Source organism: Gymnoscopelus microlampas (assembly GCF_963454915.1).
Source record: "Gymnoscopelus microlampas genome assembly, chromosome: 18".
In the NCBI taxonomy this organism is placed as follows: domain Eukaryota; kingdom Metazoa; phylum Chordata; class Actinopteri; order Myctophiformes; family Myctophidae; genus Gymnoscopelus; species Gymnoscopelus microlampas.
In genome coordinates, this window is record NC_139955.1 from 9461869 (window position 1) to 9573794 (window position 111926).

The 111926-nt window shown below is 40.8% G+C and overlaps 6 protein-coding genes across 8 annotated transcripts; 2 read left to right on the plus strand and 4 right to left on the minus strand.

Annotated features, from left to right (window-relative positions):
* Positions 1–40240: 40240 nt before the first annotated feature.
* On the plus strand, positions 40241–42655 carry LOC311033881 (chemerin-like receptor 1). Its single transcript, XM_084041580.1, has 2 exons — positions 40241–40408; positions 41232–42655. Exon 2 carries the CDS (start codon positions 41243–41245, stop codon positions 42308–42310), a length of 1068 nt encoding a protein of 355 aa, XP_083897706.1. The 5' UTR covers positions 40241–40408; positions 41232–41242; the 3' UTR covers positions 42311–42655.
* Positions 42656–44512: 1857 nt separating this feature from the next.
* Positions 44513–62492, minus strand: LOC311033615 (uncharacterized protein). The gene is made up of 14 exons (XM_084041203.1): positions 62390–62492; positions 57625–57804; positions 56349–57080; positions 55727–56057; positions 54942–55126; positions 54255–54539; positions 53603–53695; positions 53395–53499; positions 51829–51938; positions 50731–50922; positions 50460–50622; positions 50199–50364; positions 45098–45192; positions 44513–44646 (listed from the first exon to the last, which is right to left on the minus strand). Exons 2-14 carry the CDS (start codon positions 57779–57781, stop codon positions 44561–44563), a joined length of 2700 nt encoding a protein of 899 aa, XP_083897329.1. The 5' UTR covers positions 57782–57804; positions 62390–62492; the 3' UTR covers positions 44513–44560.
* Positions 62493–62598: 106 nt separating this feature from the next.
* irg1l (immunoresponsive gene 1, like) lies at positions 62599–72794 on the plus strand. Of its 2 annotated transcripts, XM_084086008.1 has the most exons (8): positions 62599–62817; positions 64470–64524; positions 65287–65561; positions 66784–66876; positions 67019–67227; positions 69402–69914; positions 70744–71947; positions 72438–72794. In XM_084086008.1, exons 1-7 carry the CDS (start codon positions 62800–62802, stop codon positions 71159–71161), a joined length of 1581 nt encoding a protein of 526 aa, XP_083942134.1. In that variant the 5' UTR covers positions 62599–62799; the 3' UTR covers positions 71162–71947; positions 72438–72794. The 2 variants fall into 2 exon arrangements, with proteins under 2 accessions (XP_083942134.1, XP_083942135.1); XM_084086009.1 differs by lacking the exon at positions 62599–62817 and having other exon boundaries at positions 64472–64510.
* Positions 72795–76839: 4045 nt separating this feature from the next.
* On the minus strand, positions 76840–79843 carry glod5 (glyoxalase domain containing 5). The gene is made up of 4 exons (XM_084085932.1): positions 79740–79843; positions 78306–78458; positions 77136–77291; positions 76840–77011 (listed from the first exon to the last, which is right to left on the minus strand). The coding sequence occupies exons 1-4, from the start codon at positions 79794–79796 to the stop codon at positions 76880–76882; spliced, it is 498 nt and encodes a 165-aa protein (XP_083942058.1). The 5' UTR covers positions 79797–79843; the 3' UTR covers positions 76840–76879.
* Positions 79844–81897: 2054 nt separating this feature from the next.
* On the minus strand, positions 81898–92136 carry rlim (ring finger protein, LIM domain interacting). 2 transcript variants are annotated; one of them, XM_084085854.1, is made up of 5 exons: positions 92001–92136; positions 89071–89290; positions 87509–87619; positions 86021–86320; positions 81898–85693 (listed from the first exon to the last, which is right to left on the minus strand). In XM_084085854.1, the coding sequence occupies exons 2-5, from the start codon at positions 89237–89239 to the stop codon at positions 84294–84296; spliced, it is 1980 nt and encodes a 659-aa protein (XP_083941980.1). In that variant the 5' UTR covers positions 89240–89290; positions 92001–92136; the 3' UTR covers positions 81898–84293. The 2 variants fall into 2 exon arrangements, with proteins under 2 accessions (XP_083941980.1, XP_083941981.1); XM_084085855.1 differs by having other exon boundaries at positions 89071–89287; positions 92001–92124.
* An 11421-nt stretch (positions 92137–103557) lies between these two features.
* nexmifb (neurite extension and migration factor b) lies at positions 103558–107451 on the minus strand (the record flags this gene model as incomplete). The annotated part of the gene is made up of 1 exon (XM_084041284.1): positions 103558–107451. Exon 1 carries the CDS (start codon positions 107407–107409, stop codon positions 103558–103560), a length of 3852 nt encoding a protein of 1283 aa, XP_083897410.1. The 5' UTR covers positions 107410–107451.
* Positions 107452–111926: the final 4475 nt, after the last annotated feature.

Sequence of the window (111926 nt, forward strand, 5' to 3'; positions counted from 1 at the left end):
AAAAAAAATGTTCCCCCAAAAACCTGTTAGGAGTACGTTTCAGGCAATTTAAAGTTGATTGGTAGTGACTTTTTTTTTGGTCCCTAACATTCATCGAGCTCTGGACTTAGTAATTTCTTTTCCGTTTCGGTCACTACCGAAACGGACAATTTTTTTTTCGTTTCGGTAGTGTCACTACCGAAACGGAAAAAAAAATACTAAGTCCAGAGCTCGATGAATGTTAGGGACCAAAAAAAAAGTCACTACCAATCAACTTTAAATTGCCTGAAACGTACTCCTAACAGGTTTTTGGGGGAACATTTTTTTTCTTCGTTTCGGTAGTGACACCATTGTGTCACTACCGAAACGGAAAAAAAATTACTAAGTCCAGAGCTCGATGAATGTTAGGGACCAAAAAAAAAGTCACTACCAATCAACTTTAAATTGCCTGAAACGTACTCCTAACAGGTTTTTGGGGGAACTATTTTTTTTTCGTTTCGGTAGTGTCACTACCGAAACGGAAAAACAATTACTAAGTCCAGAGCTCGATGAATGTTAGGGACCAAAAAAAAAGTCACTACCAATCAACTTTAAATTGCCTGAAACGTACTCCTAACAGGTTTTTGGGGGAACATTTTTTTTTTTTTCGTTTCGGTAGTGTCACTACCGAAACGGAAAAAAAATTACTACGTCCAGAGCTCGATGAATGTTAGGGACCAAAAAAAAAGTCACTACCAATGTTTGTACTTTTTTCCCTAATATCTAAAAATGCTGTGATATTAGTCTGGAATCTCTTTGGTCCCTCACAACTTCAGAGGGAGCGAAGTCCAGTCTGGAACCAGGCTATAGTCAATGAAAATGGACATTTAAAGGGAAAAAAATCACACCCTGTGTGAAGGTAGCGGCGCCTTTGATACATTATGTCATCGATATTTGTTTATAATGTGTTTATAGCCATGTGTCACGTGAAGCTTGACCAATCACTTTGTTGACAGGTCTGACCAATCAGAACGTTGACGGGTCTGACCAATCAGAACGTTGACGGTGAACACGGACAAAGTCAGGTATAGAGCAGGATCCGCTCTATACCTCAAGGTATAGAGCGGCTAGCGCCGCAAAAAAGTAAACTTTGGCAGGCTACTAGTCCTACAGTGAACAACACACACGTGAAAAGCCCATGTAAGAACCACTGTAGTGTAGTGGTTTGGATAAAGGGCTTGCAGCCAGAAGGTTCCCAGTTCAAATCCAGCCAGAGTGTTTTTCCAACTTTTTCTTGGCGCTTTTACGTTTATCTAATCTTTCAGTGAAGACCACAATAGATGTAAAAACAAAACGAAAATGTCTCAATTAAAAAAATCCATCTATTTATTTTAATTTAATGAATGTTAGGGACCAAAACAAAAGTCACTACCAATCAACTTTAAATTGCCTGAAACGTACTCCTAACAGGTTTTTGGGGGAACAATTTTTTTTTCGTTTTGGTAGTGTCACTACCGAAACGGAAAAAGAATGACTAAGTCCAGAGCTCGATGAATGTTAGGGACCAAAAAAAAAGTCACTACCAATCAACTTTAAATTGCCTGAAACGTACTCCTAACAGGTTTTTGGGGGAACAATTTTTTTTTCGTTTCGGTAGTGACACCATTGTGTCACTACCGAAACGGAAAAAAAATTACTAAGTCTAGAGCTCGATGAATGTTAGGGACCAAAACAAAAGTCACTACCAATCAACTTTAAATTGCCTGAAACGTACTCCTAACAGGTTTTTGGGGGAACAATTTTTTTTTCGTTTCGGTAGTGTCACTACCGAAACGGAAAAAGAATGACTAAGTCCAGAGCTCGATGAATGTTAGGGACCAAAAAAAAAGTCACTACCAATCAACTTTAAATTGCCTGAAACGTACTCCTAACAGGTTTTTGGAGGAACAATTTTTTTTTCGTTTCGGTAGTGACACCATTGTGTCACTACCGAAACGGAAAAAAAATTACTAAGTCCAGAGCTCGATGAATGTTAGGGACCAAAAAAAAAGTCACTACCAATCAACTTTAAATTGCCTGAAACGTACTCCTAACAGGTTTTTGGGGGAACAATTTTTTTTTCTTGTTTCGGTAGTGTCACTACCGAAACGGAAAAAAAATTACTAAGTCCAGAGCTCGATGAATGTTAGGGACCAAAAAAAAAGTCACTACCAATCAACTTTAAATTGCCTGAAACGTACTCCTAACAGGTTTTTGGGGGAACAATTTTTTTTCCGTTTCGGTAGTGACACCATTGTGTCATTACCGAAACGGAAAAAAAATTACTAAGACCAGAGCTCGATGAATGTTAGGGACCAAAAAAAAAGTCACTACCAATCAACTTTAAATTGCCTGAAACGTACTCCTAACAGGTTTTTGGGGGAACAATTTTGTTTTCGTTTCGGTAGTGTCACTACCGAAACGGAAAAAAAATTACTAAGTCCAGAGCTCGATGAATGTTAGGGACCAAAAAAAAAGTCACTACCAATCAACTTTAAATTGCCTGAAACGTACTCCTAACAGGTTTTTGGGGGAACAATTTTTTTTCCGTTTCGGTAGTGACACCATTGTGTCATTACCGAAACGGAAAAAAAATTACTAAGACCAGAGCTCGATGAATGTTAGGGACCAAAAAAAAAGTCACTACCAATCAACTTTAAATTGCCTGAAACGTACTCCTAACAGGTTTTTGGGGGAACAATTTTTTTTTCGTTTCGGTAGTGACACCATTGTGTCAATACCGAAACGGAAAAAAAATTACTAAGTCCAGAGCTCGATGAATGTTAGGGACCCAAAAAAAAGTCACTACCAATCAACTTTAAATTGCCTGAAACGTACTCCTAATAGGTTTTTGGGGGAACAATTTTTTTTTCGTTTCGGTAGTGTCACTACCGAAACGGAAAAAAAATTACTAAGTCCAGAGCTCGATGAATGTTAGGAACCAAAAAAAAACACCAGCAAAAATCACCAGCATTTTTTGTCATTTTTCGTCACCAGCATTTTTCGTCATTTTTCGTCACCGGCATTTTTTCGTCAAAAGCATTTTTTGTCATTTTTCGTCACCAGCATTTTTCGTCATTTTTTGTCACCAGCATTTTTTCGTCACCAGCATTTTTTCGTTACCAGCATTTTTCGTCACCAGCATTTTTCGTCATTTTTCGTCACCAGCATTTTTTCGTCATTTTCCGTCACCAGCATTTTTCGTCATTTTTCGTCACCAGCATTTTTTCGTCACCAGCATTTTTTCGTCACCAGCATTTTTCGTCATTTTTCGTCACCAGCATTTTTTCGTCACCAGCATTTTTCGTCATTTTTCGTCACCAGCATTCTTTCGTCATCAGCATTTTTCGTCATTTTTCGTCACCAGCATTTTTTCGTCACCAGCATTTTTCGTCATTTTTCGTCACCAGCATTTTTCGTCACCAGCATTTTTTCGTCACCAGCATTTTTTGTCATTTTTCGTCACCAGCATTTTTTCGTCATTTTTTGTCACCAGCATTTTTTCGTCACCAGCATTTTTCGTCATTTTTCGTCACCAGCATTTTTTCGTCACCAGCATTTTTCGTCATTTTTCGTCACCAGCATTTTTCGTCACCAGCATTCTTTCGTCACCAGCATTTTTCGTCATTTTTAGTCACCAGCATTTTTTCGTCACCAGCATTTTTCGTCATTTTTCGTCACCAGCATTTTTCGTCACCAGCATTTTTTCGTCACCAGCTTTTTTTCGTCACCAGCATTTTTTTCGTCACCAGCAATTTTCGTGATTTTTCGTCACCAGCACTTTTTCGTCACCAGCATTTTTCGTCATTTTTCGTCACCAGCATTTTTTGTCATTTTTCGTCACCAGCATTTTTCGTCATTTTTCATCACCAGCATTTTTCGTCACCAGCATTTTTTCGTCACCAGCATTTTTTGTCATTTTTCGTCACCAGCATTTTCGTCATTTTTCGTCACCAGCATTTTTTCGTCACCAGCATTTTTCGGCATTTTTCGTCACCAGCATTTTTTCGTCACCAGCATTTTTCGTCATTTTTCGTCACCAGCATTTTTCGTCATTTTTCGTCACCAGCATTTTTCGTCACCAGCATTTTTTCGTCACCAGCATTTTTTTGTCACCAGCATTTTTTGTCATTTTTCGTCACCAGCATTTTTCGTCATTTTTCGTCACCAGCATTTTTTCGTCACCAGCATTTTTCGTCACCAGCATTTTTCGGCATTTTTCGTCACCAGCATTTTTTCGTCACCAGCATTTTTTCGTCACCAGCATTTTTCGTCATTTTTCGTCACCAGCATTTTTCGTCATTTTTCGTCACCAGCATTTTTTCGTCATTTTTCGTCACCAGCATTTTTTCGTCACCAGCATTTTTCGTCACCAGCATTTTTCGTCATTTTTCGTCACCAGCATTTTTTCGTCATTTTTTGTCACCAGCATTTTTCGTAATTTTTCGTCACCAGCATTTTTTCGTCACCAACATTTTTTCGTCACCAGCATTTTTCGTCATTTTTCGTCACCAGCACTTTTTTCGTCACCAGCATTTTTCGTCATTTTTCGTCATCAGCATTTTTCGTCACCAGCATTTTTTCGTCACCAGCATTTTTCGTCCTTTTTCGTCACCAGCATTTTTCGTCACCAGCAGTTTTTTCGTCACCAGCATTTTTTCGTCACCAGCATTTTTCGTCATTTTTCGTCACCATCATTTTTTCGTCACCATCATTTTTCGTCATTTTTCGTCACCAGCATTTTTCGTCATTTTTCGTCACCAGCATTTTTTTGTCATTTTTCGTCACCAGCATTTTTCGTCACCAGCATTCTTTCGTCACCAGCATTTTTCGTCATTTTTCGTCACCAGCATTTTTCGTAATTTTTCGTCACCAGCATTTTTTCGTCACCAGCATTTTTTCGTCACCAGCATTTTTCGTCACCAGTGTTTTTTTTTGGTCCCTAACATTCATCGAGCTCTGGACTTAGTAATTTTTTTTCCGTTTCGGTAGTGACACTACCGAAACGGAAAAAAAATTGTTCCCCAAAAACCTGTTAGGAGTACGTTTCAGGCAATTTAAAGTTGATTGGTAGTGACTTTTTTTTTGGTCCCTAACATTCATCGAGCTCTGGACTTAGTCATTTTTTTCCCGTTTCGGTAGTGACACTACCGTCACCAGAAAAAATGCTGGTGAAAAAAAATGACGAAAAATGCTGGTGACGAAAAATGACGAAAAATGCTGGTGACGAAAAATGCTGGTGACGAAAAAATGCTGGTGACGAAAAATGACGAAAAATGCTGGTGACGAAAAATGACGAAAAATGCTGGTGACGAAAAAATGCTGGTGACGAAAAATGACAAAAAATGCTGGTGACGAAAAATGACGAAAAATGCTGGTGACGAAAAATGACGAAAAAATGCTGGTGACGAAAAAATGCTGGTGACGAAAAATGCTGGTGACGAAAAATGACGAAAAATGCTGATGACAAAAAAATGCTGGTGACGAAAAATGCTGGTGACGAAAAATCACGAAAAATGCTGGTGACGAAAAAATGCTGGTGACGAAAAATGACGAAAAATGCTGGTGACGAAAAAATGCTGGTGACGAAAAAATGCTGGTGACGAAAAATGACGAAAGATGCTGGTGACAAAAAAATGCTGGTGACGAAAAATGACAAAAAATGCTGGTGACGAAAAAATGCTGGTGACGAAAGATGCTGGTGACAAAAAAATGCTGGTGACGAAAAATGACGAAAAATGCTGGTGACGAAAAAATGCTGGTGACCAGCATTTTTTCGTCACCAGCATTTTTCGTCATTTTCCGTCACCAGAATTTTTCGTCATCAGCATTTTTTCGTCACCAGCATTTTTCGTCATTTTTCGTCACCAGCATTTTTCGTCATTTTTCGTCACCAGCATTTTTCGTCACCAGCATTTTTTCGTCACCAGCATTTTTTCGTCACCAGCATTTTTCGTCATTTTTCGTCACCATCATTTTTTCGTCACCAGCATTTTTTCGTCATTTTTCGTCACCAGCATTTTTTCGTCACCAGCATTTTTCGTAATTTTTCGTCACCAGCATTTTTTTGTCACCAGCATCTTTCGTCATTTTTCGTCACCAGCATTTTTTCGTCACCAGCATTTTTTGTCATTTTTCGTCACCAGCATTTTCGTCATTTTTCGTCACCAGCATTTTTTCGTCACCAGCATTTTTCGTCATTTTTCGTCACCAGCATTTTTCGTCATTTTTCGTCACCAGCATTTTTCGTCACCAGCATTTTTTCGTCACCAGCATTTTTTTGTCACCAGCATTTTTTGTCATTTTTCGTCACCAGCATTTTTCGTCATTTTTCGTCACCAGCATTTTTTCGTCATTTTTCGTCACCAGCATTTTTCGGCATTTTTCGTCACCAGCATTTTTTCGTCACCAGCATTTTTTCGTCACCAGCATTTTTCGTCATTTTTCGTCACCAGCATTTTTCGTCATTTTTCGTCACCAGCATTTTTTCGTCATTTTTCGTCACCAGCATTTTTTCGTCACCAGCATTTTTTGTCACCAGCATTTTTCGTCATTTTTCGTCACCAGCATTTTTTCGTCATTTTTTGTCACCAGCATTTTTCGTAATTTTTCGTCACCAGCATTTTTTCGTCACCAGCATTTTTTCGTCACCAGCATTTTTCGTCATTTTTCGTCACCAGCACTTTTTTCGTCACCAGCATTTTTCGTCATTTTTCGTCATCAGCATTTTTCGTCACCAGCATTTTTTCGTCACCAGCATTTTTCGTCATTTTTCGTCACCAGCATTTTTCGTCACCAGCAGTTTTTTCGTCACCAGCATTTTTTCGTCACCAGCATTTTTCGTCATTTTTCGTCACCATCATTTTTTCGTCACCAGCATTTTTCGTCATTTTTCGTCACCAGCATTTTTCGTCATTTTTCGTCACCATTATTTTTTTGTCATTTTTCGTCACCAGCATTTTTTCGTCACCAGCATTTTTTCGTCACCAGCATTTTTCGTAATTTTTCGTCACCAGCATTTTTTCGTCACCAGCATTTTTTGTCATTTTTCGTCACCAGCATTTTTCGTCATTTTTCGTGACGAAAAATTCTGGTGACGAAAAATGACGAAAAATGCTGGTGACGAAAAATGACAAAAAATGCTGGTGACGAAAAATTACGAAAAATGCTGGTGACGAAAAAATGCTGGTGACGAAAAATAACGAAAAATGCTGGTGACGAAAAAATGCTGGTGACGAAAAAATGCTGGTGACGAAGAATTACGAAAAATGCTGGTGACGAAAAAATGCTGGTGACGAAAAATGACGAAAAAATGCTGGTGACGAAAAATGACGAAAAATGCTGGTGACGAAAAATGACGAAAAATGCTGGTGACGAAAAATGACGAAAAATGCTGGTGACGAAAAAATGCTGGTGACGAAAAATGCTGGTGACGAAAAATGACGAAAATGCTGGTGACGAAAAATGACAAAAAATGCTGGTGACGAAAAAATGCTGGTGACGAAAAATTACGAAAAATGCTGGTGACGAAAAAATGCTGGTGACGAAAAAATGCTGGTGACGAAAAATGACAAAAAAATAATGGTGACGAAAAATGACGAAAAATGCTGGTGACGAAAAAATGCTGGTGACGAAAAAATGCTGGTGACGAAAAAATGACTACCGAAACGAAAAAAAAAATGTTCCCCCAAAAACCTGTTAGGAGTACGTTTCAGGCAATTTAAAGTTGATTGGTAGTGACTTTTTTTTTGGTCCCTAACATTCATCGAGCTCTGGACTTAGTAATTTCTTTTCCGTTTCGGTCACTACCGAAACGGACAATTTTTTTTTCGTTTCGGTAGTGTCACTACCGAAACGGAAAAAAAAATACTAAGTCCAGAGCTCGATGAATGTTAGGGACCAAAAAAAAAGTCACTACCAATCAACTTTAAATTGCCTGAAACGTACTCCTAACAGGTTTTTGGGGGAACATTTTTTTTCTTCGTTTCGGTAGTGACACCATTGTGTCACTACCGAAACGGAAAAAAAATTACTAAGTCCAGAGCTCGATGAATGTTAGGGACCAAAAAAAAAGTCACTACCAATCAACTTTAAATTGCCTGAAACGTACTCCTAACAGGTTTTTGGGGGAACTATTTTTTTTTCGTTTCGGTAGTGTCACTACCGAAACGGAAAAACAATTACTAAGTCCAGAGCTCGATGAATGTTAGGGACCAAAAAAAAAGTCACTACCAATCAACTTTAAATTGCCTGAAACGTACTCCTAACAGGTTTTTGGGGGAACATTTTTTTTTTTTTCGTTTCGGTAGTGTCACTACCGAAACGGAAAAAAAATTACTACGTCCAGAGCTCGATGAATGTTAGGGACCAAAAAAAAAGTCACTACCAATGTTTGTACTTTTTTCCCTAATATCTAAAAATGCTGTGATATTAGTCTGGAATCTCTTTGGTCCCTCACAACTTCAGAGGGAGCGAAGTCCAGTCTGGAACCAGGCTATAGTCAATGAAAATGGACATTTAAAGGGAAAAAAATCACACCCTGTGTGAAGGTAGCGGCGCCTTTGATACATTATGTCATCGATATTTGTTTATAATGTGTTTATAGCCATGTGTCACGTGAAGCTTGACCAATCACTTTGTTGACAGGTCTGACCAATCAGAACGTTGACGGGTCTGACCAATCAGAACGTTGACGGTGAACACGGACAAAGTCAGGTATAGAGCAGGATCCGCTCTATACCTCAAGGTATAGAGCGGCTAGCGCCGCAAAAAAGTAAACTTTGGCAGGCTACTAGTCCTACAGTGAACAACACACACGTGAAAAGCCCATGTAAGAACCACTGTAGTGTAGTGGTTTGGATAAAGGGCTTGCAGCCAGAAGGTTCCCAGTTCAAATCCAGCCAGAGTGTTTTTCCAACTTTTTCTTGGCGCTTTTACGTTTATCTAATCTTTCAGTGAAGACCACAATAGATGTAAAAACAAAACGAAAATGTCTCAATTAAAAAAATCCATCTATTTATTTTAATTTAATGAATGTTAGGGACCAAAACAAAAGTCACTACCAATCAACTTTAAATTGCCTGAAACGTACTCCTAACAGGTTTTTGGGGGAACAATTTTTTTTTCGTTTTGGTAGTGTCACTACCGAAACGGAAAAAGAATGACTAAGTCCAGAGCTCGATGAATGTTAGGGACCAAAAAAAAAGTCACTACCAATCAACTTTAAATTGCCTGAAACGTACTCCTAACAGGTTTTTGGGGGAACAATTTTTTTTTCGTTTCGGTAGTGACACCATTGTGTCACTACCGAAACGGAAAAAAAATTACTAAGTCTAGAGCTCGATGAATGTTAGGGACCAAAACAAAAGTCACTACCAATCAACTTTAAATTGCCTGAAACGTACTCCTAACAGGTTTTTGGGGGAACAATTTTTTTTTCGTTTCGGTAGTGTCACTACCGAAACGGAAAAAGAATGACTAAGTCCAGAGCTCGATGAATGTTAGGGACCAAAAAAAAAGTCACTACCAATCAACTTTAAATTGCCTGAAACGTACTCCTAACAGGTTTTTGGAGGAACAATTTTTTTTTCGTTTCGGTAGTGACACCATTGTGTCACTACCGAAACGGAAAAAAAATTACTAAGTCCAGAGCTCGATGAATGTTAGGGACCAAAAAAAAAGTCACTACCAATCAACTTTAAATTGCCTGAAACGTACTCCTAACAGGTTTTTGGGGGAACAATTTTTTTTTCTTGTTTCGGTAGTGTCACTACCGAAACGGAAAAAAAATTACTAAGTCCAGAGCTCGATGAATGTTAGGGACCAAAAAAAAAGTCACTACCAATCAACTTTAAATTGCCTGAAACGTACTCCTAACAGGTTTTTGGGGGAACAATTTTTTTTCCGTTTCGGTAGTGACACCATTGTGTCATTACCGAAACGGAAAAAAAATTACTAAGACCAGAGCTCGATGAATGTTAGGGACCAAAAAAAAAGTCACTACCAATCAACTTTAAATTGCCTGAAACGTACTCCTAACAGGTTTTTGGGGGAACAATTTTGTTTTCGTTTCGGTAGTGTCACTACCGAAACGGAAAAAAAATTACTAAGTCCAGAGCTCGATGAATGTTAGGGACCAAAAAAAAAGTCACTACCAATCAACTTTAAATTGCCTGAAACGTACTCCTAACAGGTTTTTGGGGGAACAATTTTTTTTCCGTTTCGGTAGTGACACCATTGTGTCATTACCGAAACGGAAAAAAAATTACTAAGACCAGAGCTCGATGAATGTTAGGGACCAAAAAAAAAGTCACTACCAATCAACTTTAAATTGCCTGAAACGTACTCCTAACAGGTTTTTGGGGGAACAATTTTTTTTTCGTTTCGGTAGTGACACCATTGTGTCAATACCGAAACGGAAAAAAAATTACTAAGTCCAGAGCTCGATGAATGTTAGGGACCCAAAAAAAAGTCACTACCAATCAACTTTAAATTGCCTGAAACGTACTCCTAATAGGTTTTTGGGGGAACAATTTTTTTTTCGTTTCGGTAGTGTCACTACCGAAACGGAAAAAAAATTACTAAGTCCAGAGCTCGATGAATGTTAGGAACCAAAAAAAAACACCAGCAAAAATCACCAGCATTTTTTGTCATTTTTCGTCACCAGCATTTTTCGTCATTTTTCGTCACCGGCATTTTTTCGTCAAAAGCATTTTTTGTCATTTTTCGTCACCAGCATTTTTCGTCATTTTTTGTCACCAGCATTTTTTCGTCACCAGCATTTTTTCGTTACCAGCATTTTTCGTCACCAGCATTTTTCGTCATTTTTCGTCACCAGCATTTTTTCGTCATTTTCCGTCACCAGCATTTTTCGTCATTTTTCGTCACCAGCATTTTTTCGTCACCAGCATTTTTTCGTCACCAGCATTTTTCGTCATTTTTCGTCACCAGCATTTTTTCGTCACCAGCATTTTTCGTCATTTTTCGTCACCAGCATTCTTTCGTCATCAGCATTTTTCGTCATTTTTCGTCACCAGCATTTTTTCGTCACCAGCATTTTTCGTCATTTTTCGTCACCAGCATTTTTCGTCACCAGCATTTTTTCGTCACCAGCATTTTTTGTCATTTTTCGTCACCAGCATTTTTTCGTCATTTTTTGTCACCAGCATTTTTTCGTCACCAGCATTTTTCGTCATTTTTCGTCACCAGCATTTTTTCGTCACCAGCATTTTTCGTCATTTTTCGTCACCAGCATTTTTCGTCACCAGCATTCTTTCGTCACCAGCATTTTTCGTCATTTTTAGTCACCAGCATTTTTTCGTCACCAGCATTTTTCGTCATTTTTCGTCACCAGCATTTTTCGTCACCAGCATTTTTTCGTCACCAGCTTTTTTTCGTCACCAGCATTTTTTTCGTCACCAGCAATTTTCGTGATTTTTCGTCACCAGCACTTTTTCGTCACCAGCATTTTTCGTCATTTTTCGTCACCAGCATTTTTTGTCATTTTTCGTCACCAGCATTTTTCGTCATTTTTCATCACCAGCATTTTTCGTCACCAGCATTTTTTCGTCACCAGCATTTTTTGTCATTTTTCGTCACCAGCATTTTCGTCATTTTTCGTCACCAGCATTTTTTCGTCACCAGCATTTTTCGGCATTTTTCGTCACCAGCATTTTTTCGTCACCAGCATTTTTCGTCATTTTTCGTCACCAGCATTTTTCGTCATTTTTCGTCACCAGCATTTTTCGTCACCAGCATTTTTTCGTCACCAGCATTTTTTTGTCACCAGCATTTTTTGTCATTTTTCGTCACCAGCATTTTTCGTCATTTTTCGTCACCAGCATTTTTTCGTCACCAGCATTTTTCGTCACCAGCATTTTTCGGCATTTTTCGTCACCAGCATTTTTTCGTCACCAGCATTTTTTCGTCACCAGCATTTTTCGTCATTTTTCGTCACCAGCATTTTTCGTCATTTTTCGTCACCAGCATTTTTTCGTCATTTTTCGTCACCAGCATTTTTTCGTCACCAGCATTTTTCGTCACCAGCATTTTTCGTCATTTTTCGTCACCAGCATTTTTTCGTCATTTTTTGTCACCAGCATTTTTCGTAATTTTTCGTCACCAGCATTTTTTCGTCACCAACATTTTTTCGTCACCAGCATTTTTCGTCATTTTTCGTCACCAGCACTTTTTTCGTCACCAGCATTTTTCGTCATTTTTCGTCATCAGCATTTTTCGTCACCAGCATTTTTTCGTCACCAGCATTTTTCGTCCTTTTTCGTCACCAGCATTTTTCGTCACCAGCAGTTTTTTCGTCACCAGCATTTTTTCGTCACCAGCATTTTTCGTCATTTTTCGTCACCATCATTTTTTCGTCACCATCATTTTTCGTCATTTTTCGTCACCAGCATTTTTCGTCATTTTTCGTCACCAGCATTTTTTTGTCATTTTTCGTCACCAGCATTTTTCGTCACCAGCATTCTTTCGTCACCAGCATTTTTCGTCATTTTTCGTCACCAGCATTTTTCGTAATTTTTCGTCACCAGCATTTTTTCGTCACCAGCATTTTTTCGTCACCAGCATTTTTCGTCACCAGTGTTTTTTTTTGGTCCCTAACATTCATCGAGCTCTGGACTTAGTAATTTTTTTTCCGTTTCGGTAGTGACACTACCGAAACGGAAAAAAAATTGTTCCCCAAAAACCTGTTAGGAGTACGTTTCAGGCAATTTAAAGTTGATTGGTAGTGACTTTTTTTTTGGTCCCTAACATTCATCGAGCTCTGGACTTAGTCATTTTTTTCCCGTTTCGGTAGTGACACTACCGTCACCAGAAAAAATGCTGGTGAAAAAAAATGACGAAAAATGCTGGTGACGAAAAATGACGAAAAATGCTGGTGACGAAAAATGCTGGTGACGAAAAAATGCTGGTGACGAAAAATGACGAAAAATGCTGGTGACGAAAAATGACGAAAAATGCTGGTGACGAAAAAATGCTGGTGACGAAAAATGACAAAAAATGCTGGTGACGAAAAATGACGAAAAATGCTGGTGACGAAAAATGACGAAAAAATGCTGGTGACGAAAAAATGCTGGTGACGAAAAATGCTGGTGACGAAAAATGACGAAAAATGCTGATGACAAAAAAATGCTGGTGACGAAAAATGCTGGTGACGAAAAATCACGAAAAATGCTGGTGACGAAAAAATGCTGGTGACGAAAAATGACGAAAAATGCTGGTGACGAAAAAATGCTGGTGACGAAAAAATGCTGGTGACGAAAAATGACGAAAGATGCTGGTGACAAAAAAATGCTGGTGACGAAAAATGACAAAAATGCTGGTGACGAAAAAATGCTGGTGACGAAAGATGCTGGTGACAAAAAAATGCTGGTGACGAAAAATGACGAAAAATGCTGGTGACGAAAAAATGCTGGTGACCAGCATTTTTTCGTCACCAGCATTTTTCGTCATTTTCCGTCACCAGAATTTTTCGTCATCAGCATTTTTTCGTCACCAGCATTTTCGTCATTTTTCGTCACCAGCATTTTTCGTCATTTTCGTCACCAGATTTTTCGTCACCTAGCATTTTTCGTCACCAGCATTTTTTCGTCACCAGCATTTTTCGTCATTTTTCGTCACATCATTTTTTCGTCACCAGCATTGCATTTTTTCGTCATTTTTCGTCACCAGCATTTTTTCGTCACCAGCATTTTTCGTAATTTTTCGTCACCAGCATTTTTTTGTCACCAGCATCTTTCGTCATTTTTCGTCACCAGCATTTTTTCGTCACCAGCATTTTTTGTCATTTTTCGTCACCAGCATTTTCGTCATTTTTCGTCACCAGCATTTTTTCGTCACCAGCATTTTTCGTCATTTTTCGTCACCAGCATTTTTCGTCATTTTTCGTCACCAGCATTTTTCGTCACCAGCATTTTTTCGTCACCAGCATTTTTTTGTCACCAGCATTTTTTGTCATTTTTCGTCACCAGCATTTTTCGTCATTTTTCGTCACCAGCATTTTTTCGTCATTTTTCGTCACCAGCATTTTTCGGCATTTTTCGTCACCAGCATTTTTTCGTCACCAGCATTTTTTCGTCACCAGCATTTTTCGTCATTTTTCGTCACCAGCATTTTTCGTCATTTTTCGTCACCAGCATTTTTTCGTCATTTTTCGTCACCAGCATTTTTTCGTCACCAGCATTTTTTGTCACCAGCATTTTTCGTCATTTTTCGTCACCAGCATTTTTTCGTCATTTTTTGTCACCAGCATTTTTCGTAATTTTTCGTCACCAGCATTTTTTCGTCACCAGCATTTTTTCGTCACCAGCATTTTTCGTCATTTTTCGTCACCAGCACTTTTTTCGTTACCAGCATTTTTCGTCATTTTTCGTCATCAGCATTTTTCGTCACCAGCATTTTTTCGTCACCAGCATTTTTCGTCATTTTTCGTCACCAGCATTTTTCGTCACCAGCAGTTTTTTCGTCACCAGCATTTTTTCGTCACCAGCATTTTTCGTCATTTTTCGTCACCATCATTTTTTCGTCACCAGCATTTTTCGTCATTTTTCGTCACCAGCATTTTTCGTCATTTTTCGTCACCATTATTTTTTTGTCATTTTTCGTCACCAGCATTTTTTCGTCACCAGCATTTTTTCGTCACCAGCATTTTTCGTAATTTTTCGTCACCAGCATTTTTTCGTCACCAGCATTTTTTGTCATTTTTCGTCACCAGCATTTTTCGTCATTTTTCGTGACGAAAAATTCTGGTGACGAAAAATGACGAAAAATGCTGGTGACGAAAAATGACAAAAAATGCTGGTGACGAAAAATTACGAAAAATGCTGGTGACGAAAAAATGCTGGTGACGAAAAATAACGAAAAATGCTGGTGACGAAAAAATGCTGGTGACGAAAAAATGCTGGTGACGAAGAATTACGAAAAATGCTGGTGACGAAAAAATGCTGGTGACGAAAAATGACGAAAAAATGCTGGTGACGAAAAATGACGAAAAATGCTGGTGACGAAAAATGACGAAAAATGCTGGTGACGAAAAATGACGAAAAATGCTGGTGACGAAAAAATGCTGGTGACGAAAAATGCTGGTGACGAAAAATGACGAAAATGCTGGTGACGAAAAATGACAAAAAATGCTGGTGACGAAAAAATGCTGGTGACGAAAAATGACGAAAAATGCTGGTGACGAAAAATGACGAAAAATGCTGGTGACGAAAAAATGCTGGTGACGAAAAATGACGAAAATGCTGGTGACGAAAGATGACAAAAAATGCTGGTGACGAAAAAATGCTGGTGACGAAAAAATGCTGGTGACGAAAAAATGACTACCGAAACGAAAAAAAAAATGTTCCCCCAAAAACCTGTTAGGAGTACGTTTCAGGCAATTTAAAGTTGATTGGTAGTGACTTTTTTTTTGGTCCCTAACATTCATCGAGCTCTGGACTTAGTAATTTCTTTTCCGTTTCGGTCACTACCGAAACGGACAATTTTTTTTTCGTTTCGGTAGTGTCACTACCGAAACGGAAAAAAAAATACTAAGTCCAGAGCTCGATGAATGTTAGGGACCAAAAAAAAAGTCACTACCAATCAACTTTAAATTGCCTGAAACGTACTCCTAACAGGTTTTTGGGGGAACATTTTTTTTCTTCGTTTCGGTAGTGACACCATTGTGTCACTACCGAAACGGAAAAAAAATTACTAAGTCCAGAGCTCGATGAATGTTAGGGACCAAAAAAAAAGTCACTACCAATCAACTTTAAATTGCCTGAAACGTACTCCTAACAGGTTTTTGGGGGAACTATTTTTTTTTCGTTTCGGTAGTGTCACTACCGAAACGGAAAAACAATTACTAAGTCCAGAGCTCGATGAATGTTAGGGACCAAAAAAAAAGTCACTACCAATCAACTTTAAATTGCCTGAAACGTACTCCTAACAGGTTTTTGGGGGAACATTTTTTTTTTTTTCGTTTCGGTAGTGTCACTACCGAAACGGAAAAAAAATTACTACGTCCAGAGCTCGATGAATGTTAGGGACCAAAAAAAAAGTCACTACCAATGTTTGTACTTTTTTCCCTAATATCTAAAAATGCTGTGATATTAGTCTGGAATCTCTTTGGTCCCTCACAACTTCAGAGGGAGCGAAGTCCAGTCTGGAACCAGGCTATAGTCAATGAAAATGGACATTTAAAGGGAAAAAAATCACACCCTGTGTGAAGGTAGCGGCGCCTTTGATACATTATGTCATCGATATTTGTTTATAATGTGTTTATAGCCATGTGTCACGTGAAGCTTGACCAATCACTTTGTTGACAGGTCTGACCAATCAGAACGTTGACGGGTCTGACCAATCAGAACGTTGACGGTGAACACGGACAAAGTCAGGTATAGAGCAGGATCCGCTCTATACCTCAAGGTATAGAGCGGCTAGCGCCGCAAAAAAGTAAACTTTGGCAGGCTACTAGTCCTACAGTGAACAACACACACGTGAAAAGCCCATGTAAGAACCACTGTAGTGTAGTGGTTTGGATAAAGGGCTTGCAGCCAGAAGGTTCCCAGTTCAAATCCAGCCAGAGTGTTTTTCCAACTTTTTCTTGGCGCTTTTACGTTTATCTAATCTTTCAGTGAAGACCACAATAGATGTAAAAACAAAACGAAAATGTCTCAATTAAAAAAATCCATCTATTTATTTTAATTTAATGAATGTTAGGGACCAAAACAAAAGTCACTACCAATCAACTTTAAATTGCCTGAAACGTACTCCTAACAGGTTTTTGGGGGAACAATTTTTTTTTCGTTTTGGTAGTGTCACTACCGAAACGGAAAAAGAATGACTAAGTCCAGAGCTCGATGAATGTTAGGGACCAAAAAAAAAGTCACTACCAATCAACTTTAAATTGCCTGAAACGTACTCCTAACAGGTTTTTGGGGGAACAATTTTTTTTTCGTTTCGGTAGTGACACCATTGTGTCACTACCGAAACGGAAAAAAAATTACTAAGTCTAGAGCTCGATGAATGTTAGGGACCAAAACAAAAGTCACTACCAATCAACTTTAAATTGCCTGAAACGTACTCCTAACAGGTTTTTGGGGGAACAATTTTTTTTTCGTTTCGGTAGTGTCACTACCGAAACGGAAAAAGAATGACTAAGTCCAGAGCTCGATGAATGTTAGGGACCAAAAAAAAAGTCACTACCAATCAACTTTAAATTGCCTGAAACGTACTCCTAACAGGTTTTTGGAGGAACAATTTTTTTTTCGTTTCGGTAGTGACACCATTGTGTCACTACCGAAACGGAAAAAAAATTACTAAGTCCAGAGCTCGATGAATGTTAGGGACCAAAAAAAAAGTCACTACCAATCAACTTTAAATTGCCTGAAACGTACTCCTAACAGGTTTTTGGGGGAACAATTTTTTTTTCTTGTTTCGGTAGTGTCACTACCGAAACGGAAAAAAAATTACTAAGTCCAGAGCTCGATGAATGTTAGGGACCAAAAAAAAAGTCACTACCAATCAACTTTAAATTGCCTGAAACGTACTCCTAACAGGTTTTTGGGGGAACAATTTTTTTTCCGTTTCGGTAGTGACACCATTGTGTCATTACCGAAACGGAAAAAAAATTACTAAGACCAGAGCTCGATGAATGTTAGGGACCAAAAAAAAAGTCACTACCAATCAACTTTAAATTGCCTGAAACGTACTCCTAACAGGTTTTTGGGGGAACAATTTTGTTTTCGTTTCGGTAGTGTCACTACCGAAACGGAAAAAAAATTACTAAGTCCAGAGCTCGATGAATGTTAGGGACCAAAAAAAAAGTCACTACCAATCAACTTTAAATTGCCTGAAACGTACTCCTAACAGGTTTTTGGGGGAACAATTTTTTTTCCGTTTCGGTAGTGACACCATTGTGTCATTACCGAAACGGAAAAAAAATTACTAAGACCAGAGCTCGATGAATGTTAGGGACCAAAAAAAAAGTCACTACCAATCAACTTTAAATTGCCTGAAACGTACTCCTAACAGGTTTTTGGGGGAACAATTTTGTTTTCGTTTCGGTAGTGTCACTACCGAAACGGAAAAAAAATTACTAAGTCCAGAGCTCGATGAATGTTAGGGACCAAAAAAAAAGTCACTACCAATCAACTTTAAATTGCCTGAAACGTACTCCTAACAGGTTTTTGGGGGAACAATTTTTTTTCCGTTTCGGTAGTGACACCATTGTGTCATTACCGAAACGGAAAAAAAATTACTAAGACCAGAGCTCGATGAATGTTAGGGACCAAAAAAAAAGTCACTACCAATCAACTTTAAATTGCCTGAAACGTACTCCTAACAGGTTTTTGGGGGAACAATTTTTTTTTCGTTTCGGTAGTGACACCATTGTGTCAATACCGAAACGGAAAAAAAATTACTAAGTCCAGAGCTCGATGAATGTTAGGGACCCAAAAAAAAGTCACTACCAATCAACTTTAAATTGCCTGAAACGTACTCCTAATAGGTTTTTGGGGGAACAATTTTTTTTTCGTTTCGGTAGTGTCACTACCGAAACGGAAAAAAAATTACTAAGTCCAGAGCTCGATGAATGTTAGGAACCAAAAAAAAACACCAGCAAAAATCACCAGCATTTTTTGTCATTTTTCGTCACCAGCATTTTTCGTCATTTTTCGTCACCGGCATTTTTTCGTCAAAAGCATTTTTTGTCATTTTTCGTCACCAGCATTTTTCGTCATTTTTCGTCACCAGCATTTTTTCGTCACCAGCATTTTTTCGTTACCAGCATTTTTCGTCACCAGCATTTTTCGTCATTTTTCGTCACCAGCATTTTTTCGTCATTTTCCGTCACCAGCATTTTTCGTCATTTTTCGTCACCAGCATTTTTTCGTCACCAGCATTTTTTCGTCACCAGCATTTTTCGTCATTTTTCGTCACCAGCATTTTTTCGTCACCAGCATTTTTCGTCATTTTTCGTCACCAGCATTCTTTCGTCATCAGCATTTTTCGTCATTTTTCGTCACCAGCATTTTTTCGTCACCAGCATTTTTCGTCATTTTTCGTCACCAGCATTTTTCGTCACCAGCATTTTTTCGTCACCAGCATTTTTTGTCATTTTTCGTCACCAGCATTTTTTCGTCATTTTTTGTCACCAGCATTTTTTCGTCACCAGCATTTTTCGTCATTTTTCGTCACCAGCATTTTTTCGTCACCAGCATTTTTCGTCATTTTTCGTCACCAGCATTTTTCGTCACCAGCATTCTTTCGTCACCAGCATTTTTCGTCATTTTTAGTCACCAGCATTTTTTCGTCACCAGCATTTTTCGTCATTTTTCGTCACCAGCATTTTTCGTCACCAGCATTTTTTCGTCACCAGCATTTTTTCGTCACCAGCATTTTTTTCGTCACCAGCAATTTTCGTGATTTTTCGTCACCAGCACTTTTTCGTCACCAGCATTTTTCGTCATTTTTCGTCACCAGCATTTTTTGTCATTTTTCGTCACCAGCATTTTTCGTCATTTTTCATCACCAGCATTTTTCGTCACCAGCATTTTTTCGTCACCAGCATTTTTTGTCATTTTTCGTCACCAGCATTTTCGTCATTTTTCGTCACCAGCATTTTTTCGTCACCAGCATTTTTCGGCATTTTTCGTCACCAGCATTTTTTCGTCACCAGCATTTTTTTGTCACCAGCATTTTTTGTCATTTTTCGTCACCAGCATTTTTCGTCATTTTTCGTCACCAGCATTTTTTCGTCACCAGCATTTTTCGTCACCAGCATTTTTCGGCATTTTTCGTCACCAGCATTTTTTCGTCACCAGCATTTTTTCGTCACCAGCATTTTTCGTCATTTTTCGTCACCAGCATTTTTTCGTCATTTTTCGTCACCAGCATTTTTTCGTCACCAGCATTTTTCGTCACCAGCATTTTTCGTCATTTTTCGTCACCAGCATTTTTTCGTCATTTTTCGTCACCAGCATTTTTCGTCATTTTTCGTCACCAGCATTTTTTCGTCATTTTTCGTCACCAGCATTTTTCGTCACCAGCATTTTTTCGTCACCAGCATTTTTCGTCATTTTTCGTCACCAGCATTTTTTCGTCACCAGCATTTTTTTCGTCACCAGCAATTTTCGTGATTTTTCGTCACCAGCACTTTTTCGTCACCAGCATTTTTTGTCATTTTTCGTCACCAGCATTTTTCGTCATTTTTCGTCACCAGCATTTTTCGTCACCAGCACTTTTTCGTCACCAGCATTTTTTGTCATTTTTCGTCACCAGCATTTTCGTCATTTTTCGTCACCAGCATTTTTTCGTCACCAGCATTTTTCGTCATTTTTCGTCATCAGCATTTTTCGTCACCAGCATTTTTTCGTCACCAGCATTTTTCGTCCTTTTTCGTCACCAGCATTTTTCGTCACCAGCAGTTTTTTCGTCACCAGCATTTTTTCGTCACCAGCCTTTTTCGTCATTTTTCGTCACCATCATTTTTTCGTCACCATCATTTTTCGTCATTTTTCGTCACCAGCATTTTTCGTCATTTTTCGTCACCAGCATTTTTTTGTCATTTTTCGTCACCAGCATTTTTCGTCACCAGCATTCTTTCGTCACCAGCATTTTTCGTCATTTTTCGTCACCAGCATTTTTCGTAATTTTTCGTCACCAGCATTTTTTCGTCACCAGCATTTTTTCGTCACCAGCATTTTTCGTCACCAGTGTTTTTTTTTGGTCCCTAACATTCATCGAGCTCTGGACTTAGTAATTTTTTTTCCGTTTCGGTAGTGACACTACCGAAACGGAAAAAAAATTGTTCCCCAAAAACCTGTTAGGAGTACGTTTCAGGCAATTTAAAGTTGATTGGTAGTGACTTTTTTTTTGGTCCCTAACATTCATCGAGCTCTGGACTTAGTCATTTTTTTCCCGTTTCGGTAGTGACACTACCGTCACCAGAAAAAATGCTGGTGAAAAAAAATGACGAAAAATGCTGGTGACGAAAAATGACGAAAAATGCTGGTGACGAAAAATGCTGGTGACGAAAAAATGCTGGTGACGAAAAATGACGAAAAATGCTGGTGACGAAAAATGACGAAAAATGCTGGTGACGAAAAAATGCTGGTGACGAAAAATGACAAAAAATGCTGGTGACGAAAAATGACGAAAAATGCTGGTGACGAAAAATGACGAAAAAATGCTGGTGACGAAAAAATGCTGGTGACGAAAAATGCTGGTGACGAAAAATGACGAAAAATGCTGATGACAAAAAAATGCTGGTGACGAAAAATGCTGGTGACGAAAAATCACGAAAAATGCTGGTGACGAAAAAATGCTGGTGACGAAAAAATGCTGGTGACGAAAGATGCTGGTGACAAAAAAATGCTGGTGACGAAAAATGACGAAAAATGCTGGTGACGAAAAAATGCTGGTGACCAGCATTTTTTCGTCACCAGCATTTTTCGTCATTTTCCGTCACCAGAATTTTTCGTCATCAGCATTTTTTCGTCACCAGCATTTTTCGTCATTTTTCGTCACCAGCATTTTTCGTCATTTTTCGTCACCAGCATTTTTCGTCACCAGCATTTTTTCGTCACCAGCATTTTTTCGTCACCAGCATTTTTCGTCATTTTTCGTCACCATCATTTTTTCGTCACCAGCATTTTTTCGTCATTTTTCGTCACCAGCATTTTTTCGTCACCAGCATTTTTCGTAATTTTTCGTCACCAGCATTTTTTTGTCACCAGCATCTTTCGTCATTTTTCGTCACCAGCATTTTTTCGTCACCAGCATTTTTTGTCATTTTTCGTCACCAGCATTTTCGTCATTTTTCGTCACCAGCATTTTTTCGTCACCAGCATTTTTCGTCATTTTTCGTCACCAGCATTTTTCGTCATTTTTCGTCACCAGCATTTTTCGTCACCAGCATTTTTTCGTCACCAGCATTTTTTTGTCACCAGCATTTTTTGTCATTTTTCGTCACCAGCATTTTTCGTCATTTTTCGTCACCAGCATTTTTTCGTCACCAGCATTTTTCGTCACCAGCATTTTTCGGCATTTTTCGTCACCAGCATTTTTTCGTCACCAGCATTTTTTCGTCACCAGCATTTTTCGTCATTTTTCGTCACCAGCATTTTTCGTCATTTTTCGTCACCAGCATTTTTTCGTCATTTTTCGTCACCAGCATTTTTTCGTCACCAGCATTTTTTGTCACCAGCATTTTTCGTCATTTTTCGTCACCAGCATTTTTTCGTCATTTTTTGTCACCAGCATTTTTCGTAATTTTTCGTCACCAGCATTTTTTCGTCACCAGCATTTTTTCGTCACCAGCATTTTTCGTCATTTTTCGTCACCAGCACTTTTTTCGTCACCAGCATTTTTCGTCATTTTTCGTCATCAGCATTTTTCGTCACCAGCATTTTTTCGTCACCAGCATTTTTCGTCATTTTTCGTCACCAGCATTTTTCGTCACCAGCAGTTTTTTCGTCACCAGCATTTTTTCGTCACCAGCATTTTTCGTCACCATCATTTTTTCGTCACCAGCATTTTTCGTCATTTTTCGTCACCAGCATTTTTCGTCATTTTTCGTCACCATTATTTTTTTGTCATTTTTCGTCACCAGCATTTTTTCGTCACCAGCATTTTTTCGTCACCAGCATTTTTCGTAATTTTTCGTCACCAGCATTTTTTCGTCACCAGCATTTTTTGTCATTTTTCGTCACCAGCATTTTTCGTCATTTTTCGTGACGAAAAATTCTGGTGACGAAAAATGACGAAAAATGCTGGTGACGAAAAATGACAAAAAATGCTGGTGACGAAAAATTACGAAAAATGCTGGTGACGAAAAAATGCTGGTGACGAAAAATAACGAAAAATGCTGGTGACGAAAAAATGCTGGTGACGAAAAAATGCTGGTGACGAAGAATTACGAAAAATGCTGGTGACGAAAAAATGCTGGTGACGAAAAATGACGAAAAAATGCTGGTGACGAAAAATGACGAAAAATGCTGGTGACGAAAAATGACGAAAAATGCTGGTGACGAAAAATGACGAAAAATGCTGGTGACGAAAAAATGCTGGTGACGAAAAATGCTGGTGACGAAAAATGACGAAAATGCTGGTGACGAAAAATGACAAAAAATGCTGGTGACGAAAAAATGCTGGTGACGAAAAATGACGAAAAATGCTGGTGACGAAAAATGACGAAAAATGCTGGTGACGAAAAAATGCTGGTGACGAAAAATGACGAAAATGCTGGTGACGAAAAATGACAAAAAATGCTGGTGACGAAAAAATGCTGGTGACGAAAAAATGCTGGTGACGAAAAAATGACTACCGAAACGAAAAAAAAAATGTTCCCCCAAAAACCTGTTAGGAGTACGTTTCAGGCAATTTAAAGTTGATTGGTAGTGACTTTTTTTTTGGTCCCTAACATTCATCGAGCTCTGGACTTAGTAATTTCTTTTCCGTTTCGGTCACTACCGAAACGGACAATTTTTTTTTCGTTTCGGTAGTGTCACTACCGAAACGGAAAAAAAAAATACTAAGTCCAGAGCTCGATGAATGTTAGGGACCAAAAAAAAAGTCACTACCAATCAACTTTAAATTGCCTGAAACGTACTCCTAACAGGTTTTTGGGGGAACTATTTTTTTTTCGTTTCGGTAGTGTCACTACCGAAACGGAAAAACAATTACTAAGTCCAGAGCTCGATGAATGTTAGGGACCAAAAAAAAAGTCACTACCAATCAACTTTAAATTGCCTGAAACGTACTCCTAACAGGTTTTTGGGGGAACATTTTTTTTTTTTTCGTTTCGGTAGTGTCACTACCGAAACGGAAAAAAAATTACTACGTCCAGAGCTCGATGAATGTTAGGGACCAAAAAAAAAGTCACTACCAATGTTTGTACTTTTTTCCCTAATATCTAAAAATGCTGTGATATTAGTCTGGAATCTCTTTGGTCCCTCACAACTTCAGAGGGAGCGAAGTCCAGTCTGGAACCAGGCTATAGTCAATGAAAATGGACATTTAAAGGGAAAAAAATCACACCCTGTGTGAAGGTAGCGGCGCCTTTGATACATTATGTCATCGATATTTGTTTATAATGTGTTTATAGCCATGTGTCACGTGAAGCTTGACCAATCACTTTGTTGACAGGTCTGACCAATCAGAACGTTGACGGGTCTGACCAATCAGAACGTTGACGGTGAACACGGACAAAGTCAGGTATAGAGCAGGATCCGCTCTATACCTCAAGGTATAGAGCGGCTAGCGCCGCAAAAAAGTAAACTTTGGCAGGCTACTAGTCCTACAGTGAACAACACACACGTGAAAAGCCCATGTAAGAACCACTGTAGTGTAGTGGTTTGGATAAAGGGCTTGCAGCCAGAAGGTTCCCAGTTCAAATCCAGCCAGAGTGTTTTTCCAACTTTTTCTTGGCGCTTTTACGTTTATCTAATCTTTCAGTGAAGACCACAATAGATGTAAAAACAAAACGAAAATGTCTCAATTAAAAAAATCCATCTATTTATTTTAATTTAATGAATGTTAGGGACCAAAACAAAAGTCACTACCAATCAACTTTAAATTGCCTGAAACGTACTCCTAACAGGTTTTTGGGGGAACAATTTTTTTTTCGTTTTGGTAGTGTCACTACCGAAACGGAAAAAGAATGACTAAGTCCAGAGCTCGATGAATGTTAGGGACCAAAAAAAAAGTCACTACCAATCAACTTTAAATTGCCTGAAACGTACTCCTAACAGGTTTTTGGGGGAACAATTTTTTTTTCGTTTCGGTAGTGACACCATTGTGTCACTACCGAAACGGAAAAAAAATTACTAAGTCTAGAGCTCGATGAATGTTAGGGACCAAAACAAAAGTCACTACCAATCAACTTTAAATTGCCTGAAACGTACTCCTAACAGGTTTTTGGGGGAACAATTTTTTTTTCGTTTCGGTAGTGTCACTACCGAAACGGAAAAAGAATGACTAAGTCCAGAGCTCGATGAATGTTAGGGACCAAAAAAAAAGTCACTACCAATCAACTTTAAATTGCCTGAAACGTACTCCTAACAGGTTTTTGGAGGAACAATTTTTTTTTCGTTTCGGTAGTGACACCATTGTGTCACTACCGAAACGGAAAAAAAATTACTAAGTCCAGAGCTCGATGAATGTTAGGGACCAAAAAAAAAGTCACTACCAATCAACTTTAAATTGCCTGAAACGTACTCCTAACAGGTTTTTGGAGGAACAATTTTTTTTTCGTTTCGGTAGTGACACCATTGTGTCACTACCGAAACGGAAAAAAAATTACTAAGTCCAGAGCTCGATGAATGTTAGGGACCAAAAAAAAAGTCACTACCAATCAACTTTAAATTGCCTGAAACGTACTCCTAACAGGTTTTTGGGGGAACAATTTTTTTTTCTTGTTTCGGTAGTGTCACTACCGAAACGGAAAAAAAATTACTAAGTCCAGAGCTCGATGAATGTTAGGGACCAAAAAAAAAGTCACTACCAATCAACTTTAAATTGCCTGAAACGTACTCCTAACAGGTTTTTGGGGGAACAATTTTTTTTCCGTTTCGGTAGTGACACCATTGTGTCATTACCGAAACGGAAAAAAAATTACTAAGACCAGAGCTCGATGAATGTTAGGGACCAAAAAAAAAGTCACTACCAATCAACTTTAAATTGCCTGAAACGTACTCCTAACAGGTTTTTGGGGGAACAATTTTGTTTTCGTTTCGGTAGTGTCACTACCGAAACGGAAAAAAAATTACTAAGTCCAGAGCTCGATGAATGTTAGGGACCAAAAAAAAAGTCACTACCAATCAACTTTAAATTGCCTGAAACGTACTCCTAACAGGTTTTTGGGGGAACAATTTTTTTTCCGTTTCGGTAGTGACACCATTGTGTCATTACCGAAACGGAAAAAAAATTACTAAGACCAGAGCTCGATGAATGTTAGGGACCAAAAAAAAAGTCACTACCAATCAACTTTAAATTGCCTGAAACGTACTCCTAACAGGTTTTTGGGGGAACAATTTTTTTTCCGTTTCGGTAGTGACACCATTGTGTCATTACCGAAACGGAAAAAAAATTACTAAGACCAGAGCTCGATGAATGTTAGGGACCAAAAAAAAAGTCACTACCAATCAACTTTAAATTGCCTGAAACGTACTCCTAACAGGTTTTTGGGGGAACAATTTTGTTTTCGTTTCGGTAGTGTCACTACCGAAACGGAAAAAAAATTACTAAGTCCAGAGCTCGATGAATGTTAGGGACCAAAAAAAAAGTCACTACCAATCAACTTTAAATTGCCTGAAACGTACTCCTAACAGGTTTTTGGGGGAACAATTTTTTTTCCGTTTCGGTAGTGACACCATTGTGTCATTACCGAAACGGAAAAAAAATTACTAAGACCAGAGCTCGATGAATGTTAGGGACCAAAAAAAAAGTCACTACCAATCAACTTTAAATTGCCTGAAACGTACTCCTAACAGGTTTTTGGGGGAACAATTTTTTTTTCGTTTCGGTAGTGACACCATTGTGTCAATACCGAAACGGAAAAAAAATTACTAAGTCCAGAGCTCGATGAATGTTAGGGACCCAAAAAAAAGTCACTACCAATCAACTTTAAATTGCCTGAAACGTACTCCTAATAGGTTTTTGGGGGAACAATTTTTTTTTCGTTTCGGTAGTGTCACTACCGAAACGGAAAAAAAATTACTAAGTCCAGAGCTCGATGAATGTTAGGAACCAAAAAAAAACACCAGCAAAAATCACCAGCATTTTTTGTCATTTTTCGTCACCAGCATTTTTCGTCATTTTTCGTCACCGGCATTTTTTCGTCAAAAGCATTTTTTGTCATTTTTCGTCACCAGCATTTTTCGTCATTTTTCGTCACCAGCATTTTTTCGTCACCAGCATTTTTTCGTTACCAGCATTTTTCGTCACCAGCATTTTTTCGTCACCAGCATTTTTCGTCATTTTTCGTCACCAGCATTTTTCGTCATTTTTCGTCACCAGCATTTTTTCGTCACCAGCATTTTTCGTCATTTTTCGTCACCAGCATTTTTTGTCATTTTTCGTCACCAGCATTTTTCGTCATTTTTCGTCACCAGCATTTTTTCGTCACCAGCATTTTTCGTCATTTTTCGTCACCAGCACTTTTTTCGTCACCAGCATTTTTCGTCATTTTTCGTCACCAGCATTTTTTCGTCACCAGCATTTTTCGTCATTTTTCGTCACCAGCATTTTTCGTCACCAGCAGTTTTTTCGTCACCAGCATTTTTTCGTCACCAGCATTTTTCGTCATTTTTCGTCACCATCATTTTTTCGTCACCAGCATTTTTCGTCATTTTTCGTCACCAGCATTTTTCGTCATTTTTCGTCACCAGCATTTTTTTGTCATTTTTCGTCACCAGCATTTTTTCGTCACCAGCATTTTTTCGTCACCAGCATTTTTCGTAATTTTTCGTCACCAGCATTTTTTCGTCACCAGCATTTTTTGTCATTTTTCGTCACCAGCATTTTTCGTCATTTTTCGTGACGAAAAATTCTGGTGACGAAAAATGACGAAAAATGCTGGTGACGAAAAATGACAAAAAATGCTGGTGACGAAAAATTACGAAAAATGCTGGTGACGAAAAAATGCTGGTGACGAAAAATAACGAAAAATGCTGGTGACGAAAAAATGCTGGTGACGAAAAAATGCTGGTGACGAAGAATTACGAAAAATGCTGGTGACGAAAAAATGCTGGTGACGAAAAATGACGAAAAAATGCTGGTGACGAAAAATGACGAAAAATGCTGGTGACGAAAAATGACGAAAAATGCTGGTGACGAAAAAATGCTGGTCACCAGCATTTTTTCGTCACCAGCATTTTTCGTCATTTTTCGTCACCAGCATTTTTTTGTCACCAGCATCTTTCGTCACCAGCATTTTTTCGTCACCAGCATTTTTTGTCATTTTTCGTCACCAGCATTTTTTTGTCACCAGCATCTTTCGTCATTTTTCGTCACCAGCATTTTTTCGTCACCAGCATTTTTTGTCATTTTTCGTCACCAGCATTTTTTCGTCACCAGCATTTTTCGTCATTTTTCGTCACCAGCATTTTTCGTCACCAGCATTTTTTCGTCACCAGCATTTTTTCGTCACCAGCATTTTTCGTCATTTTTCGTCACCATCATTTTTTCGTCACCAGCATTTTTTCGTCATTTTTCGTCACCAGCATTTTTTCGTCACCAGCATTTTTCGTAATTTTTCGTCACCAGCATTTTTTTGTCACCAGCATCTTTCGTCATTTTTCGTCACCAGCATTTTTTCGTCACCAGCATTTTTTGTCATTTTTCGTCACCAGCATTTTCGTCATTTTTCGTCACCAGCATTTTTTCGTCACCAGCATTTTTCGTCATTTTTCGTCACCAGCATTTTTCGTCATTTTTCGTCACCAGCATTTTTCGTCACCAGCATTTTTTCGTCACCAGCATTTTTTTTGTCACCAGCATTTTTTGTCATTTTTCGTCACCAGCATTTTTCGTCATTTTTCGTCACCAGCATTTTTTCGTCACCAGCATTTTTCGTCACCAGCATTTTTCGGCATTTTTCGTCACCAGCATTTTTTCGTCACCATCATTTTTTCGTCACCAGCATTTTTCGTCATTTTTCGTCACCAGCATTTTTCGTCATTTTTCGTCACCAGCATTTTTTCGTCATTTTTCGTCACCAGCATTTTTTCGTCACCAGCATTTTTCGTAATTTTTCGTCACCAGCATTTTTTCGTCACCAGCATTTTTTCGTCACCAGCATTTTTCGTCATTTTTCGTCACCAGCACTTTTTTCGTCACCAGCATTTTTCGTCATTTTTCGTCATCAGCATTTTTCGTCACCAGCATTTTTTCGTCACCAGCATTTTTCGTCATTTTTCGTCACCAGCATTTTTCGTCACCAGCAGTTTTTTCGTCACCAGCATTTTTTCGTCACCAGCATTTTTCGTCATTTTTCGTCACCATCATTTTTTCGTCACCAGCATTTTTCGTCATTTTTCGTCACCAGCATTTTTCGTCATTTTTCGTCACCAGCATTTTTTTGTCATTTTTCGTCACCAGCATTTTTTCGTCACCAGCATTTTTTGTCATTTTTCGTCACCAGCATTTTTCGTCATTTTTCGTGACGAAAAATTCTGGTGACGAAAAATGACGAAAAATGCTGGTGACGAAAAATGACAAAAAATGCTGGTGACGAAAAATTACGAAAAATGCTGGTGACGAAAAAATGCTGGTGACGAAAAATGACGAAAAATGCTGGTGACGAAAAAATGCTGGTGACGAAAAAATGTTGGTGACGAAGAAATACGAAAAATGCTGGTGACGAAAAAATGCTGGTGACGAAAAATGACGAAAAATGACGAAAAATGCTGGTGACGAAAAATGACGAAAAATGCTGGTGACGAAAAAATGCTGGTCACCAGCATTTTTTCGTCACCAGCATTTTTCGTCATTTTTCGTCACCAGCATTTTTTTGTCACCAGCATCTTTCGTCACCAGCATTTTTTCGTCACCAGCATTTTTTGTCATTTTTCGTCACCAGCATTTTTTTGTCACCAGCATCTTTCGTCATTTTTCGTCACCAGCATTTTTTCGTCACCAGCATTTTTTGTCATTTTTCGTCACCAGCATTTTTTCGTCACCAGCATTTTTCGTCATTTTTCGTCACCAGCATTTTTCGTCACCAGCATTTTTTCGTCACCAGCATTTTTCGTCATTTTCCGTCACCAGAATTTTTCGTCATCAGCATTTTTTCGTCACCAGCATTTCTCGTCACCAGCATTTTTCGTCATTTTTCGTCACCAGCATTTTTTGTCATTTTTCGTCACCAGCATTTTTCGTCATTTTTCGTCACCAGCATTTTTCGTCATTTTTCGTGACGAAAAATTCTGGTGACGAAAAATGACGAAAAATGCTGGTGACGAAAAATGACAAAAAATGCTGGTGACGAAAAATGACAAAAAATGCTGGTGACGAAAAAATGCTGGTGAGGAAAAATGACGAAAAATGCTGGTGACGAAATAATGCTGGTGACGAAAAAATGCTGGTGACGAAGAATTACGAAAAATGCTGGTGACGAAAAAATGCTGGTGACAAAAAATGACGAAAAAATGCTGGTGACGAAAAATGACGAAAAATGCTGGTGACGAAAAAATGCTGGTGACGAAAAATGACGAAAAATGCTGGTGACGAAAAAATGCTGGTGACGAAAAAATGCTGGTGACGAAAAAATGCTGGTGACGAAGAATTACGAAAAATGCTGGTGACGAAAAAATGCTGGTGACGAAAAATGACGAAAAAATGCTGGTGACGAAAAATGACGAAAAATGCTGGTGACGAAAAATGACGAAAAATGCTGGTGACGAAAAAATGCTGGTCACCAGCATTTTTTCGTCACCAGCATTTTTCGTCACCAGCATTTTTTTGTCACCAGCATCTTTCGTCAACAGCATTTTTTCGTCACCAGCATTTTTTGTCATTTTTCGTCACCAGCATTTTCGTCATTTTTCGTCACCAGCATTTTTTCGTCACCAGCATTTTTCGTCATTTTTCGTCACCAGCATTTTTCGTCATTTTTCGTCACCAGCATTTTTCATCACCAGCATTTTTTCGTCACCAGCATTTTTTCGTCACCAGCATTTTTTGTCATTTTTCGTCACCAGCATTTTCGTCATTTTTCGTCACCAGCATTTTTTCGTCACCAGCATTTTTTGTCATTTTTCGTCACCAGCATTTTTTCGTCACCAGCATTTTTTGTCATTTTTCGTCACCAGCATTTTCGTCATTTTTCGTCACCAGCATTTTTTCGTCACCAGCATTTTTCGTCATTTTTCGTCACCAGCATTTTTCGTCATTTTTCGTCACCAGCATTTTTTCGTCACCAGCATTTTTCGTCATTTTTCGTCACCAGCATTTTTTCGTCACCAGCATTTTTTCGTCACCAGCATTTTTCGTCATTTTTCGTCACCAGCATTTTTCGTCATTTTTCGTCACCAGCATTTTTTCGTCATTTTTCGTCACCAGCATTTTTTCGTCACCAGCATTTTTCGTAATTCTTCGTCACCAGCATTTTTTCGTCACCAGAATTTTTTCGTCACCAGCAATTTTCGTCACCAGCATTTTTCGTCATTTTTCGTCACCAGCATTTTTTCGTCATTTTTCGTCACCAGCATTTTTTCGTCACCAGCATTTTTCGTCATTTTTCGTCACCAGCATTTTTTCGTCATCAGCATTTTTTCGTCACCAGCATTTTTCGTCATTTTTCGTCACCAGCATTTTTTCGTCACCAGCATTTTTTTGTCACCAGCATCTTTCGTCAACAGCATTTTTTCGTCACCAGCATTTTTTGTCATTTTTCGTCACCAGCATTTTCGTCATTTTTCGTCACCAGCATTTTTTCGTCACCAGCATTTTTCGTCATTTTTCGTCACCAGCATTTTTCGTCATTTTTCGTCACCAGCATTTTTCGTCACCAGCATTTTTTCGTCACCAGCATTTTTTCGTCACCAGCATTTTTTGTCATTTTTCGTCACCAGCATTTTTCGTCACCAGCATTTTTTCGTCACCAGCATTTTTTGTCATTTTTCGTCACCAGCATTTTTTCGTCACCAGCATTTTTTGTCATTTTTCGTCACCAGCATTTTCGTCATTTTTCGTCACCAGCATTTTTTCGTCACCAGCATTTTTCGTCATTTTTCGTCACCAGCATTTTTCGTCATTTTTCGTCACCAGCATTTTTTCGTCACCAGCATTTTTCGTCACCAGCATTTTTCGTCATTTTTCGTCACCAGCATTTTTTCGTCACCAGCATTTTTTCGTCACCAGCATTTTTCGTCATTTTTCGTCACCAGCATTTTTCGTCACCAGCATTTTTTCGTCATTTTTCGTCACCAGCATTTTTTCGTCACCAGCATTTTTCGTAATTCTTCGTCACCAGCATTTTTTCGTCACCAGCATTTTTTCGTCACCAGCAATTTTCGTCACCAGCATTTTTCGTCATTTTTCGTCACCAGCATTTTTTCGTCATTTTTCGTCACCAGCATTTTTTCGTCACCAGCATTTTTCGTCATTTTTCGTCACCAGCATTTTTTCGTCATCAGCATTTTTTCGTCACCAGCATTTTTCGTCATTTTTCGTCACCAGCATTTTTTCGTCACCAGCATTTTTCGTCATTTTTCGTCACCAGCATTTTTCGTCACCAGCATTTTTTTGTCATCAGCATTTTTCGTCATTTTTCGTCACCAGCATTTTTCGTCACCAGCATTTTTTCGTCACCAGCATTTTTTCGTCATTTTTCGTCACCAGCATTTTTCGTCATTTTTCGTCACCAGCATTTTTTGTCATTTTTCGTCACCAGCATTTTTTCGTCACCAGCATTTTTTGTCATTTTTCGTCACCAGCATTTTTTCGTCACCAGCATTTTTCGTCATTTTTCGTCACCAGCATTTTTCGTCATTTTTCGTCACCAGCATTTTTTCGTCACCAGCATTTTTCGTCATTTTTCGTCACCAGCATTTTTTCGTCACCAGCATTTTTTCGTCACCAGCATTTTTCGTCACCAGCATTTTTTCGTCACCAGCATTTTTCGTGATTTTTCGTCACCAGCATTTTTCGTCACCAGCATTTTTTTGTCATCAGCATTTTTCGTCATTTTTCGTCACCAGCATTTTTCGTCACCAGCATTTTTTCGTCACCAGCATTTTTTCGTCACCAGCATTTTTCGTCATTTTTCGTCACCAGCATTTTTTGTCATTTTTCGTCACCAGCATTTTTTCGTCACCAGCATTTTTCGTCATTTTTCGTCACCAGCATTTTTCGTCATTTTTCGTCACCAGCATTTTTTCGTCACCAGCATTTTTCGTCATTTTTCGTCACCAGCATTTTTCGTCATTTTTCGTCACCAGCATTTTTCGTCATTTTTTGTCACCAGCATTTTTTCTGGTGACGGTAGTGTCACTACCGAAACGGAAAAAAAATGACTAAGTCCAGAGCTCGATGAATGTTAGGGACCAAAAAAAAAGTCACTACCAATCAACTTTAAATTGCCTGAAACGTACTCCTAACAGGTTTTTGGGGGAACATTTTTTTTTCCGTTTCGAGTGTCACTACCGAAACGGAAAAAAAATTACTAAGTCCAGAGCTCGATGAATGTTAGGGACCAAAAAAAAACACTGGTCACGAAAAATGCTGGTGACGAAAAAATGCTGGTGACGAAAAAATGCTGGTGACGAAAAAATGCTGGTGACGAAAAAATGCTGGTGACGAAAAATGACGAAAAATGCTGGTGACGAAAAATGACGAAAAATGCTGGTGAAGAAAAAATGCTGGTGACGAAAAATGACGAAAATGCTGGTGACGAAAAATGACAAAAAATGCTGGTGACGAAAAAATGCTGGTGACGAAAAAATGACTACCGAAAAAAAAAAAAAAAATGTTCCCCCAAAAACCTGTTAGGAGTACGTTTCAGGCAATTTAAAGTTGATTGGTAGTGACTTTTTTTTTGGTCCCTAACATTCATCGAGCTCTGGACTTAGTCATTTTTTTCCCGTTTCGGGAGTGACACTACCGTCACCAGAAAAAATGCTGGTGACAAAGAATGACGAAAAATGCTGGTGACGAAAAATTACGAAAAATGCTGGTGACGAAAAATGACGAAAAATGCTGGTGACGAAAAAAAATGCTGGTGACGAAAAAAAATGCTGGTGACGACAAAAATGCTGGTGACGAAAAAATGCTGGTGACGAAAAATGCTGGTGACGAAAAATGACGAAAAATGCTGGTGACGAAAAAATGCTGGTGACGAAAAATGACGAAAAAATGCTGGTGACGAAAAATGACAAAAAATGCTGGTGATGAAAAAATGCTGGTGACGAAAAAATGCTGGTGACGAAAAATGCTGGTGACGAAAAATGACGAAAAATGCTGGTGACGAAAAAATGCTGGTGACGAAAAATGACGAAAAATGCTGGTGACGAAAGAATGCTGGTGACGAAAAATGCTGGTGACGAAAAAATGCTGATGACGAAAAATGACGAAAAATGCTGGTGACGGAAAATGACGAAAAAATGCTGGTGAAGAAAAATGACGAAAAATGCTGGTGACGAAAAATGACGAAAAATGCTTTTGACGAAAAAATGCTGGTGATGAAAAATGACGAAAAATGCTGGTGACGAAAAATGACGAAAATGCTGGTGACGAAAAATGACAAAAAATGCTGGTGACGAAAAAATGCTGGTGACGAAAAAATGCTGGTGACGAAAAAATGCTGGTGACGAAAAATGCTGGTGACGAAAAAATGCTGGTGACGAAAAATGACGAAAAATGCTGGTGACACGTGACACATGGCTATAAACACATTATAAACACATATCGATGACATAATGTATCAAAGGCGCCGCTACCTTCACACAGGGTGTGATTTTTTTCCCTTTAAATGTCCATTTTCATTGACTATAGCCTGGTTCCAGACTAGACTTCGCTCCCTCTGAAGTTGTGAGGGACCAAAGAGATTCCAGACTAATATCACAGCATTTTTAGATATTAGGGAAAAAAGTACAAACATTGGTAGTGACTTTTTTTTTGGTCCCTAACATTCATCGAGCTCTGGACGTAGTAATTTTTTTTCCGTTTCGGTAGTGACACTACCGAAACGAAAAAAAAAATGTTCCCCCAAAAACCTGTTAGGAGTACGTTTCAGGCAATTTAAAGTTGATTGGTAGTGACTTTTGTTTTGGTCCCTAACATTCATCGAGCTCTGGACTTAGTAATTTTTTTTCCGTTTCGGTAGTGACACTACCGAAACGAAAAAAAAAATGTTCCCCCAAAAACCTGTTAGGAGTACGTTTCAGGCAATTTAAAGTTGATTGGTAGTGACTTTTTTTTTGGTCCCTAACATTCATCGAGCTCTGGACTTAATAATTTCTTTTCCGTTTCGGTAGTGACACTACCGAAACGAAAAAAAAAATGTTCCCCCAAAAACCTGTTAGGAGTACGTTTCAGTTAATTTAAAGTTGATTGGTAGTGACTTTTGTTTTGGTCCCTAACATTCATCGAGCTCTGGACTTAGCAATTTTTTTTCAGTTTCGGTAGTGACACTACCGAAACGAAAAAAAAAATGTTCCCCCAAAAACCTGTTAGAAGTACGTTTCAGGCAATTTAAAGATGATTGGTAGTGACTTTTGTTTTGGTCCCTAACATTCATCGAGCTCTGGACTTTGTAATTTTTTTTCCGTTTCGGTAGTGACACTACCGAAACGGAAAAAAAAATGTTCCCCCAAAAACCTGTTAGGAGTACGTTTCAGGCAATTTAAAGTTGATTGGTAGTGACTTTTCTTTTGGTCCCTAACATTCATCGAGCTCTGGACTTAGTAATTTGTTTTCCGTTTCGGTAGTGACACTACCGAAACGAAAAAAAAATTGTTCCCCCAAAAACCTGTTAGGAGTACGTTTCAGGCAATTTAAAGTTGATTGGTAGTGACTTTTTTTTTGGTCCCTAACATTCATCGAGCTCTGGAATTAGTAATTCTTTTTACCGAAACGAAAAAAAAATGTTCCCCCAAAAACCTGTTAGGAGTACGTTTCAGGCAATTTAAAGTTGATTGGTAGTGACTTTTTTTTTGGTCCCTAACATTCATCGAGCTCTGGAATTAGTAATTGTATTTCCGTTTCGGTAGTGACACTACCGAAACGAAAAAAAAATTGTTCCCCCAAAAACCTGTTAGGAGTACGTTTCAGGCAATATAAAGTTGATTGGTAGTAACTTTTTTTTTTGGTCCCTAACATTCATCGAGCTCTGGACTTAGTAATTTTTTTTCCGTTTCGGTAGTGACACTACCGAAACGAAAAAAAAAATGTTCCCCGAAAATTCCCCCAAATTGACATGTATTTGGGCAGTGGACCCCAATGTGAAAAGATGTAGTGTCAGGGCCTCCCATGAAAAAGATTTATATTCATGCTGTAACACATTTTTTAAAAGTTATTTGTCTTGTTTGTTGTTCAAGTCAAAGCACCAGGAAGGCTGTACTTGTCAGTCGTCTGTTAGCTCAATGGGTTGAGACGCAGTATTCATGATCCAGAGGCCATGAGTTCAAATCCCATTGATGTCTTTCCTATGATTCTTTCCTTTGCAGACTGGCTTCCAGAAGATCAACTGAAAACTACCAGGAAGGCTGTACTTGTCAGCCATATGTTAGCTCAATGGGTTGAGACGCAGTATCCATGATCCAGAGGCCATGAGTTCAAATCCCATTGATGTCTTCCCTATGATTCTTTCCTTTGCAGACTGGCTTCCAGAAGATCAAGTAAAAACTATCAGGAAGGCTATATTTGTCATCCAACTGTTAGCTCAATGGGTTGAGACGCAGTATACATGATCCAGAGGCCATGAGTTCAAATCCCATTGATGTCTTTCCTATGATTCTTTCCTTTGCAGACTAGCTTCCAGAAGATCAACTGAAAACTACCAGGAAGGCTGTACTTGTCAGCCATCTGTTAGCTCAATGGGTTGAGATGCAGTATTCATGATCCAGAGGCCATGAGTTCAAATCCCATTGATGTCTTTCCTATTATTCTTTCCTTTGCAGACTGGCTTCCAGAAGATCAAGTAAAAACTATCAGGAAGGCTATATTTGTCATCCAACTGTTAGCTCAATGGGTTGAGACGCAGTATACATGATCCAGAGGCCATGAGTTCAAATCCCATTGATGTCTTTCCTATGATTCTTTCCTTTGCAGACTAGCTTCCAGAAGATCAACTGAAAACTACCAGGAAGGCTGTACTTGTCAGCCATCTGTTAGCTCAATGGGTTGAGACGCAGTATTCATGATCCAGAGGCCATGAGTTCAAATCCCATTGATGTCTTTCCTATGATTCTTTCCTTTGCAGACTAGCTTCCAGAAGATCAACTGAAAACTACCAGGAAGGCTGTACTTGTCAGCCATCTGTTAGCTCAATGGGTTGAGACGCAGTATTCATGATCCAGAGGCCATGAGTTCAAATCCCATTGATGTCTTTCCTATGATTCTTTCCTTTGCAGACTGGCTTCCAGAAGATCAACTGAAAACTACCAGGAAGGCTGTACTTGTCAGCCATCTGTTAGCTCAATGGGTTGAGACGCAGTATCCATGATCCAGAGGCCATGAGTTCAAATCCCATTGATGTCTTCCCTATGATTCTTTCCTTTGCAGACTGGCTTCCAGAAGATCAACTCGAAACTACCAGGAAGGCTATACTTGTCAGCCATCTGTTAGCTCAATGGGTTGAGACGCAGTATACATGATCCAGAGGCCATGAGTTCAAATCCCACTGATGTCTTTACTGTGATGCTTTCCTTTGCAGACTAACTTCTAGAAAAACAAGTTAAAACCACCAGGAAACCTGTAACTCTCAGCCAACAGCTTAGCTCAACTGGTAGAGCGTCTGTCCAATAACATGACTGACTTGACTTGAGTGGGTTCGATTCCCACTCGAGTCAAGTTATTCTACGGATATCAGTCAATTTATCCGTTGCCCCAAGTTACCTGGAACACTTGACTCGAGTGGGAATCGAACCCACTCAAGTCAAGTCAAGTTATTGGACAGACGCTCTACCAGTTGAGCTATGCTGTCGGCTGAGAGTTACAGGTTTCCTGGTGGTTTTAACTTGTTTTCTAGAAGTTAGTTTGCAAAGGGAAGCATCACTAAGGATATCAGTCAATTTATCCGTTGCCCCAAGATACCGGGGACACTTGACTCGAGTGGGAATCGAACCCACTCAAGTCAAGTCAGTCATGTTATTGGACAGACGCTCTACCAGTTGAGCTAAGCTGTTGGGAGTTACAGGTTTCCTGGTGGTTTTAACTTGTTTTTCTAGAAGTTAGTCTGCAAAGGAAAGCATCACAGTAAAGACACCAGTGGGATTTGAACTCATGGCCTCTGGATCATGTATACTGCGTCTCAACCCATTGAGCTAACAGATGGCTGACAAGTATAGCCTTCCTGGTAGTTTTGAGTTGATCTTCTGGAAGCCAGTCTGCAAAGGAAAGAATCATAGGGAAGACATCAATGGGATTTGAACTCATGGCCTCTGGATCATGGATACTGCGTCTCAACCCATTGAGCTAACAGATGGCTGACAAGTACAGCCTTCCTGGTAGTTTTCAGTTGATCTTCTGGAAGCCAGTCTGCAAAGGAAAGAATCATAGGAAAGACATCAATGTGACTTGAACTCATGGCCTCTGGATTATGAATACTGCGTCTTAACCCATTGAGCTAACAGATGGCTGACAAGTATAGCCTTCCTGGTAGTTTTCAGTTGATCTTCTGGAAGCCAGTCTGCAAAGGAAAGAATCATAGGAAAGACATCAATGGGATTTGAACTCATGGCCTCTGGATCATGAATACTGCGTCTCAACCCATTGAGCTAACAGATGGCTGACAAGTACAGCCTTCCTGGTGCTTTGACTTGAACAACAAACAAGACAAATAACTTTAAAAAAAATGTGCTACAGCATAAATATAAATCTTTTTCATGGGGGGCCCTGACACTACATCTTTTCACATTGGGGTCCACTGCCCAAATACATGTCAATTTGGGGGGTTGACAACAAATCGTTTCAGAACCACAGATTCCAAGAAAACAGCTGTAGGTGAATGGATAGAGTCACTGACTAGTGAGCCGCAGGTAACAGGTTCAAGCCTCAGCTACAGCAGCAAGTCAGGATGTCAAATCAAATAGGTATTATTAGGAGTGAAATGGTTGTGTTTCTTCACCCCAACTGCACATGACAGCAGTTTAATATCAGTTTACATGTACGTTATTTTCAGTGATGAAGACAAACCGCACAGACGTTCACTGTACTTTAGTACATTTTGTAAACTTATGACTCTGAGTAGAGTATAGCCTGACTTAAACAAACAAATAACAACTTAGTATAGTCAGATTATTTTTTACACAACTTACATTTTGTAATCAAACTACCGAAACGAAAGTTGGTCACCACCGAAACGAAAGTTAAATCCGAAAAAATCACTAAGTGTGGAGGCCAAAATCGTCCCCCCAAAAACCTGTTAGGAGTACGTTTCAGGCAATTTAGAGTTGATTGGTAGTACTTTGTATTGACTTTTTTTGGTCCCTAACATTCATCGAGCTCTGGACTTAGTAAATTTTTTTTTTCACCATTGTGTCACTACCGAAACGAAAGTTTGTCACTACCGAAACAAAAGTTAAATCCGAAAAAATCACTAAGTGTGGAGGCCAAAATACTGGCCCCAAAAATCTGTTAGGAGTATGTTTCAGGCAATTTAGAGTTGATTGGTTATTTTCGTATATTCGCTGACCATCTCTCTCTCTCTCTCTCTCTATATATATATATTTTATTTTTATTTTTTTCATTTGCAATAAAATAAAGAGGCTTGTTTTAAAATACTTTAAAAAGCATTATGAGTACATGAAACAACATTATGAGTGTCAACAGACTATTAAACAGAGAAGTGTAGGCTGCTGCTAGGGTGTTTATGTGCACTAAGGACACAGGATGTGTGTCAAACCACATCCTCCATCACAATGCAGCTTGACTGGATGATGTCATCTTATACTAAATTAGTTTGAATTTTCATGTGTGGGGTCCGTGACCAAATACATATTAATTTAGGGGTCCTTTTTGATTGATTGCTTGATTTTATTTGGTGACAAAAATAGCACAAAAGCACAAAACCAACATACTGTACAGTCATTGTATCACAGAGGATGAAAACACAATTAAGCCAGAAGGCTTATTTCCATTGAGGTCCTCTTAAACAAAAAACACTAAACATTGGGGCGGCAGTGGCTCAGGAGGTAGAGTGGCCTCTTGGTATCCTAGTTCGATCCCGGGCTCCCCCAGAGTTAGTGTCGAAGTGTCCTTGAGCAAGACACTGAACCCCTAATTGCTCCTGATGACTGTCAAGTTTATTCTCAATTGTGGCAGTTTTTCAGTATGTTATTTAATTTTGTGATACAATGTATTGTACAGTCGGTGGGGTGGAGGGGGGTGCAAACTTGAGCTTTTCTTGGAACTCCAGAATTGCTAAATCCGCCAGTGCTTCTAGTACTTACACATACACTCAGCGGTTTTCCTGTGGTATATTCATTTTCAAGTGAAGTGATGCATTTTCTGACTAAACTATCTTTTAACCACTTAAACCCCAGCATCCGTATTGTGGGGATATTCGCTGAAAAAACAAATGCATTTTATCTTATTTTTACCTTTCTGCGAACATCCACGATGGTTGGCTTGGCTGTCATGCATATGACACCCATGACGGTGCTATAAGTTGCTCTGAGCTCCTCAGTGTTCACCGACCACAGTTTGAACAAGACACTTCTCTGACTGACGTCTCTTCAACACTTTGAAACAGGTATCTTTGCTTTTACCTTCTTTATTATTATAGACATGATTGCTATCTAGAATATAGAGCTTTTTAAAACTAATTTTAACATACATAAATATATCATATTTCATCAGCTATATTTAGTAACGGTAGGCCTATAGGTATTATATTTTGTTTATTTATTTGTTTGATCCAGTAACAGAGGGAGCTATGAGCGTCTTGGCGGTGATCATGTGTGCAGGGTGTTCATTGATCTTTAGAACATCTCTCCTGTAAGAAACCTTGGCAGATGATTTTGTCCCAAACTGACAAAAACCAATACACTTTATTCTCTAGAGTCAGCTGACCAAGATGTATCAGTCAGACTTTTCATATACCATTCCGATTGGCTATGACTGACAATTTGTGGGCCCGGAATTTTGAAAATAGGCGATATGCAAGCTCACAACGTTGTGTGCTTGTAGGTTGGCTATTTAAAAAGAAGAAATATATATATAACTAGAAAATGTGCTCCTCGGAGCACAGATCTCCGCCAGGAGGTGGTAAAAGGTGATCGAGGTGGTAAAAGAAAGTACTGTTCCTGATTAATTCTGTCTTACCTACATATTGTGATGTCACGTGAAGCTTGACCAATGTTAGGTGTTCACAGACGGACGGACACACACACACACACACACACACACGGACGGACAAAGTGAAAACATACTCTCCACCATGCCTTCGGCCTGGCGGAGACAATAACATTTTAACAATACAAATCTTGTATGTGGGTCCCTGGTACCAAATCATTTTAGTATAGTAACACATGGCCTGTTAAAACAAAGTATTAACCTTTGTTTTGTTATTTTAGGTTTTAGGACGATGGAGATTATGACCACATCTGCTGTTTATCACAATAAAGAGTTGGAACTGTCTGGTGGAAACCTCAAGATTGTGTACCTCGTCATTTACAGCCTGGTCTTTGTGCTCGGCGTGTTGGGAAACAGTGTTGTCATCTGGCTGACGGGCTTCAAAATGAAGAAAACCGTCAACACCGTTTGGTACCTCAACCTCGCTGTGGCCGACTTCCTGGTTACAGCGTTCCTGCCCCTGCCCATCACACGAATAGCTCTGGACGGCCACTGGCCTTTTGGCAAATTCATGTGCAAAATGGACGGTACCGTTTTCTTCATGAGCAGGTATGCCAGCATTTACATCATGATGGTCATCAGTGTTGACAGATGTGTATGTGTGGTGTGTCCAGTGTGGGCCCAGAACTACCGCAGTGTCAGAAAGGCGTCTTGTGTGAGTCTGGCTGTGTGGGTGCTGGCCTTGGCTCTCAGCTCCCCTTACTTAGTCTTTAAGGACACAAAGCCCCCCTACCGTGATAAGGACATCATCTGGTGCTACAACAACTTTGCACTCACCGATGACTACATTAAACCCAGAGTAAATCATTTGTCGGACTTTCGATTTGGGGTCATGATCATCACTCGCTTTCTCATCGCATTCGTGGTCCCTTTCACTGTCATCGTCTCCTGCTATTCTGTCATCATCTACCGGCTCAGGAATAATCGCTCACTGGCCAGCCAATCAGGTCGCCCCTTCAAAATCATAGCAACTGTTATCACCGCATTTTTCCTGTGCTGGGTCCCCTATCACATCATAGATCTGATTGACTTTGTGCATGTGCTGGTGACAGAGTACAGTGAAACACTGGATCATGTGGTCACCATGGGGATCCCCATAACAGACAGCCTGGCATTTCTCAATAGCTGCCTGAACCCGCTGCTGTACGTGTTCATGGGTCAGGATTTCAAGGATGTATTTCGCAGCTCTATCCTAAAGGTGCTGGAGAAAGCCTTCACCGAAGAGCTGCCTCAGACGATCACTTCCACAAACCCAGGGAAAACCAGTCAAGAGACTGCCTTGTCTGAGACACAGGTTTAGGGTTGTCTTTGGATGTACTTTAATATGTAAATGGATTTTCTTCTCAGTACGTTCTCCAAGATTGCAACAATGATGAAAAATATCCAAAAATAATATGTTGGAGGAACAGTTTTTAAAAAAACTGTATTGTTTGGAGGTTCTCTTTGACATGCATCTTTAATGTTTGAGTTTTTGTTATTCTCCCTACTCTCCCTCTCTCCCTGTCCTCCCTCCTTTTATTTCTTCTTTTTATGAATAACAAAATGATGGAGCCATTTAGCAGGACTATGCCCCTGTGGGCAGAAGTTAAAGAGGTTTTGGAGGTGCACTGTATAGACCAATTATTTGACTGCACGCACAGGTGCCGGGTTCATGTAATCAATTTATATCATATTAAGGATCTCCATATATGGGCATAAAATAGATAAGGGCATATGGGCATATGAGTCAGATTGGCGGTGTGACGTAGATGTGATTTGAGGACCGCGTCCCTCACACCTACCCTAAGAACCTCTAGTACTACAAATACACTCAGCGGTTGTCCTGTGGTTTATTCATTTTGTGAACACTTTTAATAAGAAACAAATGCAACTTCCCCATTTCACGCGGTTGTTATTTTTACCTTTCTGCAAAGGTTGACTGTCATGTATTATAACAATAAAATAAATACAAGGTTCAAATGAAACCATTCCAATAGTAATTATACAATAAATACAAGGTTCAAATGAAGCCATTCTAATAGTAACTATACAATACATACAAGGTTCATGAAAGTGCTCTGAGTTCTATAATTTCATTTTGCAATAAAAGAAAGAGGCTTGTTTTAAAATACTTTTAAAAGCATTATGAGTGTTATAAATACATTGAAAAGACATTCTGAGTGTCAACAGACTAATAAACATGAAGTCTATAGGCTGATGTTAGCGGGGGGGGGGTGCTGTCATTTGGTTAAAGTTGTTTGGCTATTCAAATAATATTTTTAATTTGAATATTTGAATGAGCTTGTAGATCTGCTATTTCTTTTTAATCATGATTTTTTTTAAGTAACTCAAATGTTTGCTTCTGGGGGTCCCTGGAGCAGCATATGTTGAGATGGGAGTCGGTGGCCAAATACATATACTTTTGATAAGAAAAGGTTTGAGCACCACTGATATAGCAACATACAGTACGTTTTTCAGAAAACTGTTAGAATCGTAGAATCTGCCTCAGGTCTTAATGGGTTAAAGTGGTTTCGGTGCTCAAAGGAAACAGGCTTTGATGGAGGATGTACACATACAGTACGTACATCCTCCATGGATGATGTCATCTTATTCTATTCTAAATGAGTGTGTGTGCGTGTGTGTGTGTGTGTGTGTGTGTGTGTGTGTGTGTGTGTGTGTGTGTGTGTGTGTGTGTGTGTGTGTGTGTGTGTGTGTGTGTGTGTGTGTGTATGTGTGTGTGTGTGTACGTGTGTGTGTGTGCGTGTGTGTACGTGTGCGTGCACGCGCGCAGATATGGTCAATGGCATTTTATAACACAGTAATACATATCAACAAATACTTATGTACAGTACATGTACAAAGAAGAAAAAGGGAAATGTCAGCAGAGAATGACACCACCTTTCTATGGGACATTTTTTGAAAGAAGAAAACATTGTAATCACACAAAAAGTTACATACTGCTGCTTTAATCATCAATACATTTTATCATAAAATTATATTAATACAATTCTAAATTCTTGAGAAATACTATGGATAGTAAAGAGGGAAAAAAGTGTATCTTGAATGAAAATACATAAGGGGACAATACAATAAGACTTCTAACAAGTGAATGCTCGTGTGATTCATGTGATCACTACTTCAGTGACACTGATTATTTGTCCAGGACTCAAATATTGAAACCAATATGAGTTTGTACAAATATTGGTCATTTGCCAGTAAATTTAAAAAGGTTTATATATATATATATATATATATATATATATATATATATATATATATATATATATATATATAGTACTATTTTCTTTATTGTTTGAAATGTCTTTTGTACTTTGTAGTTTTGAATACTTGAGTATTTTTTTAAAAGCACATCATTTTGGATGTGAAAAAACAACAGACAATCCGGGCATTCAGGAGTAAAAAGGAGGCCTTTAGACAACCTTTATTTATTAAAAGGCAACTGCCAACATGTTTCCACCTCGGAAGGTCTTCATCAGGGCGAAAATGTAATTGTAAATACACTGCGGTCTTCAGATTGTGTGGTGTTAGTGACATGTTTGTGGACACAGCATCACAGCATCCTGATCTTCACCCTGTCAAAGATCTGACAGACTTTGGCGGCAGGGACACAGCCTTCCCTCAAAATGGTTATGGTCCCTGTGGAGACAGAAGAACGTTTTTAAAAGACGAGACAGTCCAAACAAAAACATTGTTTTGCTGAGCTATTTCTTCCATTCATTGGCTTCCGGTTGCCGCCCACACCCAGTACAAAACACTGGTGATGACCTACAAGGCAACCAAAGGCATGATATCCCCATACCTTCAAGACATGAGTTCATTCCACAGTTTGGGAGCCAGGAGATTTCTTGACGTGTTGCGATACTGTGCATGCTCCCAAACTGTGGAATGAACTCCTCACTGCCATCAGAACTGCAGATTCACCCCCAATATCTACAATATTGAGAATATTATTTACCTTAGATAGCATGTTATTTAGACAGATGCTAGGCCTTGATGTTTACCTGGAATTCATAGCATTCATAGATAAGGGCGTCTGCTATATGCCTAAATTGTTCTAAAACAGCTGGTAAATCATTATGCATCATACCCTCATCGATCTTCAGGCAGTTGACCACGGTGGAGGCCACCACTTCATTGGAGTCTCCATCACAGAGAACCCCTTGGATCTTGTGTCCCAAACGGCTGCAGCAAACACAGACATGTTACCGGAGGATACGAGAAAGTAATGTGTGTTAAATAGCTCTATATTCTGAGTAATCATTGCTACAGATTGCTACGTTTGTTCAGTAAGGTCTCCCCATCTTTCCGGCTCTTTAGTAGACGGAAAATGCATTTTCAGGTCGGGATATGAATAATCCACTCAGGGGAGAGAAATGATACAGGATGAACAAGTAAAAGTGCATTGATGAAACAAATACATTACATTACAGTCATTTAGCAGACGCTTTTATCCAAAGCGACGTACAATAAGTGCATTCAACATAGGTAGGGAACAAAACTACGAATCACCAGAAGTCTTAAGTGCATTCTCTTCTAAAACAAGCAACTAAGAGTACCTAGCGCTAAGGAAAAAGTGCAATATATCAGCTACCTACTTTCATAAACAGATGAGACAAATAGGAAAATAAAATGAGCAAGAGCTAAAACAAATCGAATAAACAAGATCCAATAAAACAAGAAAACAATAAAACAAGAGCTTGTACAACTAGTTAACAACAAGTAGGCAAGGCAAAGAGGCATGGTAGTGTTTCCTGAAGAGGTGGGTTTTCAGCCTGCGGCGAAAGATGGGCAGTGACTCTGCTGTCATGACATCAGTGGAGAGTTCATTCCACCACTGTGGGGCCAGGCCAGAACAAATAAAATCAGCACACAAAATTGGAATTGGAACTCTATAAAACTGCACGCTGGGCAAGACCTAGCCGGTTGAGTGTCTGAACGGAAGTACTGGAATTTGGCAGAAGTACGGCCCAAGGAAATTAGGGATGTTCCTAGCGTTTTTTTTACTGACGTGTACACGTCATTTTTGAAACCGTTTATTCGAATACACGAAAATTAATTAATTAATTAAATTATTACAATTAACACCCAGAAAATGGCCCAAACTGAGCACATTTCGATCTATAAGGTTAATTATCATTTGAAAAAAATATTAAGAGTATATGAAAGCCAATTAAAATGCTTATAAATAAATATTAAAATACACGTTGAGAGGGAAAGTAGGTCAAACCAATTGTCCACCACTGCGTGCAAGCGTGCATTAGACCTCCGCAACATTGCGCAAATTACAGCATTCCATTTATTATAGTCTATATGTTCATTAGCTATCACATTAAATTAACTGAGTTCAGAGTCAAACAACATCACGTTAAACAACGTTTATTTTCCAAAGGTTTTAGAAACACCTTACTTGTTCAAGTTTTTCAAAGACTTTTTCTTTTCTTTTATACATTTGTTTAATGCTTGAAGCACAGTGCAGACAGTCACACAGCATGTGTGGCTTTAAAAAAAAAAAAAAACTATGAAATAAAATGAAGAAACAAACAACAACAAGCCTGTCTAACAAACCGCCCTATTAACTTGGCCTTATGAAAGCCGGGAGTCGGGACCAATATGGCTTAATGAACAACAAACAAACAACATTTAGGCCTACGCGACTCAGTCAGTAAGCTCCACAATAAAATAAAACAGTGATCAAACAGTCAGTGGAAGATTTGTTCTTTTTTTACTCACTCAGACCATGCGTTTTTGTTGAGCGAAATCAACATATCAACATGCTGGGGTGTTAGACGGGATCGGAGGCGAGACACAATAAGGCCCGCAGCTGAAAAGACTCGCTCAGATGGCACAGATGATGCAGGTATACAGAGAAAACGCATTGCAAGTCGGTAAAGTTTGGGGAAACTTCGCTCTTTGCCGCCCCACCACAGAAGTGGGTCTTCACTAAGTGGGATGGGTGGTTCAGCCCAGTATCGCTCCAGCTCATCATCTGGACTTGGCTCCCATCCAGCATAATCCTCCCCAAAGAAAGCACTCAGGGACGTTTTTTTCTTTTTTGGCTGCGAGGGCCCCGGTTCATGCCCTGCAGCGTTGTGGTCGGGATCGTCGTCTTCGTCAGACTCATGACGCACTGTCACTGGTTCTGGTAGGCTGTTATACTGCACAGCGAGTTGTTCTCGGACCTTAACTTGCACATCCAACGGGAGAAAGCGCAGGTGTTTATGGCGGGGATCTAGAGCCGAGGCGAGCAAAGCAGCTCTCCCAGCTTTGTTTGTATCTGCGGGTTCCATTCGTTTCTGCAGTGATTTCGCTACTGTCCCCTTAAACTCGGCCACTACTTTGGGATCCTCTTCAGAGCGGAGTAGATGTCTGAGAGACAATGGGAAAGTAATTAAATACAAAAAGTGCTGATCATCGGTGCACATGCAGATTATCACATGAATCAATTAATAATGTTAATAATAGCTAAATATTAGTATACTTGGGCTTTCGCTTACTAGCCTACTATCTATTTAGACAAATAATGTAATATATTAAATTATTAATAAATGAATTTACAGGCTATGCTACGCTATATTTTATTTACCTGTTCAACAAATGCGTTGTGATTGGGAAGACCACTGACAACGACACGTAGTCCTCGCTGCAAAGAGTCGTAGTGGCAGTTTTGAGAGCCTGGAGGACAGGCAGCATTGCCTCTAATGTCTGCCAATTGTCATCTGTCAACTCCAAGGTCCTCGCCTCGGAAAGTTTGGTGAAGGTTCTGTCCGAGAGGACGGCCGTGATGGGCCATCTTTGTTCGTGGAGACGAGTGAGCATGTCACAAACAGAGTTCCAGCTGGTCTGGCACGACTGTATGAGTTTGTGGTCGCCCTTCACCTCCTGCTGTTTTTGCTTCGCCTTAAGTGCATTGGTGGCGACAGTACTGTGATGGAAATGGCCAACGAGTCTTGAACCCGCACCTATCAGTCGGGCCATGGCGTTAGCTTTTAGACCATCATTAATGGCCAACTGCAGCGTGTGGGCAAAACATGGCACTGACTCCCACTCCAGCAGAGTTACGTTTGCTGACACCATGTTGGCTGCATTATCATGAACGCAGGCAGTGACTTTTCCTTCCAGGCCCCATTTATTGGTAGATGTTTTCAGATGCTCAGCCAGGTTAGCTGCTGTGTGTCGCTCCTCCAGCGCGCATGTCTGGAGCACTCGACTGACCAGTTTCCCTTCAACAATAAAATGAGACGTAATTGTCATATATGACTCGGTGGTTGTGGATGTCCAGCCATCACTTGTGATTGCAACATATTCCGCCCTCTCCATATTCCCTTTTATGGCTGCATTCATTTTCTTATGTGCCAGCTCCAACCTCGACGTTATCATTTTCCTCCCTGGCACTGTGTACTCCGGCTCTAAAAAGTTAATCAGTTTGTTGAAGCCATCGCCTTCAACAAAGCAGAGGGGCAGCATGTCTGTTGCGGTCATCTGCGCGATGAGCTGATTTATTTTTTCAGACCGACCAGGGTCACATCGGCGGTGGCTAGTAGTAGAAGTGGTGAACGATGTAATGCGGGCCTGTGTTTGGCTCTGGCTAGCTCCAGTGTCAAGGTTTACGTCGAGGTGTTTTTTTTGTAAGTGATTTCTCAGCGACCCAGTCGAATTCTTATAAGCAAGCTTAACTGGACACAGCCTACACACCGCTTGTGTGCCATCTTCTGACAAGTCAAAATATTCCCAAGCTTTGCTCTTCTTTTTTACCGACATCGTTGCACAGACGCACACGTGTGTTTGTTTACGCTCAATCAATGCACGGGGAAGGAATGTGTCAACCCACAATGCCAAGCTGCAGTGAGTCCTGACCAGCGCTGCAGAAATGAGTGACATGCACGCAAATGATCCATGTTAATACTTAATTGACACGTATTTTAGCTTTCTTAAATGCAAACTTTTATTAAGACATGACAGTAATTTGGTTACAAAAATGAAATGTGTAAAATAAAACTTTGAAAAAATATATTATTATTATTTTTAATATCTTTTAGAATAACCGGATTTTATTTACAAAACGGTTAGTAGGGTCCATCCCGTTTAATCGAATAGTCGAATATCCGTGCACATCCCTAAAGGAAATGATGTTGGCACTTTACAAATCTGTTAACATTCTCCGTGAATGAAACGAGTGTTGTGATTGGTCAAAAATGATCATTTCCTGGGGAAATACGTACGACGAAAGTCCTTCCCCATTGGCACCCTCTGCTTTAGGTCATGACCAGGCTTTTCTCTTCGCAGATGAGTAGGGAACGAGGCTAATAAAACTGAAGCTGATAAATTGGTTCTCTCTCCTTATTGGATGGAATATACAGTAGAACCACGTGGTTCCAAAACCTTTTAGCTTAAGACCCAAAAGAGAAATTAGACGTTTGTCCGGAAAGAGAAAGACGTGCCGTGTTGTGAGCTTGTAGATCTGCCATTTCACTACTTCTTAAACCTTTTTTTATTCATTTATGGAAATTATTTGATTTTTTGATTTTATTCATGAAATAAAATTACTTTAGTTTTTAATTTATTAAATGTTGGGATTTGTTTGTTTAATTTTTTGTGTATCTTTTGAAATAATACATTCATACATATATATATACTTTTTTTAATGTTGGAAACGAAGAAGAGGGGATATTTACTCACAACCCATAAAACAAATTGGGAAACATGCTAAGGACAACTTTAGTTTTTTACAACCAAGGTTTAAGTTTTAGATTGTAATTAAAGTAAATAAAATATGAGTGTTAAAATTTTAAAATGTACTGCTTTCTATTAGTTTTAGCAATTTTCGCGATCTTTTTTACAGTGGGCGGGGGCATTCTGTCCGGTGGCTAAATATGTCTTTTTTTACACAATAACCCGGTGTTTTCTTTATTATTATTTACAGTAGCTCTTCTAGCCCCCACTAACTCACATCTGGCCATCAAAGACCACAGGACCTTTTTTATTGTGTAAAAAAGGCATATTTAGCCACCGGACAGAATGCCCCCGCCCACTGTAAAAAATATCGCAAAAATTGCAAAAACTGTAGAAAGCAGTACATGAAAAAAAAATGACACTCATCTTTTATTTACTTTAATTACAAGCTAAAATATAAACCTTGGTTGTAAAAAACTAAAGTTGTCCTTTTACTGAATGACAGCAGACACGCCCACCTGATCACCATACTGTGGTGAGTGCTGTCCGGCTCTCCGCTGGGATTGGCCGAGGTGATGGCGAGGGGTCCGGTGAGGTCACACAGGTGACAGGTGACCGTGTGATCGGGAACACGGATCATGATGCTGTCCCTGGTGCCCACGTAGTCATACGCTGCTGCCACACCTAAAAACACATAAAAAAATAAAATAAAAAGTTATCAATAGAATAATCTGTAATAAGATGATAATGGATAGTTGCAGCCCTGGTCCCGTGTTTACCCAGTTTGAGGAGCCAGTCTCCCTTGCTGACGATGCAGCTGATTCCTCCAGGGTAGACGGTCCTCATGAACTCCCACAGCAGAGGGCTGAACGGGGGCTTGGCGCTCACCAGCTGCTCAATGCTGGAGATGCAGATACAGATGGGCTTCTCCGCTGGTCGCTCCTGATTGGTGCAGATCATACATACATAGACAACATTAACACAAAGTCAACCGGATTGCAGCTTTAATGATGGATAAAGAATATTGTGTAGATCTCTCTGCCATCTTGCCTTGATGTTGTAGATGTGTTGAATGGCCTGGGGCTGCTTGCAGGATGCAGCCAGGGCGTACACAGTGTCCGTGGGGATCCCACACACCCCGCCGTCCTCCAGGAGGCTGGAGATGTGCAGCAGGCCGCTGGTCAGCTGGGAGTCAGCCACGGGACACGCCCCCTCTGCTGCCGTCTGCTGCTGCTTCTCATTCTGACACAAAACCATAGACCGTAAAAAAGAAATGGAGGTTACGACCATAGACTCTATAGACCGTAAATGAAGCCGATTTTTCAACTATTTCGAATCCACCATCTTTCTATATCCGAATATACAAAAAAGAAACCGGAAATTAATGAATGCTATTGGTTGACACCAGAGCGGGGGTGGGGAATTAATACTATTGGTTGTGTAGCTTTGTCAATCAAATCATCACAAGGTAGCCACGCCCCTCCTACAGCATACCCTACTTTATCATCAATTTTTAAATAAATGTGACCATAATTTACCAAAACGCATATCATAGTGATTGAAAGAAGACTTTAAACTAGCGACTGGAAGCATTATAGTATTTATGACAATGTTTATTAGGGTAATGAAATCAAATGTAAAGTTCTGCAAAAACCCATCCGCTTGAATAGAGCCTGATTATTTCTGACACCAGCAGGGGTGAAATGGCGAGATTACCGGCCATTCATATGAACCGTCACTTCCTACACAGCCTCAATTTACAACTCAGAAGCTGGCCCCTTGCACAAAACACACATGGAGGGAGACCAAATGAAGTAGGATTTTTTTTTTTGTGTCCAAAACCTTTTTTGTCTTTCTGTGTAAATTCTTTAGAGGCAGGGCAACAGATAAGTTGTAATGCTAGAAATGCAAATAATGGGAAAACCAGTACTTGTGTTATGATTTGGTGTTCTCAAAAACAATAAATATGTTTCAGAAATGTTGGAGAGGAAAAAAGTTTGAACACCTTAAATCTGCCCCAACGTTCAGTTGATCAGAAACTGGTACTGGTGTTCAGATATGGACTAAATATCAGTAGTTTATCTGTTGCCCTACCATTAATATGACTGCGCTGATGAGTTGGCAATAGAATAGAATAGAAGTGTTCACCTTCAGTAAGGGCGGGCCCTGTGGTAACAGTCTCTGGGAGAACATGCAGTTTGTCAGTGATGCCAACATTCCATAGAAACACGTTATGGAGAACACTGCCAGCATAGCAACTGTAAAGAAAATATCACAAAGTCTTCCAGATTCAGGCCATTTTCACATATGTCTCCACTTAAAGGGGCATGAAACCATAGGCTGATTTTGTCGTTTGTTTTCCAGTTCAGGTGAAAAACTACAGAAGGGTAAAAACATGGCAGGCCAAGGCCAAGGCCCTCATTGGAAACAAGTCCGCAAGGACTTTTATGAACGGACCTGTTAGACAAAGTATTTTAAATGTAAATGTGTTGTTTTACATTTTTTTGCCTAATAAAATATTCAATCAATCAATCAATCAGGCTAGTACACAACTCAGCATTAGCTAATCATAATTGATAATGTGTTTGTTAGATTTAGGTGTTTCCAAAGCCATTTGGTGTGTCAGTGTGAAAGCACAGGCGGTAATCAGACCAGTAATGACCATTGCACATTGACATACCTATGTTGTAAATCTAACACACTCAATGTTAAAGGGATAGTTCACCCCAAAAATGACCTGCAGCGGTTCCGGTAGGAGACACAAATAGTCTCCTTTGTGTCTCCTACCGGAACCGCTGCCTACCGGTCCGCTAGTCATCAAATTATTGGCTTAGGAATGCGACAAAAACAAACGAAAAAATCCATGAATTCAAGTCTCAATGGGGTGACTAATCGGTAGCATTTTTTGTTGTTGTTTGGGGTGAACTATCCCTTTAATTTGATTAGCTGCAGCCGTGTTGATTTATTCACTGTAATACATACAGATACTGTATATTACCATGATAGATAATCCCTAGCCTCATCACTAGTATGAAATGGTACACATTTCCAATCTCCTGAGTGGGTGGGGCTTGACATCAGATGAGGTTTCATCCAGTGGTGTGTTCTAGATTTTTTTGGAGGGTATACTATGATTATTCCCTGCCTCCCTAAAAAAAATTGTGTGGCCCACACGCAATATGCTTTTATTGACGCGCATACGCGAATACTAATGAAGTACTCTAATCACTGCCTGATCAGATACGCTGTTTTGAACAGTTTTTGGATGTAGACGGTGGCGACGAACAAAAATCTACAGGGCATACTACGTATACAGCGTACCACGGTAGAACACATCACTGGTTTCATCATCAAGTGACGAGAAGTCAGGAATTGTGCTTAAATCATGTTAGTGAAACCAATTCTATTTATCTATTCAATGTTCAGGCACTAGGGTTGACCAGTGTGAACCTGTGAATTTTCAAATTGCTAAAGTTTAAATAGGGCTGAAGTGGTTTTGTAATAATAATCAACATCTACAAAGTAACTAGTAACTAAAGTTTTCAAATAATAGTAGTGGAGTAAAAGTACAATATTTGCCTATGAGATGTAGTGGAGTAGAAGTAAAAGTACTGAAAATTGGAAAAACTCCAGTAAAGTAAAAATACCTAAAAATATTACTCAAGTACAGTTCTTGAGTAAAAGTACTTTACACCACGGCTAACCAGTACCTACTTTCTAGTTGGTATGGTAGTTTCTGCAGTGTGGAAAGCAGGAAGCAGACCAATATCACTTCCATGACTGTCGTTAGAAACAGTAAAACCAGGTTCCTAAATGCAGCTGAAAGACAAAGTAACAAACAAAGGACAATTACTTAAAAAACAGTTGTGTCAATTACAGTAGCCCTTCTATTGAACAGTTATCTGGAGGCCAGTTAACTCACCAATTAGCATAAGAAAAGCATTAATGACCAGGAAAGCCACGGCTCCAGCTGTAAAGGCGTAGGCTGTCTCTGGTGAAAGCTGGAGTAGGTTACCTGGCAAAGCAAAAATATGACATATATATTAATTGTTTTACCTTTATTTATACAGGTAAAATCCCACTGAGATACAATATCTATTTTACAAGGTAGCCCTGTCTAGGATAGCAGCCAACATACAACAAACAACATATACAGTCACATTTACATAAAGAAAATGAACATTAAAAAGAATTCAACAGTGTAACAAATGTCCTGAAGCAACAATAACAGCAGTAGCACTTATAGAGACCATTCAATAAGACTGAAAACCATTAAGCAGGTGGAATGTCCGATGGAGTCTGCCATCAAATCACACAATAAACGTATAAAAGCCCTGAGGTTGATCAGTTCCTATTATGTCCAAGAGGTTCAGTTCAAGCTTTAGGGACAGTGAAGGTGTCCTCAGGTGTCGTCTAAATGGAAAAAACGTTTGGGAAAATGGAAAAAACGTGGGAGAGAAGCAAACCAAGGATGAAAAAAATCATTGGTTTGGAAAAAATGAATTACTAACAGTATGAGAGTCACTCAACAAATCCTTGTCCAACCTAAACGTGAATTATTTTGACTGACATACCTGCAAAACGAAACCAGGTCCAGACAGCCCACACGGCCCCGTAGAAGGACGGGACGACCGAGCCAAAGCGGACGCCTCCCCTGACCTGTAGACGGCTGACGTAGGCCTGGATGATGCTTCCAGAGATGAGCACCCAGGGGACAGTCAGATGCAGGAAGAAGGGGTTTGTGCTGGAGACACCAGCATGAAGTGCGGACAGAGCTGCCACCCCGTTGCACAAGTAGAACAGGGCATCTGGGATTTGGTCTGTCTGGGAGTCAGTCAACCCTTGGTCTCCAACTAGGGCTGCACAATGTTAGGAAAACATGTGATATGCGATAACAGTGTTGGATATTGCGATGACGGTATGACTCGCGGTAAGTGAAGAAATATTGAAGAATACCGTTAATGTCTTTCTATTTTAGGTTTGCTGCTAACATAGCTCAGACGATGAATATAGGATATACACACACTGAAAAAATAAGTAATAATACATTAATTTCGGGTATATGTACTCTCCTGATTGGATGAAATTGGTATCCCAAACTGAAAATTTATTTTCTGTTTACAAAAGAGCTGAAGAGACGAGGAGACCTGTGTTACTGAACAAACACTCAGTAAACAATAATTACTATCAGAATATAGAGTGATTTAAACTTATTTCAACAAAAGAAAATACCAAAATAAACAGTTCAAAACTATAATAACCTTGCTGGTCTCCAGCTCTCAGCCTGTAGCAGCCCAGAGCCATCTTGAGTCGGTCTGTGGAGACCAGCTGTGTACCGACGGGGATGAGGGTCTTCTCTGCGATGGAGTTGATGAGACGGCAGAACGTACCGTAGAGGGAGACCGCCGTGAACAGGGAACACGCCACTCCAAAGCATGTGTAGTAGCTAGAGTTGTCACCATCATGGCGTTTTAGTTCACGGTTAATTGTCATACAAATAATTGTGATTAATGATTTAATTGTTTTTGGAATTGAATTAAAGCATATAAATACAAATTACTTTTCTGTTTGCCTTTTAGGCTTTGTCAACAAAATTGTGTAGGGCAGATATGACAAATAACTTCACAGATTTTATAACCATTATGTTCATATAATTGGTCCTCACTAAAGCTCCTTTCTGTCTACTCACTCTGTGTCTCAGAGGAGGACTGAGGACAGTTCAGAAACCTGCCTACCAGTGACATCATCGGTAGGCAGGTTTGGTCATTTCAAACAACATTTCACACTTGTTATTATCTTTAATGGCTTCTATTTCAGCATGCTAAGGCTGCAGTTTCCATGAGCTTAGAATCCCCATCGATGATAACATAGGTAGGCAGGTTTCTGAACTGTCCACAGCTCACCAATGAGAAACAGAGTGAATAGATGGAAATTGTGCCGTCTTATAATGACCAGTGAGGACCAATTATATGAACATATGGTTGAAATTGGGTGAAGTGTTGCAAATAACTGATCAGGTGATTAATTGTGACAGGCCTAGCAGTACCTCTGGAGTGGGATGGAGGCGATGGTGGTGATGGTGAGAAGGAGGAACAATGCATTGTGGGTCAGCTCCAGCGTGTCTGTGTTGAGGCATAAAACGCAGAGAACCAACGCAGCCGCCACAAAAAAACAGTCCCCCACCATCGGCTCTCTGCCAGAGGCCACTTTACTGGGCTCCGTTATCAAAGCAGACGCCACAAACTCCTCCCAAGCCTTGATCAACCAGTACGTGGCGTGGAGCCCAAACTTTGTTGTATGGTAGCAATCTTGGCGCAGGTGGCCGTAGTAGCTAGAGAACAGCTGGGCCACCGAGATAATCGAGACCCAGGCAACACCTAAGAAAGAAAGAAAGAAAGAAAAAAAAGACAGATAGACATTTATTGATGCTGTGAAATTCCTTTGCCAGAGGCAGTACGACAGCTTAGAACTCAGGGCAGATACAGGTACAGATAACTGTAGCAACAAGATACCTATAAATAATGGTAGAATATGCTCAATGATGCAAGGATAAAGAAACTATGTCAACACAGTATCAGCAATATACAACTGGATAAAGTATACGCACTATAATACAGTATCAGTGGGGAGGAAAAATACTAGCTAATAAAACCAGTACCAATACAGACCTAAGGCAAAGGTCTGGATGTATCCGAAGCTGTAGAAAGCAAAGATGAAGGGAGAAACGGTGTCACTAAAGAATCCCAGGGCCACAGGCTCGGCGTACTTCGTGTTCTTCTTCTTCTCCTGCCCGATGCTCTGAGCGTTTGTGGAGTTGGCGGTCCCTAGCAGGAGAACGTTGAACAGCGGGGTCCCGAAGCCCTTGAGGGCCAAACGCTGAGTCAGGCCTTTCACCAGGAGAGCGGCCGAGCCGTAAATGGCGACGACGAGGATGAGAAGTTCAAAAACGCCAGAGACCACCAGAGCCCACGTGCCGGTCACCATGCCCACCGCTTCGAACACCAGTGTGACCGTGATGGCACCGAACACGAAGGGCATGATGTAGTTGACCGTGGCCGAGCAGAAGGCCAGCAGGAAGGACAGCAGGATGTACGGCACCAGACCAGAGATGGCAGATTCTTTTAGGGATAGAACTGATGATGCTGGGGTGGTGTTTGTCACGGACAGATTGCTGGGCAGGAGACTCAACGGGGACGTGTTGTTCGTAGAGTTGTGGGGCGAGAATATTTCTAAAGCGGAAGCTTGATTAACGGCTCCGAAGTAGATTCTGGTGGCACCGTAGCTGCCCCAGAGAGCGGCGTACCCGATGAAGGCAGTGCCACTCAGGTGGTCGTATTTTCGGAAGGATAGGAGGCCGGCCACCAGTTGGCATATACCACCGATCAGGATGAGGTGAACACCTGCAGAAAACATTAAAGAGTACATATTTAAATCTATATTAATTCACAAAACCTGTGTGCATGTGTGTGTGTGTGTGTGTGTGTGTGTGTGTGTGTGTGTGTGTGTGTGTGTGTGTGTGTGTGTGTGTGTCGGGCAGGGATGAAAATTTCATGTCACGATTATTGCGACCAAAATTATTCCGATTTACGATATCGCAATAATCAAAATTATTAAAACTCTTAAAATGCCACTTTTGTTGACCACTTGAACCCAAGCCATCCATAGTCTGGGGTGTTAAAAAAATAGCAGCTCTACAAGCTCCTCTACGAGCTTATAGATCGGCTATTTTTGGCAAAGAGATTTAGAGAGTGAAAAAAAAAGAAGGTACCGGATATGCAGCTCGGCAAATGTGAATTGATCCCTGTGTATGACGGAGCACAATTTCACGATAAATACAAATCTCTGCGATACGATTATTGTCAGCGTCTTTATCACGATAAAACGATACTAACGATTATCGTCCCATCCCTAGTCCCGGGCGCCGTCATTTTACTTAAGTTTTACCTGCTAGAATATTCTCCACGCCTTGTGGTGGGACGCCCGTGCGAGCAGTGTTGAAGTTCTGTAGGAGGACCAGAAGTGCACAGATGCCGTTGGACAGCATGCCCAGGACTCCTGGCTCCCCATAGAAGCTGGCTGGGAAACCATCTGATGTTGACATGCTTTCTCAGAGTTTTGGCTAAGCTGAAACAACGGACAAACAAAACAATTGAAAAGAAAACGTAAATCTGAAAGAGAATTATGTTCTTAAGATATTTTTATTTTTATTTTATAAAAATATTTACCATTTTTTAAATGTATAGTCTAATCCAGCTGTTCTCAAAGTGAGGTCCCACATGGGTCCTTGAGTTTAACCACTTTAACCCTATATATATCGATATTTGAAAATAGACGATCTACAAGCTCACAATGCAGCGTGTTGCGAGCTTTTATTATAAACAAATCTTGACAAAAGTTTGAGATAGTGGTCTAATCAACTAAAATGTTAAGAAATACTGTGATGGCATCCATGGTCTACTTATTGTATAGTGGAAGTTGAAGATGATTAGGTTTCATTTTGCATTATTGTACGATACAGGTAAAATTTTGTATATACTTATTGTTGATGATTGATAGTATATCGATTGATATTTTTGAATAGATGAAGTGTAAAATGGGGCTTAATCTGTTAATGAAGTTTTGTAATAATAATCAAAATCTACACATTTTTGTAACAGTTTTCAAATAATTGCTGTTGAGTAACAAGTACAATATTTGCCTCTGAGATGTAGTGGAGAAGAAGTAAAAGTACTTCAAAATTGTACTTGTATAGTACTTAAAAAGTAAATATACTTTCCAAATTCCAACACTGGTGAGTTGTTTGCCTTGTTGCGGCCAGCAGAGCTATTGAAGCACACTGAAAATACCTACAGAAAACGCACACACAAACACACATGCACTAACACCAGGGACGTGCTGGCCACTGGGAAATTTGGGACAATTCCAGAAAGGCCTCTCCATTCCAGGCCGACCAGAAATTAAGAACCGCCCGGCCGGATGTTTAAAAAAAATCCGGGCCTCTCTATCTGAGATTCCCAGGCTGAATTAGTGGACACAGGTACACAGGTTACAGGTTAAACTGCATGCTACACAGGTTACATGTTAAACTGCATGCTACACAGGTTACATATTAAACTGCATGCTACACAGGTTACATGTTAAACTGCATGCTACACAGGTTACATGTTAAACTGCATGCTACACAGGTTACATATTAAACTGCATGCTAAACAGGTTACATATTAAACTGCATGCTACACAGGTTACATGTTAAACTGCATGCTACACAGGTTACATGTTAAACTGCATGCTAAACAGGTTACATATTAAACTGCATGCTACACAGGTTACATGTTAAACTGCATGCTACACAGGTTACATGTTAAACTGCATGCTACACAGGTTACATGTTAAACTGCACTATTTTTGGGCCACTATTTTTCCACACTCACTCCAGACGGCCACATTGCATATACTGTCGGCCCTTCTATGTCACACAAAATTAGCAGAAATAGCAGATCTACAAGCTCAAAACATTTTTTTGGTGCTATTTTTGAATTGGAATCCTGAAAAGTAACATTTTTATTTAATTTCAAATGCATGTAGTTATACTTATGTTAACTTTATGAACTTAAATACAAATACATTGGACATAAAAAAGATAATTAGAATTGTAATACTAGTCATTAAGCTACTAATAGACTAAAGTAATTAAAGCGGGTCATGAATTGTAATAGCTGAAATCAGTAGTATATCAGTATTCCGATATGAACCTGCGGGCCACATTAAGTGAAGGTGAGGGCCGCATGTGGCCCCCGGGCCGCCAGTTGCCCATGTATGGAGTCACTCGTGACGTTGCCAAAGACATTAGTGCTGAATTGTCAGATGTCATGAAAGCTGTGAAGAACACCCTGCTCTACTTCACCATTTTGAGGTTCACACGGAACAGTGTTCTCACGCATTTTGAAGTACTATGTATCTAGTCAGGAGTTTTTACTTCTCCAAAACTGCACAGAGCTGGCTGACCATTTCAACGACGATGTCTGGGTTGTGAGTTGTGATTCTAAAAAATAAAAATACACAGTATGGGGTCCTTCTTCATCTCTCTATCACCTAGGGGGTCCTTGACCTGAAAAACGTTGAAGACCCATCTACATAAAAGCGGAAATACATCATCCAGGCGCACAAACCTACCCAACTATACCCCCAACCCTGTGAGACCGTGTTGGTGTGAAGGACAGTAGCAATTTAGGCAACATAAGTTAAACCAGTCTAGCAAAAGTATACATACTTCATATAATTAATTACAAATATGAACGATAATGATTCATAGATAAGCCCTAATAAAAAGCCTGTCAACAGAACCTACTGTAGCAAGTTCACACTTTTGAGTGTTACTTGCATAGTCTAAATGTAAACCACACTTAACACCCACATATGTCTGAGAAACGTTTACATTTCCTTCTTCTGCTGCGTGTTTTTAAAAGTGTTGCATAGTGCTGGCGACTGTATTTGCTATTTTCGTGCCTTTTATACTTGGAGACTGCCATGCTCAACTAAAACGTTTTCAGCGTTTTCAAAAAGCGACCTAACCTACATTGTATTGAATGAGAGCAGGGTGGAGAGCAACTGTGGTTCAGCAAGACCGATATTTAAATAAGAGAAGGACAATTGCTCCTGTGAAAGCAAACAGGCAGGTGCTCAAGCTCTGGTTGGATTCTATGTATGCAGAGGTTACAGGTTAAACTGCATGCTAAAGAGGTTACAGGTTAAACTGTATGCTACACAGGTTACATGATAAACTGCATGCTACACAGGTCACGTTAAACTGTATGCTACACAGGTTATAGGTTAAACTGCATGCTACACAGGTTACATGTTAAACTGCATGCTACACAGGTTACAGGTTAAACGGCATGCTACACAGGTTACATGTTAAACTGCATGCTACACAGGTCACGTTAAACAACAGGTTACATGTTAAACTGCATGCTACACAGGTCACGTTAAACAACAGGTTACAGGTTAAACTGCATGCTACACAGGTTACAGGTTAAACTGCATGCTACACAGGTTACAGGTTAAACTGTATGCTACACAGGTTACAGGTTAAACTGTATGCTACACAGGTTACAGGTTAAACTGTATGCTACACAGGTTACAGGTTAAACTGCATGCTACACAGGTTACATGTTAAACTGCAAAAAATCCGGGCCTCTCTATCTGAGATTCCCAGGCTGAATTAGGGGCCAAGCACGTCCCTGACTAACATGCACTCCAACACACATGCACTGAGTTACAGACTCCGTGAAGATCTCTAAATGTTTAGGCTGAGGTGTCAATTCTGATTATTTATTCCCTGGGTGGCACCAGTTTGTATTTGCATTTCAATGAAGAGAATCTTTCTTGTGTTGTTTTCATTTTTTCCTACAAACTACACATCACTTTTTTTTGGTAAGACTAAATTCTTCCTCAAAGTGAACAGTGCCCTCTAACATGTAAACTAATGTAAAACACCCGGTTCAAACAAAAATAATGTTTATAATTATGAATGAAGAAGAAGAAGAATTTAGAAACATTATTTATAACTCATGAATGAAAGGCAGAAATGTGCGTTATGCTAATGCATGCTTATGCAGCTCTTCCAAAAGATACTAATGTAACAATTAAACAAACATACAAAATTAGGCATTATCAAGTATTAAGGTTAAGGAAAACGAGGAACAGTTTAAACACTTAAGCTGTATTTTATGTATTAAATTAAAATGTATTTATACTATTATCCAATGTCCTTCTCCCCTTTATTCACAGCTATTTCCAGGAACTTCATGCAGTGAGGAGGCAGGGACAAAGTCACTGTCTGTCACCTGTGTCACCGAGCAGGGCACACACATCTTCAGCTACACACTGGGATTAACTGGACTCATCGACTCAGGAGAGCAGCATTACGCTAAGGTACTGTTTATAATGGTGGAAAATAACTAAGTACATTTACTCAAGTACTGTAGACCTACTTAAGTAAAATATTTGAGGTACATTTACTTTACTTTTTGATAATTTATGCATACTTCTACTATGCTAGTAGAAGTTTTACTTTTGGTACTGTAAGTACATTTTGATGCCAATACTTTTGCATTTTACTCAAATAATGTCTTTAATACAGGCCTTTTACTTCGAACAGAGTATTTCTATATTGTGGTGTTGCTACTTTTACTTAAGTTAAAAAAACAACTTCTGAGTACTTCAGCACCACTGTATGGGTCAGCTAATTTCAAAGTCTCCACTTGTGCTTTAGAATACACTTTAAAATGTTGTGAAAAGCTATAGGAAATTAACTGCATTCATACTGTAAGAAAATTCAAAAAAACAAACTCAGGGCAGGTACTGTAACTCAAATAAATTGTGTGTGCTTTCCCCATTTTGTCACAACAACCAGGCTCATAGAGACACACAGACTCTAAGATGTCTATAATCCCACTGTGTGTAGTTTAGTGACTTTATGGTCATTACAGAACAAGAAGTCTGTCTCTGATTTAATTTGTTGTTTAACATTTTTGTGTGACGCAATAAATAGTTTGCAGTAGTATTGGCATAAAAAAAGTGGTTTTCCCCATTTCCTGGAAAGTAACAGTTTCGACCGTACAAGGCTGAATTCCGCCTGACAGCGACGATGTGGTAATAACAATAAGACCATAAATGGTACAGAAGGAATGCAGTCTGATATATTTACCTGCAGTGGAGGCTGGAAGAGATGGCGTGTATAGAGCTGCCTGGTCTGGAGACGAGTTGTGAATTCATAATATCTCATAATATACCTTTACTGGCTGAAGGAATCAGCCAGTAAATCGCCCCCCACACCTAAAGAAGTCACTTCCTCCATCGCCATGCACACTTCTCAGCAGACGGCGATGATGATGATGATGACCTCTGTGGAAATCCCTCCCTTTTATTTGGGAGAAAGCTTCCTCATGACTTCTTGGCTCGGTTATCAGTTGTGTTTATCAACGCCGTCCTATATAATGAGACAGCCTGGACTCACAGTATCAACGGTCATCACCTGGGACAGCAACACGACGGCTTGAAGAGACAAAACTAAGCAGGAGCTGAAAACACGTTGAAGTTAAACACCTCGGTGACACCATGCTCACCAAAGTACAGGTCAGTGGTGTAAAGTAACTAAGTACATGTACTCAAGTACTGTACTTAAGTACAATTTTGATTTGTACTTTACTTGAGTATTTCCAATTTCCGATACTTTTACTTCTACTCCACTACATCTCAAACAAATATTGTACTTTTACTCCACTACAATTATTTATTTGAAAACTTTAGTTACTAGATATGCAGATATAAATTATTACATTATAAAACATACATTAACCACTTTAGCCCTATTTTATATATAGGCTATTTAAAAATAGCCAATCTACAAGCTCACTACGTATCACGACGCATTGTGAGCTTGTAGATCTGCTATTTTCAAACATTTCAGTACTTTTACTTTTGGTACTTAAAGTTCATTTTGATACCAATACTTTTGTACTTTTACTCAAGTAAATTTTGAACACCAGACTTTTACTTATAACGGAGTACTTCTACATTGCAGTATTGATACTTTTACTAAAGTAAAACATTTAATTCAGTAATTTTTCCACCACTGGTACAGGTAAACATTTATGCTGTTTTTCCAGGGGGTTTCCGTTAGATGCCATTCAGCTGCATCTTCTGCTTCTCGTCTGTGTCTCTAAAAAGAAGGATATTTCCACCTTTTACAGTGCAGTAAAAAAAAGTCTCAGAACGAAAGCCTCAAATTCTGATCACGTTTGATGTTTTGGGATGTTTGAATCATTCTGGATCTGTCATTTGATCTTTATTTAATGTTGATGAAGTTGGACGGTCCAGCTGACTCACACACACAATGGCTCTTTCATGAGAGACATGCTGGCCGAGCAACACTCATCATGACGACACCCAGAGCTAAGGGTTGAATTCATAAGGTCTGTCTGACAAAGAGAGCCAGAAGGTCACTGCTCTCATCCACTGCTTCTAATTGATGTCTGCCTCCGTCACACGTTACTGTGTCCTTGCCGTCCACTTGGAAATCTTGTTATGTCCCACACTGTTACTTTTCAGTACATGTAAAATACCCTGCGTTCCAAGGGATCCAATGTATTTATTACTTAGTCACAAACTCTTGTTAATGATCTTGACTGGTTCAATATGTATTAAAAACCCACAGACGGTTTTAACCACTTTCCCTTTGAAAAAGTTTTGAAAAGTAGCGAAAATATTTTCACTACCTTTGTTCGAAGAAAGTAGGACAATTTTTCAAGAGCAAAAACATAAAAAGTTGAAACGTGGAGTTGCAAGGTTTCCCAAGCCCACACATCTCAGTGAAAACACTTGACATCCTCTATGTCATTGGTTCTCAAAGTGGACCAGGGGTCCTTGGCGGGGTACCAGGGGGTCCCCAGCTAAAGAAGTTAATATAGCGTCATCATTTTAACCACTTTAAGTATGATTGTATACTTTGGCTATTTAAAATAACCATTATTGTATACTTTGGTTATTTTATCACCGAGTGCCGCACTATGAGCTTGTAGATCTGCTTTTTTTTATCCAGATTTTTTTTGCAAGTCTTTGAATATATATATATTTATTATTTTAAACCAACATTTTCGACTCAAATCTTTGCTTCTGGCGGTCACTGGAACAAAATATTTTGAGATGGGGGTCAGTGGCCAAATACATATCATTGTGGGGGTCCTTCACATGAAAAAGTGAGAGAACCACTGCTCTCTGTCTTACAGAAACCCATCAGGACGCTGTGTGGAATCAGAAGAATGCACAGGTACATCATGGAATGTAAGAACTAAGTCCACTCCATCTCAACTCTCATAACACCACTGACATTCAAACTGTGAAGGAAGAAAGGTAGACATATTGGTAACACTTTCTATAATGCATTAAAAACACTACTTATAGTCTGCTTACAACACTGTATAATTATTGCAGTCATAAATATTCCTAATGCTTTATAATGATAATCTTAATGCATTATAAAGCATTTTGTAATGAATTATAATGTCATGTATAACTGCAGCTATCTGCTTATAACACTGTATAACTACATGTATAAGCACTCATCATTACTAAACGCTTTATAACAATAATCATAACACATTATAAAGCATTATATAATACTTATAACAGTGGTTGTCAAAGGTCCAGGGACCCTCAGGTCAGCAATATTGTCCTTTTTTATCCAAATTATTTGAAAACTTCATTTACATGTGACTTTGTAGATTTGGACGCGATGTGAAGCGAGGTTCTGCACCATCCCGTCCTGTCCTATTCTGTCCTGTTCGGTCCTATCCTATCCTGTCCTATTCGAAAACAAGCTTGAGCTATTCGTTGCACGACAAAGTAATTAAGGACTTAAGTGGTTAACTGTCATTGATTGATTGATTGATTGATTGATGTCACTCCTGTCCTCCCTCATCATCATCTCTTTGGAGGGCGGCCATATCTGAATGGGTAGATTAGGCTGTCTGGTAATCAGAAGCTGAAACAGAATTTCCCCTGTGGGCTTAACAAAGGTTTCCCTTTCTTTTCCCTTTACTCCAGCGGCGGTGCGGCCGGCCCTGGAGGACACAGTGGCCCCACCGGCCCCTGAGGGGACGGTGACCCCACGATGGGCCCCTGAGGGGATGGTGACCCCACGACGGGCCCCTGAGGAGACGGTGACAGGCAGCTTTGGGAGGTTCATCAGCGAGGTGAAGCCTCAGCACCTGTCCCCCACCGTCCTGCATCGCAGTAAGAGGATGGTGCTGGACAGCATCGGGGTGGGCCTGATCGGCAGCACCACAGAGGTGTTTGAACTGGCCCTGCAACACTGCAAGGTAATGAGCCACTTAACCAATTAAAACCTTTTATTTTAACCACTTTAACCGTTATTTTACACTTTGGATATTCAAAAATAGCAGATATAGAAGCTCGCAGTGCGTCACTTTGTGCCGTGCTATGAGCTTGTATATCTGCTATTTTGTTTTAATCGTGAAACTTTAGATATTGATATATAGATATATAGATATATAGATATATAGATATATAGATATATAGATATATAAAATTTAGCAAACATTAATTTATACAATACATATTATTTTGGGGGTCCATGACATGAAAAAGTTTGAGAATCACTGACAGAAACATTTTGTAGAACCGGCCTTATCAGAATCAGGTCTTCATGGTCCGTCAGGGCTCTATACTAGACCCTCTAGTGTTTCCCTCAACACCAAATGTCTTTGCTGAAAATAGGCAATCTACAAGCTCAGAGCAAGCAGATCGGTAGTTTTCGCCGGTTATTTTAGCTCAGGGGTGGGCAACTTTGATAATGGAGAGGGCCACTATATTTCCACACTCACTCCAGAGGGCCTCATTGCATACTGTCGGGTCATTCTATGTCACACAAAAGTAGCAAAAATAGCCAATCTACAAGCTCAAAACGCGACGCGTTGTTTTTGCTATTTTTGAATTGGAATCCTGAAAAGTACTCAAATACAATTACTGTACATTGGACATAAAAAAGACAATAGAATTTTAATACTAGTCATTACGCTATAAACTGAAGTAATTAAAGCGGGTCATGTTTGCAATTGTAATAGCTGAAATCAATACTTTATCAGTATTCCGATATTAACCTGCGGGCCGCATGTAGCCCCCGGGCCGCCAGTTGCCCATGTATTTTTTAGCTGGTTCAAGGCGTTAAAATACAAATAAAGTGTAATGTAGGAATGGGAGGAGATGTCGGTGGTTTGAGTCTCTTTTCTTCCCGTATTTCCGAGCTTGTCCAGACTTATACTGTATGTGGAACTGAAACCAAGGTTATTCAAATCAACTCTAAACAACCTAAAACTAGGTGTGGAATAAACTAAAACTAGACTTCAGAAAAAGAGAAATACTGTATGTAAATGTGAAGGGGAAAAAATCCTTCATGTGGGGCAATTTGTCAACAACAAGCAGGAGAATGCTTATTCAGACTGGAATGTTTACATTAGGAAAGTCTTTTTTTTGTATTGTTAAACATATCCGTGCGTGCGTGCACCTGTCTCCACCCCTCAGCACGCATACGCTGCCAATGACATCAGTCGTGTGTACGGCCGCACAGGCACCAGGCTGTCGCCAACACTGGCAGCCTTCGTCAACGGGGTGGCAGTGAGTACAACCACAATATACTGTATAACTGTCACCAGCCAACTCAAACACTGTCAGCTATGGTACTGACAAAACAACAGACCTCAAACATTTACAGCATATACACATAACATTACGTATATAAGCTGCTAGTTGTCTGCAGACTCACTCTATGGACTTTGATGACACGTGGCATCCTGCCACTCACCCCTCCGGCGCCGTGCTTCCTGCTCTCCTGGCCATCTGTGACCTGCTGCCTGCGTACCGCATCAGGCCCCGCGGCATGGACCTGCTGATGGCCTTCAACGTAGGCATCGAGATCCAGGGCCGACTGCTGAGGTTCTCCGACGATGCCTACAACATACCAAAGAGGTGAGAGGTGTTTAGGCCTGATCTCGATTATTCTAATAGTCGACTAATCGATTGAGGGAGACTGATTCGACTGCCAGTCTCTTAGTCGAATCATAACATTAAAAAAAAAAAGTTTTTTCAAAAAGAAATACAAATGTTTTCTTCTTTTTTTTGTTTGCATTATTCGACTGAGAGATTGGCCTAATTTGTTATATTAATTAACTAATAGTTTGCCAAAAATAGGATATATGTCATGATTTATTGGGAGAAACCAAGCAAGTATCTTTTTTGCATGGTTCGACCGAGAGATTGGCAGTCGAATCAGACTGATTCGACTGCCAATCTTAGTCGAATCATGCAAAACAAATAACAAAACAAAGTAAAAAATAAAAATCTTATATTTTTGCTATATCATTCGACTATTAGTCGACTATAGGCAACATTTGACCAATCAGATTCGACTATAGAAATCCTTAGTTGGGGACAGGCCTAGAGGTGTTGCGCAGTGACTCTCAACCTTCTGTCATGGACCCCCAGTTTGATATTAGTCCACAGATCCCCATTTGATACCGGTTAAAATTTTCATCTCTGGGAGCCCAATCTACATTATAAAATCCCCAGGCCCGAAGTTGAGAAACAGTGGTCTTGTCTTGCAGACAGCTCGGTTACAGAGGTAAATGGGGTTAAAGGGGTATTTCACTTTAAAACACTTTTGGGGTCATTTTAACATCTCTGTTTTTTGTGTGCACCCCAGGTTTTAAGTTGCTTGATTCAGTATTTAGATATTTCCTATTTATTTGATCCCCTGCTTGACCCATTGAACTTCAAACTGTTATTTACCATGTTAGAATCCACTTTTTTTTTAATGAAATAAAATAATTTAACGTTTCAGTTTATTTTTAATGAAAAACCTAATTGAAAAATACAAAATGGTGCCATCTCATAATGATCATTAAGGACCAATTATATGAAGATAGGTTGAAAATGGTTGAAGTGCTCCTTTAAGGGTAGTTCAAGAGCCATATTTTACTCTGCTGACTGCTGAAGTGGGGAAACATTTGACTGAGTGCCCCATTAGGCAGCTGTTTACACGCCCGTGTGACCCAACACTTCATTTGCTTTATGAAAGAGTACTGCAATGAGTCAAATGTACTGTGCTGAAACACAGCGTCTCTGGACATGGTGTTCCACCACACAAGACATGCTTACAGTAACTGTCTTTATTCCTAGCACCTCTGCTGTCACAACAAAATTAAGGAGTGTTCAGCAGATGCACCCAATGGGGAGGGGGAAAAACCCACAGCTCCTCAGGCATTAGAGAAAAATATCTGAACTGAGGTACAAGGCATTCCCATGCACACAGGTGGCTAAAATAGATGTTTATAACCTAGGAGTAGGAACCTTGTGCAAAGCACCTTTGAATGCAACGCCCAGGATTTGAACTCGGGTCTCCTGTGCGAGAAGGGACACTAAAGTCAAACATCTTAACCACCAGCCTAAAGGGAAACCCTTATATTTATCCCTTGCATGATGACCGGCTGAATGTTGATTATCCCTTGCTTAATGACTACTGTAGAAATATGAAGCCAATTTACCACCTGCTGTCACACTTGCAAACATTAGCCTACTTGGCCTCCGGTATTGCTGCTTGCAGCTATATTTATCATTGATGCTGCTACAATATGCTCTTCCTCATGGACCTACTTGCGGATTATACCAGTGTCAGTCTACATGTGGATCATGCGGTCGACACACACTGACATTTTGCACCTTAATCCCATGTACTACGCACTGACTTTTGTATTGTGTGTTTTCTAGCACCTTAACTAATGTCCATAAGTATATCATGCACAGTATACATCTGCTGCTATGCTCACGCACCTTTATATCTTATCTCAGGTACAATGTGCAAATATGTGGATAACCTGTTTGTTTTTTTTGGTTCTCTTGTTTGATCTCCTTTCCCCCTTGCCCCCCTCCTCCCCTTCTTCCATTTCTTTTTTCTATGGAAATAATGATATGATGGGAACTATGCACGAAACATAATTTCACCCACTTTCTTACTTCAGTAAACCTGTGATGTGACAGTAAAGCTGAACCCAAACAAAATCATTTGTACTCTTATATGTACACAAGAGGTAACAATAAATGAAATCACCTTGAGGACTCTCTGTCCCTCTCTTCTCCATCCTCAGGTTCCACCCTCCCAGTGTGGTCGGCACCATGGGAAGCGCCGCGGCGTGCGCACGTCTCCTGTCGCTGGACAGCTCCCAGTGCCGCCATGCCTTGGCCATAGCCGCCTCTCTAGCTGGAGCGCCCATGTGCAACGCCGCCACCCAGTCCAAACCCTTCCACATCGGCAACGCTTCCCGCCTGGGGATGGAGGCGGCTCTGCTGGCCTCACGAGGCCTGGAGGCCAGCCTCCTGGTCCTGGACGCTGTGCCAGGGGTGGACGGCTTCAACGTCTTTTATGACGACTACGTGCCACGCCATATGACCTCCCCCGACGACGAGGAACACGTCTTCCTTCTGGAGGAGCAGGACATGGCCTTCAAGCGTTTCCCTGCTCATCTGGGGATGCACTGGGTGGCGGAGGCCGCCACCGCCGTCCACGCGCTGCTCGCGGGCGGCGAGTCCCTCCGGCCCGTCCTTCCCGCTCAGGTGCAGGACATCCTGCTTCGAATCCCACACTCTAAGTACATCAACAGGTAGGGTTGTCATGATCATGACATTGTAGTTATAAATAAAGGAAAAAGAAAGAAAGAAAAGAAGTTGATTCATTTGTCATACAAATAATTGCGATTAATTGTGTTTTTGGCATTGAACACTGGAACATTGCTTGCCTTTTAGGCATTGTAAACAAACATTGCAAAGGTCAGATATGACTAATAACAAATATACAAAGAAATGACTGACAATGACTGGTACCAATAATCAAAATAGATAATGTACTTTGGCCAAAACAAGCCCTATTTAATCGTGAGATACTTTCAAAGTGGAATTAGCCAATCTACAACCCCACAATGCATCGCAGTGTAACGCAATGTGAGCTTGTAGATGGGCTATTTCCGTTATCTTTTAATAACAGATTAATTTAGACAGATGAATGGAAATGATTCTGATGATTATTACTAATTACAAAATAATTATAAATACACACACACACACACACACACACACACACACACACACACACACATATATATATATATATATATGTATATATATATATATATATATATATATATATAGGCATGCCCCCTTTTGTGACCATACGTATGTGGAGCTGACTGATTTGTTTGCGCCTGATGCCATGACGACACATTGAGGTTAGACAATACACTCCATATTTGGGCGTAGCTGCATTGGGAACCCGTTTTATGGTTATGGCTGAGTCATAGCGACATGAGTGTGATGACATTGTCCGTCGTCCCACCCGCGGCCGGTCCTCCCTAAAGCCAATTTTAACATAAGATTTTAATATAAGATAACTACCATCAGGTGATTCTGTTATAACTGTGACCGGCCTGTTAACAGGCCCTTCCCCGACTCTGAGCACGAGGCACGCCACTCCTTCCAGTTGACCGCCTGCAGTGCTCTCCTGGACGGCGAGGTGACGATGTGGTCCTTCTCCTCGGCCGCCTTGCAGCGCCCTGAGCTGCTGGCCCTGTTGAGTCGCGTCCGCGTGGAGCACCCGGACGACAACCCGGCCAACTTCGACCGCATGTACGGCGAGGTCCAGGTGACGCTGGCCGGAGGAGACATCCTGAAGGGCCGCTGTGACACCTTCTACGGTCATTGGCGCAACCCACTGAGCACTGAGAGCCTGAAAAAGAAGTTCTGTGACAACGCAGGGGCGGTACTTCCTCCTGAGAAGGTTGAAGGGCTGCTTGAGGCAGTGGAAGAGCTTGAAACACTTGAGGATTGCACAGTCCTTCTCTCACAGCTGCAGTGAATCTGCCTGCACTCCAGAATTATGCAAATATTTTGTTATCTCTTCACATAATTGGAACATTTGGCAGAATTGTTCCTCCTTTTAATTAGGGGTGCAACAGTTATTCAAACTAATCTATTTAATCGATTATAGATAATTTAAAAAAAAAACGATTTTGAGATAGATTTTAAGTTTAGCTTCCCCACAATTTTTTTCAAAGTAGAAAAAATGCCTGATCACCATGCTCAGCTCGTAGATCGGCTATTTTAGCCATTTCTGTTTGATACTGTTGTACCAAGAAGTATGAAATAGGTCTTAAGTGGTTAATCATACATGGTAAAAAAATATTCGATAGTTGCAGCCAGGCCCGGCGTCACGGGTGGGCGTGAGGGGGCGACGCCCCCTCAACCGGACCATCTCGCCCCCTCAAGCCAATTAAAAAAAAAACCTTCTGGTACTTTTTAATTAATAGCGTTTTGACGCCAAGCCTTCCTCAGCGTGTTAAGAAAGTGGTCAGTGGTGTTGTGTGTACCAGGAGGGACTGATAGACAGAGACATGAATAGGACTTCAGCTGCTGTCGGTAAAAATAAATATATTTTAAATCTTGCATGCGTGAGGCCCCCTGTACTTACTCTTAACTTAAAAATTAACTTCCCATTATGAAGCGACTAACATAGCAACAGCTAATTATAAAGTGGTGATTGGGGCGATTTATGTCAACTTTACATCTGAAATTGGGATGGCAAAGGACTATTATGTTAAAGTATGTATGTGTGTGTGCATACTCCTCTGTCTCCTGACTGGATGTGAAAATGTTTATTTCGAGGATAGATTAATACTGTACTTGTAAAAACTCAATGAATGTTTTCTTTCTTGTTTATGTATCATTTTCAACTTGTATTATATTGAATAAAAACATGTAAACTATTATCTGTGTATCATTTTTTTCAATGCGGATTGCAGCTACAATTACACATTATTTTGGGGCTAATCAAGGCTTTTTTAATCTAAGTTTTATTTTAGTTTTATTGTAAAATAAACATTTGTCCTCCTGAAATAAGTCAGGATGACTATAATCTAAGAATCTATGGAAACATACTGTACAGTTCAATATCTGTACATTTAACACGTACATTTTGGAGCAAAACCCAAAGCAGCAGAAGAAAATGGAGGTTTTAACTGTTGATAAATATTGAGCTGCTCAATTAAATTAAATTTCAATTCAACCTTTATTTGTAACAGGCTGCAGCTATTAAAACACTTAAAATAAATGGTAGTGGAATGTATTTTGGTCAGCTACATGGATAATGGGCAAATAAAAAGATAAAAGTACATAAAGATAAAGCAAATATGCATTTAACTTTTTACAAATAAAAACATGTTGCATAAATAAGCACATAATGTATGTCCATAATGTGCAAGGGATATTGTCCGTGGTTGAGAAGGAGGGGAGCTTGTGTGTGCACGCGCGCGTGCGTGCGTGCGTGTGTCTCTCTATGCGCATGGAGGGTGTCCTGAACCAGTGATTCTCAGCTCGAATTTCAAGGACCCCCAATTTGATATGCATTACGCCACGGACCCCCATTTAAAACCATTTATTGGTTATCTTTGGGACCCTAATCTACACTGTAAAATCCTCAGTGTATATTTAACTATGAGTGTTAAATATGATATACATCAGGATCCTCTTGCCAGATGTTTTGATTAGTGTGAATAGTACTAGTGCACCGTGCGCGGGGACGGATCAACATCCACACGCGGGTCCACTTGGTTACGGTACGCATCAGGTGTGAAACCCAAGTGTACCACAACACAGAAGCTCACAGCTATTTGGGTGGGGTCCTGTGGAAGAGGCTCCGTTCCCTGCGTCTGGCCCTGTATGTCTTGGGGGAAGACAACATGTGGACAGGGTCCAGGCCTGGTCGGGCAGGGGCCGCACTTTACAGCATCTGTATGCTCACAAAATGTTGCTATACTGGTAACCGGAACAGTGGACACCTGCATGGTATTTCTGGTCACCTTTTTAAAAGAATATGCATTTATTTTGAATTTTATATTTGATTTTATATTTATTTTACAAATGATGGGCCAAATACATATATTTTTAAATTACATTTGAGGCCCAATATTTCTACAAATGCTACAAATTGCAACAAAACCCATGTGATATCCAGTCATTTCGGGGATAACAAGAAATTGAAGGGTAAATTTAGGTCTGATAATGGTGTACCGTGCATGTTCAAATCATATATATTTTACATTATTTCTAAATATCTTCCAAAGCATACATTTATTCTCCACTGGACCTGTATTGGCTATACTCACCGGCCTCTATGCCAGGGGGTCATCGTGGTGAACCCAGATGTCACACATCAGAAGTGAGTAAATGACAGTGACAAGGGAAGGAGCGAGAGCAGCGTCTTATCTTTAGATCTCCCACAGGAACAACAAGCTGCAAGGAGAACATAGACACACGGCGGCCAGAATCCTCAGTGCTTGGAAAACTTTGGTTAACAAAAATATATGTCTGCTTCTCAAATGGGTTTGACTGTTTGTTTGCACAAAAACTCACACTGTGTTCTTGCCTGGTTAATGGCCAGTACAATTCCTCCAGACATGTCTGGAGGTTATAACACATTCCACTCAATAACAAAAAAACAACAATATACGCTATAAGAGTGATTCACAACCTTTTTCATTTCAAGGACCCTAAGTTGGCTATGCAATAGGCCATATACCCCATTTCATACAAATATTCCCTGGGGCCCCAATCTACACTGTAAAATGTATATGTGTATGTATATGTATGTGTTTATTTAACTCTGAGTGTGTAGAAATGGATCCAAATGGACCAGTTCTACACACTCAGACTTACAGACCCATAAGGGTCCATTTGGAACCTTGGTGGAGCGAGGTTGAGAAACAGTGTCCTCGTCATTCAATGTCAGAATGGCCTTAGGGTAGAAAGTTGGGTTTAGTGTCTGTAAATGATTTAGCAGCTGGGAAAGTCCTGCAGTGGTCTTCCTTCCGCAAGCAAGGACACGACAGAACCCAGGGGGTATCTACCGTGTTTCCAGTGGTGGAACAAGTGCTCACATTCTTTACTTAAGTTAAAGTATCAATACAGCGATATGGAAATAATCTGTTACAAGTAAAAGTCCAGAATTCAAAATGTACTTGAGTAAAAGTACAAAAGTATTGGCATCAAAATGTACTTAAAGTACCGAAAGTACTCATTATGCAGAATGTCCCATAACAGTTTTCAAATGTATAAAAATCTTTTGAAAATAGACGATCTACAAGCTCACAATGCGTCACATCGCGACACATTGTGAGCTTGTAGATCGGCTATTTTCAAATGGCCGAAATGTATATAGGGCTGAAGTGGTTAATGTATGTTTTGTAATAATAATCAAAATCTACAAAGTAACTAGTAATTAAAAGTTTTCAAATAATTGTAGTGAAGTAAAAGTACAATATTTGCCTCTGAGGTGGTGGAGTAGAAGCAAAAGTATTGGAAATTGGAAATACTCAAGTATGTAGAAATACCCCAAAATTGTACTAAGTACGGTACTTGAGTAAATATACGTAGTTACTTTACACCACTGCGTGTTTCCCCTGAATTGATCATGTCTAAAGTAACTGGCTTCAGTATGTACAAAAAGCTCAAGCAGGAAAAGAGTTGAATTCACACATGCTTGAATACAGGCCTTTTACTTAGTTGTAACAGAATATTTTCATATTATGTTATTGCTGCTTCTTCCACCACTGCTGCTGACAACCATCAGATTGCTGAACAAGCGCCGAGTCCAGTCAGTTGTCTTCCCTGACGACACAGGCGGCCACATGGGATTCTTAATCGTGTACATAACTGTCTATATTTGTTTACTGTCGCTCACATGTTTGATATCTGCTGCTAAATGATGTCTTGATTGAGGTTTTGGACCAAAATGCATATAGATTAACACATATATGTACATATCTGTCAAAAGGATAAAACATAAACAAGAGAGCTTATGTCCTTTGCGGTTCTTGCCACACAAAATGTTGTATGTACAAAAGACTACATGCTCAAGGGACTGTTTCTATATTTGCTTTAATATTGTTTTTATCCATGCAGTGTACCTTGTCGTAACAATATCTTGTGCAGTCTTATGTGGCATTGCTCGCAATAGGATATCTGACATATATATGGTCTGTTTTCCTTGTTTCTTTCATTCTCTGTTCTTTAGGAATAGAGAGCTTGTTGTAAGCTTGTCTGACAGAATGTCACCCACTTTTTACACCTGTAAAACTGTGATGTGGCAATAAAGTTGAATATGGAATATTTATACAGACTGAATCCATTTGTCATGCCGTGTCTGCGCCGTTTCCAATTTTCTGCATGTTTAACAACTCCTTTCTTTGAATACACATGCTATATTTTTGATGAGTGTTGATGATCAACGTTAGTCCAATCAATGGAGTGTCTAATAATGACAAATAATCAAGTCTAAGTATTTTATTTGTTCAAGATGAGGAAACATTTCATCTAAAAACAGGAAAAGCAATACAAGAATAATCACTAATCGGAATTGCATGACCATTTCTTCAGATAAGATATTATCTTGAATATGCCATAAACATTTCAGCACATGGCAACAGGTGAATCTGCTATTTATTCATTCTATAGTAGGCGTACAGTACAGGAAAGTACTTTTTATAATATCAGCTTATAAGACACAATCGTTCTCATTTCTCACATTCTGAAATATGCTTTCTAAGCGCTAATTTTACTTACCTAATTCGCCCCATTCACGTCTAAACTTGAGTGGAGTGTTTTGCACTGGCCAGCCAGAAGCTATTTCCATAAAACACACCGTTTCCTGTTCACAGGCATATTTAAAGTACAGCCAGCTGCTGGTCCAGAGAATTACGCAGTAATAATAGACTCGCTCTGCCTGGTCAGCTGATGTTATCCAGCTAAATGTTGAAAACTACAACTAATGGTGGGCTTTCAAACTGTCAAACAAATGTGCAGAGTGGTCCTACTGGACTGAGGCAACAAGGGCAACTTGGATATAATTCTGGTTCTTTGAATAAACCTTTGCCCAAGAAGAGAAACTTTTCCACTTTACAGACAGACCTTCATAGATAGACCGTTATCTATCCTGTCTGCACGGAGACCCAAACTTAAAAAGACATTATGAATTAATCACTTAAGCCCTATTTCAAAAACTGTGAAAACAGTACAAACTCACATCGTGACGAGTTGTGAGCTTGTAGATCTGATATTTTCCCTATTTCATCGAATCATCGAACTCACAAACAAGGCTCATTTACGAACTAGAAAATGTGCTCCTCGGAGCACAAGTCTCCGCCAGCAGAACCGTGCTATCATCTGTCATGTGATATCAGTTTGTACTGGAATGTACTGTTCTTGATTAATCCTGTCTAAGCTATTTATATTACGTATTGTGATGACACCAGTGTGTCTACATAATGTATTGCTCCGCCATTTCTCAGCCATTTCGTGATTATTCCTGTCTTACCTCACTTTGAAAGAGACTGAGACTCTTTCAAAGTGACACATCTATTTATAGGCCGCTATACGTCATGCGTCTCACTAGCCAATCAGAGCACACTCTTTCAACGTATTGTCACGTGTCACGTGAGGCTTGACCAATGTTAGCTTGGCCGAGGGGGGGGGGGCGGAAAGTGAAAACATAGTCTCCTGGCGGAGACAATAACAGGAGCTCCTAAGTGGCTGTGTGGTTGTAGTTTGACACTTCAATCAGGTTGTGGTCAGGGTCACGGAAGTACAGCGAGGTGATGGCTCCCACGGCTCCACTCCTTTCAACTGGACCTTCCTCTATCTGCACCCCGCACGCCTAAAGACAAGGATGGGGTGCAGCGCCAGTTAATCAAACTAATTGATAATAAAAAAAAGAATCGATAATAATTTAATAAATCAATACTTTATCCCTGTTTTGGGCATGGTGGGGGTGGGGGTACCTGCAGGTGTGTAGAGACCGCAGCCAGCGGGGTCGTGGTGATCAGACACAGATCTGCAGAACCTGACGTTGGACGTCCAGCTTTGGGCTCAAACTCCTGACCCACCTGGTGAAGGTTCAATTTCTGCTGCCCAAAACTCAAGGCCTTACGGTTCCCCTGAAGTGAAGGCATACATTAATTTAAAGGGGGTGTGATATTGTGATATTTCTTTGTTAAAAGTGTTAAAAAATAGCTTTATATTCCCATAGTAATCATTTCTACATTGTGTTTGTTTGTAACAGAGGTCTCCCTCTCTCTCCAGCACTTTAAAAACCTAATGAAATGAAAGGGCTTTGGTTCTGAAACACAGGGTCGTCACATACCCATTTTTATGGGTCACATAAATACCTGTTTTCTTTCTTTTTTGTTTTCCTTTGTCAACAATTTGTTTATTTCAAACATCTCATACACTGTGGTGAGGACAGCTACATGAGCCGACAGTGATCAAACCCTGCCATCTAGTGGACACGTTGGAGGAGTGAGTGCACTTATTGTAAGTCGCTTTGGATAAAAGCGTCTGCTAAATGACTGTAATGTAATGTAATGTAATGCATTAAGTGAGGAAAGCTTTACTTTCAACCTGGCGTGGTGGAAAGTAACTAAGTGCATTGTACTTGGTATTTCTACTTTACTTGAGTATTTCCAATTTCCAATACTTTCACTTCTACGCCACTACATCTCGGATCCAAATATTGTGCTTTTACTCCACTACATTTCGTTAGTAATTACTACTTTCGTTACTAGTTACTTTGTAGATTTGGATTATTATTACAAAACATACATTAACCACTTTAGCCCTATACACATGTTGGCCATTTGAAAATAGCAGATCTACAAGCTCACAACGCATCGCAATGCGACGCATTGTGAGCTTGTAGATCTGCTCTTTTCAAAAGATATTTATACATTTGAAAACTTGAAATGGAACATTCTGCATAATGAGTACTTTTACTTTTGGTACATATTGATGCATTTTGACTTTTACTTTTAACAGAGTAGTGTATATTGCAGTATTAATACTTTCTTGTAAACAAATGTGAGTACTTTTTCCACCACTGCAACCTGATTCAGTAACGTTTAGAACCAAATAAAATACTGGTGTGCGGAGGAGCTGATGTTGTGTGGTCCTACCTTGAAGGTAATGACCTCCATGCCCAGCACTGAGGAGTAGAAGTTGATGGTGGTGTTAATATTCTTCACCGTCAGAACTAGGTGGTCCAGGTGGCTTACTGACACCGGACAGCTGCTTTTACATCTGACAACTAATGCTGGACTGGAGAAAGTCTAAAGCGAGAGAGAGAGATCAATCGATTAATTTAGGCAAGAAGGTATAGCTTACAATATAAAAAATACGAGGATACACACAGTATAATAAAATAATCTTAATTTCCTATGTGAATACAGAAATCCAAGGTGGAAAGGCAACAGTATAAAAAAAAAATCCAACATATTAAATGATACAAGTTGAAACTAGAATGAGAATGAGATAATCATCAAATAGGGCATATAAATATAAAAAAAGCACCCATCCTCAACTGACTACATTACAACATTTAACTTCAGATAAGACAAGTAATGAATATCATTGCAATATGAGAGCAAATCATTGACAAGAGTGGTTCTCAAAAACCTTTTTTACGTTTTTCAAATCAATCTAAAAAATATTGTGCAGGGACACTGATAATTTCTTCCAAATCAAATTGTTTAAAAACAAATTGCAGATCTACAAGTGACACATTGTGAGCTTGTAGATGGAAGTCTATAGGTCCAAAAATAAGAAAATAAAATCCACAATGAAATAAATAAAAAACAATGAAATAAAAAACATGCAATAAAAAAGTACATGCATTAATTTGACAATTGTTTTATTTATTTCATTGTATTTTGTATTTATATCATTGTGTTTTTTTATTTATTTCATTGTGGATTTTATTTATTTCATTGTGGTATTTATGTTTTAATTTTTGGACCTATGGACTTCCATGCCACCATGTGGTCAAATTGGGTTTTGCATGTCTAACCTGTATCTTCTTCTCAAGTAATAGGCTCTATGCACAGCAGCCATATTGTGAAGAAATTCACAGGTGTTGCCAATGATACTAAGGCTCTGTTCCATTCTGGTCAAACAGAGTCAGGGTGTTGATATTGTGCATGTTGGCTCACTGGAAACACTTAGCTACACCAGTGGGTCTAAAATTGGGGTCCAGGGACCCTCATGGTTCCTTGAGGGGGTTCCAAATGGCCCCTTACGGATGTGTAACTTTGAGTGTACACATGGAACCAAATGGATCCATAAGGGTCCATTTGGTTCCATGTGTACACTCAGAGTTATGGGGGTCGTGGAAATTAAAAAGTCTGTGCTACAAATGGAACAGAGCCTTCATTAGTATAATTGGTAACACCTGTGAAGGATGCTGCTGTGCATAGAGCCTATTGGTATTCAAATTTAACCAAAGGTAGAGCTTTTACAGGAAAATGATTCGGCAATCTTTCAAGTGATAAAAGCAACGGTTCAGTTCAGTCTACTTCAAGTTCAGAGCAAGACTTAAGTGTTCTGTTGCTCACCTTGAAATATGTCCGTTGAAGTTGTGATAAACGGCTCCCAAAAGTCCTGAGGGTCATTCTGACAAAGCGAAAAATGAACTAATGTGAGGACTCAGCGTTGCCAGATTCTGAGAGAGAAATAAGGAACCAGGTCTAAAAAAACAAGCCCAAAAGCAGCAACTATAAATATTTGAGAACCACTGGATTAAATTAGCCTCGTTCCGAGCCTTACTCATCTGCGAAGAGAGGTTAAATAATAATAAAGAAAATAGAGTGAAAATAATCAACTACACTTTAGAAACAAGCCCAAATAAACAACTACACTTTAGAAACAAGCCCAAATAAACTACACTTTAGAAAGAAGCACAAATAAACAACTACACTTTAGAAACAAGCACAAATAATCAACAACAAAAAAACGCAATCTGCAACTGTCAATATTTACAAGCAACTTTACAGAAAAACAAGCCCAAAGTTGCTTATAGTAAGCGGACATGGCTTCAATCTTACCGTAATAAGCCTACACAGCGTGTGTGCAACAGTTTATACGCATGCACGTTGCCGAGTAGTCAAATATTTGCACTTTAAATAAGAAAAATAAATACAATTAATCTGGGCCAAATATATACTGTATATACTATATAGTCCAACTTGAAATACAAAAATAGACCCTAGGAACAGGCAGAGACCTTATTAGGCCTACAGTGCAATTATTATTGATAAACTTTATTCATGGAGTTCTATTCTATGCCATTTATCTTTTAGCGTTTGTGTGCTTAAAGAAATAGGCCTAAATCCAGTGGGTAACTAAGTACATTTACTCAAGTACCCCAACGGAAACGAGCCATAGGCTTTCCTACAACAAATCGTTAGAACTTAATTCTGGGAAATACTGCCCTCTGCTGGTTGCAGGCTGTAGTGTAGAGGCCTGCATAACGGATCATAGAAACAATTATAGCCTACTGTATCATATATACAGTGTCATACAGAGAATAAAATGTGGTACAGCCCCAAAACGTAAAAATGTTACCACTTTTTAGCTGCTGAAGTCAACCACTCAACATTATTAACATCTGCAGGTATTTCAACCTGTTCTTGTTCACCTGGGGAAGAACATTCATCAAATACACTTTACCTGAATCCAACCTAAAAACATTGCAAAGATGTTCAAATTAGCTTGGTATTTTACAATGAATGGGATGAATAACCACAGCACAAGTACAAACCATCAGCATGCACAGCAAAATGAGTGCTTTCTCAGTGGTTTAAGTTTAGTACAGCCATGTGTTTAGCTACCAGGCCATGATATAAGTCCAAATACCATCACCATCTTCATCAGTTGCTCCTGCTACCCGTCCTCTCACCGAGCCTCATTGTGATCATGCTAAATGACAGGTATTGTCAGTGCCTGCATATTTACACACTTAAATCTAATACACCCATTATTCATTTGATTGGCTTGATTGGCTGCAGGTGTTGCTTAAATCACAATGTTCAGCCAAGCCCTTAACGATTGTATTGCATTTTTAGATGGTAACACACAAAAGTTTAGTTTCTATTCGGTTCTTAAGACTATGAAAAGTAGAACGGTACCCCAGGTGTACCACATGATCAATGGATCAAGGTTAGTTCTCTAAAACCAACAACAAAAATCATGTATGAGTATTTTGGGTGGATATTAAATCAATTTTCCAAATTTTAGCGGTGCCAGTTTAAACTAAATACCTTTTACAATACGTTTGTTTTTATTACAAACTTTTTTTTTTATCTCATGCCTGACAAGGGGGAGATAAAAAAGAAAAGAAAAACTAAACGAAGCTTTTTCAATAAAAACATGAGAAAAATGCAAACTACAATGACTTTAGGCTGCATGCTTGTTTGCGTTGATATGCATGGTCTGTAAATACAATAAAAGGCATGCATCTACAGTGAGTTAAAACCACAGTGAAAAGACCAGACTTCAAGACACACCCAATTTACGCTCCGTCGTACTATGGTATGGCATGCCGGAAATAGGCGATCTACAAGCTCACGACGCATCGTATCCGCGCCGATTTGTGAGCTTGTGGATCGGCTACTTCCGGCACGTGACACCGTCGTACAACAAAGTATAAATCGGGCTTTAATCAGGAAACACACCAAGAGTAAAAAAAAATGCATGCCTACAATACACTGTGTAGCATAATAACCTGTTTAATTCAGAAAAGCGGTTAGATGGAGTGGGTTTTAATACCCAGTCAACATACTGCATTGGGGTATGGATCAAGGCCAGGACTAGGGAAGCACCGCCAAAAAAAGAAATAAAATACAGTTCATTTACATCTGTATGGTATATCCAATCAGAACAGCTTCATGAAAGCTTCACACATGAAACCGTCAAACCGTCACGGTAACAAGCATGAAGTGTTCCTTTCCCAGACGTGATGCTATGAAAAGGACACATCAATAAAAGAAAAAAAGAGCTTCCAACATTTTTTTTTAAGTAACAAGTCTTCATTTCTTAAGAGATTTTAACAGTCTACAATATTTCAATAATAATATACACATTTATAATCATGGTTTGTTATTTCTCTACTTTCAGGTTTTGTATCTTCTTTTTTTAAATGTATTGCACACCAACATTCCAAAGATGAAGCATTCACTCATGAGAAGAGTGGAGGACACAGTGGAGGTGAGCGCCATCTTGTGGTGGGAGTCTCCGTGACAGATATACAAAGAAAAAGGCATCGTTTCTTTTCAGACGAGGTATGTTTCAATCTGGATAATGAAACCTGATCAAAATGACAGAAACGGTCGATGGTATGCCGAAGGCAGCCTAAAGCCCAAGTTATACTTGTCGGATGACGGTCTCGCACGCCGAAAATAGCTTTTAACTACAAGCTGTGGATGGATAAAAGTGAATGAACGCATGAAAGGTGTTTGCAAGATGAATGAGGGGAGTCTGAAGACGGTGATTCCAAACAGTGCTTCCATCAATTGTTTGACGTCATTGACAACCTGGCAGACCCGAGCTGCCTTGTCAAACATACCAGCCATACAACAAAAACGGGATCAAACAGAAAATGTTAAGTGCCGTTGCGGCGTCAGGTGGGGAAGGAAAAGACGAGGTACAGGTTGTCCCTACGCACTGCTATTTTCGGCACGTGACACTGTTGTACAACAGTAATTTAGGCTTAAATCATAGCGTGGTGTCAGTTAAGAAAGAGGCCCCATCTGTGCTTCATTCCATATAGGGATACACCAATACCACATTAAGGTCAATACTGACTACTGGCCCAATACATACACAATTTTTTACATTGTAAATAAACAATTAAACAAGTCATTTGGGGATAATAGCACAAAGATGTTTTGACAAATTTTCTTCCATTACAGAGAGTTAACATCTTCCTATGTGTGAGAAAGTAAGACAATGTCACTTTGTTCTAATAAGTGGTGCAGTAGACGTAGCTCTTGGTAGATAGTATATGGGGAAACTGGGATACCAACACATTAATAATCTATTGGGCCAATACCTGATATACTAGCATCGGTATATCCCTAATTTCAGGTCTGAACACAACTCAATCATTTGTATTGATCAGTGAAAAGTAAAGATGCTTAACAATTCCAAAACAGAGCAAAGCATTCCAAAGGTTATCTTAGTTGCACTTATGTCTTTCCCTACAGTTTGTACAACATTCTACATTTATACATTTTTTTAACAATTCAGCAAGCGTTGATGTGTTTGGCGGTCCGTGCCACTGACAAATAAGGACAGTTTTGTTTCTTTTGGGCGAGAAACAACACACGGTGGTACATGGTGTGAATGCGCTCAAGTGTGACATCCTTCTGAAAAACCCTCCAGAGTACTTAAATATACCACCGACCCAAGGGATGCTCCCATCTGAATGATCTGCTGTGAGATGATGTGATCTTACTTTCTTGTATTAATTTAACCACTTAAACCCCATATACGTGGTTGACCAGAGTCCCCAGGCTTCGGCAAAAACAGCCAATCTACAAGCTTACGACGCCATCGCTGCACGGTACGTTGTGAGCTTGTCGATCGACCATACTGGCAGAATGTTCGGCCCCAGAAAAGGGGCTAGGGTTCAAGTGGTAAAAAAAAACATTAGACATGTTTTCTGAGTAGGTTGTAGTGACTTTGGAAAAGTAAAAAATAAAAAAAAACAAAAAAAACTTGCAAAAACCTGCATTCATGTGGAAAAAACAAAACTTGAATTCATGAGAATAAATAAGAGATCTTGAACCGATACCCATCCTATATTTAGATGCACATTAGCAGTAGATTGCTACCTGACACAGTGCCTCAGAGGCTGTGCTGCAATACAACAAGCTTTTCCATCAATAACGGTTGATGATGTCAATGCAAGGGCCTGATCATTCGGAGCATCCCACATCAAACCTATATCCATGGATCAAATTTAGGAATATGACGAGGAGGGGGGGGGGAAACATAGTCCTAACCACCTCTGACCGGCTTGAGGCATCAGATACCACGGTTAAATTAATGGAAAAGGCATGCTGTCTCCTCCTGTTGAGTGCTGTGTAAAGCCCTTCTATCAACCGGTGTTAGACCACGCTCTCTCGGTTGGCAGATACCAGGACAGCCCTGCGGCAGATGGGGCAGGTGGAGTTTTCCGACAGCCAGCGGTCGATGCAGTGAACGTGGTACTCGTGGGAGCAGGGCAGCTTCCTTAACTTGTTGCCCTCTGCGTACTCCGTTATGCAGACACTGCAAGTCTTCAAGGCGTCACTCTCCCCGAAGTTACGCATGGAGAGGTTGTCGATCTGCTCTTTGGTCAACCCCTGGGGTTGGTCTTCGTCATCGTCGTTGAGGAGGAAGAAGTGCGCGAGCCGGAGGAAGGGCAGCGAGCTGGGCTCCTCCAGGCTGATGGGGGGCCTGGGTCGAGCCCTGCCGGCACCGGCGCCACCTTCCCTGGCGGGTGGGGGGCCGGACACCAGACCCTCTTCTAAATGTGTGTCAACTGTCCTTGGTTCGGCTCTGCCTACGGGCGGCTCATCCACTGCCGCGGCGTCGGCATCCGCGTTGTTGAGGGCCTCGGTCAGGTCGGCCGCGGGTGTGCCGGCTCCTCGGTTCGAGTCCGAGGAGTCAGAGTCAGAGTCCATGAGGTAGCTGAGCTCACCGAAGCCCGTCATGATCTGTCGAATCATAGACTGCAGTGCCACGGACGTCGCCTCCCCCAGGCCCGCGTCAGAGATCCGCCGAATAGGAATGCGGATGGTGCTCACGTAGGTCCTCACGCCGGCACGCTCCGAGCGCGAGAAGGTGCGACGGAAGCCGCCTCGCTCACTCTCGTAAAGAAAGGTGTTTGAGTTCTGGGAGCGTGAACGGGTGCGGTTGGCAATGCTGTCCCTCTGGCGGTACTCGCCTGGACGCACACGCCGCACCTGAAGATCGAGCATGATGGTGGGGGGACGCCGGTCGGCTCCACCTCCTTCCGTGGCCGCAGCCTCCCCTTCCTGAGATGCTACGCTAGGGGCCTCCGGTGGGGCCACTCCTGCTCTGGATGACGGACTATCAAAAAAATCTGTATTGCTCGGTATATGCTGTCGAGTCCTGGAACTGCCCTCTGGTGGGGGCACTGGGGCGGCGTTGGCCCCGTTAGAGCGGGGACCGGCGGCGAGATGAGCAGCCAGGTCAGCCACGCGGATGGGGGGTAGAGGGGAGCGGCTCCTGGCTGTACGCGCCCGGGTCCTGCGGGCTTCTGGGCTGCGGCTGCGAGCTCTCCGCTGGCCCCGACGTGGCGTCGGGGGAACCGGGGGCTGAGCGGGCCGACTGGCGGGCGCCGGGCTGGCAGGTTCCGACGCCACTTCCTGGGGAACAGCCTCTTCTAGCTCAGGCTCTGGCTCCACTATGACGGCCAGTTCCTCCACCACAGGCTCTTCCACCACTTCTTCAGACTCCATTGGCACTGGCGTGGGTGTGACTTCTGCTGCCGGGGCACCTGCTGTAAGGGTGCAACAGTTCATTTAAGTAATTGATTTAAATCGATCATATTTTATATAAATTAGTTGTGAAATTTATTTTTGAAATAAAATACCAGATTTAGAAACTCACTGAGCTTTTTACACAAGTAGGATTAAGTATAAAATAGGGCTTAAATGGTTAATCAGAGTCATCAAATTATAACAATATGAAAAAAATAACCGATTTGAATTTTTCCACATCGATAGATATATAGATTTCCTTCTTTTTTTTTAAACAAAACGATGAATACTAAATACTTGATACTCAATTAAACGAAAAAGTAATAATCGATAGATGCAGCCCTAACCTGGTACTGGTTCTTCTGGCTCTGGCTCCACTGGAGTCTCGGCTGGAGTCTCCTGCTCGCCCCCTGCGGCGGCGGCGGCGGCAGCTGCCGCTGCCTGCTGCTGCGCGGCCAGACTGCGGTTCACGTTGATCTCCAGACTGAAGCGGAAGTCTCCGCTGTTCGGGTTGGTTTGGCTGACTGCCCGCCAGGACTGGTTACCACGGTGACCCGATCTGGTTGTGTTGCCCGTGCGCCTCACAGTGTTCAGCCAATCCAACAGGGTGTCTCCGTTGGACGGGTCCTCTGAGCCTTCTGCGGCTTCTGAAAGCACATATTTAACACATATATATAAGTCAATGCCAAATGACAATCTGTTGGAAACCAATGATGACTTCTTATTAAAAAAAAAACTAGCACAACTATCAATTATCTTCTTTCTTAGCAATTATAGAATTCAATAATTCTTTCTAATTTCATGACTAGGTGATTGTACAGCCCCAAATCCAGCTACTCGTTCGGCAGATTTATCATCCGAATGTTTCCTCTTTTTTTTGTACAGCACTGAGAAGTCATGTATGCACACAGAGGAGCTGTTTATGGGCTCCAGGTTAATCTGCCCGGGATGGACGGTCGATTGTGAGTGTTTGGGTTAGTGTTGTGTGGGAGGGACTGCAGTTGTCACCTTTGGCCAAACAGAAATGGTTATCTTTGAGTACAAAAGTGCGTGGAACATAGCTAAGATTAGTTGAATTTACAAGTTTCACTTGCTACTTTGCTTTGAGCAGTTCACTTTCACTTTAATTTCCTCATTGTAGAGACACCAACATAGTGAATGGTTGTTTATGATTACAACAACTGACACTGACATAGTTTATAAAGATCACAATTTCCATTTGTTTAAGTCAGTGGCCAGTTTATGGATAGGCTCATCTCCAATAATGGACAGTCTTTATACTTTACTTATTACGTTTTTAAAAAACTCACAAAATGGAGCTTCTTTTTTTTTTACACAACATTTACGTTGGCATTTCCTGGTTTTACACAGACAACATGCCAGGGCTACAGCCTTTACTCTGGACAATGCAACTGGCTCAAGACTCAGCCTACCGCATTTACTATAAGTGCTGCTGGCTTATAACAACTTAATTAATTCAGAATATTCTGAACAAAATCGCCAAAGCTTGGAGAAAAAAGGAAGGGCGTAAAAAGGGTATTGGGGATCACCCCTAAAGGCCAGTCCACACCAATGCAACATGCAACTACTTGCAACCATTATCCCCAATGGCAGTTGCAAGGAGTTGCATTGTTGTGGACTGGCCTTTTGCCACAGTTCCTCAACATTGTGTCCGGGGACCACCACGGTACAAATGTAGTGTACTATTACATTTGTACACTCGAGTTAAGATGTAGATGGGGGTCCTTAGCCTAACACATCAAACTGTGGTTCCATGGTTGATAGATGATAGTTCCAGGTTGAGAATCACTGCCCTAGGTGACTGACAAACTGACCTCCTGTGGCGGCTTCTCCACTCTCAGTACTGGGAGCGTTCGTCCGCTGTTCTGGAGGACCATCTTTAATTTGCTGCAGTCGACTTAGCAGCTCATCCTCTGTTATCTCACCTACAGGACATATATAAAAAAAGAACTTATTAAATAAAAACAATAAGAAAATCCAAGGTTAAAAGTTAAGTGATGCATCCCTCTTACCCAGCCTGAACACCAGCATCAAAGCCAGCAGAGAAACATAGTGGGTAGCTAGAACCACCCTCCCTACACACGGAATAAATCGTTCCCTCATTTAATACACTGAGGGGGGGGCTTTCGCTGGTTGAGATCTAGCATCAAAAAATGTAATAAAAAATCTGCCACTGCAGCATATTGGGAACTTGATAATTTGTATTTATTTAATATGTACATGTAAATAGATTGTGTGCTGTATTGGCCCACAGCTCCTCTGAATACAGCAACGGTACTGAAGACCACCAGACTTACCAGGACCACATCCAGTCAATGCATTCTCCTGGCACGGTGCTCTGCTCAAAGCAGCTCCAAACTTACATTTCCCCTCGAACTGTCCTGGGACAGAAACGGATTGGACGTCCTCAGTTGACCGCAGGCTTTTGCTTTTCGAGCACAGACACAAAATACTCAAGCTTGAGGCAGCTTATCTGGACTCAAATCCCAGTAAATGTCATGACATAGCTGCATAGAGATGTACAGAGATGCACAAGGCCTTAGGGTGCCACCACCTTAGCAAGAAGTGTCAGTGACCTTGGCTGAAAAGCTCTTAGAAACTAGCATTTCATTTTAATTATGGTGACTAACCGTGACATCTCACGCCAAAAAGCGTCACTACAGAAATAGAGGAGCGTTAACAACGGGAGGAGCGGGATGCCCATATAACAAACCTCGTTTCCATTGTCCTTTAAATGACATCAGTACACCAAGTTATGTTGGTATACCACAATGACTAAAACTACTGTTGACATTTGGACGTAATCTCATTACTACTTAACATTGTCTGCATCTAGCTTGGGTTAGTCAGGAGGAGCACCTGAATAGTATCTTGTGAGAACGCCACTTAGTGATGTCACCTGCAGAGCTCATATTCTTATATATATATATATATATATATATATATATATATATATATATATATATATATATATATATATATATATATATATATATAAAACACAACCCTCAAGAGTTCTGCAATTGCCTCTGCATTTTTTTTGCTGAAAGCCAAAGGCCACAGGATTGAAGAATAATGCAGAAACGTACAGCACATCATAGCTCTGCACTTCCTCGGTACTGCACACGGGTGCTGAAAAGACCATATTATCCATATCGGAATGGAAATTGTCACGGCAGACAAAAGAGAAAACTCATCTACGGTTAGTTGGCTCCCATTGTTTCACATTACCGTACATAAAATCATCAGCTGTAGGCTTTTGCCATTAAGAATCATTTAAAAAGGCAACTTGACACAACTTTGAAGAGTGTTGCTGAAACTTATCAGTAGCACAATTGCAGAATTGTAAAAACAATAAAAATCCACAGAAGATTACCTGGGGTGCCCAACAGATTGTTGTCTCTCATCAGGCGGTAGTCTTCATCGCTGAGATTGTTGACAAACTGATAGAAGGCCTCCTCTCGGTCCAGACGGTCAAGCTGCCTCCTGCGTTGTGACTCTGACTGGTCACCGCTACTCTGCTCTGAGCTGTCAGACCCCTCCATTGATGTAGAAGGGAGAGAGGATGAACAATACGCTCCACCTGGATACAGCTGCTGTCACAACAAAACAAACAGAAACGCTCAGCTGCATTTTAAATAAATAGATGCATAGTTTGCTGACCATACAGTGTTATCAATGAGTGTAGCAAAATGGCTGCGTGTATAGTTCATTTATCATTTCTACAACATCTGCTCTTAAAAACATTCTACAACCAACAATTGTATAACGCTCACTTGGGCACACAATACACAACAATGACAACTATGAAACATATTGAGACAAGTGTGTGGAGTCAAACAACTGCTATAGCTGATAGCTTCAGAGAAAAAAAGACAGTGTCTTCTAAATGTGCATGTGAGGACCGCACTGATGTCAGACGGTGAACTAGATCAGTGGTTCTGAATGCGAGGTCCAGTCGAGATCAGCAGGGGTTCTTGGGGGCCATTCAGGGGGTCTCCAGCTAAATGATTGATGGTTAATCTTCCCTAATATCATATGTATATGTGCAAGTTCATAAAACTAGAGAACATACAAGAATGTCTATTTTGATCAGTTTCATTGTCATCTCTATGCCCTACAGTAAGTAGACAGTAAGGGATTTCTGGACAAAATAACAAATTATGTCAAACATTAAGATTAAGTTCTATTGGGTCCCACATATTAAAACAAATATATATATGAATTTGAGGGCCCTTGAAATGAAAAACGGTTGAGAATCACTGAACTACATCAATGAATAATATTACATACACAGACCCCTCCCCCCAAAAAAATGTTAATACGACAGATGAGAACAGCAGGACTTTAAGCCAGACTAGACAGACAGCAGTAGGTCAGATGATAACAGCAGGACTTTAGGCCAGACTAGACAGCAGTAGGTCAGTTCAACAGCAGGACTTTAGGCCAGACTAGACTAGACAACAGTAGGTCAGTTCAACAGCAGGACTTTAGGCCAGACTAGACTAGACAACAGTAGGTCAGTTCAACAGCAGGACTTTAGGCCAGACTAGACTAGACAACAGTAGGTCAGTTAAACAGCAGGACTTTAGGCCAGACTAGACAGCAGTAGGTCAGTTCAACAGCAGGACTTTAGGCCAGACCAGACAGCAGTAGGTCAGTTCAACAGCAGGACTTGAGGCCAGACCAGACAGCAGTAAGTCAGTTCAACAGCAGGACTTTAGGCCAGACTAGACAGCAGTATGTCAGTTCAACAGCAGGACTTGAGGCCAGACCAGACAGCAGTAGGTCAGTTCAACAGCAGGACTTTAGGCCAGACTGGACAGCAGTAAGTCAGTTCACGTCCATGGACTCCAAAGTGGCTTTGAGAAATTCGTTACTTCAGACTCGTCTATTCCAACCTCTTTTGTTTTCACCTTGACATTGTGGTGCTAAAACGAGCCATCATCTGGTGTTTAAATCTACCGACTAGGCGTTCAGAATTCATTAATAGTCCTTTGTAAAAAATGTATTAAAAAACGCGACTTAAGGCCAAAGTCGAGGAAAAAACAAAATGGCATCAGCAGCAGCTCTATTAGCATGCTAACAAGCTAGCTAAAGGTTAACTAACAGCCGTAGCTAGCTTAAAGCGTTAGCTGGCTGTATAGCTCAACGTAATGAAAGGGAAAAAGCCCTAAAAGTCTAAACAAGTCATCGTCTGGTAGAAATCAAACCAAATCACACATGGAAACGTAAACGTTGGCTTCGGGTTTGGTTAGCTTTCAGCTAACGATGTTACCTGGATGTGTCGGACTGAAAGCTCAGGAAGCTGTTGGATTATTAGCCGATATTAACGTTAGCATGTCGACCAAGAAAGGCCGTCCGTCCGTTCATCTAATTCAGTGGTTTTCCCCAAACCTTTTAGCTCGAGGACCCCAAAGGACCAGGAGTCAGGACCCAGTGAAAATAGCAGATCGACAAGCACACAAGCTTGGAAGATCTGCTATTTCACTACTTCTTAAACATTTGTTTTCTAATTTATGGAATTTCTTTGATTTTATTTTTTATTTATTCATGAAATTCTTTTGAAAAATCATTGAATTTGTTCCTAATTCATGAAAACAAAATTACTTTTTTTTTGTTTTTATGTTTTGAAATAATAATTAAAAGCAAAATGTGGCAAACAAAAAATTAAAGGGATATTTACTTGTGACCCACAAATGGGTCCCGGACCCAGTGTTTGGGGAAACGGTGATCTAGTTCATTAAAACCAAACGATAACTTCTCCAACTGACAGCTTATAGCTTCACTATCATCTGGGCGGTTATGTTTCATTAACACCCACACAATCACAATAACGACTTTTACTCACTTAAAAAAAACACATTTAATTTATACTGATACTCCCATCTCGCGAGAGTATCGCTTCATGCAACAACAAAAAAAAAAGAAGAAAACACACGTCTTTCATCAAGCTAACGAAACGGGTTGGAATGTTTAGCCGTTTTCTCCTTGACCTCGAAACATTTTCACCAAATATTAGACTCTTTCATTCCGTTAAAACACACCGTGAATCAAAAAGCCACCCACAATCTGTCATAAACAAGATATAGCAGCATCAAGCTAACCGTTAGCATCAAGCTACGCTAACCGTTAGCATCAAGCTAAGCTAACCGTTAGCCTAGCATCAAGCGACGTCAACTAATGACGTTGTTATCGCTAGCAATGCTAAGCTAACCGAAACTAGCTAAGCTTTAAGACCGAAGACAAGCCAAACGGAAAGAACGGACGATACATAACAGCAACATTACCGGTATATAATGTTACCTGTGGTGTTTGCAAGGTGTTTTGTCCAGGTATTCGTGTTGAAATCCGTGATAAAAGACGTTTATACAGACGGTTGAAGCTCTACGTGCGATGGTCCATCTCACGAATCCATTTTCTCTTCTCTTTACCACAGAAAGCTCCGGAAACTGGGGAGGACGCGCACGCGCAGAGGGGGGAGGGAGACTAGCAGTGTTGCCATATTTTGTGAGAGAATACAGGGCTGAGTGCCAACCCTCCTGGATTCTGCAGGAGTCTCCTTGATTTCGAACACATCTCCTTGAGGACTCGTTGATTGTCATTTCTCCTTGATTTGATATCAAATTCACCAAATTCACCAGAAAACTGGAAGTTAAAAAGTTGGCTATTTTCAAAAACTCTTTCAAAAAATGTGGAATATTTTGAATATTTCTTTTTGAAACATTCTAACAACACAAATGCTCCCGGGCACAAAACATATTAATGAAAACATTTGAGAACCACTGGTTTTAAAATGTGTGTTTTTTTTTGGGGGGGGGGGGTCCAAATAAGCAACTACACTTTAGAAACAAGCCTAAATAAGCATGCAACTACACTTAGTTCAGAAACAAGCCCAAATAAGCAACTACACTTTACAAACAAACCCAAATAAGCAACTACTCTTTAGAAACAGGCCTAAATAAGCAACTACACTTTAGAGTTTAGAAGCAAGCCCAAATAAGCAACTACACTTTAGAAACAAGACCAAATAAACAACTACACTTTAGAAACAAGCCCCAATAAAACCTGGAACCACCAATGTTTACATGCAACCTCACAGAAAAAGAACCCCAAAGTCGCTTATAATAAGCGGACATGGCAACCCTGGGGGGGTTGTTTTGTAGGGTTCAAAGGAGGGAGGTTCCCATCGTCCGCAGGGACGGTCGCTGGGGCTCGGGCTGTGATTGGATGGCAGGGTTGTCACTAGGCACCGGCTGACGCATGATGTCTCTAGCAACCTGGCCTCCCTATTTTGGGGCATTTCATTGCATATTTTTAAAACATTTTCAAAAATGTAAAAAGGAAAACATGAAGAAAAAAATAGCAGCAATCGCAAACTCACAACATGTCACTATTTCCATTCTACAACGTCATATGAAGTCGATTAACCACTTAAACCCATAGAGTTGCTTAAACCCTATGGGTAACCGGAGTCCGGCAGGGCTCAATACTAGTGTATTTTCTGTTTTCTGTTATTGTGAGGAAAGCTTTCGCTGAAAATAGCCGATCGACACGCTCACAATGCGACACAGCGCGTGGCATTGTGAGCTTGTCGATCTGCTATTTTCGCGAAAGCTTTCCCCACAATACAGATGCTTTCACCTTAATTCATTTTTTAAAATTCAATTCAAACCCTAACCCTTTATTTCAGACCCAGGAAGATTCATATCACAATTAAACACAGCACAATCAAACAACAGAAAGGGAAATAAAAGAAAATACAAATAGCCCACATTGTTCAGTTTCAGACTTAAATGTGTGCCAATGGTTCCACAGTCTAGAGGAGAACCTGACAGTTCTAACTGGTATTAACCTTAAGTGGTTAATAGTCAGTGGTTCTCAACATGGGGTCCAGGGACCCCCAGGGAGTCCTTGGATTCACTGTTCTCTCGAAAGTAAAGGAGTTCTGGACCAAATGACAGAACATAATATCTGTCAAAATCATGTCTAGCAATACAAATGTTCTTAGATTGGGGTCACAGAGATACAATTTGTAAGGGATCCGTGGCCTCTAATACATAACAAATTGGGGGTCCTTGAAATTAAAGATGGTAGAGAATCACTATAGTGAATGACATTAAAATAAGGAGAGACAAGATGCTCTTTCTGTGATATGCATGTTGAAACGGCCCTACATGATGTGTTTGGAATTATTATTATTATTATTATTAGTAGTAGTAGTAGTAGTAGTAGTAGTAGTAGTATTATTATTATTATTATTATTATTAGTAGTAGTAGTAGTAGTAGTAGTAGTAGTAGTAGTAGTAGTAGTAGTAGTAGTAGTAGTAGTAGAATTGTTGTTGTTTTTGTTGTTACATTATTATTATTATTATTATTATTATTATTATTATTATTATTATTATTATTATTATTACCCTTATTATTATTATTACCCTTATAAAGAAGACTACACATTATGTAACTCATATGTAATCCCTTCAAGATATTCACCTTTGTTATTAACAGGCTATATAAATGTATGTAAGTATGTATCTTGTATTTATTTATTTTCTGAATTACACTGTTTGGTGAAACTTTAACACTAGCCAAATAGGTGGAAAAAGTACTCAAATGTTTTACTTAAGCAAAAGTATCAATGTCAGTCACCCATGCCCATTTTGCTAGGATTGGATGGCTTAGGGTTGAGGACAGAGTACAGCAACTTGCTATGGGCCTGGTCTTCAAGATACACCACAACATTGGGATCCCCCTGTATTTGTCAAAATACTTCCAAAATGTTAATCAAGTCCATGATCATAACACCAGAGGCAGCTCCACAAACCATGTTCAACCCAGATTTGGCACAACAAAGGGAATGAACTCGTTCTCATGCTATTCATCTAAAATGTGGAATGCCCTACCAAAAGGAGTAAAGGAGTGTAAAACCCTACTCACTTTCAAAAATGCCCTAAAGATACACCTTCAGGAGGCTGCAATTCAAAAATGGCCCCTGTCCAAGTCCTAACCTACCCCATGTCCTAACCTAACCCACCCCCTCCCCCCCCTCTCTCTTTCTTCTTTTGTACATATTTTTCACCCTTCATACCAGTAACCTGTAAACTGATTGTATGACATTCTGTATAGTAGTGTGTATATCTGTCTGTCTCTTATATGTCATCATGATTTGTGTGCATGGGGATCTCATCTTAAACAAGCTAAGTGCTTAATGAGCTATCCAGTTTAGTAGACCTTGTATTGCGAATTTGTACTTCCATGTACTGTTATGTACTGTCATGTACTGTTCTCATGTCTTACTAAATAAAGTACATCAATCAATCAATCAATCAATCAATCAATCAATCAATCAATCAATCAATCAGTCATCAATGTAGAAATACTCTGTTACAAGCAAAGGTACAATATTGGCATCAAAATGTTCTTAAAGTACCCAAAGTAAAAGTACTCATTGTGCAGAATGTCATATTTCACAAGTTCAAAATGTATAAAAAAATCTTTAGAAAATAGTGAGCTTGTAGATCTGCTATTTTCAAATGGCCGAAATATTTTTCATTATTGTATTTACTCCACTGCGCCCTCTACAGATCTGGTCGATGGTTATTTATATTGACCAGATCTGTAGAGGGCGCAGTGGAGTAAAACTAATAATTTTATTTTCTGCCCAAAAAGTGTATTATACAGAGATGGTGGGGTGCTGAGAGGCTTTCCCACCCTGGAGAATAGACTTTCAACAACTCAAAAATACCGTTGTTTTGGTGAGTAGCGAAATAGGTTTGTTTATTTTTTACTGAAGACGGAGACTTAGCACTGTAGTATGATTATTGGTCTATGAGCAGAGCAGCGTGGCTGGCAGAGCGTTAAAGAGAACTCACTATAACGCTCTGAACCAGGGCTATTCTGCACCAAGCGTGAGGTGATTAATAGTTAATTAAGTTAATGACACTAATCATCTTACGCTTGGTAATTACTGATTCAAACAAAAGTCAACGTTTGTTTGTTGCCTTTTGGATAATTTTGTCACAAAAACTTTTATTATGTAGCCCATTTGCCTGGCCTAGCCTTGAATCAAGACTATCATAGATTGTTTTTTATCGAGTCTGACTTTTACTTTCGTATCTATGATAGTCTTGGGCTGTACCCCCCGTCCTGCACTTTCAGTAAAGCCCGTACTTCTCCGTACATGTACACAAAATATATATATCTGCTTACCCGGTTGCCCGAAATGTTACCTAGCGCTGTGGATTCTTAATGCATTGTATTAGTCCATATTTCTCAACAAAAAAGTGTTTTAATTCCGTCTGTATCTGATTCTGTCAGAAGTTCCCTGTATTCCACTATGGGAGGTAGTGACGGGACGCAACCGGTGAAAGCCAACATTACACTAAATGTAAACAGGAAGTAACAGAGGGGGGGGAAATGCGTTCGGCCACAGACGGGATTAAAACACTTCTTCATTGAAAAATATGGATTAATACAGCAATCAAAGATTCCGCGGCGCTAGTTAACATTTGGGACAGCCTGGAAAGAACCTTATATATTTTTTGTACGGAGAAATACTGGCTTTACTGGTGAAAGTAAAGGACACACTGGGGGGTGCAGCTCAAGACTATCACAGGTATACAAATGTCAAAACGATAAAATAAAAAAACTATGATAGTCTTGATCCAAGGCTATGGGTTAAAATTGTTAAACATCAATCAGAGACAGTTATGCCTGTGTATAGGCATACTATTGACTCATAATAACAATAATAATAATAATAATAATAATAATAATACATTTTTTATTCGATTTGTTTTTACTGCATGCCATGGTCATGACCACAGTATTTAGCATACTAATGAATTTATATCAATTATATCATGTCATAATACCATGATACTGTCGACTATTGTCACAATACTAAAGCTCTGTCGTTTTTTTGGTTTGTTTTTTAAGTGATTACACACAACTACAATAGTCCTAAATGGCTAACATAATAGTTCTCATTGAATAAACAAAAGATGGACCCACCCCACCCAGTACATTGACATTGTATGCGATACTCTAGCTTTGTTTGCACGTCTATATCTGCTATATGGGTGACTAAAGAACAAAAACAATGCCAGTACACCGCCTGACAATGTTGGAGAGTAGATACATCATGTCTGTTTAATCCAAGACAATAGTCCTAACTCCAATTAAACTATGGCAGAATGTGCTGCAGTGCAGACCGCAGTAGCCTGCTCAGTTATGGATGAGCAATCACTCTAGCGAGGCCTGACCCTGCTTGCTAATTAGATATAACATTAAAATAAACAAACCAGAAATTGTGCGGAAATTAAATTTTTCATCTCAGAATCCTACAACAAATTGGGGCAGACTTAGAGGCTATGGGAATTCTTTACATCAGTGGTTCTCAAAGTGGGGTCCAGGGACCCTCATGGTACCGTGAGGGGGATCCAAATGGACCCTTATGGCTTGTCTCTAACTCTGAGTGTGCTGATGGAACCAAATGGACCCGGGGAGGGAAAGAGGGAGAGCTTTGTTAGTCCCACGACACAGGGGCAATTTCAGCTTCACCAAGCTGATGGCTGCTTCAGATGGTTATGATGAAAGCCCGGGGGTAAAGCAGTTTAATAAGGGATAAGTGTCTTGCTCAACTTATGAAAATCCCTTGCCGAATTCAATCTGTAACTTCACCAAGAGTACTTAAAGGGCAAGACCACTTTGGTAGAGGTTTGGTTTAAATTTGTGTAGTTACCTTGCCATGATGTAACTCCCAAGGTGGACAAGAAATCTAAAATAATTGCTCCATTGATAAGAAATTGATCATTCAAAATATGCTCCTCGTTGAATTACATTGTACGGTAAAACAGCTCTCAAAGTCACTCTTTTAGCACATAAACAAACACAAACAAAGCTGATTCAGACAATATAGAACACCACAAAACCCTGGACTTTGATTTTTTTTTATAAAAATGTCAACTTCCTGCTGATTTTACTATTTGAAGATCCAGATCCGGATCCGTTGACGCAGTCCGGGGTTTCTTCTCAATAAAAATAGCAAAATCAACAGGAAGTTGGAGCAATTATTTTAGATTTCTTGTCCACCTTTGGAGTTGCATCATGGCAAGGTAACTGCACAACCCAAACCTCTACCAAGGTGGTCCTGCCCTTTAAGCACATAAACCCTAGCGCCCCCTATTCTGGGACAAACATCGACATGTTGTGAGCTTGTAGATCAGCTATTTTCAGCAAAGAGATTTGGTGCAGAGGTGGGAAGTGCTGACATGTTTTACCACTGAGCTAATAGCGCCTGCCTGCTTGCTCTGGGGAGAAATTGAATTTTGACCACCCAAACAACCACCCAGATTAGTTATAATAGTTATAAACATACTCTACCATTAAGATTGGACAAAATAAATGGGGAAAATACACATAATAGAGCTTTAAGTTTCAATCTGACCAACTGTCACACCTCATGAATGTGCACATTTGCATGTCTATGTTGTATGTTGTACAATATAGGAAAGGAAATGCACATGCATGCTGTGGTGAGCTGCTGACTACTCAAAAACAAACTTTGATTAATTGACGTTTCGGCCTGCTGGCCTTCCTCAGAATTAACAAAATGTGCACATGTGTACATCCTATAATGAACTGAATGTGTACTGTTGTACAAGAGTAAACTGTGTAATGTTGTACTATAATAAACTAAATGTGTACTGTTGTACAATAATGGAATGTGTGCTGTTGTAATATAATAAACTGAACGTGTACTGCAATACTATAATAAACTGAATGTGTACTGTTGTGCTATAACATACTGAACGTGTACTGTTGTACAATAATAAGTGGGTGGAAGAAACACAACCCAACTCTCTTCAGAAAGCAGCATTCAAAATCTTATTTTAATTTGTATATTTACTCCATAAACATTATTACAAAACTCAGCAAGGTACCAATATTACATTATCACCATACAGGCTTGATCACAAATATTTAAAACTTTTGCAACAGTTACAACAAAAACAAAATAATACTCAAATAATTTACATGAAAATCTATAAAACAGCAAATTGTTCACAAATTAGATTTTTTTGTCGAAGTTTTCTTTAGTTTTTTTCTTTGCTTATTTGTGTTTTGCACAGTAACACAGCACTCTCACAACAAGATCATGGTCTTATTACAAAACTCCCAACAAAATGTAAATATTTCTAGTTTTCTGTCGATACTTTCATATTTTGGTTTTTAAAACCAGAAGCTTGTCATTGTAATATCCTTTCCACTGCCTGTAGAGGCGCATAAAAGGTTACTCACACACACAAATACTTCACAGCACTTTCTAAGAAAAATATACACTTAGAAAATATGTTACAAATTGGCACACAAAAAATATACAAGATTTTGTCGCGTCAAGAGTTCATTAAGATTCCTTCTGGTAACAACTCTAGACAGTATATATAAAGCTCGGTATTCTTTTAATGAAAAGAGCGAAAGTAATTCCAATCAATGTCAAAGAATCATGGAGTGAATACATCAAACATAACATAACAATATAATATACATTCATAAAGAGGGTTAAGGTACCTAATCTATTTTGCATTTCTTTTCTGTTCATGTATGGGAAACCAAAAAGAAACCGAAAGAAAAAGAAAAGCAAATGAAACAATTGTCAGCTTTCTTAGGCCCGATTCATACTTTGTCGTGCGACACTGTCACGCGGCGGAAATAGCAGATCTATAAGCTCGTAATGCATCACATCTGCGGCGCGTTGTGAGCTTGTAGATTGGCTATTGCCGGCGTGCGACGCAGAAGCGCGACAGAGCACAGCTTAGGCATTAGCACCATTAACATGAGGCAGCTCGACAGTGGCACGTTTTTTAATAAAGAAAGCAAAAACCAACGTCTAAGAAACTCAAAGAGAAGTACATTCAATTTGACAATAGGCAGAACAGAGAGAAGGCAGACTAAATGGCCCGGTTTGGCCCATGTGGAGCTTCCATCAGCAGCTTGTCTTGGTCCTAAACCCTGATACAGTCTGGAGGAAACAAACGCAGGAATCATGGCAAGGAGAGGAGAAGAAAAGAAAAGAGACACAGATTGATTACGGTTCCTGCCATATTGCAAGCAATCAATTCCTATCACCTGTGCGTATCCGATGTTGACGTGGCTCGCTTCCAAATCAACCTTCGATACATTGGCAAATCTCCATGTAGACCTGCAGTTAATTGCTGTTCTGTTTGGGAAGGTATTTGGAAGAGAGAGTGCAGCTCTACAGTAGGCCTACGCTCACAGCAAAATCCTCAGTGCTAATTTGACAGGGGGGTGATATCCTTTGTTAAAATAAGAGTTAAATAGCTCCATATTCCTATAGGACTCATTGCCATAGAGTGTTTGGTCAGTAACAGGGGCCTCCCCGACATTTTCGGATAACAATTTTGTTCAATCAGGAGAGAGAGCCCACACAGGATGCAGGATGTATCCTGTGGAAGTGATTAAAAAAAGAGAAAAAAAGAACAAATACTTTCAACTATCTTAATATAGAGCTTTAACTTTCTTAACAAAAAAAGAAAAAACATCTTGTTTTAACCAAATAATATCTCTTACAAGACCTTTAACTCTGAGAGTGTGCAAAATGGTTACATTTGTACACTCTCAAAGTTACAAATCAATACATTAACATTGAGGATGTCACTGTTATAAATTTGCTTAGGAAATGTTCATGCCAATAACAGAACAGGCTTGTGTAGTTGTCATCCTACAAATGTCTGAAAGTCTTTTTGATTGTGAATTTATTTAGAGTTTTGCATATGTGTCATCATGGTAGTTGTGATGCGATGAAATTGATTAAAAAAAGAAAATCTTCTGTTTGTACATGGAATCAGGACAGTCTTCAGCTTTGACATGAATGCATAGTATATTTTAAGATAGATTTCCTTCCAAATGTTCATTTCACTGCAACCAGTCAGTAAGATTAATCTAAAGACTGTAATTAATATAAATTGCCTGGGGAGATAAACAACAAGAAACCATGGTTCGTATACCCTCTATTCATGTCCATATCGGCTTGCTTTTCTAGTTTGGACTCTTCCATGTCAACATGTCAACATAAAATAAAAAAACATGGTACTATAATGGAAGATAATATCTAAATCCATTGGGAGAAACACACATTCAAAGAGAGAAAAAACTAAACTTTGATGAACATGATATGAACATAGTATTTAACCATATTAAACCTGCCATCCCCATTCTTTTCATTGGGCCTACTTTATATAGGCGAACATTTTTAAAGCGATGCGTCACGTTGTGAGCTTGCAGATCTGCTATTTTTGAGATTTCTGAAATTGGGGTTAAGTGTTAAAAAAAACGTAATGAAACTGCATGGGAATGGGTGGTATAATTCTTGTCTCATTTGTTACATTTCAGTAGTCTCTCCAGCCAGACTGTCTCTTCCACAATCTTTTAATGCTACAGAGTCTGTAATTCCACCCCGTAAAAGTTTCTCCGAATCTTAAGCGCTGTTCACGAAAATACTGTAGCCTATATTTAAAAATACTTTTTAAAAGGGCGCTTGGGTGGTGCAGGGGTACCTGTTCACCACCGCAAAATAGGGGTTCGAATCCACGGCGGTGCTGAACCTCTATTCGGCCACGATTGGCCACGTTCGGAGGCAGGGAAGCCAGGCGGCGAGGGCGAAATTTGTGTCGCTGTATTTCCTACGGGCTGGGGCAGCGCCTGTCAGCAGGGGGTGTTGAGCGCGGGGAGTAGCACGGAAGGTGCTACGTCCTCCCGATGGGGGCTCCTCACTGGCAGGTGAGCCAGTAGGGTACAATGCAGTGGCAATGCAGAAATGTGCGGGGAGGGTTCATTGGCATAACGACTAAATTGGGAAATAATTGCAGTCTGTGAATTATTATTATTTTCATTTTTGGAAAGCAGCTAGCTAGTTAGTCTTCAAAACATTTTATTCCCACTCATTTCTAGCGTTATCTAAGTGGCTGCACAGGTGCAATGGAAGTGGGGGGGAGGTGGGACATCTGCTTTATTTTCTACTCATTTTCAGAGCTTCCGAATTACAGACTATTAGGCGCAGAAGCAGACACTGTGGGAGCAACACATCTGTCTCAAGAGACCATGATTTCAGTTGAAACGGGAGTAGGAGTCCCACGTGGAGTCGATGCAGACGCATGCTTTTCCTTTCCATTTTTATAATAGCACTAATTCCGTTCTAAGCGAGAAGTGACATTCATATTAAATCTAACTGCGGACACTTCAATGTCAGGAGTGTATTCCTTCGCCAGTGACGTGTGTAATCAACATCTCTAAGAGTAATACATTGCCTTGAATTTCTAATACAAAACATCTTTTCAGTGAAAGCACAGCCCAGACGAACGGGACAGATAATTGCCTTGCTTACCCTCAAAACATTGGCACTACACTCTCCTTGGTTCAATGAAAGCTCGTTTGAACTTCTCCTTTCTTTCATCTCGTTCCTCTTCAAGGAGCCTTCAGAGCGGATCTCTCCTTCGACTCCCTTTTAGTTTTTGCTTCTCAGAGCCAGGCGATGTTGAGGTAAATTGAATTTGGCAAACAAAGTGTGTGTGTGGGGGGGGGGAGGACAATTCAGAGAGGAGTCTTTGTGTTTTGGTTTAGTGAGTGGTGGTCGTACCACTGTCAGCTGTTGGTGCCTTTCGTCAGAGAGAGGAGAGAGGAGAGAGAGAGAGAGAAACGTTCCAAATAAAGAATTCCTGGACTGTTACAATAAAGTCTTTGTCAGGAGTCTGCAATCCGAGCAGCCAATATTCCAATGGATAAAAAAAGAGGAACAGCCAATATTCACACATATATAAGAGGTCATTTACACAGCATTGTTACTTTTGGCACATTGATTTTTAAAGATTATAATGATCTTTTTTTCTTTTTTTTTTGTTGCAAATATTGCATGTCCCTGTACAACAACATTGACAAAAATACTCTGAGGGTGGAGCTTTTGTGAATTTGCAAGGCGTAAAAATGTGAATTTAGATAACCAGTTCCTCTTAAACTCCAGAAAAAAAGAAAAAGAAAAAACTAAACAGAAACATTTGATAAAGGAAAATGGCAAGTCATTCCAACATTGAGGAGAGAGAAAAGAAAAAGAAAAGATTAAGACAACGTTTGATATGTCATCAATACAAAATGGTCCCATCTTGTCTTAAAGAAGTCTTGGGCTGAAATAGAGCTCATTACTTGAAGGTTTCCCTCTTGAAATGAGCCAGGCAGTGTATGAAAGACAGCAACAACAGGACATCCATATTCTGCATACAAAAACAGATGAGGAGGAGGGGTGCGTAGATGTCACTCAATGCATTTTTGTGTATATAGCTACATCTTTAGGGAAAAGGGAGAATAAATACAGAATTCGGGGCGGCTAGTTTCACTAAGAAAAAATACAAAAGCAAAGTTTCTCAAAAAGGCGACAGAACTGTTTTCAAGGCTTTTTTTTCTCTTTTCTTTTCAGACAAAAAATTCAACTGAAAACGACTATAAGAAGAAAGAACAAAGCAGAAACAACAAAAGCAAGAAAAAAATGCAGCCATGGTCGTTTCGAATCTCAATCAAGCTTTGACACAATCACTCAATAGGTAGTTTGCAAAGTACAAGAAGTTTTTTTTTTCATGCAGATATTAATTTCCTCTTCGGGGGTTAAAAGGAAGTGGGAGGGACGGAGCGGGCGGGGCAGGGCAGGGCGGGTGGGCGTGGAGTGGGGGGGTATTCGGGGGGAACATAGTAGTCATGCAGCTCTGGCATAGCGTCAGTGTAGGTATGCTCGGGGAGGGGGGGGGGGGGGGGGTGAGGTGAGGAGCAGGGTGCATCAGCAGCCGATAACAAAATATTACCTCAGTTTCTCAAAAGAGGCCATCAGTGCTATGTCCTTATTAGGGTCTCTCTCAGCTCGCTTCCCCTTCAGTGTCTCAATCCGGGGGAACTTTGCACTGGTCTTGTGGCGGTACAGCTTTTTGTGTGCGGGTCCGGGGTTAATGAAGCTGGGTTTATCAAACATGTTACAGCCCAAAGCTAGCTGAGGGAACAAGGGATGAGAGGCATTGAATTTGGCCTGGTTCTTGCCTCCCTTCACCCCGGCCTTCCTGTCCCTCCCAGCCCCCGCTAGCGCGCCTCCTTTTTTCTTCAGATCGGCCTCGGTGCCCGCCAAGATTTTGAGGGTCTTTAGGTTGAGGCTGTTGGCCTCGGGGGGCATGCAGGCCTCGGACATAGGGTCCCACAGAGGCTCTATGGAGGCCATCATGAACCTTTGGACCTCTGCCATGCCGGAGACGATGTTGGACAGAATGTTGGAGGGTTCTTCAAACTCTCTCTGGTCGTCTCCGACCAGACTGTTACTCTCTGACCAGGCCGTGCCAGACCAGTCCCCAGTGCAGCTGCTGTCAGTCAGACCTACCCCGCAACCACCCACCTGGTTCTTCGCCGCCTTTCCCTCCAACATGGCCTTTATCTTTTTGGTGGAACGAGAGTTCTGTTTGGGAGCCTTGACCTTGTCTGTCTTGCCTGCCCTGGGGGCTCTGGGTTTCTTTGGGCCCTGCCCTGCAGCCGTCTGCTTGTAACTCCCTTTCCTCTTTGATTTTGTGCTTTTCGCTCCATTGATCGCTTCATCAAAGTCCGCGTCGCCCAGCTCTTTTTTATCCGGGTCTAAGCCGGCCTCGCTGTTGAAGTTGTGCAGCGGAAACTGCCCTTCCTCTACTGCGTACACACTCACGGCGTGCTCATGTTGTTGCATGACATCACAGTTCCACTTCACCTCCCTGCCGGCGTCCAGGGGGATGTCGCTCACCTCCTGGTAGTCGCCGACTTTCCCCGCCATCTTCATCTCGCGGCCGACCACCTGAGGGGACAGGTTGGGGGTCTCGGGGGGCGAAAGCTCGGACAGGGACGAGTGCCTGAACTTATCCGGGGTGAAGTTGGAGATATCCAGCAGGTCTGAGGACTCTCGAAGAGGGGTGAGGGCGTCCACACTCTGCTGAATCAACACTTTGGGACTGCAGTGAGCTAAGAAGCTGTCTCGGCCTTCCTCCTCGACCTCGTGCTCGCACGATTTGAGGCTGAGGGAGCTGTAATTGCTGGATGCGGCTGACAGAGAGCCCACTGAGTCGTAGCTGATGAGCCTGCCATTGTCTGTGCACAGCGAACCTCTCTGGTACTGCACCTGGCCATCCACACAGGCAGACTGACATGCCTGCAGCTCTGCCCCGGGCTGCAGGCCAGCGTCAGCCAGGTAGTTCTTCTCGTAAAGCAGCCTGTCGGCTTCGGAGCTCAGCTGGGTGTAGCCGGACACCGGCAGGCTGTCGTTCATGGACAAATCGGCGGGGAAGTTGCTGGGTAAGATGGGGGTCTCGGGGGTCTCGGGCCCAAAGCTCTGGCCGTGGCCGGGGCAGAGCTGCGGGTGCCACATGGGCGGGAAGCTGGGGCAGTTCTGAGGAGACTGCTGCAGCTCAGACTCCGAGGGAGGGGAGAGAACGCAGCTCTGTGCGAGCTGCAGCGAGGAGAACTGCTTCTCCTCCAGAGACAGGCCCAGGGGATACTGCTGCCTGGAGGACTGCTGGGGGAAAAAGGGGAGCGCTGCTCCACCGGAGGAGTCTGTGGCATCCAACAGGGTCTGCAGGTAGCCCCCGGGGATGACAGGGACCCCCGCCTCCACCTCCCCGGAGGAGGGAGCTTTGTCGGGGGAGCAGGTAGAGGGAGCAAAGGGGAACTTCTCCTCAGACGCATGTGCTGCAGGGGGGCCGTCAGAGAACAGAGGGCTGACGTCTGCCTCTCCTAAGCCGACGGCGGGGCCGTCGATATGCGCTGCAGAGGCACAGACATCCGTTTCATTTGTCACACTCCTCCCCTCCTCTCCCTCTGTCTCTTTAATTGTCTTGCTCTTCAGTCGTGCTTCGCTTTTGAATTTCCTTATCCTGATCATTTTGTTTCCTCCCATTCTCCTCCCTTCTCTCTCCATCCTCTCCTGGGAGCGGCTCTTGGCTCTAGCTCTGTGCGTGATGGAGTTTGAGTCTAATGACACTGGGAGGCCGGTGGCCGCTATTATTTCTGCTCCTGCGATGGAGGGGATGGTCTCCTCTTTAGTGACAACTCCCTGGCCCCGATCAGAGAGAGAGGAGCCCAGCGCCAGGGCCGACCGCGCCACAGCATGAATTCTCTGAACCTTAAGTCTGTTTGCGATCTTGTATTTCCTTTTGGGATGGCTTGAGTTAAAGGGACGATGGTGCCGTCCGTTTAGGTGAATGCCGCGCTGCCGTTTATCTCTGGCAGCCAGCTTAAGCTGCTCCTCTCTCTCTCTTTGCCTCTCATGCCAGAAATCCTTCAGAGGAGCCAGTGTCTCATATTTGTTCACTACATCTGTGTTTAAGCTCACAGACACCTCGGCAGGGTCCAGCCTCCCCAGTTTTACAGACATGTGTCTTTCTCCTTTGAAGCGGTTGATGATGATGTACTTAATGACCACGGGTGGCTCCTTGCGGCAGGTTTTCCGGCGTTTTTTGGGGCACCAGTCGACGTCCTCCTCCTCTTTCTGGCCAGAGGGGGCTTTCTCTTTTTTCTCTGCGTTCTTCTCGCTCTCGATGGAGTCAACATCGTATAGGTAGTCATCGCTGTATCGGACTTTCCTCTTGGAACGCAAGCCATAGTTAAGAGGGTTGGAAGGGCTGAGGAACCTCCTGGAGTGACCCTTCTTCTGCTTGCCCTCCTGCAGCGTGTCTGAGGAGGAGCCGGTGCAGGAGCTGTCGTCGCTGTACTCCCCCGACTCCTCTGTGGAGTTGAAGTCCATCAGGTAGTTGATCTTGGCCGTGGACATGGGGGAGGAGCCTTGGGAGCCGTCCATGGGGCTTCCGCCGCTGCAGTCTCCTGCCTTCCCCTCCGGCTCCGCCGCCAGGTTCAGCTCATCCGTTTTGGATTGGACGTCCTCAGTGCCCCTCCGCAGCACTGTGCCCCCCTCCTCTTTCTTGGCACAGTTGGCCAGGACGCTGGGGAAGAAGTTGAACTGGGTTTCTTCCTGGAGAACGTTGGTCTTCTCCCTCATGTTGTCCTGGAACGACTCGTAGCGAATCTTCAGCGAGCAGACGTCGCTGCTCAGAGTGGAGTCGTCGTCCTCGTCGTCGAACAGGTTGTCGACGTCCTCCTCAGAGAAGAGGTTGACCGACAGCTCGTTCTTGGAACACAGGTCTAGCAGCTCCATCTTGCTCTCGCTGATGAAGGACTCAAAGTAGCCCCAGTCCTGGCCGGCGTTCGCCAGCAGAACCTCCTCCCCGCTCACCTTGTCCAGCAGCAGCCCCTCATACAAGTTCTTAGCCGTGGCGTCGTCCTCCGGGTCGTCGCAGTCCTCCGACGATTTGTCCCCATCGCCTCTCTTCCCGTCACCGGGGGCTTTGGGCAGGGGGAAGCTGAGCAGCTGGTCAGAGATCAGCTGGTCTCCGAAGTGACTCACCGCCTCCCCGGCGTGGCTCAGGCACTGGATGCTGATGTTGCTGATGTCGGAGAAGTCCTCCCGGCCCACGTCCCCTATCCTCACGCTCAGCCCCGAGTCCGGGTCGGGGTTGGCGGTGGCGTCGAGGACCGGGTCGTGGATGGAGCCGGGGTCTGTGGCGTCGCGGGTCTCGATGAAGCAGCCGAGGCAGGTGCGACTCGGCTGAAGGAGACACTCTTCCGTCAGGACGGACACGGTGCCCGGTTCCATGATGCTGGACGGCAGAGGGAGGTCGATGGGCAGCGGGAGAGAGTTCTTGGGGTCGTCGTCTCCGGACGGGTCCCAGGGGCCGACGGCTGAGGTGGGCGGAGGAGCGCTGTGAAGGTCGGGGGCTATGGATGGAGCCTCATGGGTGGGAGGGCAGGGGGCCACGGCCAGGCCCAGGGTGGGGTCAGCGCTGAGGGCCAGGGGGAGGGTGGGTGCTGTAGGTAACGTCTCTGCAGTGGGAGGAGGCGAGGTTTGGGGAAGAGCAGCATCAATGAGTCCATGCAGCCTCAGATCCACAGTCTGATCACATAGTCCTGGAAGGTTGAAAAGAAAAAGAGGGTGTCAGTTCTTGAATTGAAGTGTTGCTGTTTTGGCGTCGCAATTTTTGCATGACACCGTCTATACGATAAAGTATAAAATAGGACAGTGGTTCTCAATGTGGGGTCTGGGGACCCCCAGGGGACCTTGAGGGGGTTCCAGGGGGTCCCCAGCTAAATGATTGATAGGTAGCATTCCTAACAGTTCCATTTTGTTCCTAACTGAGGAAACAAATGGACCCTTGCAGGCTGTATAACTCTGAGAGTGTACAAATGGTTGCAAACGAAAAGTTTTTTACAGTGTAGATAGGAGTCCCAGAGATAAAAAATCGAATCAAATAGGGGTCCATTCCCTCGGGGTTCTTGAAATGAAAAGGGTTGAGAACTATTGAAATGGGGCTTAGTGGTTACACTACAAAAGCTGTACAACAACAACAACAACAACAACTACTAGTTTGTTATTTTTCTCTTTCCTAAATACAATGCAATTCTTCTGGGCTGGACAAATGTATTTGGTGAATTTGCCGAAAATAGCCGATCTACAAGCTCATAACGCCGGCATTCTGAGCTTGTAGAGCTGTTATTTTCAGTCAATGTTCCCCTCAGAATAGAGATGCTAGGGTTCAAGTGGTTAATGTAAAAAAAAGAAAAACATCCTATCACACAAAGATTTGGCGAACCGCCTATAGTAGCTCTGAGGACCCCCAAGGGATCCCGGACCCCCTGTTGAAGGCCCCCTGTCAAAATTCAAAGTTGTGATGGCCATAACTTTGTGCTCATCACGTACAGAAGTGGGTTCCTTCCCTGAGCAACAGAGGCTGTGGATCGGAGGCCTGACCAGACAGAAGTTCATGACTGTCTAGACGTTCAGTACGTGACCGGGGGATTCGAGTTCCTCTGGTGTGTGTGTGTGTGTGTGTGTGTGTGTGTGTGTGTGTGTGTGTGTGTGTGTGTGTGTGTTAGAGTCCCATGCTTTGAGAAATGCTCCTTGAAAGTGTACACAGCCCACTTAGTGTTTTTCATATATATATATATATATATATATATATATATATATATATATATATATATATATATATATATATATTCTTTCTTTTATTTTAATGTCATATTATCAATAAAAAAGAGTTTTGCCAGGTTACAGTATCCTCACGGACCACAAGTGAGCCCCAGCCCACAGGTTGAGAATCACTGTTCTCGTGAACACTGAATAGGATGGGGCTCTAAAACCCCTTGACATTTAATTTAAGCGAAGCTTGCTAAATAACTTTGAATTTTTGCATCAATTGGAACTTTCAAGTCAAATTATGACCAACCGAAAACCACAGTAGGCTACTGATTGTGATACAAGTAGTGGTAGTACAGAGGTGAGCTACTTCACATAAATAATGACTAATAAATATGAGTAATTGTGGTACAATCATGTGCCACTATTGGCTCTTTTTGACAAAGAAGGGTTAACCAGGACTAAGGTTGCCAAGACTAAACTCCTTCAAGAACTCCTATAACACAGTGGTTCTCAACCAGTGGTCCTGGTTGAGAACCACTTCATAAAAAATACGAAATAAACTCCCAAATTAGATTCTGAGATACTTACTGGACCCAAGCCGTATAACACGGCACAGACACACACACAAACACACGCACGCACGCACGCAAGGCTGGGTGCTGGATCAAAATAATTGAACAGTTGAAAAGAATAAAAATCCTTCCTCAGACCTTCCAAGGTCTGAGGAAGAGGCTGGTGGCTCGAAACGTTACCATTAGTGCATATGGGAGCATTACACTGGTGTGACTGCAGAGTTCACCTAGTAGCACATTTTCAACCAGAGAGGGTGACAGCGCCCCGTTAATTCAGCTGGTATCATTAACTGAATACCACTGATATAAGGATTGTTCTAAACCACTTTCAACCTGGCGTTCCTATCCTTGGGCATTATAGGCAAAATCTTTCAACATTTCTTCAAAACCTTTGGGCCGCACCATTGGTTCCCAAGGCTACCTACTTACTTTACTTATCATAGGTGAAGTCTTTCAAAACATTTCAAACAATTTCAAAACTTTTCCAAAACAATTTGAAAACCTAAAATGGAAAAAAAGAAAACAGCAGATCTGCAAGTTCACAAAAAGCTCACAAAATAGACAATGAAAAAGATCACAAGAAATAGCCAATCTGTCGGCTATTTTGTTATTGGCAATTTTCACTATTCGTCGATAAGCGGAAGTATATAGGGCTTAAATGGTTAATCAACCCAAGGCTGTTAGATACAGTACAGTCATCATTAATGCAGCATAACATCTGTGCGTGAACGCCTATCCATCGTAGCTCATAAGTACCTGTATAACACAAAATTACCAACACTGGTGTGAAACAAAGGTGCTAATGACTAAATCGAAAGTGGGTTGTTTTCGTTGTTTTTGGCTGATTTTCTCCAGATTGGTTTTTGACAATGCCTTAATCAATGGAAGGGATCCACCTGACGAGTAACAACATAGAAAAAAACCAGCAGCTCGCTTGCAGCGGCGGGCAGATCGCTTTGTTTGCTCTGCATAATTAGACGACAGCAGCAGAGGCAGGTACGCACACATGGGACGCGACAGGCCCATATGTTGGAGACTGTAATACCAATATCATCTACACCTGCCTCTCTACAACACACTGCATCCCAGCTATACTCCCCTCTCCGCTCGTACACTTAAAACACCAAGCCAGGAGAATGCCTGTGAATGCAGATGAGTAATAATACCGCAAACAATTAGTGCATTTCGCCCGTCCCCCACCATTTTTAGAAACGCAAATGCGCCTCGTCACTCTCACAGGGTAGCGGCGATCGCTCGGGGGGGGGGGGGGGGGCGAGCGGCGCTCCCGCCTTAACCAAACACCGTTCAACATGGCGCGCGTGTGCGTGCAGCAGCGAGTAAATCTTTGAATATGGATATGATTTTTTTGTGAGTTAATGAGGTAATGAAATTTCCGAGAGCAGCTCCCCGAGGATCGTGCGGCCTGCAGATGCATCTAGCGGAGGCAGCCAGAACGCCCACTAACGGCGCACAGCGATGCTACTGTCACACTTAATGAACGGAACCTCTAGAGAAATAAAAAAAAATGAAAGCACCGCCTTTCACCGCCTCCTCCTCCTCCTCCAACCAAACTGTGGTGGAGCATCTTAAGCAAGGCCTTTATAGGCCGTTTAGCTATAGCGACAATGAGCAGGGTCGCGAGATACGGCCGCGGAGCTGTGAGAGCGATGTGCAATGGAGGAAGAAGTACTCAGATATTTTACTTAAGTAAAAGTAGCAATGCCACAATATAAAAAATACTCTGTTACAGGCCTGTGTTCAAACTCACAATGCGTCGCGATGCGACGCGTTATGAGCTTGTAGATCGGCTGTTTTCAAATAGCCAATGTATAAAATAGGGCTAAAGTTTTCAAATAATTGTAGTGTAGTAAAAGTACAATATTGCCTCTGAGATGTAGTGGCAATACTCTCCACTAAAGTAAAAAATACCTTAAAATGTAACTTAAATACAGTACTTGAGTAAATGTACTTAGTTACTTTACACCACTGCGTAGTAGGCCTATAGGCCGTTTAGCTATAGCGACAATCAGCAGGGTGGCGCGATATACGGCCGTGGAGCTGTGAGAGCAATGTGTGACTCATGGTCTCTCTCTCTCTCTCTCTCTCTCTCTATCTCTCTCTCTCTCTCTCTCTCTCTCTTCCCTAGATGTTCACAAGGACAGAGCCATTCAATAGGCAGATTCCATCCAGCTCAGTGTCGCTGTCGGGCGGAAACCTGGTATGTACAAAAAACGTTACTTTTCAGGAAATGGAGGAGAAAAAAAAGAACCTCTGTTCCGATGGATCCAGTGCAGTTATTATTAATGTCCCAAGCTAAATAATACTTTTTGACTTAATACTTTTCACTAGATAAATATTTATAACACAAACTTAACAACTTTCACTTGGATTTTTTTTCTTTTCAAACATTTCAATTTAAAAAAAAAATGTTTTGCTACTTTGCACAACACCCCTGTACAACAATGTTCATTTTGACAGCAAATTCTGATTTAGTCTTAGTCTTAGTCTTTTGAATAACACACCATTTAGTTTTAGTCCTATTTTAGTCGTCTAGTCTTAGTCGACTAAATATCAAAATCGTAGTCTTTTAGTCTTTATAGTCTTAATGAACACTGCTGTACA

Coding starts and splice junctions, on each gene's coding strand:
- LOC311033881 (XM_084041580.1), top strand. CDS start 41,243: ATGGAGATTATGACCACATCTGCTGTTTATCACAATAAAGAGTTGGAA.
- LOC311033615 (XM_084041203.1), bottom strand. CDS start 57,781: ATGTCAACATCAGATGGTTTCCCAGCCAGCTTCTATGGGGAGCCAGGA. Junction 50,623..50,730: donor AACACATCTACAACATCAAG/GCAAGATGGCAG, acceptor TGCACCAATCAG/GAGCGACCAGCGGAGAAGCC. Junction 44,647..45,097: donor CTGCCTGAAGATCGATGAGG/GTATGATGCATA, acceptor CTGTCTCCACAG/GGACCATAACCATTTTGAGG.
- irg1l (XM_084086008.1), top strand. Junction 66,877..67,018: donor CCTTCGTCAACGGGGTGGCA/GTGAGTACAACC, acceptor AGTTGTCTGCAG/ACTCACTCTATGGACTTTGA. Junction 69,915..70,743: donor CACTCTAAGTACATCAACAG/GTAGGGTTGTCA, acceptor GCCTGTTAACAG/GCCCTTCCCCGACTCTGAGC.
- glod5 (XM_084085932.1), bottom strand. CDS start 79,796: ATGACCCTCAGGACTTTTGGGAGCCGTTTATCACAACTTCAACGGACA. Junction 77,292..78,305: donor TGGAGGTCATTACCTTCAAG/GTAGGACCACAC, acceptor CCTTCACTTCAG/GGGAACCGTAAGGCCTTGAG. Junction 77,012..77,135: donor CGGTCTCTACACACCTGCAG/GTACCCCCACCC, acceptor CCTTGTCTTTAG/GCGTGCGGGGTGCAGATAGA.
- rlim (XM_084085854.1), bottom strand. CDS start 89,239: ATGGAGGGGTCTGACAGCTCAGAGCAGAGTAGCGGTGACCAGTCAGAG. Junction 87,620..89,070: donor CAATCTGTTGGGCACCCCAG/GTAATCTTCTGT, acceptor TATGTCCTGTAG/GTGAGATAACAGAGGATGAG. Junction 86,321..87,508: donor TGGAGAAGCCGCCACAGGAG/GTCAGTTTGTCA, acceptor ATGTGCTTTCAG/AAGCCGCAGAAGGCTCAGAG.